The sequence below is a fragment of the Balaenoptera physalus genome (assembly GCF_965194825.1).
Source record: "Balaenoptera physalus genome assembly, chromosome: 16".
Taxonomy (NCBI): domain Eukaryota; kingdom Metazoa; phylum Chordata; class Mammalia; order Artiodactyla; family Balaenopteridae; genus Balaenoptera; species Balaenoptera physalus.
Window position 1 is genome coordinate 92,519,923 of NC_138898.1, and position 111,998 is coordinate 92,631,920.

A 111,998-nucleotide genomic window follows, 5' to 3' on the forward strand; every position below is an offset into this window, starting at 1 on the left:
GTGCCCAGGGACGTGCCAGGATAGACCGTATCCATAAGACAGACCTCAGCAAATGTAAAAGAAGTGAAGTCATAGAGAGCATGTTCTCTGACAAAAAATGGAATCAAACTAAAAGTCAGTAACAGACAATCTTCAAACATGGAAATTAACTCGGTTCTACTCAGCAATAAAGAGGAAGGAACTATTGCTACATGCGAGACCTTGGATGCATCTCTAGGGGATTATGCTGAGTAAAAGAAGACAATCATAACAAGATAGCGATAGTGTGATTCCATGTGTATAACATGCGTGAGATAACATAATTACAGAGATGGGGGACACAGGAGTGGTCTCCAGGGGTTAGGGATGGGCTGGGTGCAACTACACGGGTGGCAGAAGGAGCCTTGTATAGTGATGGTGCTTGAATGTCCTGATTGTGGTGGTGGCTACATGAGTACTTAGGGGGGATCTGACCTCTTGTCCCCTGTCCCCAGACATTCTTCCAGACTGAATAGAATAAACAGGGGCAGTAGAACAGGGGGACCAAGGAGAGAAAAGTCTTTATCTGAGCAACATGAAACAGGAACAAGAAGCTACGTAAAAGAAGCTACGTAAAAGGTCGATGATAGAAGCAGAAATGCCAATTTCTGGTTAGTAGACGTCCTAGAAAAAGGGATAATCAAAGTGGGGCAGGGAAGCTATTCAAAGGGACAACCGAGACAAATCTGCCAGAGTTAAAAGTGAAAGACCTTCAGATTGAAGGAACTACACAGCGCCAGTGAGGCACACGTATTGACATGTTGTGAAACTTAGGAATATCAAAGAAAAACAGGAGTTTGTAGGAGACTGCCAGAGAGAGAACAGGGTGCCTTCAGAGGGACAAGAGTCAAATTGATGTCAGATGTTTTTCTTTAGTTCCACAAATACCTTTGTTATTGCTTCCAGTGGCCCATTCAGGGTAAAAAAAAAAAAAAAAAAGTTGATTTGTTTTTCTCCAACAGGAAAATATACAGACAAATCTGAACACAGTAAAGGAAAGGGACTGATAGAGGTTAGAACAGAAATTAATGAAACAGTAAAACGAACATACAGCAGAGATTATTAAAACCAAGAGTTTATTCTTTTTAAGGGCTAATAAAATCAGTAACCCGCCTGTCAGGACTGACAAGGAAAAAAAAAGTTCAAAAGCACAAATACCAACATAAGGAGGGTAAAAGTTTATCATGAAAGGTTCTAAACATTAAAAAGATACTAAAGTAATAATACTTTATGCCCAAAAAGTATAAAATAGAGGAAATCCTAGGAAAACATAATTTACTAAAACCTCCACTAGAAGAAATAGAAACTCAGAATAGTCTACTACCTATTAAAGAAGTTGAATTTATCATTTCAAAGCTTCCCACAATAAAGGCTATAATCACAGATGGCTTTACCAGCGAACACTTCAGAACACTTAATAAGGAAATAACTCCAACCGCCAAATTGTCTTCTGAAGTGCCTGTACCATTTTGCATTCCCAGACAGTAATGAATGAGAGTGACTGTTGCTTCACATCCTTGCCAGCAATTGGTATTGTCAGGTTTTTTTTAATGTTAGGTATTCTAATGGGTCTCTAGTGGCATCTCATTGTTTTATTTGCAATTCCTTATGGCATATGATGTTGTGAATCTTTTCATATCCTTGTTTTCCATTTTATATCTTATTTAGTGAGATGTACGTTCAGATCTTTTGTCCATTTTTAATTGTATTTATTGTTGAGTTTTAAGATTTATATATTTTGATATGTCTTATCAGATACATGTTTTACTATTTTCTCTCACTCGGTGGCTTTTCATTTTCTTAACAGTAATTGGCAGAGCAGAAGTTTCACATTTTAATAAAATTCAACTTAGTTTTTTTTTTTTTTTTAAAAAAAAGGAAGTAACTCTAATCTGAAAATAGGAAGAGAGAACATCTCCCAACTCATTTTTTGGAGCTGGTGTCACAACCTTGATCCCAAAAAGTGAGCGGGAAATTATGGAAAGGAATATTAGAGATCAACATTTTTCAACACAGATGCAAAAATCCTAAACAAAATCTTAACAAATTAAATCTGGAAATAGGCACTTTAGAAAGGATAATACATTGAGACCAGATTGAGTTTATTCCAGGAATGCAAGTTAATTTTTTAACATTAAAAATTAATGTGATTTACCACATTTTTTAAAAAAATAAATAAATTTATTTATTTTTGGCGGCCTTGGGTCTTTGTTACTGCGTGCGGGCTTTCTCTAGTTGCGGCGAGCGGGGGCTACTCTTGGTTGCGGTGCATGGGCTTCTCACTGCGGTGGCTTCTCTTGTCGTGGAGCACAGGCTCTAGGCGTGCGGGCTTCAGTAGTTGTGGCTTGTGGGCTCAGTAGTTGTGGTTCGTGGGCTCTAGAGCACAGGCTCAGTAGCTGTGGCGCACAGGCTTAGTTGCTCTGTGGCGTGTGGGATCTTCCCAGACCAGGGCTTGAACCCGTGTCCCCTGCATTGGCAGGCGGATTCTTAACCACTGCGCCACCAGGGAAGTCCAACCACATTTTTAAAAAAAGAGAAAAATGGTGTGATCATCTCAGTAGTTGCAGATAAAGCATTTGATGAGATTTGACGCCCATTTGTCATTTAAAATCTTAGCAAGTTACGACTAGAAGGGAGGTTCTCTAAGGCATGTGTGCCAAAATCCCACAGCCAAAAACCATGTTCCGTGTAGTTGTTTCCAAAGTAGCCCATTTTTCCCCAGCTCTGCACACATGGCCAGTCTTCTCCCAGTAAAGTGGACCCCAGCTGGCCTGTAACTCGTGGCCGTCAGAGTGTGGCGGAGGAGGGCCCAGCTGCTTGTGCCTGGTGTGAAGGTCTGGCCACCAGCTCACCTGTTAGGATGGTTCTTATAAAAAACAAGCAGAAACTGACGGACGTTTGCGAGGATGTGGAGGAATCAGGACCCTTGAGCCCCGCTGGCGGGAATGTGCAGCCACCGTGGAAACAGTGTGGTGGTTCCTGAAAAAATTAAACAGGATTAGCGAGTGATCTGGCAATTCCCCATCTGGATGTATGGCTGAAAGAAGGGGAAGCAAGGACTCTTAGGTTTGACACCCTCGTTCGCAGCAGCATATTCACAGCAGCTGAAAGGCGGAAGCACCCCACCCGCCCGCGATGGGCGGGTGGATACACAACACACGAGGCATATATGTGACTATCAGCCTTAAACAGGAACGCAGAGCTGACGCCTGCTACCGTGTGGATGAACCTCAACCACGTTAAGCACAGTGAGCGAAGCCAGCCACGAAAGGCCACGCGTTGTACAATCCCATGTCCATGAGGCACCTGGCTCAGTGGCCTGGGCTGGGAATTCTAGTTGCCAGAGGCTGTTCCGAGATCAGGTTTGGGGCAGGTGGATGGATGGTGGAGTAAGAGGGGAAAAGCAAAACTTCTCTGTCCTTTCCCGGCCCACCTCCTGCCTCAGCCTCACCAGAGGAGGGGAAAGGCTTTAACTTTAAGTCAGGCTGGAGTTCTGATCATTTCATAGCTCTGGACACTTACAATGACCGAGTTGACCCTGGGTTTATATCTTAACATGGCAGTAGAACTTTGAAATTCTCTACGTTTGAGCTAAAATGTTTAGGCAGGAGCAGAGAAGGAAACTGCTTCTCCGAATAGGTTTTAAAGACCCGGCCGAGGTAGGAAAAAGCAACTTCAGGTCTGTTCCAGGACCCCCTCGTTCAGCGTCCTGGTTACAAACGTTGTGAAGTGTGTCGTTTCACCAGCATAATAAATTGATGTAAGCACATGTGCTTGGTTGGTCCATTCCTTCGCTATCTCCTCCGGCCGGTTCTCATGGGGCGCTCGGGGTCCCCGGCATCCGCAGTAGCTCCTCCTCCTCACGGAGCCCGTGCTCGATGCTCGGGGCCGGGGTGGGGGGGTGGATCCGGGGAAGACACTCGTCAGGCACAGGTGAAAGCATGATGGGGCCCTGGGGACGGGAGCCCTCGCTGCCTGAGGCTGTCACCAGCTTTGTTTTCTGCAGACGCTGGGGGAGTCACCATAAGCTCAGGACCTTACACCCCGAGTACCTCAGTGTCTGTGGGTCAGGAGTCCAGGCAGGGCTCAGCTGTGTCCCCTGAATGTGGCCCCGGGTCCACCCAGAGGGCTGGGTCCTCTGCTGGGAGTGCCTTGGATGCACCTGGGGGCCACCCGCCACACCCCCAAACCATCCCCGGATTAGATGCATTGACTGGTTCCCGCTGCCTCTCAGGAGCCTGCGGCCACGCCCAGGCCGTGTCCCTCCCCTTCACCCCCGCTCTGGGCTCCCTGCTCTCCTGACCCCAGCTCCTCTCCCACTGCTCCAGGGAGGGATTAGCTCGCTCCCCCATGAGGGACGTGGCTGGAAGAGCTGAAATTGGCAGCGTTCCTGGTCACGGGACTTGACCGTGTGCCTCTTGCTCTGCTGCCATCCCCTGGTCCCCTCAGTCCCTGTCAGCTGGGGTTGAGAGCCACACCCACCTCGACGGGTGGGGAGATTCGATGGCTCTTCCAGGTAAAGCCCCCGGCCCGGCCCCACGCTGGTCAGGTGGCAGGGCCCACGTCAGCGCCGGGCGGGCGGGCGAGAACCCTCCTTTCCTCACCCCAGCAGATATCTGTGTCTGTCTCCTTGCCCTGCAGAGTCTAAACAACAGGACACAGCATCCGTGCTCCCTGGGGCTCTCGGCACCGTGGAGGGGGGATGGGGGGACAGAAGCTCAGCAAATGGCCTCTGGCACACTTAGAATAGAGCTGCGGCTGCAGAGAGCCCTGGGTGGCACCCCAGGGCCCAACCTGGCCCTCAGGTGTGGGAGCCACAGGGAGGGTTCCCCGCAGAAGCAACGTCCCCGTTGGATCTTGCTGGGTGAAAGGGACTTGGCAGAGCCAGGAGTTTGGGGCGCGGGAGAGGGGTGGTTGGAAAATAATGTGGTTTTGAAGTTGGACCTTTGCAAAACTTGGTGATTCGGGTTCCAGGGCTGAGGTGAGGACCTCGGGGCTGGGGCACATGAAGCCCTTCTGCTGGCTGTGCTGGGGTGGGTCCTTCCCCGTGGGTGGAGGGGACACACAGACCAGCACGACTTGCTGGGACTTCTGAATGATGACACGATCACCACTGCATGTTTTCAGGACACCCAATAAACCGGGACTTGTCACCATCCAGCGGTGGTGACATCGACCTAGCTGTGTATGGCATCACTGGTCCCCACGGTTTCCTGTCCCTGCTCCGTGAGGGGGATGCCTGCCGTCCTCACGTAAGGCCACTGGCCGCCGGTGGTCTAGTCAGTTTCCCTGACGGACCCTGTGCTCGCCGCCCCCCATCACGGAGGGAGAGGGCCTGGGGGATCGTGTCGTTCAGGGTGGAGCCACTTGGATCAGCTGCAAACAACCGCTGTGCCATCAATGCAGACATTTACTGGTTAACACAGCCTGGCCCAGACACAGGGCGAGGCCAGGCTTGCTCGAGGGTCCCTGGCTCCCCTCCTTGAAGCAGTGAGTGAGCTGGATGCGTTGGAAGCACTTCCCTTCCACTCAGGTGACGCAGGGGGCAGGGGCCACAGGAGAGATGGGGGGGGGCTTGTCTGCAGGCTGGGCCACGGGTGGGGGACCTGGCCCCGCACTACCCCTTGAGGAAGGTGGGGAGGGAGTTCTTAGGGAGAGCCTGCCTGTAGCCCCCGGATGGCAGGGCCTCTGAAGTGGCTACCTGAGGAGTCTGGAAGGGTCTGCAGGGGACAGGCTGGTGGGAGCTGCCACCACGGTGGTGTGAGGATGGGGCTTGTCCAGCCACAGCTGAGAGAGGCCGAGGAACGAAGTTTCTGGTGGGCTTGGTGCACCCAGCCGACCGCCAGGCCCTGAACCTGGAGAGGTCCTTGTCTTGCAAGACGTGGTCCAGGGGGCTCCCTGCCAGGATGAGGCTATGTGTGTGTGCAGGGGGGGCTCGGGCTTAGAAGGCCATCCTCGGAGAGGGTCTCCCCCTCCCACGGAACCGTGCAGGGGGAAGGTCCCTGCAGAGATCCCTGAAGCACCCCAGGAGAGTCTGAGAACAAAAGCCAGCCCTGGAGCATATGCCCCACCCAAGTCCGTCAAGTGAAACCTGGCCCTAATTTTTTGTCATCCTCTTCACCAGGCCACCCTGAGGAGCCAGCAGTAACTGGAGGGGGAGGAGGAGGGGCAGCAAGGGGGGGAGAGGAGGTCTGAGCAATCCAGGCAGGCGGAGCTGAGAAACAGCCAAGGTTTAAATTAGTTGTGGAATAAAGTTTTGATTCAGTTGAGACTGGACTTCAGTTCCCGAAAAGGACTCTTGAAATAAGTGTGATGGGACAGGTGTGACTGTACCTGAGGCGGGGATGGGCCAGGAGGCACGCCGAGGGCAGGGGATGAAGAGGCAGGAAGGAGCTCCACGTCTGACCACCTGAGCACATCCTCTTCCTCTCGCTTCAAGCCGGCAGGAAGAAGCTGGGTCAGCCTCAGCCCTGCTGGGGTGCGTGCGGGGCAGCCGGCCACCCTGCAATGTGTCTTTGTGGATGGGGCAGTATGGGTGGGGGAGCAGAGGTCTTCCGCTTTAAAGGCCTGAGATCCCTACCCCATCTCCTGGTATTCAGACCGCTCCAGGTAAAGCGTTGGGGACCCCCCAACTGCCCGAGATGACGTTTCCACCACCACCCTGGCAGAATGGGAGCAACACATGACTTTAGGCAACAGGAAAATAAGGGTGATTCCCTTTCCTGCAGGCCTGGGCTGGTGGATTAGGGGCTGTGCTGGCCTCTGACCTCCTGGAAGCCCATGGGTGGTGGGAAGAATTTAGGATGACCCTGTGATTTCCCCCTGGGGCATCTGGGTGAAGCTAGTGCCCTTAACCAAGAAAAGGAGTAGCCTAGACCTGCCTGGCCACCAGTGCAGGCCCTGTGACATGTAGATGTGACACCCCAGGTGTGAAGGTGGGGGAGGCCATCACCCCCAAGGCAGCACGTGGCTGCCACCAGCCAGGGCGGACAATCTGGGCAATCTCAGGGTCTCCAGTGGAGGGGGTGGAGGTGTGAGGGGGGAGCCTGGGGGGCGGTAGTAGTGGTCCCGGCCCAGCTGCGCAGCTTCACATGGATCTGTGGGTCTGTCTGTGCAGCGTGAGGCCTGTCAGCCTGAATGCCGAGGGGGCGGGGGAGGGGGGGAGGAAGGGAAGAGGAGGAGAAAGAGAGGGAGGAGGGGGAAAGAGGGAGGAGGACGGGGTAGGCTGCCGGTGAGGGCAATCTGGGGGGGAGGGGAGAGGTGGGTCCTGGGGATGTGGGCGATAGACGGGGTGGGGGGCGGGAGTGAGATGGGGCGGGGAGGGGGTGAGCGGGGAGTGGGGGGAGGCCGGGACCGCGGTCGGCGGGAAGGGGGCGGCGGGGCGGGGGGTGGACCGGCGCGGCGCGGGGGCGGGCGGAGGGCGGCGCCGCTGCAGTGCGGGACCCGCTCGCCCGCCGTCCCCGCGCCCGCGCGTCCCCGCGCAGCCGCCTCCGGCCTCCGGCACCGCGCATCCAGGTACGCGGGCCTGGGGAGGGGTCTGTTCCGGAAACCCCCGCCGGCCGGGAGGCCCCAGGAAGTTTGGCCTTCGGGGAGCCCCCGCCCCCTTGGCCGGCCCGGGGCCGAGGCGCAGCGGTGGTCGGGGGGCTGGGGGGCCGGGGTCGCCGGGCTGCGTGCGCGGCGCTGGCGGGCGGGCCGGGTTCCGGGCCGTCATTGTGACCTGGCCGAGCGCGGGCCGAACGCGCGGCGCTGCCATTGTTCGCCGGGTTCATCTTCGCAGGAGGCCCGTCCGCGGGGCTTCGTTTGTTTTCGTTTCCCTTTCTTTTCCTGTGGAGCCTGTAAGAGCTACCCCCGTCCCCCCGCCATCTCCCCGGGAGCTCGCGGAGGGCGCTCCAGGCACACACTGTCCTCCAAAGGGGGAGGGATGGACGCAAGTGAGACCCCATAACCGCCTGGGCTGCACACGCAGGGCCCCGCTTCCCCGTCGTCAGGTTTCTCAGCCGCGCCCGGAACCTGGCGGATCCCCCTCCATCCCCGCGAGCATCTGTTTAGAGGTGAGCTTTGCCCCCCAGGGTGAGAGGCCTTTGCCAGCAGCAGAATAAAACGCCTGGCGTGTCACCAGGTCACGTCGGTCATCAGATAAACTTTACGGTGCGTGTAAGACGCGTGTTCACAGGCCGCGGGAGTCCTGCCCCTCCGAGGCCGGCAGGACTCGCGTTTTCCTCCGCAGGAAGGGGGCAGCGGGTCGCCATGGCCTCGCCATCGGCTCAGCAGCTGGAGGAGGACGACGGCCTGAGGGGCTGCGAGCTCTACGTACAGAAGCACAGCGTCCAGCAGGTGCTCAAGGACTGCATCGTGCAGCTCTGCATCTCCAAGCCCGAGCGCCCCATGAGGTTCCTCCGGGAGCACTTCGAGAAGCTGGAGAAGGTCAGTGGCTCCGGCACCTGGTCCTCCCCCCGCCGCCCCCCCAGCCTGTGCAGGTGTGTGTGTGTGGCGCCGAAGCCCTGTCGGCCCTCCCCTCCGCTACCTGCGTGCTCAGGAGGGGGCGGGGCGCCCGCGGGACGGCCTCCTGCGGTTCTTTGCGGGGAGGTGGGCAGGGAGGCCACGGTGGCTTCATTCCCGCCGCAGAAATCCTCTCTTTTTCCAGTGGCTCAGGGTCTCAGGAGGCCTCCTGGAAGGCGGTGCGGACGTTTGGGAACTGCTGGCTGTGACTATAGCTTGTGGGGTCGCTGGCGGTTCTCAACTCGGGGGACTGGTTAGAGATGCCATTGGCACTGGGGTAAAAGGAAACAGCCCTGATAGAGAATGTGGCGGGGCCGTTGGAGGTCAGATTCCCTTGATCTGCGTCTCTGAGCCTCGGCAGATGCTGGCCTGCCCCTCAGACATGTGGGGGGAGCACGTGCCACACCCGCCCCCTCTCTCCTGAGGAGGGAGACGCCCAGCTCACTCCTGCGTGGATGACAGCTCTCACCCCCTTCCTGCTTCATCCTGGAGGCTCGGGGCTGGGAAGCAGCAGGCTGGGGCAGGAGCCGCTTGTGGTCCCGTCCAGCTTTCCCTCCACCGCCTCACGCCTCCTGCCTTCCTCCCTGGCCTGGCCACCCAGATCTCTCTCTGGGGTGACCTCAGGTGCCTCCTCGTGGTCTTTGTATCACGACCTACCTGTCCCTGGGGACTGAACGGGACCCCAGCTGGGGCCCAGGTCTGTTTTAAGCACCTCTGTGTCCCCGAGCTCAGTGGTGTTTTACTTCTGATGGGCACTCCTGTGGACAGAGGTAGCCTTAACGCAAAGGAATGGATTTATTTCTTCCCTTTAAAACAGTCTGTTAAAACACATTTTAAAGTAATACATGCCTTTTAAAGAAAAATAGAAAAGTTCAAAAGTGGAAAGAAGAAGTAGAAATCACCTGGAGTCCTTTCCACCTGTTCCCCTCCAACCGTGCATTGCGGTTTTGAAACATAGCTGGAATCATGTTACGGATGCAATTTTATATTTATGTTGTTCATTTGTTATACATTCTTCATGGTCCTCAGTGTGAATGATTGTGTAATGTGTTGAGAAGATCCAGAAAAGTTTTCTTAATGTTTTCCTCATGATTAGACAGTTGAGTTGTTTCCAGTGTTTTAATATTAAAAATAACACCACCCATTTTTTAATTGGGTTGTTGGTTTTTTTGATATTGAGCTCCATGAGCTGTTTGTATGTTTTGGAGATTAATCCTTTGTCTGTTGTTTCATTTGCAAATACTTTCTCCCATTCTGAGGGTTGTCTTTTTATCTTGTTTACGGTTTCCTTTGCTGCACAAAAGATTTTAAGTTTAATTAGGTCCCATTTGTTTATTTTTGTTTTTTTTTAATTTTCATTACTCTAGGAGGTGGGTCAGAAAAGATCTTGCTGTGGTTTTATGTCAAAGAGTGTTTTTCTCTAAGAGTTTTATAGTGTCTGGTCTTACATTTAGGTCTTTAATCCATTTTGAGTTTATTTTTGTGTATGGTGTTAGGGAGTGTTCTAATTTCATTCTTTTACATGTAGCTGTCCAGTTTTCCCAGCACCATTTATTGAAGAGGCTGTCTTTTCTCCATTGTATGTTCTTGCCTCCTTTGTCGTAAATTAGGTGACCATATGTGAATGGGTTTATCTCTGGGCTTTCTATCCTGTACCACTGATCTATATTTCTGTTTTTGTGCCAGTACCATACTGTCTTGATTACTGTAGCTTTGTAGTATAGTTTGAAGTCAGGGAGCCTGATTACTCCAGCTCCGTTTTTCTTTCTCAAGATTGCTTTGGCTATTTGGGATCTTTTGTGTTTCCATACAATTTTTTGTCCTAATTCTGTGAAGAATGCCATTGGTAGTTTAACAGGGATTGCATTGAATCTGTAGGTTGCTTTAGGTAGTATAGTGATTTTCACAATATTGATTCTTCCAATCCAAGAACGTGGTATATTTCTTCATCTGTTTAAATAGACATTTTGCCAAAGAAGACATACAGATGGCCAAGAGACACATGAAAAGATGTTCAACATCACTAACTATTAGAGAAATGCAAATCAAAACTACAATGAGGTATCACCTCACACCGGTCAGAATGCCATTATCAAAAAATCTAGAAACAATAAATGCTGAAGAGGGTGTGGTGAAAAGAGGACCCTCCTGCACTGTTGGTGGGAATGTAAATTGATACAGCCACTATGGAGAACAGTATGGAGGTTCCTTAAAAAACTAAAAATAGAAGTACCATATGACCCAGCAATCCGACTACTGGGCATATACCTTGAGAAAACCATAATTCAAAAAGAGACATGTACCACAATGTTCACTGCAGCACTATTTACAATAGCCAGGACATGGAAGCAACCTAAATGTCCATTGACAGATGAATGGGTAAAATAGATGTGGCACATATATGCAATGGAATATGACTCAGCCATAAAAAGAAACGAAATTGAGTTATTTGTAGTGAGGTGGATGGACCAAGAGTCTGTCATACAGAGTGAAGTAAGTCAGAAAGAGAAAAACAAATACCGAATGCTAACACATATACACGGAATCTAAATAAAATGGTACTGATGAACCTGGTGGCAGGGCAGGAATAAAGACGCAGACGTAGAGAATGGGCTTGAGGACACAGGGTAGGGGGGAAGGGGAAGCTGGGGCGAAGTGAGAGTAGCACTGACATACGTACACTACCAAACGTAAAATAGCTAGTGAGAAGCAGCCGCATAGCACAGGGAGATCAGCTCGCGCTTTGTGACCATAGCGGGGTGGGATAGGGAGGGTGGGAGGGAGACGCAAGAGGGAGGGGAGGATATGGGGATATATGTATGCATAAGGCTGATTCAGTTTGTTGTACAACAGAAACTAACACAGCATTGTGAAGCAGTTATACCCCAATAAAGATGTATAAAAAAAAATAATGCCACAGGGACATATTTGTACATAGATTTTTTTTTTTTTCCCTGTATGTAGTAGTGTTTAGTACAGCTTTTCAGAGATGGAATTACTGAAATTCCAGGTGGAATTACCAGGTCACAGAAATCTTGTTGGTGTTGTCAAGGAGCTCTCCAAACGCAGCACTGATTCAAGCCCCACCAGACAGTGTGCTTGTAGCCACCCACCCTAGTCAGCTTTGACTGTTTTAATTTAAAAACCTGTTTTCCAGGGACTCCCCTGGCGGTCCAATGGTTAAGACTCCACCCTTCCAACGCAGAGGGCGTGGGTTCGATCCCTGGTTGGGGAACTGAGATCTCACATGCTGCGCAGCCAATAAATAAATAAATGAACCTTAAAAAAATAAATAAAAACCTGTTTTTCAGTTGATGGGTGAACATGGCCCACGTGGCTTGAATCTTTGGTTACTTTCCAGGTCGCCATGTGGGGGAGGAGTCCAGTCGCTGGCACGGAGGACAGGGGACTGGGGCGTGGGGGGGGTGGTGCTTGTTTCCTGCACGTTTGAAGAGGGACGGTCAGGTGGGTGACAGTACATCCTCATTTCACTCTGCTTGTTCACAGATGACCCCAGCCGGGTGACATGTCTCACAGGACGGGACTTCTCAGCTGGACCAGGCAGGGATCCCATTAGGAGGCCAGAGGCAGGGTCCAGGCCAGACCTGAGCTGAGGCTGCAGAGTGAAACTAGAGCAGAGGGTCTCAGCGGGGGACCTCTTGCCTCCAGGGGACATTTCAGTGGCCCAGATGCTTTTGGTTGTTAGACTTGGCAGGGGTGAAGGTGCTCCTGTCCCCTGGGGGTGGAGTGAGAGGGTCAGGTGGGCTGTTTTCTTTGGGGGGCCTTTCCGGTCTTGCTGGTGGATTGGGGGTGGGGTGAGGAAAGAGGCATGGGCCGTGACTCCTCGGGTTTGGTCCGAGTCCTGAGTGAAGTCCTGAGCCAAGAAGGGGCCAGTGGGAAGAGACAGAGACAGGGTTGGACAGGAAAAATTAAGAGTAAGGCTTTGGATGCGTTGAAGTTGTCAAAGAGGCTATGAGTTTGGAGCTTGGGGGAGAGGCTGGGGCGAGCATAGAGGTTTAGGAAGATTCATTGATCATTCTCGCCTGGAGAGGCAATTTATTACCTGCCTTTGACAGGTGAGGACCGAGGTCTGGAAGAGGTCGGGTGACTTGGAAGGCCTAGGTTCCAGGCTTCGGGGCTGATTTGGTGGATTCTCTGAAATCGTGTGCAAGCTGTTATAGGCGGGTGCATTTTACTGGGGAGAATGTCCCCAGTGTTTGCAGTGGATGTTCAAATGGACCTGGGATCCCCAAATGTAAAGTGCCTTAAGGTGTCCTGAAACCACAGGGGGGGTCTCATTTCCTGCTGCGTCTGCTGAGCAGGGTGACCAGGGAGCTGTTTCGGCCTGGGAGCAGGAAAGGCTCTGGCTTTGGGGCCGGGGTGTGCTGGGTCCCGGGCCCCTCTCTCTGCAGGAGGCTGGCCAGGCCGGAAGCCTGGGGAGGAACAGTTTTCTCCACTTGTGTTGAGAGCAGGAAGCGTGTGTGTGAGGCCTTGATAAGCACAGAGGCTGCAGCTGCCCGCACAGGTTGGTGGGGATGGCCCAGCTCTCGGGGTGCTGCCTTGGCTGGGGTGTGGCCTCGGTGAGTGAGCCGGTGAGGAGGTGGCCTTATTCTAGGGTGGAGGCTTGAGGGGGGAAGATAGCCCACACCCGCTGGCCAAACACAGCCTTGGAGCTTCTCCAAGATTCAGTCTTTTGGCGGATCGTGTGATGATAAAGTCATCAATCCCTTTAATAGTGGATTTTAAATTGTGCAGGAAAGATTACTTTATAAAAATGCACCCATGACCCTGCACCTATGTACCCACCCTACATTTCTCCGAGGACTTTTCTTGCACTGCAGGACACGCTTACATACGGATGTGGATAATTGTATATATGTGCATTTTTTGTTTGCTTTTTTCTTCTTAGTAGCATTTTTTATTGTGGTAAAACATAGGCGACGTAGAATTTACCATTTTGGCCTTTTTTTAGTGTGCATTTCAGTGGCATTAAGTGCACTCATGTTGCCTTGCATCTGTATTAGTAGCATTTCTGTGGCCTCTTGTGGCTGTAAAGTTTTCCATGACGTGGATGCGTCATCGTTTCTACTTTATTTCCATCGTTTTGTGTTTGATGGCTTTCAGTTTTTTTGTTTCTTTCTGCTCCAGAAAACACCTTTATGCCAAGGAAATGATTGAAAAGAAAAAATGGGTAAATATGCAGGTATTTTAGGAAGGGCTCTGGGGGCCGAGTGTCTGTGTGTGTTTACGGCTCTTGAATCTTGTCGCCCATCTCCTCCCCAAGGACCGGGTGAGCTTGTGTGGTCTTGCGACCCTGAGCCCCCCGCCCTTTCCCGAGTCCTCGCCGACGCCGCTCTGCTCTCTTTTGTGGCCGTAGATGCCTCATCCAGCAGGCTTTCCTTCCTGGTGCAGTGGTGGCTTCCCTCTGGTCCGTTGGTCAGACAGCCGGCGACCCAGGCTCACTCTGTGCCTTTAATGAAACGAGCAAGTTACGCTGCGTTTCCCTTGGGGAGAACCCGGCCCGCGGCTTTCGTGGAAGTGAATTCTGTCAGGGCCCACGTGGCCCTTCCTGTGGCCCTTCCTGTGGCTGTGGTCTACACTGGGCATCAGATGCGTCTGGTGACTGTGGAGGATCAGCCTGTGTTCCCTGGTGACCAGCACCGCATGTGTCTTTCTGGTGGCAGACAGAGGCGTCCATGGGCGGGACTGGCATTGAACTCCCGAGGGTCTTGGAGGGGCGCTCCGTCCCCCCGGCACGTTGATTGCCCGGGCCTTCCGGTGCTGGGGGGCCACCGGGGAAGCCAGGGTGGAGGCCGTGAGTCCGCGTTCAGCCCGGGGGCCGACAGGAGGCTGTGCCCTGCGGGGGGCGAGAGTCATCGTGGGGCTGTTTTCGGGGGGCATGTTCTGTGGACGAAGGCTTGTCCTCGGGGCGATGGGCTGGGCGGCTAATGGGGCGGGGGCAGCTCGTGCCACCCCAGAGCCATGGAAGGCTGGAGCCCCGGAGGCGGTGGCTGGAGCGTTGGGTGGGCCGGAGGCTGGGGCGGGAGGCCGTCTGGAGGTGGCAGGGCGTGGGGACCGGTGGTCCAGGCTGTAGTCTGGGGGGGTTCTGGTGGCTGCCCGTTCTGCAGGGTAGAGGGGCCCTGGGGAGGCTGTGCGAGCGAGGGGACAAGGGGCGTGCGGGAAACCTCTGTGCCTCCCTACGATGTTTGCTGTGAACCTGTAACTACTTAGGAAAACCAAGTCTTTGAAATTAAAAAGGAAAAGAAGGTGAGTTCCCCCATACCTTTGGCCCTGATGGTTTCTTCCCTGGTCGTTGCGACGTCTGCTTCACTGAGGGGCGGGTGTCAGGGAGGCCGAGTGGGTGGGGCGCTGGGAAGGTGGAGTGAGGAGGGTTTGCAGAGCAGCTGGGGTGCGGGTGCTGGGGTCCCCAGGGTTCTGAGTGCGGGTGGGAGGGTCCTGGGCGCTCTTAGACCGGGCAGCCGGTCCCAAGGTCTGCCGGAGGGCGGCGGAGGCAGCGAGCTTTGCGGGAGGCTGAGGCTGGGGGTGCAGGGGTGGCTGGAGACACTGGTGGCCGGGGTCCTCCCCAGGCCCAGACGGGCCTCAGAGCACCAGCCAGCGAGCGCTTCGAGGGAATGACAGTCAACACCGATACGCTGCTATTGACTAGAGTCCGCGGCGCCCCTGAGGGTTCGCTCTTGGTGTGCATTCCGTGGGTTTGGACAAACCTCTGACCTGTTTCCGTCATCATAGCGTCATGCAGAGTAGCCACTGCCCTAAAAATCCCCTTTGCTCCGCCTGTTCGCCCCTCCCCCCCCCCAGCCCCCGGCAACCCCTGATCCTTTCACTGTCTCCATAGTTCCGCCTTTTCCAGCTACAGCGTTTAGCCTTTTCAGACTGGCTTCTTTCACTTAGTGATACGCACTTAAGCTTCCTCCAAGTCTTCTCATGACTTAATAATAGCTCATTTATTTTTATTGCTGAATAATATTCCATTGTCTGGATGGACCCCAGTTTATTTATCGATCACCTGCTGAACGACATCTTGGTTGTTTCCAAGTTTTAGCAATTGTGGATAAAGCTGCTATACGGGTCCGTGTGTAGGTTTTTATGTGATGTAAGTTTTAACTCATTTTGATAAATACCAGGAGTGCAATTGCTGGGTTGCATGAAGACAGACACCAGATTGTCTTCCAGAGTGGCTGCACCGGGAGATCCCTGGTCGTCCAGAGGTTAGGACTCCACGCTGTCCCTGCCGAGGGCCCGGGTTCAATCCTTTGTCGGGGAACTCGGATCCCACAAGCCGTGTGGCGCAGCAAAGAAACAAGACAAAATAAGACAAAAACACACAAACAAAAAAAACCAAAGCGGCGGTGCCATTCTGCGTCCCCACCAGCCACGAATGAGGGTTCCTGCCACTCCGCATCCTCGCCAGCCTTTGCTGTTGTCGCCGTCTGGATTCTGGCTGTCCCGATAGGTGTGTAGTGCTGTCTCACTGCTGTTTTGATTCGTGTTTCCCTGAAGACAGATGAGGTGGAGCGTCTTTCCTGTGCTTATTTGCCATCTGGGGATCTCCCTTGGTGAGGTGTCCAGATCTTTTGCCTGTTTTCCAGTGGGGTTGTTTTCTTATTGTTGAGTTTTAAGAGCTTTTTGTACATTTTGCATACAAGTCCTTTTTCAGACATACGTGTTTCGCAAATATTCTCTCCCAGTTCGTGGCTTGTCTTTTCATTCTCTTGACTATATATAATTTTTTTTTTTTTTTGGCCGCGCTGTGCGGCTTGCAGGACCTCAGTTCCCCGACCAGGGATTAACCCAGGGCCCCGGCAGAGAAAGCGCAGAGTCCTAACCACTGGACCACCAGGGAATTCCCTGACTATATATAATTTTGAATCCTGCTTTTTGGTGTTTTAAACCAAACTTTATATGATTACTAGATATATTAAAAGTATGATTTAACGGTGCAGCATATCCTGTTACATAGATATTTCTAACTTGATTTAAGCAATCTCTTATTGTTGCTTGTTGGATTAAAAAATTTTTTTAAGCACTGCAAGGGCCATTCTGGTACAGATATCTTTTTGATGCCTCTCATTGTTTCCTTAGGATGTGTTTTAAGAAATAGAATTATGCAGCTCAGAAGCATCCATGATAGCTATGCCAGTTCTCCCAAAAGGTTTCATTCATTCATTCATTCATTCATTCCACCAATATTTATTGGACACCTGCTCTGTGCCGGGCGCTGTTCCGGGTGCTGAGGACGTGGTGGTGAGCTCCCTGGGAAGCACAGCGTTTCCCATCCGAGCTTGTGTGACAGCGGGGCCGTGACTGGGGAGGACACGGCATCTGCCTCGTGTTGATCTGGTTACATCGGAGATCCTGGAAAGGTGTGTGTAAATCAGAACTTTAGAATTTGAGAATGAAGTACCCAGTGCAACATGTTATTTCAAGGGATCCCAGGATGAGTTTAAGTCTTTTTCTCACTCAGAAACCGAATCCTTTGACTATAACCCAATAAAGTTACAAATTATTAATAAAAAAATAGCCAGAAAAAAAGAGAAAGAGCCAGAAGCCTCTCCATACATTTGGAAATCAATAATGAGCTTTTGCATGGTTTATCAGTTAAAGATTGTCATGATAAAAAATTAGGAAATATTTAGGTTGAGAGACAATAAAAGCATTGCATGTCAAAACATGTGGAATGCAGCAAAATTGGTACTTAGAGGAAAATTTATAGCTTCATTAGAAAATAAGATGATAAATTAATGAGCTGTGTGTGTGTCTTAGTTTCCTAGGGTGCCATAGCAAATTGTCAAAAAATGGGCAGCTTAAAACAGATATTTACAGTTCTGGAAGCCAGAAGCCCAAAATCAAGGCTTTGGCAGGGGTGGTTGCTTCTGGGGGCTCTGACGGGGGGCGGGGTCCGCCCCAGCCCTCCCCAGCTTCTGGGGGCTGCCCTTGACTGGCAGATGCATCACCAGACTGCCCCTGTGTTCATCCCTGTGTGTCTGTGTCCAAACTTCCTCTTTTTATAAGGACACCCATCGTTGGATTAGGGCCACTCTAATCCAGGATGACCTTGTCTTAACTTGATTGTATCTGTGAAGAGTTATTTCCAAATAAAGCCACTCTCTGAGGTTCTGGGTGGACATGAATTTTTGAGGTACCCTTTTCAACCCACTGCCCAGGTGCCACCTGAGAAGCCAGGAATAGAGAAAGAAAGCAAGACAGAAACGAGGACAAATAATAAGGGTAAAAGCAGAAGTTAATGAAGCAGAAATCGAAGAAATAGCAGACGATAAAATCAGAGTCTGACTCTGAAGAGATGGATGAAACAAACATTGGAGAGGGCTGCCACGTCATGAAGAGACACACAAACTGTAATTTGCCACAGGTTGGGGAGGAGGGGGGCCAGGGGTGAGCTCAGAACTGCCCACGTCCCCTGGTTTAGCTCTTCTCATCTCGGTGGACTCAGGAGGCACCTCCTCCAGGGAGCCCTCTTTGACTCCTCCTTGCTGAGGATGGTCTAAGAGCCTGCCACTGCTGGTGCAGCCCCTTGTACCTGGTCCTTCGGTGGTGCTCACCCGTCATCTTGCTGTGACCACCATCTCTGTCCTGTTCGAGCTCTAACAGTAACCTCCTTCATGAAAGAACTATGCCTTTTTCCCTGTTGCATTTTCTGTCTGAGGCCTGGTATACAGAAGGTGCTCAATAAATGATCGAAGCTCCGTGTTTCTCTTCTCACCTTGCCGCTGGGTGCCCAGGTGCCCTGGACACATCCCTTACCCTAGGTATCCCCTACGAGGGACGTCCCTTACCCTAGGAATCCCCTACGAGGGATGGGGCAGCCGGTGTCCTTGCCCAGCCAGACCGGGAGTGGGGAGCAGAGGGGAGGGATTCCACTGTCCCAGGGTCCCAGGCGTATGGGCTGTTGTGTGTGGGGGGGTCAGCTCAGTTCTGGAAAGTCTCCCTAGACCCCCCTCCGTGTTGTCTCTTCTCAGGCTGGAAGCCTGCATTTCACCCCTCGCGTAGGAAAAACGTGGTCAGAAGGTGATGAAGCACATCATTCATGGCCCAGGGAGCTCTGGGCCCCGAGGGCAGGACGGGGACGGTCCCTGGAGCTGCCTTACGCGTTTGGGGGCAGATTCTGGCCGCGGAGCTTTCTGGAAACACTGTTCCCACACTCTTGTTATGAAGATTCCTTTGGCCTGGATCGCCTGTCCTGACCCCGTGCCCTCTACCATTCGTAGCCAAGACAATTCAGCAGCGTGAAAACAGGAGACAGGAAGGGGGAGCTCTGAGAATTAGAGGTTTTCCTGGAATCTCCTGGGGTGGGAGAGGGATGCCATCCAGAAATAACGGTCTGGCGTGGTCGAGGCAGAGCCTGGGGGCGGTCATCCCGCCGCGCCCTGGGGGGCCCTGGCTCCCGGCTCCCCCCTCCCACCGTGTCCTCTCAAAATCCCCTGAAGCGGCTTCGTGTTTTGAACCACCTGTATCCTGCCTCATTTGACCCTTTGCTGCCAAAGGCGGAAAACCATCTCCGTGCCAGGACAGGGCTGCTCACTGGTCCCAGAAAACAAGGCCTGGGCCGCGGCTTTCTTCAAGACAAGTGGCTTCTGGTGGCTGCGCAGGGAGCCCGGGGTCCTCGCCGTGACCGTGGACCCTGGGCCAGCCACTGTCTGTAGGGCCTGTGGGCCATTCCCAAGGCCAGGTCGCTCCGTTATCTCGAAGGCAGTGTGTCCAGAACCCAGCTCACGTCGACCAGATCGAAACCAAACCAATACACAGAAAGTGGCAAGGGTGTCGGGGGATGGCACCGCTGCCGGGAGTGGCTGGTGGAGACCGCTGGGAGGTTCTTCGCCGAGCTGAGCGCGAGCCCCCGTGGGACCCAGCATTCCCGCCCCAGGGGTGTCCCCAAGAACTGAACACAGCCCCGAGACGCAAACCCGCACACTCACGTCCACGGCAGCGCTACTCACAGCAGCCAAAGGCTGGAGCCAGCCCGTGTCCACCAGCTCACTAATGGATCACGGAGATGTGGCACAGCGGAGTACGATTCGGCCACCAGAAGGAGGGATGTGCTGACACCTGCCACAGCATGGATGCCCCTTGAAGACAGTGTGCCGAGTGGGAGAAGTCTGACACGGGAGGGCACGTACCGTGTGACTCTGTCCATGGCAGTGTCCAGAATGGGCGGATCCACGGAGGCAGGAGGTAGGTTAGTGGGTGCTAGGCCTGGGTGGAGGGCCTGGAGGGACTGCCAGCGGGGTACCCGGGTGTTTTGGGGTGATGAAACACTTGGATCTAGCGGTTAGAGATGTTGGCATAACATTGTGAATGCACTGAATGCCACAGGGTCGCACACTTTAAAATGGCTGATTGTTAATTTCATGTTGTGCGAATTTTACCTCAACTTAAGAAAAGTCCCCTCATTTGCTGAGACAAGCGCCTGTCGGCTCCCTCGCTTCTGCGGGAAGCCTGGGGTCATTTCCTCCCGACCTCACCTCCATCCATCACTGCCCACGTCTCTGCCCCGTGTCACCATCACCTCCGAGCCCGGTCACTCCCGCATGGCCTGACTTTCCGGACGTCCTTTGGTGGCCCGGGGCCTCTGCTGGTTCCTCTCTCCTGGGCTCTGGCAGAGCCCCGGTGTCACTATAAACAGTTTACACTGCAGTGCAGGGGCCTTTCCCACTCATGTCTCCAAAATCCTGCTTTAAGACCCCACTGACTCATTTTTGTGTATATTATTGTTCTTTTTTTTTTTTTGGCTACACGGCTTGTGGGATCTTAGTTTCCCCAACCAGGGATTGAACCCAAGCCCTCGGCAGTGAGAGCATGGAGTCCTAATCACGGGACTGCCAGGGAATTCCCTTATTGTTCTTATTTTTAATAATTTCTAAGAGCAAAGGCCCAGAGTCTCTCACATGAGATGCAACTGATGTTTCTATTGATAGTGAAAATTCGTGGTTTACAAGAACAGTCAGTGACGTTTGCAATGATTTCCATAAAAGTGGGAGTCTTACCGACAGTCTTAACTTTGCGTAGAATTAACGTACAATGTAAATAACACATTTCCGGCGTGTCACCCAGTAATTCACAAAGGGTGGGAAATAACCCAGTGACTCCCGGCTCCAGGGAGATGTTGGCGCTGGTCTCAGAAAGGATGAGATGGCTGTTGTCATGGTAACAGAAGAGTGACGAGGTGAGTACTTGGAAGGCAGTTCTGGAGCGATCGGTGGTTGCTGGTGTGTCCAGAGCTGACCCTCAGGGAAACCCCTCCTTCCCGCCCACCAGGCACCTGGGGCTGTTCCTCAGCCTTGGAAGCGTTGGGTGTTGGATGAAGACTCTGTATATGTTGGCGTGAGTCGGAGCTTCTCTCCTGGCTTTGGCTGTTCTGTAGGGTCGTGTGTAGGTGCTTGTAGAAAGGAACCAGCTGGTACCTCCTGCCACCATCCGGGGCCGTGTGCTGGGAAGCCCGGTCCCATCCACGGACCAGTGGTCGCCAGGTTGCTCTGGGGACGTGGAGCTGGAGGGTCGGCCGTGGGAGACCCCGTCACCCCGTGTACCTTTGCACTTTTGGGATTTTGCGCCCTCTGTGTGTAAACAGAGTTTTTAAAAAGCAGTAATGAAAAGCGCGGGAAGAAAACGAGAGGTTTGCTTCCCTGTTGTGTACCCACCTCCTGTTTCCAGCACGTTGGTGAGCAGAGTGGGGGCACTTCCTGCCCTCGGGTGAACCAGTGGCACTGGGGGGGGCCTCAGAGGCTCGCCGGGGCCTGGGACCCTGTGGGCTGAGCCCTGGAGTCTGGTAGCTGGACACGTTGCTCAAAGTGTGAAGGAACAGAAAGCCTTCTGGAGCCAGGGCTCTGTGGCTGGCAGGGCTGTGGGTTGGGAGGAGGTGGGCTCGGAGGTGGCCTTGAAGTCCAGGAGGCGGGTCGGCGGGCCCGGCTGGGACGCGCTGGGTCCCCGGCCTTCCTGGGACCCCGTGGCCTCCCGGGACGGACTCTTCTGCCGAGATGGCCTCTCTTCTCACCCGCTCTGCGTTGTCCCCCTCCAGGAAGAAAACCGGCAGATCCTGGCGCAGCAGAAGCCAGCCTCCCAGCCGGACTCGCACGACGAGGAAGTGTCCCCGTCACCGCCCAACCCGGTGGTGCAAGCCCGGCACCGGCGTGGGGGAGTGAGCGCCGAGGTGTACACAGAGGAGGATGCTGTGTCCTACGTGCGGAAGGTGGGCCTCGACCCCGCCCCTGCCCCGCGTCCCGCCCCGCGCCCCGCCCCGCGTCCCGCCCCGCGTCCCAGGCGTCGGGCCTTGGCCTCCCTTCTTCTTCCGGAAGGTCGTTGTGGTCCCTGCTGGCCTGAGCCTGGTGCGTACCTACCTGAGGCTCTCTTGGGGGCCCCGCCACCCCCATGGTTCTGTGACCCCAGTAGGCTGGGGACAGGGCGGGACAGCCAGGTCCTGGGGTGCGGGAGGAGGAGCCCCGTGTCTAGGGCCTCGTGGGTCCTCTTCTCCTGGCTTCACCCTCGAGGCTGGACCCCAAGCTCAGAGCCGCCCAGGGGTCGCCCTCCCCCGCCCCGGACACCATCCTCCCTCTCTCTCCGGCCCTCATGCTGAGCAGGGCGCGCCTTTGTCAGGGGCCTCCCCGTGTGGGACTCCGTGTGAGTCACCACGCTGGTGGCTGCGTGTGCCCGAGCCCTGCCTTGGACATGGGCCTGCCATTCCATCTTATGCGTTTCTGCAGCCAGCTTTACTCTTTAAAAAAATTTTTTTTATTTTTAGTTTTTGACCTATTACAAAAATTTATTTTAAAGTATGGCAAAATGTGCATAGTAGAACTTACCGTCTGTGTCAGCTCAAGCTGCTGTAACAAAAGACTGGAGGCTTAAACAACAGACATTCACCCTCTCACAGTCTCTAGGCTGGGAGTCCACGATCCAGGAGCCGGCAGGGTGGGTTCCTGGTGAGGACCCGCTTCCCTTCCTGGCCCCCAGATGGCCGCCTTCTCGCCTGTTCTCACGTGGTGGGCGGGGTGGGGAGAGCGAGATCTCTAGGTCTCGACTTACGAGGGTGCTGATCCTGTCTTGGCCCACCTAAACCCAGTCACCTCCCGAGACCCCATCACTAAACACCTTACCATGGGGCTAGGGCTTCGACACGTGAATTTGGGGACAGTTGGGCCACAGCACCTCTTTAACGATGTTTAGCATCCAGGTCACATTCTCACCATTGTGCCACGGTCACCGCCATCATCTCCGGCACATTTCATCTTGCAAATCTGAACCTCTGTCCCCATGAAACAACCATGCCCAGCCCCTCCCCAGTACTTACTACTTTTATAATCAGGGAATAAAACTAGTAAAAGTGCAGCTTAAAAGCCCACCAGGGCACTTCACCTCTGTGGCCTTCCTGCCAAAACCCTGGACCCCTGTCTAGCCCGGAGGAGATCCCCGGACAAGCCCAGATGAAGGGACATTCTGCAAAGTAACTGCCAGACCTCCTCTGAGAAACTGTCACAGACCAGAGGGGCTGAAGGGCCATGACGACTGCATGTGGCCTGGGTGGGATCGGGTAAAACCAAGGAAACAGGACAGACAAATGGGTTTAGTTGCTCGGATGGTACCCGGCTGGTTCCCTAGGTGTGGCGTGTCACCACAGTAACCCAGGGTGTCCCAGGAGGGGAGAGGGTGCAGCGTGTAGGGCACCCCCTCTCACGGTCTGCACGTCCGAGCTGTTACACAGTTGTTGGAGCTGGAGCGGCTTTTCAGGTGGCTCCATCCTGCCCCTCAGGGACCTCTTTGTAAAGGGCTCCATGGTTTTAGATGTGGCGCACCCACGTGCGGCGTCCCGATGTCACCACCCGCCCCCAGCCTGGAAGAGATTTAGGGGCAGCTGAGCATGAGGTGGCGGTCATGTCCCGGTCCAGACAGCCTCCCCTCGGTGTCTTTTAAGGGAGGAATCTTGGCGTTGGAAATGCCAGTGCTGGTCGTCAGCTGGACATTGATTCACCGGACACACCTCGAGCTTCACAGGCTGGTCCCAGCGGGCGTGGGGATGACTTTTTTTTTTTTTTTTTTTTTTTTTTTTTTTTTTTTTTTTTTTAAATTTATTTATTTATTTATTTTTGGCTGTGTTGGGTCTTCGTTTCTGTGTGAGGGCTTTCTTTGGTTGTGGCGAGCGGGGGCCACTCTTCATCGCGGTCGCGGGCCTCTCACTGTCGCGGCCTCTCTTGTTGTGGAGCACAGGCTCCAGACGCGCAGGCTCAGTAGTTGTGGCTCACGGGCCCAGCTGCTCCGCGGCATGTGGGATCTTCCCAGACCAGGGCTCGAACCCGTGTCCCCTGCATCGGCAGGCAGATTCTCAACCACCGCGCCACCAGGGAAGCCCGGGGATGACTTTTTACCCACGTTTTGGCCAACAAGGTCCAGGCCCCTACCCAGCCCTTCCATCACCACCTGAAAGGGTGGAGCCAGCCTTGGGTCACGGTATCTTTTTTTTTTTTTTTCCAGTTTTCAAATATTTTAACGAGTATTTATTACCTACAAAAAAGCCAGGGGAGTAAAGAAATAAAAACAAAAGACATAATAATCCAAGGGCCTGGAGGCCTTGTAGCATCTTCTACAGGCTCTGAAGCCCACCGGCGCCTGTCCACCAAGACCCCGAGTTCTGGACAATACGCAAACTCTCGGGTCACTCTGGGCCCCTTGTCTCTTCTTTATTTTTCAAATTTCCAAAAATTGTGACATGCAGCTAGCATTTCAAGATTTCTGTCTACCGTCACTGGTAATACCACCTTGAAGGCTGAGCGGCCCGCTTTCTCGGGATCGAGGAGGGGCCCAAAGGGCTAGCTGGGTCCAGGCCCTGGTCCAGGATGCCCACAGGTCTGACTGCCGGGCTTCCACGCAGGTCATCCCCAAGGACTACAAGACCATGACGGCACTGGCCAAAGCCATCTCCAAGAACGTGCTCTTCGCTCACCTGGACGACAACGAGAGAAGGTAGGAGCAGGAACGGGGCTGGTGGGATGTCCAGCTCCAGGGGACACGGGTCAGTTTTGGAAGCACGGGCTCATGGGGCAGGGGTGGCCTCCAGAGATTTAGCGCTGTGTGCACTTGGGCTGCCTCCTCCAATCTGGGTTGGGATCCAAAGTGCCTGCAGGCCAACCTTGTCACAGCAAGACATCTCTTCTGCTTGCAGAGGGCCTGCCGTGCCCAAGCTGAACTCACTGCCTCATGGGCTTACGGGTGAAATGCACGTCTGTCCGCGGAGCACGGGGTCCTGAGGGAGGGTGACTGAGCCGGGGTGACGCTCAGCACGGGCTGGAAGGGGCTCGGGGGTGGATATGGGGTGGGGGTGAAAGTTATTCCAGGGAGGGGGCCTGGGGGTAGTGAAGGGGCTGGGATGCTTTGCTTGGGAATGGGGAGCATGTAAATAATTGGGAAAATTGGAAAATTTTAAGCCACAAAGCAAAAATAATCACTGGGAATGTTTTGGGGGCAGTTCTTCAGGATTTGATTTATGCACATACCGTAACCCTGTATTGTCACAAAACGGAATGGCGTTCTCCATAGTTTGTCACACTTGAGAGGTGGTGAGCGTCTCTCTTTGTCAGTAAGGGCTTTCGTGGTCTGTGGTCCCCGTTTCTATAGGGTTGTGTGATGTGACTCCTCTCCTGCCATGGCTGTTTGCATTTTTTATGATAAACAGCATTTTGATGTCATGCCCATACTCGTATGCTTGTCGGGAGTATTTGTCTGTTTCTTTAAGATAAACTCCTCGATGTGGATCAAAGGGTAAATGACGTTTGAAAAAAATTTTTTTTTTTCTGTTCTTGGCAAACGGTGATTCTTCATTTGAATAACTGAGCACGTTTTGAGAACAGTCCATACAAGATGTGCACATGACATGCAGATACACAGAGTGAAGGGAAAAGGCCTCTTTGCGTCCTCCGCCCCACAGTGACCACCAGCCGCGGCCTGGACTGGCCCCTCCAGGCCGTTCTCTGCATGCGTATCGTGTGGAAACAGGCGGGACACACGCACCTTCTGTGACGCGGGCCCGGGGCCTCCCGTGTGACCACTGCGGTGGTTGTGGGCGTGCAGCTGCATCAAGGGCTGGGTCGGTTTGTCCACTGCTCCCCTTGCCAAAGTCACTGTGGACGTTTCTAGTTTCCCGTGGTGCGGGTCTCCGTGAAGAGTGAGGAGTGGTGCTTTTGCAGGATAGGGTGGCTGGCGCCGGACAGGTGCCAGTGTGGGTTTTTAGGCTTTTGCTACGTTGTGCTGGCTGGTCCCAGGAAGGCCGCAGGGGCGTCCAGAGGACCTGCAAGTGGGGGTGGTCCCTCCTCGCCCACAGCGTGCTTCCCAGGCGGGGGCGAGGCTGGGTTGGCTGTGATCCAGGCTGAGGTGGAGATGCCCTGTCTGCAGAAGCCCGTGGCGTGGGGCAGGGGCGGGGCTGGCCGGTCCTCCGTCTCGGGCGCACCCGTCCGTGCCCGCTCCCTGGGGGGTCAGCCTCACCGCTGCCTCTGCTCTCCGGCACTTGCCGGCTCCTGGTGGCTCCACGGAAGGTGGACACGTGGGACACCTTGCGGTCGCCCTCCCCCATCTCCCTCTGCTGAGTTGGCTTCCCCTGCCCCGGACACACCGGGTACAATCACCTTATTTCACGTTTGAGGAGAGAGGGTGTCGTTTCTCTGACTACTGGTGACACTTTGCTCGGTTCATGGCCTTGGAAGCTGCTGAGCGGTTCAGTGGCCTGGACTCTTCTGCCCAGAACAGAAGGGTTTGGGCTCAGAATCACAATGCTTTTCAGCAGGTCACACCCTTGCATGGCCCCTTCCAGCTCCCAGGTAGCAGCGGGTTCAGAAAGTCTTAGCTTAGGGCCAGCCTGGCCGGGGCAGCTGAGCTGGACTCCCTGTCGGGGCCGTTCCGGGTGTGTGTGTCCAGGAAGCGTATGCTGGGGTCCTGTGCCCTCGGCCCTACGTTTGCAGAGCCGCACGGCTGGCTCTGCCTCAGGCTTTACTGCACCCGAGAGCCAGGCGGATGAGAGGAGGAGGAAGCAGATGGTTGGATTAAAATCCCTCTTTTCAAGGCTGGATCGGAAAGAAAGCTTTCACACGGGGAGTGTCTGCTTCAGATCTTTTGTTCTGCGCAGAGGAAAACACACTTCCCAGATCGAAGCCCGCACAGGCTCCCGTTTCTGGCCACGGCCTCTAAAGAGACGGGCTGACGGTTCAGGAAGCGGGTTCCAGAGGCCGTGGGCAGGGAGATGCTGTCCCCTGACCTTCCACGTGACATCTCCCGGTGCAGCATCCAGGGCCTTTGCTTTTCTGTCTGCTGGACGCTGGGCTTCGCAGCTTTGTCTCTGCTCAGCTGCGGTCTGGCGCGTGCCGCCCAGTTCTTTCCAAGTTTGCGGGGCGTCTGGCGAGCCTCCACGTGGATGCTGCCTGCTGCCCTCTCTGCTTCCCTGCGTGAGTAGCGTAACTAGAATATTCATGTGGGTAAATCCACGTGGGAGAAACCGTGTGCTGCTTTATAACCCCTCCTGCTAAATTCAGGTTTAGGACAAAAAAAATCCCACGGTCTCGGGCTGGGTGCTTTTGCTCTTGCCAGTGTTTTCAGCTTGCGTGGAGCTACAGCAGCGGGGAGACAAGGCGAAGCCTGTGTTCCAGCCCTTTGCTTTAAGAGAAGGTAATGCAACGTGGCTGAGGGACAGAGCCCCTACCCCGAACTGCCGGGCGGCATTTCTAGTCGGCATTTCTCGAAGCCTTTCTCTGGGTCTGTGTGGATACTTTGGAGCCTCAGTTTCCACCCCCTAAATAAAAAAGGTGTCTCTTGGCCAAACCACGGCACCTGGCAGAGCCTCAGTTTTCTCAAGTGTCAAATGAGGGTAATAAAACCTACTTTGAGGCTTGCAGTGAGGATAGAGTGAGATAGTGTCCATGGGCGTATCATTACCATCATTATAATCACCTCCATCATCACCACCATCACCATCGTCACCATCATCATCACCGTCATCACCATCATCACCATCACCACCATCACCATCATCACCACCACCATCATCGTCACCATCACCATCACCGTCATCACCATCACCACCATTGTCATCACCACCATCACCATCATCACCATCGTCACCACCTTCATCATCGTCACCATCATCACCATTGTCATCACCATCATCATCATCATCACCATCTTCATCACCATCTTCATTACCATCATCACCATCATCACCATCATCACCATCACCACCATCTTCATCACCATCACAATCATCATCATCACCGTCATCACCACCATCTTCATCACCATCACCGTCATCACCACCATCATCACCGTCATCATCATCACCATTGTCATCACCATCGTCATCACCATCACCATTGTCATCACCATCACCACCATCATCATCACCATCATCACCATCGTCATCACCTTCATCACCACCATCACCATCATCACCACCATCATCACCATCATCACCACCATCACCATCATCACCATCTTCATCACCATCACCGTCATCACCACCATCATCACCGTCATCATCATCACCATTGTCATCACCATCGTCATCACCATCACCATCGTCATCACCATCACCACCATCATCATCACCATCATCACCATCGTCATCACCTTCATCACCACCATCACCATCATCACCACCATCATCACCATCATCACCACCATCATCATCGTCACCATCGTCACCATCACCATCATCACCATTGTCATCACCATCATCATCATCATCATCATCTTTCTGGCCCTTTGACTTGTGGGTGGGGCTGAGTTAGTGGGCATCTCTCTGGATGCAGCTTTGCCCCTCTGAGGTTGGCTTGGCCATCCAGATGGAGCCCATAGCCAGACCCCTCCGCCCTTCAGTGCTTAGTCTGAGGAAGGGGCTGGTTTGGCCCTGAGACCACTCCGCAGTCATTCTCTGCTCCATCCTGGGCCTGAGGTAGGTGAGTGGGCTCCTCTGGGCCTCAGGACACAGCAGGAAGGACTCTGGGAGGCTGGCTTGTCGCCCTGTCTCAGTGAACAGTGAGGGGAGGGCCCTTGCCCCTTGCTCCAGGCCAAGCAGCACATGTCCGAGTTGGGGCTGGAGCGGGATGTCCTCGTGCCCTGGGCTGGCCCCTTCAGAGCCCTGCTGAAGAGTTGAGTAGTCCTGGGGAGGGTCCAGGTTGGGGGCTGGCAGGTGCAGCCTCCTCACTTGGTTTCTGCTCTTGTGAGCAGTGGCAGAGGCTTTGTCCTTCCTGGGGACGCAGGGGCCCGAGCAGGCTCAGAAGGAAGCCACAGGATGCTCCAGAGCCCTGGCGTGTGCTGTGGCTCCCAGCCTGTCCCCCGAGGGTGCACCCAGGCCCGGGGGAGGGAGGTGGGGGCCCTTGGGTTCCATCGGGTCCCTTCCCGGCTTGCCCGCCCACTCAGGTGCCTGGAGATGGAGCGCCCCTGGAAGCCAGAAGTGTGACGATTAGGAGGCCCTGCGTGTGTGCGTCGGGGGCAGGGTCCAGGAAGTGGCACTGCGTTTCGGGCCCCCGGCCGGGGCTTCATTACCGGAGCCGCCAGACGGGCGGGCGGGGGGCAGCGAGGGCATCTCACCCTGGGGCGGCCTTGCTGGCAGCGGGCTGTGCTCCCTGCAGCTCTAGTTAAGACAGGCCTCTGGCTGCACCCCTGGCTGCACAGCTGTGTGTCTTCCGCCCACCCGCATGTCTCTGCAGTCTGTTATTCCACAAATTGGCCCGGGCCCCCGGGTGATGGGAAAAACACACCCGTCTGCTGAATTCACAGTGAGTTCAGGGGACAGACTCTGTTTCTCCGAGCCACTTCAGCCCCTCTTGCAGCCTGGCTCCAGCTTTGGGGTTTGCTGCCGTCCTTTCAGGCGATACTAAAAACCAAGATTAGCATTTTGGAAAACGCAGGGCCTCATCCGAGGAGATGCTTAATGGGTTGAACTTGCAAAAAGTTTGATTTTCGTTTTGCACAAAGCCAGGTTCGCTCTGGGCAGAGGAGACCTCCAGGTTCGCACGTTGTGGGCTGTGTGACCCTGCGGGGTTGGAGCCGTGTTCAGTGCGAGGCTGAGACCTGGCACCCTGGAGCCTGCGTCATGGCGAGCTCTGAGCCAGAGCCCGGACCGCAGGCCTTGTCTGCAGCATCTTGTTAGAATGGTGCTGGCCTCGTTGTGGCGGCTTTGGGCAGATGAAGCATGGAGGCACACGGAGCTCAAGCAAGCTGCCATGGCCACCCAGCTGGGCCTGGGGGAAGCTGGGATGTGAGCCTCGGTGGGGATGGGGCCGCCTTGGGATGACCTGCCTCCTGCCGTGATTGCATCACCCAGCTCCCTAATCTGTTAACCTCGCCCACGATCTTGCTTATTTGGTGCCATAATGTTTTAAAACTTGTAGAGGTTGGTGGTGAGAGGTCTCCAGGACGCTGCAGACACGTTTTCTCACACCAGCCGGTTCACTGTTGATGTCGCCTGACAATCACCCCGTAACGTGATTGGAGATGCCCGCAGGCAATGGGTAACTGAGGCCAGAGGGGCGCGAAGTGGGGCCATTTCTCTAGAAAGGAGGGACCCTCGAGATGCCCTTGCTGGTGAGCTGACCCCACCCCCTCACAGTGTCGATCCAGCCCCAGGATGGAGGGACGCCTGGGGCCCTGGCCTGGCTCCACGCTTGAGCCCCGGTCACTACCAGTAGGAAGTTGCCTGCCAGCCGGGTGTGGGGAATTCACCAGCTGGCCGGGGCCCATCCAGCCTCTCAGCAGACGCAGGTACTCCCCCATGTGTCAGGTGGGGAAACTGAGGCTCAGAGAAGGCAGGTAATGGCCCCAGGTCACGCAGGTTCTGGGGGCAGCGACCAGTTTTCCGGGGACAAAGTCCCGCGCTGCTCACAGCTCCGTGGGGTGAGAGCGCTAGTCACACAGACTTTGCTCTGTTCTGCCAGAGCTCGGGTCCCTCCCAGCCCTACAGCAGCCCTGAGAGAGGGACGCGGCCGCCCCTCGTCCCGCGGAACGGGGGCCCTGGTTGAAGCGTCGTGCTGTCTCGTCGCTTTGGGACCCTGGACACAGCCCCCCTCCCGTTGAGAGTCCTCCCCAAGGGGACCCATGTTTAAAAAGTGAGTCATCCTTTCCTGGGACGTGGGTGGTCCCACCGGCGTCTGGTGGATGCTGGGGGTCCACAGGGGAGGAAAGGGTCTCGTGTCCCTCGGGGTCGGACTGCTTGCTCCGCAGAACCAGCGACCTTTGAACCAGGTCTTCAAGGACAGGCAGGAGGGGGTGGGACAGGCGTTCGAGTGGCGGGGGCACATGGGCAAAGGACAACGGGGCGAGAGTAGGCGCAGAAAACAAGCCGGGCTGTGGCTGGCGGAGCGAGAGAGTGAGGCCGGTGAGCTGAGTCTGGCTGGGTTGGGCCACGAACTCAGTGGAGAGCTGCCGCTTCATAAACAAAAGTCCAAGAAGAAGCCAGAAAGGTGCCTGATGTCTTCCCTGCGTGGACAGTTTCTGGGGCGTCTTCCCGGATGTGGTCTCACAGTGGCCCCACAGCCCGCCCTGTTCCTCTTGGACCTCGGAGGGGCCGGCTTCACGTTCTGGAAGGTGTGGCAGGGAGGTGACCCTGCCTTCTGCTGGAGAGTGTGTGTGTGTGTGTTTGTATGTGGTGTGTTCATGGTATGTGTGTGTGTGTGTGTTCGTGGTATGTGGTGTGTGTGGTGTGTGTGTATGTGTGTATGTGGTGTGTGTGTGGGGGTGTGTGTGTGTTCATGTGTGTGTGTGGTGTGTGTGTGGTGTGTGTGTGTGGTGTGTTCATGGTGTGTGTGTTTGGTGTGTTCGTGTTATGTGTGTGTGGTGTGTGTGTATATGTGGTGTGTGTGGTGTGTGTGTGTTGTGTGTGTGTGGTGTGGTTGTGTGTATATGTGGTGTGTGTGTGGTGTGTGTGTGTATGTGGTGTGTGGTGTGTGTGGTGTGGTTGTGTGTATATGTGGTGTGGTGTGTGTGTGGTGTGTGTGTGTGTGTGGTGTGTGTGGTGTGGTTGTGTGTGTGTATGTGGTGCGTGGGGTGTGTGTGTGGGGGGTGTGTGTGGAGTGTGTGTGTGTTTGTATGTGGTGTGTGTGTGGTGTGTGTGTGGTGTGTGTGTGTGTATGTGGTGTGTGTGGGGTGTGTTCATGGTGTGTGTGGGGTGTGGTTGTGTGTGTGTATGTGGTGCGTGGGGTGTGTGTGGGGTGTGTGTGTGGTGTGTGTGTGTGTATGTGGTGTGTGTGGGGTGTGTTCATGGTGTGTGTGGGGTGTGGTTGTGTGTGTGTATGTGGTGTGTGGAGTGTGTGTGGTGTGTGGGGTGTGTGTGTGTATGTGGTGTGTGTGTGGTGTGTGTGTGGTGTGTGTGTGTGTATGTGGTGTGTGTGTATGTGGTGTGTGGTATGTGTGTGTGTGGTGTATGTTTCTTACTACCAAGGAACTTCTTTTGTCTGGTGTCATGAAAAGCATTTCGGTGATTCTCTGTTAGGTTAAAAATGACCATTGTTTAGCGTCTGGCTGCCGGGGTGTGGGGGCTGGGTACGTCCTTGGCTGCGACAGCGGCGAGAACAGTGTGACGAGCCCCGGCTTCAGGACGTCGGTCATGGCCGGTCTGGTCTCTCCCTCCTTCCCACCCCCGCCCCCGCCCTGGACCACTGGAGACAAAGTTCAGCCATCAGCCAGTTCCACCTGCGAACGTTTCAGTGCACGGCGCTCCTTTTTGTTACGGTTTCCTGTCCTCACGGTCACCTCGCATCCCGTAGGCGCACTGGGGGCGGCTTTCTCGCTAGGTCGTGTGCGGGCTGCTCTCTGCGGCTCTGCTTCTGAAACGGGTCCTGCCTGGGGGTCCGCGTTCCCGTCTACTGAGGTGGGTCCCCTTCGTGGCGCTTGCGGACACGGGTGGGAACAGCCAGGACCCCCCCGCCCCCCGACAGTCGGTGTTTTCTCGTTTCGCTGAGGATCCAGCCCACCCCGCGTTGCATCTTGTGAGATGACAGCTGGTTCACGCGTGTCCTTCAGGAAATGCAACAGTTGCTAAGAGTCGGGCAAACAAAGATGCGCTTTGATTCCGGGAACAGCTGTGGGGAGGACACACCGTTTCTGTCAGCTGCTCCATCCTAGTTTTCAGGCCGTTGGACACGGAGCCCTTTAACCCTTTGGCTCCCTGGGCTCCTCCCACCCTGTAACTTGCTAGGTTTCTTGCCCCTCGACTGTGGACACGAGTCCTGGGATGCGGCGAGGCTGAGCCTGGCCGTCGGGGCCGGTGCTGGGAGCAGGTGGGGAGAGGCGTGCTGCTCTTCCCTCAGAGGAGACACAGCTCTGGGGACGCTGCTCCTGGGGGCAGGTGGACGTGGCCTGCGAGGCCCTCGTGTGCTCAGAGGGGGTCCTCGTCTCTCAGAGGCACGTGGGCCGCTTCCTGCCGCGGAAGGTCCGCTACTCCTGTCCGCGTGGCCTTTGGCCCTGTGAGCAGCCGTTCGCCCCATCCCGTGGCACCCAGTGGACCTGTGAGGTACGGTTGTCCTCAGCCCCAGTGTGAGGAGGAGGGACCCTTGCCCAGGGCGGCTCTCCTATGTCCAGAGGTGTCTCTGGACTGTGCGTCATAGGTGGCAGCTGGAGATGTGCCCTGTGGCGGAGGCCGCGCTTAGCCGTGCATCTCACAGGTGTGGTGTCTCCTTCACGGCACATCCTGCTCCAGGGGCCAGAGGTGTGCTGTGAACAGAGCCACCCTCCCCACCGTGGAGCTCCATTCTTGGGGGAGAGATGAAGAGCCGACAAGTAAATGGCTGGAGGACACGGTGCGTGAGGTGGGGGAGGTTCTAGGGAGGAGTGGGGAATGGGGTGGCCTGGGAGGCCTTGTTCGGAAGGAGGTTTGAAGAAAAACCCGAGGGAAAGAGGAAGGAGACCAGGCAGGCAATTGGGGAAAGAGCATTCATGCAGCAGGGGTGCAGGTGCAAAGGCCCTGTGGTCAGGAGCATGCCTGGAATGTTCAAGAATCAGCAAAGAGGTCAGTGAGGCTAGAGCAGAGCCAGGAAAGAGGCCAGGAATAGGCAATGCGGACACAGACACAATGAAGCTAAACACATAGGGCCTTCTGGGTCACTGTGAGGGCTCCAGCTTCTACTCTGAGATGGGAGCCTCTGGAAGGCTTGAGCGTATAGCTAGCCTGTCAGGACTTCCATTTGCGTAGGGTCAGTCTAACCCTGTGTTCAGAGTAGAAGGTGTAGGGGACCAAGGAGAAGTAGAAAAACCAGTTGAGAGGTTGTTTTGCTAACCCAGGTGAGATGATGGTGTCTTGAACCAGGGTGGTACCATTGGAGGTGGTCAGTGTTGGTTAGTTCTGAATGTGTAAAGGAAGGGGCTGGGTCTAGCCTGGGATGGCTCAGTCCTGATGTTTGCCTGCAGTTCTGGGTCCCTGTCTTGGTTATGGGATTCCTTTTAGGCAACAGCAGTGATGATGGTGATGTTGATGATGATGGTGATGGTGATGGTGATGATGATCGTGATGATGGTGATGGTGACAATGATGATGATATAATGGTGGTGATGATGGTGGTGGTGGTGATGGTGATGATGATGTTAGTGATGATGGGGATGATGATGGTGGTGATGGTGATGATGAAGGTGGTGATGATGGTGATGATGATGGTGATGATGATGATGATGGTGATGATGGTGATGATGATGATGATGATGATGATGGTGATGATGGTGATGATGCTGGTGATGATGATGATAATGGTGATGATGGTGATGATGATGGTGATGATGGTGATGATGATGATGGTGGTGATGATGATGATGATGATGGTGATGATGGTGATGATGGTGATGATGGTGATGATGATGATGGTGGTGATGATGGTGATGATGATGGTGATGATGGTGATGATGGTGATGATGGTGATGATGATGATGGTGGTGATGATGATGATGATGATGGTGATGATGGTGATGATGGTGATGATGGTGATGATGATGATGGTGGTGATGATGATGATGATGATGGTGATGATGGTGATGATGGTGATGATGATGATGGTGGTGATGATGATGATGATGGTGGTGATGATGGTGATGATGGTGATGATGGTGATGATGATGATGATGGTGATGATGGTGATGATGGTGATGATGCTGGTGATGATGATGGTGATGATGGTGATGATGATGATGATGATGGTGGTGATGATGATGATGATGGTGATGATAATGGTGATGATGGTGATGATGATGGTGATGATGATGATGGTGATGATGGTGATGATAGTGGTGATGGTGATGATGATGTTAGTGATGATGGTGATGATGCTGGTGATGATGATGATAATGGTGATGATGGTGATGATGATGTTAGTGATGATGGTGATGATGCTGGTGATGATGATGATGGTGGTGGTGGTGGTGGTGGTGATGATGGTGATGATGATGGTGGTGATGATGATGATGGTGGTGGTGGTGGTGGTGAGCACGAATTATAACACCACGTTAGGTGTGTGTAGCTCATTTAACCTTTCAACTGGCCTTCCTAGGAACCACCTGTGATGGGTGTTGTGGACTCTCCGGCACTCCTGCCCCTCCCAGCTGTGTCGCACCACATGGTTTGGGAAGGGATTGAGTGCACTATGGGCCTTAGGCGTGGACCTTGTTTTCACCCAGTCTGCCTGAGTCTGTTTGTTAAGTCGCTGTGGCTGGACCCTGTAACCCAAGTCTAAGAGGAGGCTCAGGGAAGTCCAGCCCTGCACCACTGACCAAAGAGCCTGGTTTAGACGTGACCCTGGGACCCTCGCCACTTTACAGGTGGGGTCAGGCGGGCTGCTCCGCCTCCTGGCTTAGCTTCGCTGGGGGGGCTGCTGGGGGGCGGGCCGGGGCTGGAACCTCCATGTGGCGAGGAGCTGCCTCCCAAGAGGGCTCCCGTGGGTTCTCCCGTGGGAGCGTTTGTGGGACACGTGCGGCTGCACAACGTGTAGCCTGGGGCCCCGGGAGCCAAGGGCAGTTTTCTTCCAAAAGCATTTGGTGTCTCAGGTCCTTCCAAGGAGGACGTGGCTGGTATTGATTCTGCATCTATCGCAGCTTCATCCACGCCGCCCCGCGAGCACCTGAGATACCTGATTCCATCCGTGTCTCACGGTGACCCTGCAGGTGTGTCTTAATCTCTGTCCGTTTTATAGGTGAGGAGGTGGGGACTCGGGGGTGAAGCGACCTGCGTATGGTCCCCGCTCGGCCAGGCCAGGGTCCAGCCGGTCCTCAGGGCTCTTCCCTGCTCCCCATTTGGGAAAGGTGGCTCCCTCTGCGGGCCCCTTACTTGGCTGCGTGCACGTCCAGGCGGGGCGCTGTGGGGAGGAGCCCAGGGAAGCTTCTGGAAAGCAGCAGGGCCTACATGGCCCATGGCCCCCGGGCTTCTGAGCTTCTGGCCCTGAGAGGTGGTGATGTTAGGGGCTGCTTTGCTATTAGGAGGAGGCTAAGACCTCCAGAAGCCGGGGTTGGGAGCATGGCTGGCGCTAGACGACCTTGGACTTGTCCTGGCCTTGCTGTTTGCTGGCTGCATGACCTTGGCAAGTGATGTAACCTCTGTGAGCTTCAGGAATGTTCCCTCTGCCCAGGAAGACAGGAAAGCCACGGTCCCCAGGCAGGAGCCACTCCCGTTCACCTGGCCGTCCAGCGGGTGTCTGGTGCTATCCTAGGGCAGTGAGCAGGCGGGCAGGGGAGGGGGCGTGCAGGAGATACACCTGAGCGGGGATGGGCGAGGTCTCTGCTGGACAGAACAGCCAGGGAGCTCCTCTTGGAGGAGGGGGTGTTTCAACCTGAAACTTGGCAAGTATGAGGGGCAGGGGAAGCGAGTTTCTGGCAGAGGGACAGTCTGAGGGCCAGAAAGAGCCTGGGGGTCAGAAATGGCCAGGCCGGGAGGGCCAGCAGCAGGTCCTGCCACTGCTGAGGGCCATGGTCCCGGGCCGGCCATGGAGACCCTGGTGTGAGCCTCCAGGGGCTGCGCAGGCAGGGTCTGAGTCCCAGGTCTTGGCCTCTGGCTTTGAGCTCTGGACCGACCTGCCAGGGACGGTGTCTGCAGCCGAGACCAGCCTTTCCCCGTCTTTCTCAAGATCAGCCTCCTCCCATTCAAAGGGGACGCCCAGCTCTCACCCTGGGTCTTCCCTGGGTGGGCTGCCCCCAGGTGCTTCGGGCCACCAAACACTGGGACAACCAGATTGCTTTCAATAAGGCGCTACAAATCAACATCGTATAAGTACTCTAAATGATGTATTTCCAAAACAGTTTTACTTTTTCAATTTAATATTTATTTATCAAAATTTAATGTATTTACTTTTAGTCAGCTCCGTGCCAATAATTTTTTTAAAAAAATTTATTTATTTTTGGCTGCATTGGGTCTTTGTTGCTGCGCGCGAGCTTTCTCTAGTTGTGGCAAGCAGGGGCTACTCTTTGTTGCGGTGCACGGGCCTCTCATTGCGGTGGCCTCTCCTGTTGAGGAGCACAGGCTCCAGGCGTGTGGGCTTCAGTAGTTGGGGTGCACAGGGCTTAGTTGCTCTGCAGCATGTGGGATCTTCCCGGACCAGGGCTCGAACCCGTGTCCCCTGCATTGGCAGGCGGATTCTTAACCACTGCGCCGCCAGGGAAGTCCCTGCCAATAATTTAAAAAACTCAGTCTTGAAGGAAAATTTTAATACTTATAGTCTTCTTGTTATAGGAAAAAATTGCAAAGATTCACACATTTCTTCCAGAGCAGCATGGCAGGGTGATTGATAAAATACTTTCAAGCATAAGTGTTTTTACATTAGGATAAGTTCTGTGGGAAAACAGTAGAAATATCTGTTCAAGGAGAGAAGGAGCAACCAGCTAAGAGGGTTTTTTACACCCCCTATTTCTTGGTTAAAGAGCTGGTGGGTGTCCAGTCCCTGTGGTAAATCAGGGTTCTCCAGAGAAACGGAACCCGGAGGATAGAGACATGTCTGAGGACGTTTAACGTAGGGCTGGCTCTGGGGGTCGTGCAGGCCGCGAAGCCCCACCAGGTGCCGCCTGTGAGCCGGATGCCCAGGGCCCAGTGGGGCTGTGCAGCCCGAGTCCAGACGCTCGAGAACCCGGAGATGGATGCTCAGGGGTGGGGAGGGTGGACGTCCAGCTCAGGCGGAGAGCGGACCTCCCATCATCTGCGTTTCTGTTCTGTTGGGCCCACAAGGGATGGGGTGATGCCGCCCACCACGGGGAGGGCCGTCTTCACGTGGTCTGGACTCAGAGGCTGATCTCTTCCCAGACACCAGCCCAGACACACCTAGAAATCACGTCTCACCAGTTAAGTGGGCGTCCCTCGGCCCAGGCGCGATGACACGTAAAGTGAACTGAGACGCCACAGATTTTTATTTCCTGGTCTATGTTTAAAAGAGTGATACAAGCAATTTCAGCAGCTAAAACGTCAGCATTTACAGTAGCCCAGAAATTCCTCCCTTTTGCAACTGTGTAAACGTTCAGTGACACGTTTTAGATGTTTAAGGACAGAGCGTGTGGCCATATTAAAGGCCCCTGGTCATTCGAGGACCAAGGTGGGGACTGGGGGTCTAGTTCACATGCATTGGGGCTGCTGGGGTCCCTGATCACGGGGGCCACAGGTGGAGGACGGGTGGAGGGCGGGCTGTGGCGCGGGGGCAGTGGACAGACTGGTGACAGTGCCAGGTTGGGCCCTGGCTTTGGCTGGTGGCCTGGATGGAGGGTGGAGCCTGCAAGCTCGGGGTTGATGCGGCCTAGAGGGCGGAGGTGGCAGGTGGAGAGATCGGATCTGGCCACACAAGCTTGAGCAGCCTGGCCTGCTGGGTGTCCAGAGGGAGGTGTCAGGTGGCCGGGGGTGGCCCTTTACCCCCAAGCTCGTTTTCTGCCCTCGTGCTGTGGCCCCGCACCTCTGGTCCTCGTTGGCCTTGCCTCTTGGGGAAGCCTGGCCTCCTGGCCCCGCCTGGGGCCCCGAGCGTCCCCTGCTAGGCCTCTCTGCTCCTCTCACTGTGGAGCCGTGAGCTCAGCTACTGCACCTTTTGGATTCAAACCTCTTCCTTTTATGATGGGGCTGATGGCCAGTTTAAGCATTTAAATCTCGTTTTTAATTTAGTTTGTTTAACATGGCTTCTTGTTAATTACCTGTGCTGCAGTGTGGAGCTTGGCTCCCCTCCGAGCAATTTCCTCGTCGTGTGATTTTGTGTGGCTTGTCACGAGTTCAGGGGTCTGGACCCAGAACAGGGCCATTTCCAAGTGATGCTTTCACGGAAGACAAGGCTTAATTAATTGGGTGGAAATAACGATGATTCCGAGAGCAGCTCTTTGAGGAGCAGCGTTTTTGCTCTTCTTTTCAGTGATTTAATAGCTGCCGTTCATTAGCTGGGACCCTGGGAGGAAGAGGCTCCGACCTCTGTGTCCTCGTCTTGCTACTCGGCGCTCAGAATTGCGGGACCGGAAAAGCTCACGAGTCTAAACTTCCCCACGTCCGTCCAGAAGCGCTGAAATTGTGCCTTAAAAATCCCCGAGGGCTTCCCTGGTGGCACAGTGATTAAGAATGCGCCTGCCGATTGAGGGGACACAGGTTCGAGCCCTGGGCCGGGAAGATCCCACATGCCGCGGAGCAACTAAACCTGTGCACGACAACTACTGAGCCTGCGCGTCTGGAGCCCGTGCTCCGCAACAAGAGAAGCCACCGCAATGAGAAGCCCACGCACCACACAAAGCGTAGCCCCTGCTCGCCACAACTAGAGAAAGCCCATGCGCAGCAATGAAGACCCAACACAGCCAAAAATAAATAAATTAATAAATAAATTAAAAAGAAAAAAATATCCCCGAGAGGCTGGGCTTGTGGTGCTGAAGCTCCTTGGAGCCGGACCTCGGGTCCTGGCCTGGTCCACCCGGTGAGAACTTGGACTTCCGTGTCCTCCTTCTGTCCTTGCCCAGACGTGCGTCTGCACAGCTGACTTACCTGGCCGGCGTCCACCCTTGGGGCGGGGCGTCCGGAGCCCGGAGCGGGCGATGCAGGCAGGATTCAGATGGGTCTTCCTTGACGGTTCAGGGCTGCTCCGGGCACGGGAGCTGTCATCTCCGTCGCGTAGAGCATCCCCGCACCCTGGTCCACCCTCCTGCCTGCCCCTGCTCGGCCCCGTGCAGACCCGAGGCTCAGTGCGCTGTGTGGGGTGACGACAGCCCAGGGCCTGGCAGAGCCGGGCAGGGGCTCGTGGGTCTGTGAACATGCTTGTACAAGTCTTTGCATGGACCCACGTGTCCGATTCTCTTGGGTGGGTTCCTAACGGTGGAATTTCTGGGTTGGAGGCTACCTTTACGTCTAACTTTTCCGAAGTGGCTGTGCGTTTCCAGGCCCACCTGCAGTGACGAGGTTCCCACCTCTCTGATCCCTGCTGAGGTTCCGGGCCGTCTGTCTTCCAAGTATAGTCACTCTAATGGCTGTGGCATCTCGTGGTGGGTTTGATTTGCGTTTCCCTGATGGCTAAGGAGATTGGGTGTCTTTTCCTGTACAACTTCTTTGGCAAAATGTCTCTTCAAATCTTTTGCTCATTTTTTGAGCTCTTGGTCTTCTTACTGTTGAGTTATAAGAGCGCCTCATATATTCTGGATACAAGCCCTTAATGAGATATATGGTTTACAGATATTTTCTCCCGGTCTGTGTTTCGGTCTTTTCATCTTCTTCACAATGTCTTTTAAAGTTCAGTTTATCAATTTTTTCTTTCAAGAATCATGCTTCTGTTGTTTTATATAAGAACTCTTTGCCTAACCCACGTTAATGAAGACTTTATCATGTTTTCTTCTAGAAGTTTTATCATTTTAGCTCTTCCATTTAGATCTGTGATCCACTTTGAGTCCCTTTTGTGTGTGGTGTGAGGTAGGGGTCTGAGGCCGTGGTGTTCTTATGTGGACGTCGGGGTGTCCTAGCACCATTTGTTGAAGAGACTGTTATTTCCTCATTGACATGTCTCGGCACCTCATCAATAATCAACTGATGATAAATGTGAGAGTTTATTTCTGGGCTCTCGGTTCTGTCCCACTGATCTGTGTGCCATATCATCACACCAACACTACACAATCTCGATGGCTGTGGCTTTACAGTGAGTTTGGAAATCAGGTCGTGTAAACCCTCTCACTTGGTTCTTCTTTTTCAGAATCGTCTGGGCTGTTTTAGGGCCTTTGCATTTCCATATGAATTTTAGATAACTTTCTATTTAAAAAGCCTGCACTGAATTTATAGATCGATTTGATACAGAACTGGCGTCTTGTCAGTATTGAGACTTCTAAGTGATGAACAGGAATGTCTTTCCGTTTATCTAGATCTTTAGTTTCTCAGAAATCCTCTGCCGTTTTCAGTGGACAAGTCTTGCACTTTTTTTGGCAAATGAATCCTGCAGTGTTGCATTCTTTTCGATGCTCTCGTGAAGAAGACAGGGTTCCCAGCAGGGTGGGCTGGCTGTGGAAGCTCTGGGGGGCTCTGGTGGGCAGGAGTGGAGGTGGGTGGGCAGCAGGGCGGGAGTGGCGGGGCCTGGCGAAGAGGGAGCCTCGTCCCTACACCCCCGAGGCAGAGGGTCCGAGCCCAGAGTGCTCTGGGCTTTGGGGCGGGGGCTTCGCCCATCCTGAGCCCCAGGGGGACAGCCTGTCAGTCACAACTAAGTGTGTTATCTCCATGTGGAGAGTAGGGTGAGATCTCCAAATGGTTTTTTAATTTTGTGAGGCATGTTCTCCAACTTCTGCTGATGGCTCTGGGACTAGTTAGGGAGAAAGTTACTCCGCGGCTAAGCACGCGCGGCACTGTTTATCTGGGCGTGGGACTGAAATTTAAATGACAGTGTGCCAAATCGAGGAACTCACGGTTTTCTGGAGATGCTCATTCCACGGCATTTATTATGTGCCTGCTGGGTGCCACGCGCACTCGGGTGCTGCCAGGGTTGCAAGGTCGGCGGATACAAGGTGTCTGCGGTGACCTTCTCCTCCAGGGAGGGCAGCGTGAGACACGTGGAACGTGGGATGAAGACAAGCTGCGGACTCACATCTGAACGAGGACTGGTATCCAGAACATATAAAGATCTCTCACGATTCAACAATACAAAACCAAGTAATCCGGTTAGAAACTGGGCAAAGACATGAAGAGACGCTTGACCGGAGAGGACACTCGGATGGAAAAGAAACCCATGAGATGTTCAGCTCCTCAGGCAGCGGGAAATGCAAATCACTCTACACCCATCAGGATGGTTGAAATGAAGACCGCTGGCGAGGACGAGGAGGAGCTGGGCCTCTCATCTGTTGCCGGTGGGAATGGCAGCTGTTACAGCCTGGAAAACATTTTAGTAGGTTCTTAGAAAACTAAACATGTAACTGCCATGTGACCCAGAAATTGCACTCTTGGGCATTTATCCCAGAACGATGGAAAATCATGTTCACGTGAAAACCTGTATGTTAATTTTGCTCATAGCAGCTTTATTTATAATAGTCCCAGACTGGAAACAACCCAGGGTTAGGGACCCTAACCCTGACCCTGACCCTGACCCTGACCCTGACCCTGACCCTGACCCTTCAGGGGGTGAGTGGATGCCGTGGAAGAGCACCCAGCCTAAAAAGGGGACAAATTCCTGACACACACGACAGCCTGGGTGAGTCTCTAGGGGAGTGTGCCGAGCGAGGCCAGTCTCCAAAGGTTGCATCCTGCGTGACACCATTAAAATAACATTCTCAGGGTGACAGAATTATCGAAACGGAGGACAGATTGGTGGTGACCAGGGGTTAGGGGCTGGGGTGGGGTCCTGGTGCATCTGGACGGCATCAGTGCTGGCACCCTGGGTGCTGTGCTGTGGTCTCCCAAGGTGTTACCTCTGGGGAGATGGTGACGGCCACACGGGCTGCCCCCGTGTTATTTCTTACAGCTGGTGGCCATTGGCTGGGAGGTGCCGGCCACCTGGGGTCACTGTGCTCCAGCTGTTGGAGAGGGAGGGACCATTCCGGTGGGGCAGGAGGGGCCCTGGGATCAGGCCTCCTTGGCCGGGGCTGGCAGCAGACCCCCAGCCCCTGTTGGAGGAGCCCGGCATCGGGTGAGTGTAGTGCCGCGTGGTGGCAGGGACACAGTGGTCGTAGCCGTTGGTGCACGTGCCACGTGCCGGGCGTGGCACTGATGCTTCTGCAGCTCTGTCAGTCGCTCCACTTCGCAGATGACGGGCTGAGGCCCAGTGGTTGGCCTTCCAGGCCCCAGCTGGTCCGGGACCCTCTTCCTGGCTGCTGAGCCCCTCAGCCTCATGCCTCACCTCGCTCTACCCCAGAAGACCGCGGGTCCCATCTATCTGCTTGTCCCTCTGTCCCCCTGTTCACAGACCCCCCTGCGGCCTTCACAGGGCGGGGGGAGAGGGCGTTTCTCTGAAGCTGTTCGCAGGATAGGGTCCCAGGGGATCTTGGAGGCCATTGACTCGTCCCCAGCCTTCCGGGCTCCAGGCCTGCATCCCAGTGTCCCAGGGAGCGGCTTGACCGTGTCCACCGCTAGTCAGGTCCTCAGACTATGTGGCCGGCCCCTCTCGGGTCCCCGTTCTCAGAGGGAAGCGAGGCCTGGAGGTCAGCGTGCTTCTGACCCAGAGTCCAGGACACTCGGGGGCCTGCGGGGAAGCTGACCAGGGGGCGGGGCCTACAGCAAGCAGGACCCCAGCGTGGCGGCCTCTGCCCTGGGGCGTGGGCCTGGGTGGCCAGGTACCAGATTTTCCCAGAGGAGCTGAAAGTCCAGATTTTTGTGAAATCTGTTTTTTTGCCTTTTGATTAAATTTTAAACTTTTGTTTTGAAAATATTTCCGAGAGAAAAGTTTCAAGCAGAGTAGACCCGCGCCCTGGCCTCGCTGGCTGACGCTTCGGGGTGCGCGCGCGTTTGCTCTGTGTCTCCTGCGTCTGAGCGTTGTTGCCGTGACGCCGATGGTCACTCTTACTATCCTTGCTTCGTATGGGAGTACGTGACCCCTCCCTTAAACCCCTCAGCACACCTCAGGGTGTCAGGGGATGGTTGTCACACCAGGATCTTTCAGGGACACGACATTCCTAGCTAACCCACAGCCCGGGTTCAAAGCCTGTCCCGATTTCTGACGTGCCCAGAGCAGTGGCTAGGGAGTTTGGGTGTGGCGTTTGCCCCTCATCACACCCGACTGTTTCAAAGGTGGGCGAGCAGCTTCAGGGTTTGAGGACACGGGGAGACCCAGGCGGGTGGCCCCGTTTGTGCCCTCACCCTGGGCTGACCTCAGGGGCGGCAGGAGGTCGAGCTGGGCCCACGACGCGGGCTCCTCCTGCCTGACCCAGTAAGGAAGCTGCAGAGCTTTCTGGGTTGGGTCTGGAGCCCAGCTCCACCGAGGTCTGGCTGGGAACCTTGGCCAGATACACAGTTCCTCTGAGGATCCGCTTCCAGATTTCAGCCTGTCAAGAAGCCAAATGAAAAGTGAGAAGCTACACGTCAGATTTCCTAGGATGGTGCTGGGCCCGGAGAGGGGGACCCAGATTCTTGAGGGAGTGCTGTTCCCGCCCCCGCCCCCCCGTCCCTCTTCCCTCCTTCCTTCATTCCTTCATCCGTCCACCCAGCGTCCTCTGTGCCGAGCCTATGCTGGGGGTGGGATGCAGAGGCCACTTCTGGGTTGGAGGAGTTCAGGGTTATCGGGTGGGAGGGAGCATGGGGAAGGCTCCCAGGGAGCAGGGCGTCCGGGCGGGGGGCCGTGTGGGGAGACCCCAGTGCCTCTAGGGACCGCAGCCCCTGTGGTTGGGTGCGAGGATGTCGGGAGGGGGTCTTTGAAATAGAAGACGGACGCCAGAGGCCGGCCCGCCCTGCACACGCCCACGTTTATGGCCTTGGAGGGTGGCCAGGGCATGGGTGGAAACGGCCGGGCTTTGAATGGGGTGACTCTGCTGTGGCCACCCCCGGAGGGGAGGGAGGGAGAGAGCCAGGGGGCCTGGGAGGGGCGGTCCAGGGCTCGGCTTCCGCGCTGGCTGGGGTGTCCTGTCCCTGCCCTGGGGTGCCTGCCTCGGGCTCCCCCCTCGCCTGCAGCCAGCGGGAGGCCACGTGGACTTGTGGACAAAGCCCACTTAGGAGGACTGGCCCCACAGTGCCAGGGCCCAGCCCGCCACGCGGCGTCCATTAGGTTAGGAAAGAGTGAATTCGGGTCTCACAGCAGCGTAGGAAGTGCCATGGAACGTGGAACATGGACCATGGACCAAGGAATATAGAACATGGAACCCAGAGCATCTGCAGATCCGGAGCCATGACCGAAAGGGCCGATGCAGGGCAGGTGGGCATGGGAGGGGGAGGGGAGGTGGGCCAGACTTCAGGGCCGGGTAAACGTCATACCTCGACCACCCCCCTTACGGACCTTCATTAGTTGTGGTTTTCCTGAGTCTGTGTTCTTCCTGGTCACCGTCCCTCCCCAGCCCCCCCGGCTTCAGTCCACTTTGTTGTTTCACCCACTGCGGTTATTATCCGAGTCACGCCCAGACTGTCCCTCGCTGGCCGGGGGAGGGTCTTCGTGAGGCTCCCGCCTCCTCTGACCTGAGCCTCACCTTTTCTGTCATTTTCCTTGCTTTCCGGTATTTCTTTTTTCTTAAAGTCAGGTTTTTTGTTTGTTTGTTTTGGTTTTTAAAATTTTATTTATTTATTTATGGCTGTGTTGGGTCTTCGTTTCTGTGCGAGGGCTTTCTCTAGTTGCGGCAAGCGGGGGCCACTCTTCATCGCGGTGCGCGGGCCTCTCACTGTCGCGGCCTCTCTTGTTGCGGAGCACAGGCTCCAGACGCGCAGGCTCAGTAGTTGTGGCTCACGGGCCCAGTTGCTCCGCGGCACGTGGGATCCTCCCAGACCAGGGCTCGAACCCGTGTCCCCTGCATTGGCAGGCAGATTCTCAACCACTGCGCCACCAGGGAAGCCCCTCTCTGGTATTTCAAGAGGCTGCCGGCTCATCTTGTATGTTTTCTGCCCCAGACCTGGAGTCAGTTTTTTCTCTAAAGAATCTAGGTTCCTTTTGGTGGGAAATTGTACTTAGAGACCACATTCTGGGCCCTGGGGGTACTCACTGCTTCAATTTGTCATTGTTGCTGGGCTTTTTCTGCACACAGAACTAGGACTTTTTTTTAAGATAAAATATTTCATGAGTTCATATTGATTCTTCCAGTTCCAGTTCAGGGCTACAGGTTGGCTGGCTTGGCTTCCTTCCTTCCTTCCTTGTAATGTAACGTGATTAATTTGATGTCTTTATCTCTTTTCACCCATGCTGAAAATGCCAGCTCTAAATGACACCAACAAAAGAATTCTTTGCTTTATTGCACCACACTTGCGAACACACACACGCACACGCCCGACCTTAGAGTAACAAGACCGTTACTAGTGCCACCAATGTGATCAGCAAAAGCTGTTTAAGATTTTATTCCAGCTTATTTTGCCCTGAAGCATCTGCATTTTGGGAGGCGATGCCGTCCGTTGGATACACATTTCAGTTCATTTGCTGCCTTTTACTTTTGATTTGTAAGTATCGTTTTTCAAATCCCAGTCTTGTTTTTATAATTGTGTAAAATATTAACATGGTTCCAAAGCCGTGCCCACCAACAAGGTGTGTCCGCAGGATCGTTGATTTACCCCGTGTCCCCGCCAGTCACTCAGCTTCCTTCCTAAGGCCTGTGGGGACCCTTTTACTCACAGGATTTGCCTGTGTGTTGAAGTAGCAGATCGGTAAGTAAGATAGTGAGTCAGCGGATGTGCACAGAGATTCACACCCCCTCCCCTCTTTCTTAAACACATGCCTTTTCCATCTGGCATGCATCCTGGACCTCACGCCTTGGCAGTTTATAGAGGGTTTTGACAGCACTGGGTCTTTGGGGCTATTCCAGAGCTGGAGCCGTAGGTGATAGGAGGAGATAAATCCCCTCACGTCGTCTGCTTGGTCACATCTCTGCCCATTTCACGGAGGAGGAAGCTGCTCGCCAGGCCCACTGCCGTACCTCGGGGTGGCGCATGGGGTTGAGATTGGGGTCTGCCTGTGGCCGTGCTCGGCGGCTCCCAGGCCTGAAAGGGTGGCCGTGGGCCCCTCTAGCTGCCTTGGTTCACAAGGCACCGCCAAGCGTGTCGAGCCACGGCGGCTGGGCCCGGAGAGTCCGCAGAAGAATCCAGCCCCGGCACTTTCATGGGAGAACCAGCCGGCGTGAAGCGGCCGTGCCCTTGGTCTTATTGCCTCAAAGGGGAAAAACAAATACAGCCGGCATATAATGAGATCCTTACCAGGGAAGAAAGTCCCGGCACGTCCTGAAGCCTGAAGCCTCCGTGGACCGAGGCGGCTTCACCTCGTGTGCCCCGTGACCACCGGCCTCCCCCGCCCTCGGAGCCCAGTGCCGCCACCCAATGGGGGCCCAGGGCTGCTGGCTGGGGGCGGACACGGATGGCTGCGCGGGACCTGAGCCGGGGCACGGAATGGCCTCCCAAGGCGGGGCTGGGTGCGGGCGTGGGGCAGCTGTCGGGCTGGGCAACAGCGGGAGGTGTTGTCCCCGAGCCAGCGTGTGCTCTCTGTGTGAGCACGTGTGTCCACGTGGGTGCGGGGGTCTCAAGCAGCCCCTCGAAGGAAAGGAGAGGGGGGCTTTCCAGACGTGGCACGCCGTGCACGTCTAAAATGATGGTTTTTGGGCTTCCCTGGTGGCGCAGTGGTTAAGAATCTGCCTGCCAATGCAGGGGACACGGGTTCGAGCCCTGGTCCAGGAAGATCCCACATGCCACGGAGCAGCTAAGCCAGTGCGCCACAACTACTGAGCCTGTGCTCTAGAGCCCGTGAGCCACAACTACTGAGCCTGCGCTCTAGAGCCCGTGAGCCACAACTACTGAGCCTGCGCTCTAGAGCCCGTGAACCACAACTACTGAGCCTGCGCTCTAGAGCCCGCGAGCCACAACTACTGAGCCCGTGAGCCACAACTACTGAAGCCTGCGCACCTAGAGCCTGTGAGCCACAACTACTGAGCCTGTGTGCCACAACTACTGAGCCCGTGAGCCACAACTACTGAGCCTGCGCTCTAGAGCCCGCGAGCCACAACTACTGAGCCCGTGAGCCACAACTACTGAAGCCCACGTGCCTAGAGCCCGTGCTCTGCAACAGGAGAAGCCACCGCAATGAGAAGCCCGCGCACCGCAACAAAGCATAGCCCCCACTCGCCGCAGCTAGAGAAAGCCCGCACACAGCAGTGAAGACCCAATGCAGCCAAAAATAAATAAATTTATTTTAAAAAATAAATAAATAAAATGATGGTTTTTAATGAAGTCACAGGTGGTGGGGTCCGTGCTGGCCTGGTCGGGGTGGTACAAAGGCTGCTGCCACTTGCGGGCCACTCCAGGGCTCCGTCCTGTCCTGGCACGTGGGCTCCCGTAGTGTCCTGCATGCTCTGTCCCACACATGGCGCTCACTTTGCACTTGTCCTTGAGACTGTCCACGTTGATGACACAGCCTCCCTGACCTTTTGGTGACTGTGCTGGGCCCAGGGACATGTGCAGAGGGTACCCCAACGATGGGCAGGCACGTGGTTTTGTGGCTGTCGCACGTGGCGCTGTCACGGGTGTCCTCTGGGACCGTGGCCAACTGCGTTTCCTTCCCTCTCAGCCCTCCAGACCCCCAGCCCCGCAGGCTGCTGGCACTTCTCAGCCGCTCACCTGTGATCGCCAGCCTCACCCTCACCTGGCCGGACCCTGTTTGTGCCCTTCCCCCTCCCAGCCTCGGCCAGGTCTCTGGCCCTGGTGGGTGCATCCACTGCCCCCTCTGTGGGCCTGCGTCCAGCCCTTTGAAGCAGCCTCTGATTGGTTTAGCAGTCGTGGAAAGAACACACATCCCCAGCCCCCGGAGCCCTGGGTGTGGGTGTTTCCAGGGATCTGGCAGATGCGCTGTGGCATCTCCCGCCCACGTACTCAGCGGGTCTGGCAGCCCTGATTGCACCGCTGTCTGGACCTTGTGATAGATCCTTGGGCCCAATGGGTTTAAAATAAGTAAGAAGCCTTTTATCCTGGAAAACGTTTCCTATCCTGGGAAGTGATGAGAAGGGAGGAGGGAGCCAGGCTGGGAAGGCCTCCAGGACTCCGTGTTTTCCACTCCTGACCTTGGACGTGGCCTGCACGGGGTGGAGGCATTGGGGGAAGGGGGCTCCCACGTTGTCAGCTTTCACATGGGGGTCACACCCGCTCTGTGATGATGGCATCCTGTAGTGCACGGTGGCCTGGGGTTCCCAAGATGTGGCCTCCGCATAGGACCAGCGCTGGTCCCTTAGGGGTCGGGCCAGGTTGAGGCACCACCTGCTATGCAGACGAGACTGTGAACCGAGGACCCTCCCTGGAGGTGACGGAGGAGCCGAGGATCTCCTGGAGGTCAGCGCGGGCTGTTCAGCGGGAGAGGTGGGCGGGGGCGGGGAGCTCTGGGAGCCCCTGTGCTGCTCGGCGAGGACGCCCCGTCTTACAGCCAGTGAGTCCAGGTCCGCAGGGTGGACGTGCTCGCTCCTCTCCAGCCAGCCGGGCGGCCACGCTGACCCAGGCCCTGTGGGTCTCAGGACCCGGCGCCCTCCTGCGCTGCTCCTCGTACCCCAGCCTGGGAGCCGCCGCCGGCCGGGCTGCCCAGACACCTCCCGGGTGGCCCCGCTGGGCGACCGGCAGCTGCGTCTCTTCCGCCAGGAATGAAACCCTTGAAGAAGGATCCAGAACCCCAGTGTCGTGATGCCCGACGTGGCAGGGTAGGCTTTGCGGCCGGCAGTGTTGCATGCGGGGGCTTCTCCCCTCAGCTCCCGGGCCCTGTTTCTGAGCTGTCGGTGCAGACGTGGTGATGAGATTTCCAGCCCCAAGCTCGGTTACAGCGTGGGATGCGGGGCCTGCCTGGGAGCAGGCAGAACCATTTGCTGCCTCGGTGGCGCTCGGACTGCCGGCCTGGGGCCCGCAGAGGCCGTGTCACTGCTGATGGCTGTGCACCAAGCGGCATCGGCGCTTCTGCAGGGTCTCTGCAAGGTGTCGAGGGAGGGCAATGGTTTTCTCACTCTGGCTCTGACCACAGCTGTTACCCTGTGACAGGGTGAGGTGGGGAGAGCGGGCTGGCCCAGCATTTATTTAGTTTTGAAATTTTGTTCATCAGTTTGGTAGTTTTCCTCATACAGATCTTGTGCATATTTTGTTAGGTTTACACCTAAGTATTTTAATTTGGGGGGTGCTAATGTAAATGGTATTGTATTTTTAATTTTAAATTCCACTTGTTCATTGCTAACATATAGGAAAGTGATTGATTTTTGCATGTTAACCTTGTATCCTGCAGCCTTGCTGTAATCACTTATTAGTTCCAATGGGTTTTGCTTTTGTTTTTTATTCTTCAGGATTTTTTACATAGACAGTCATGTCATCTGCAAACAGACAGTTTTATTTCTTCCTTTGTAGTCTGTATACTTTTTTTTTTTGGCCACACCACACGGCTTGCAGGATCTTAGTTCCCCAACCAGGGATCAAACCTGGGCCCCTGGCAGTGGAGGCATGGAGTCCTAACCACTGGCCCACCAGGGAATTCCCTCCAGTCTGTATACCTTTCATTTCCTTTTCTTGTCTTATTGCAGTAGCTAGGGCTTTTCCAGTATGATGTTGAAAAAGAGTGGTGAGGGGGATATATTTGGCTTGAATCTCCATCTTAGGGGGAAAGCATCTAGTTTTTCACCACTAGGTATGACGTTAACTGTAGGGTTTCCAGAGCTCTTCTTTATCAACTTGAGGGAATTCTCCATATTCTTATTTTTCTGAGAGTTTTTATCATGAATGGGTATTCAGTTTTGTCAAATGCTTCTTATGCATCTGTTGATATGATTTTTCTTCTTTAGCCCTTTGATGTGATTCATTATCATTGATTTTTGAATGTTGAACAAGCCTTGCATACCTGGAATGAATTCCATTTATTTGTGGTGTATAAATCTTTTAATACAGAGTTGGATTTGATTTGCCTGCATTTTGTTGATGATTTTTACATCCATGTTCATGAGATAGTGGTCTGTAATTTTCCTTTCTTGTAATATCTTGGTCTGGTTTTGGTATTAGAGTAATTCTGGCCTCATAGAATGAGTTAGAAAGTGTTCCCTCTGCTTCTAAATACTTCTGGAAGAGATTGTAGAGAATTGGTATGATTTCTAACTTCAGTGTTTGATAGAATTCACTAGTGAACCCATCTGGGCCTGTGCTTTCTGTTTTGGTAGTTGAATATTTATTGATTCAATTTCTTTAATAGGTTGTATTATCTATTTCTTCTTGTGTGTTTTAGCAGATTGTGTCTTTCAAAGAACTGGTCCCTTTCATCTAAGTTAGCAAATTTGTGGGCACAGAGTTGTTCATGGTCTCCCTTTATTATCCTTTCCATGTCCATGGGATCTGTAGTGATGTCTTTTCTCTCATTTGTGGCATTCATTATTTGTGTATTCTCTCTCTCTCTCTCAATCTCTCCTCCCCACCCCACCCCTCCCCTTTTTTTGTTACCATGGCTAGGGGTTTATAGGTTTTTATTGATCTTTTCAAAGAACCAGCTTTGGTTTCATTGATTTTTCTCTGTTAATTTCCTATTTTATTTATTTATTTATTTATTTAAATTTCCTATTTTAAATTCTGCTCTAATTTTTATTACTTCTTTTCTTTTGCCTGCTTTAGGTTTAATTTGCTTTTCTTTTTCTAGTTTCCTTAGGTTATTGATTTTAGATCTTTCTCCTTTTCAAATGTATGCTTTCAATGCTGTAAGTTTTCCTCTAAGCATTGCTTTTGCTGCATCCCGCAAATTTTGGTAAGTTGCGTTTTCATTTTCATTTAGTTAAACATATTTTCAATTTCTCTGGAGCCTTCTTCTTCCACCCATGTATTATTTAGAAGTGTGTTGCTTAATCTGCAAATCCTTCGGGATTTTAAGTTATGTTTCTGTTATTGATTTCTAGTTTAACTCCATTGTGGTCTGAGGGCCGATGCTGTGTGAGTCACATGTATTAATTTGTTCAGGTGTAACGCTCAGCTGGCACACCTGGGACCATGGATGTGCTCCCTATGGAACCCCAGGCATTTGTGTGCTTTTCCCCAGTGCCAGGCATCGGGGTGGAGGAAGCAGCCACAGACGAGGTGGCTTCGGGCTGCCTGAGGCAGAGGCTCCTGGGATTTATAAACATTGTGCTCTCGATGCCCCAGCAGGGAGTGGGCCGCCCCACGTCCACTGCAGTGAACAGCTACGCTTGAGTTATTGCTGTTTAGAGAGAACTATTTGGAAACTTGCAGTCAGTTTCACCCAAACAGTGGAAAAGCCTAAACATAAGCCAGGCACCCTGTCGGGGCGCTGGCTCCCAGCAGACGAAAGCCCCTCTGTTACCCGGGCTGTGACATGCAGCAGAAAACAAGGTGTCCCCGTGGTGCTCGGGCACCAGAGCTTTGCCTGCGGCTCCAGGCTGGTTCCTGGAACGTGAATAACATTGACCGTGAGCCCGGGCCAGCAAAGGAAAGAAGTTCTCCCAAGGCAAAAGGCAGCAGGCGTAGGGCTTTGAGAACCGTTTCCAATGTCAGGTGCACTTTTTCCCTTGGTGGCATCATTCTGAAGTCAGGAAGCACACTCGTACGCACTCGAACACGTTTTCTGCACTCAGTGGGACCTTTTTATTAATGTTGTCCACATCGCTCATTATTCCCTCCTGGTCCTTGTCACCACACGCGTGCACTCTGTGCTGACCCGCTGCTGGAGCGTCTGCACCATGTTATGAGCTGGTCTTGCGACATCACCAGCCGGGGGTATAAACACGCATCCTGGCTCTGACATCCCCCACTCCCATGCTTCTGAAAGTTTGACGTTTTTCAAAATAAAACGTTTAAAGAAATATAGACACAGAAATATTGGAAATGCTCATGGAGTTTTTTCCTTATGAGTGGAGGTGTTCCTGTGGTCATTGTCACAGCGCTTTTGCTTAAAATCACAAGAATTCTGCTCCCATTCCCGTCCTTACAGAATGCAGAGGGGCAGATTGTTGGAGCCGGGGAAGGGCGGGGGGGTGGTGCGTGGGGGGAGTGGCAGGTTTTCTGTGCGGCTGGGGTGCAGGGATCCTCATTCCCACCTCGGAGGGGGGGCAGGTGCTTGGGGCAGGCGCAGCTCTGATTGGCTGTGGGCACCTCTCTCCCGTCCTCTGTCCTCTGCTGCACTTGGGTGGCCTCACTCTGAGAACTGGTCCAACCTGTTTGCTTCTGCGGGTTTCTTTGCAGGGGTGGGGGCAGGAGGTGTTTACCTGTCAGGCCACCTGCAGCAGCAGTTCGGCTATATATTAGAAATGTCAGCCAATAAAAGGGAATAAAAGAGCCATAACTGGATCATGAGACTGGCTGAGCTCAGGGGCGCGGAGTGCTTCTTTGGCATCATTCCCGGGGTTGGGAGAAGGGGCTCGGAGCGGCCGTGTGCACAGGGTTTGGAGCCAGCAGAAATAATCACGGTGGCTCCTGATCGGGAGGGTTCCAGGAGTGGGGTCCTCTTGGTTAATCTCCCATCATGCCGTGAGCTGTGCCCATTCTGCAAGTGGGTTAACTCCTGGGCGACTCAGCCCCTGGGCCCCTCCAGGCAAGTTTTGGGGTGGCACCAGCTCTCTGGGTTGCCATCAAGGGAGCGTTTGTCACAGGGATGACCACACTCCTTGTGATGAAGGCCCACATGTACATCTGTCCCCCCCACTGGACAGTGGGCCCCTTAGGCAGGGGCTGTAAGCGGAGGCTGGGGGTCAGGAGTCAGGTGATGTAGGGATTGTGGCAGACAGAGCATGTGCTCCCACCAGGGTGGGAAGGGGTCTGAGTTCTTGCTTCATGAGAACAAAGGCCCCACGTTGCTAGATCTTCCTTTTTTTTTCCCAAAGAAAAGCCAAAAATTTGGATATTTATTACTCTCTCAAGTTTTAAATGTTGGGGCTAACTTTGAAAATGGGGCCAAAATTGGCCCATGAAGAATCAATAAAGCACTAAAGAAAATTCAGTGGTGACCAAAGACCTTCCCTTCCAAACAGACTCAAGTCCCAAAGGTTTTATGGGTGAATTCTGTCAAACTTCAACAAACTGTCCACCCTTTTACGAGTTGCTCCAGAAAATAGAAAACAGGAGAAAGCTGCTCAGCATATTGTATGAATTTCATATGAATTTGGAGGGACACACAAATCAGCCCATAACAGACACATAGAGTATGTGCTGTGTAACTGTAATACCAGGATGGAGCCATTAGTGGGTGTTGTTGGGAAAACTGGCTAACCATCTGGGGAAAAACAAACCAGATCCCCTTCCTCACGGACAAAAGGCCTAAATATGAACCCAAAAACTATTTGGCAGAAGTTAATTGCTATGGACTGAACCGTGTCCCCCAGATTCACTTATTGAAGCCCTAAGCCCCAATGTGATGGCATTTGGAGGCAGGCCTTTGGGAGGTGATTGGGTTTAGGTGAGGTCAGGAGGGTGGGCCCCCAATGGTGGGATTAGTGCCCTTTTAAGAAGACACCAGAGAGCCTTGCACGCTCGCTCTCTGCCACATGAGGGCACAGCGAGAAGGCAGCCTGAGTAAAGCCGAGATATGCTCCTGAAAAAATGGAAGAAACAGGGTGGGATCTGTAGCACGATGCCGTTTGGGGGTAAATTTAAAGTACATGCATATAGCTCAAGATTCCACGTTGTGAGAGAAAGCATACAATGAAAAGGAAATCCCTCAAATTTCAGAACAAGCACCAGTGCAAGGGGGACGGGGGAAGTGGGTAGAAGGGGGAGAAATTGTCAACAAGAGCGGATCACCAGTGTCATGAACTTGGACACAAATCTTCATCTGAGGTTTAAGATGCTAGTAGGTCCCACTAAATGCTGGCGTGGCCAGATGCAGTTTGTGGTTCCATCGGGAACATTGGGGTCTGCTGCTGAGTGGGTGGCCGAGCGGGAGGCTGATGGGGGATGAGGGAGGGGTCCAGGTCTGTCCCCCCGACATGTGCCTGCTGTTAGAGAGCGGGGCAGAGGTGGGGTGTCCCAGGAGGAGGACGGGGAGAGTGGGAAGGGCTCTGCTTCCCTAGAACCTGGAGCACAGCGAGCCGCCTGGTCTCTCCCACCAGCCCCGTCGTCCAGAAGGAGGCTGGTGCTCTCTGGCCGGCTGAGCGCTGGGCTGGTCCCAGAACTGGGGTCTATGTCTGTGCGGCCCTGCCAAGTGACTGTGGACAGGCCTGCCCATGCTCTGTGCTGGAAGGGTCTGCGGTGGCCCCGTGAGCTACAGAGTCGGTATCTGAGGCTCAGCGTGGAGGGTGGGCCGCCAGGGCTTCGCAGCACTTTGGTGAGTGAGTCCTTCCCGGGTGATCTTCTTGGTCGCTTGAGGGCACAGTGGCATTTTATAAGACACGCCCCCATGGGCAAGCTTCCAGGGCCTTGACCCCAGGACCCTGGGGCCCCTGGGGCACCTGCCTCCTACAGGGGAGAGGGGTATGGCTGGTGAGTGTGGTGGGACGTCGGCACAGCCTGGGCTGGTCTGAGCCACTGCAAGGCCAGTCTGCTGGGCCGTGGGCTTTGGGGCCACACAAGGCTGCCCATCCCACACCGTCCCCTGGTCCCCAGCCCCACGCAGTCTAATCTGGGAGGCCACCCACCCTGAGAGCAGGTTTGAGGTCAGATCACGGAAGCCGGAAGGAGTTGGCTGGTATTTCACCCCAGGAGTGGGTGTTCTCCGACCATCAGAGAACATTTTTCACCCTCATTCTGAAGAGATGGCCTGTGGGAGAAGGCCCGGTTTCCATGGCAATGTGTTCACACCCCCAAGGCCTCAGGGCCAGGGTCTGGCTTCTGCCAGGGTGGGGACAGCAGGTGACACCCAGAACCGATCACACCCCAGAAGGTGTCGGGGGGCCACGTGGCCCTCCCAGGGGGGTGGGTGCCACCAGGAGCTGGGAACCAGGCACGCCCGGCGCCCACCCCCAGGGCTCGGGTGCATCTCAGGGTCGAGGGAGGCCCCCCCCCCGGCTGGTGCCTTCCCTTCTTGCCTTAGAATTGTTTTCAGAGACACTTTGCTGCTTAGCTAAGGTCAAGGTGAAGTGAAGGCTTAGGTGGCCTTGGCTGCTGACTTGACTGTAGCTTCGAAGGTCTTGTTTCCAAGGTCAAAACAAGTAACTTACCAGCAGGACGTGTTCTAAACATTTACTTGCAAGTCAAGAATTAGCTTTATTTTATTTTATTTTTTTTAACATCTTTATTGGAGTATAATTGCTTTACAATGGTGTGTTAGTTTCTGCTGTATCACAAAGTGAATCAGCTATATATATACATATATCCCCATATCTCCTCCCTCTTGCGTCTCCCTCCCACCCTCCCTATCCCACCCCTCTAGGTGGTCACAAAGCACCGAGCTGCTCTCCCTGTGCTATGTGGCTGCTTCCCACTAACTATCTATTTTACATGTGGTAGTGTAGGTATGTCCATGCCACTCTGTCACTTCGTCCCAGCTTACCCTTCCCCCTCCCCATGTCCTCAAGTCCATTCTCTACATTTGCGTCTTTATTCCTGTCCTGCCCCTAGGTTCATTAGAACCTTTTTTTTTTTTTTTTTTAGATTCCACATATGTGGGTTAGCTTACAGTATCTGTATGATAGACTAGGTCCATCCACCTCACTGCAAATAACTCAATTTTGTTTCTTTTTATTAGCCGTATTTTAAAATGGCACTTGGGCAGTGGGGTTTGGATTTAAAATAAACAAAAACCAAAATGTCTGTGTTGTTGGAATTAGCTGTGATGAACATTTAAACTACTTTTGGGCTGAAAATAACAAGCCCAAAATGGAACAGCTCCATTTGCATGATTTTTTCAGAAATATATCAAGTTGGGATTCATCAGTGGGTGTTTTTTTTTTTTTTTTTACTGAGGTATTGTTGATTAACAGTATTACATGTTTCAGGTATGACATAGTGATTCATAATTTGTAATGGTTATATTCCATGTAAAGTTACTACAAAACACTGGCTATGTTCCCTGTACAGTTCAATACATCCCTGTAGCTTATTTATTTTATACACAGTAGTTTGTATCTCTTACTCCCCTACCCTGTCTTGCCCCTCCCCCCTCCCTCTCCCCACTGGTAACCACTAGTTTGTTCTCTATATCTGTGAGTCTGCTGCTTTTTTGTTATATTCACCAGTTTGTTGTATTTTTAAGATTTCATATATAAGTGAGATCATATAGTATTTGTCTGTCTCACTTACTTCACTTAGCATAATATCCTCCAACTACATCCATGTTGCTTCAAATGGCATTCTTTCATTCTTTTTTATGGCTGAGTAATATTCCATTGTATATATGTACCACATCTTCTTTATCCATTCATCTGTTGATGGGCACTTAGGTTGCTTCCATGTCTTGGCTATTGTAAACAGTGCTGCTATGAACATTGGTGTGCACATATCTTTTCGAATTAGTGTTTTCATTTTTTTCAGGCATATACTCAGGAGTCGAATTTCTGGATCATATGGCAACTCTATTTTTAGTTTTTTCAGGAACTTCCATACTGTTCTCCACAGTGGCTGCACCAAGTTACATTCCCACCAACAGTGTAGGAGGGTTCTCTTTTCTCCACATCCTTGCCAACGTTTGTTATTTGTGTTCTTTTTGCTGATGGTCATTCTGACAGGTGTGAAGTGTTATCTCATCGTGATTTTGATTTGCATTTCCCTTCGTCTGTGGTGTTTTGACCTCAAGGGTCAGACCTCATCTTGAATGTGAATTTGAAAACGTCAGTTCCATGTGGACGATCGGAGGCCACACCCTGGTGTGAAGAGGAAAGTTCTAAGCTTGGAAGTGGACCCCCGTCTTCGGGAGGCCAGGCAGCAGAGGGGCTGCCTGATGGCGGCTGAGGTTCCCCTGTCTGAGGACCCCGGCCCTCGTAGCAAGACCAGGGAGGGTGCTTCTCAGAGGCCTTGGGGCCCAGGCCACGCATCTCAGGACAGACTGCGGCTCGTTTTCCCTCCTGATCAGGAGACCAAGGGATCGGGGCAGCAGGCGGGGCTCAGGTGGGGCTCAGGTGTGCCTGGAGGTGGAAGCGTGACTTAGCCAAGCGCGGAAGGATGGCGTCCACGTGGATCAGGCCTGAGAGCGGAGCTCTGACCTGACGTGCACCTGCACCCTCTCCCCCCGCCTCCCCGCAGCCTCTGGTCACCTGCCAGACCCCTGGGGTGCTGCCCTCCTCCTCCTCCTCCAGAGAGAGAAAGAGATGTTTAAATAGAGGGGAAGTAACTGCCTTAAGAGTTACTGATGTTTTCTGGGCCCTGGGAGCGGGCGATCACAGGGCTGTTTGGATCTCTGGTCCTGCTTTCGCTTCCCCAGGGCCCGGCACCTGGGGCTCCTCTGAGGCGCCTCCACTGACCGGTTTCCAAGAATCCCCTTTTTAAACAGGCAGGCGGGCAGCAAGCAGGCGTCCTGACTGCCAGGGTGCATTTCCTGCCTGAGCGGCCCCAGCTTCTTGCTTCTCTTTTGGGGAAACGTGTGCCTGGGGGTGGGTCACATCTCCGAGCGTGGTCACTGCACTCTGGGATCCAGACCCTGACCTCTGACCCTGCATCTGGTTGCCATCCCGAGGACATGAAGGGTCCTGGACCGACGTGCACACTCCCCCTGGGCGACGGGGCATCCCCACCCGCCCGGCAGCCCCCTCCTCCCCACGCCCCCTCCCATCCTGCCTGTGGGTCTGTTTCACACTAAACTCGGGCGACGGAACGGCCGGGCTGCCCGGTGGGCACAGCCCGAGCCAGCCTCCTCGGCCTCTGTGCCCCTCGGGTGAGCAGCTGCGGAGTCTGGTTTCTTCCCATTTCTGCATCTGGTGACTCGACACCCTTAGATGCAAAGCGTTCACCTGGGAGGAAGCAGAAAGCAGGTCAAGACCGGTTGCCGTGTCCTAGTGGAAACAGTCACGACCTGTCTTATGTTTCCTAAGTGGGGTCTGTTGGGTGTGATCCCATTTTTGTGAGACCCCAATACGTGCAGATCAGGAGGTCGTGACCAGGGGCAGCGGGTCCCAGGGGTCGTCGTCTCCCCTGAGCTGGGGAGCAGGAGCCGTGTGAAGCCCCGTGAGGGGCAGGTCGCCTGGTGCCCCTGCAGCACCCCCATGCTGTGCTTTCTTTTCCAGCGACATATTCGATGCCATGTTCCCCGTCATGCACATCGCTGGGGAGACCGTCATACAGCAAGGTACGGCCCCTTCTGCTCCTCCTCGGGGCCAGAGCCCTCTGGGGAGAATTGGTCATTCACTTAGAAAGTATATTTAGGGCTTCTCTGGTGGCGCAGTGGTTAAGAATCCGCCTGCCAATGCAGGGGACACGGGTTCGAGCCCTGGTCCGGGAAGATCCCACGTGCCGCGGAGCAGCTAAACCTGTGCGCCACAACTACTGAGCCTGCGCTCTAGAGCCCCTGAGCCACAACTACTGAGCCCACGAGCCACAACTACTGAGCCTGCACTCTAGAGCCCATGCTCTGCAACAAGTGAAGCCATGACAATGAGAAGCCCATGCACCACAGTGAAGAGTAGCCCCCGCTTGCCTCAACTAGAGAAAGCCCATGCACAGCAATGAAGACCCAACACAGCTAAAACTAAAAACAAATAAATAAATAAATTCATTAAGAAAAAAGTATATTATACAAAACTCCCATTGTCTGTCTTGAGAAAAGCCACTAATGACACTTCAGAACAGTCCGCTTAACAAGTTAACGTGTGTTAATATGTTTCGATAACCTCCTTGTTATTAAAAACATGGCGGAGCTGTCCTGAGTCCTGGCAACATGCTGGGAGTGGATTTCAGACGGCGGTGTCAGGAGAGGACGTGCCCGTCGGCCTGACTGGAGTAACCGTTTCCCTACGTGTGTGAAATAGGCCATCATGTTCTGCACCTTCCATACATACAGCTTTTATTTAAAGATTTTTTTAAATTGATGAGACCTGGTACTGCTTAGCAGAGGTCTATGAAGCAATGCCGAGAGGTGGTTTATTACAAGAAAAGCAAAACTCCGCATTCTTGCATCACGTGTCTTGTTTCCCTTTTCTCGTAGGGGACGAAGGGGATAACTTCTACGTAATCGACCGAGGGGAAGTGGACGTAAGTATCTTGAACTGTTTTTGGAAAATAACTCCTGTCTCTGCGCACAAGCTCAGGGCTAGAAAACGTCTTTCTGAGTGATGCGTTTCCAGTTTTCCAATCCAGAAGTGACAGAGTTCACTTAAAAGATACTGTAAGCATATCTGAGCACAGAGTGGAATAAGGGCGCCTGCCGTCTGCTTCCTGCACAAGCCGACTGCGGTCCCGGGGCCCCGACTGACCAGCCCTGCCCCAGCCGGGAGCCCACGACCCAGCAGGCTCACCCAGCCACACTGGGTACTCACGCTTTTTGAATGTCTGCAGGCCCCGTGGCTCTGGCTCTACGATGGAGCCAGGCTCCGTCCGTCCCAGGGGTGTGACGCTCCCTGATTTCGTTCAGCTTCCTCCCTTTGCTTCCTGCCTTCAGGAGTGAGGGGCCCAGGCTCCGATTTGGAGGGAGGAGCGCCTCCTTCAGGCGCCTGCCCCCGCAGGCTGAGCCCACCCTGCTTGGATGGCGGTGTCCTTGCCTGGGGCCCCCACGTGGGCTTCTCCAAATGCGGGGGCTCGGCCTGTGCTGCCCTCTGCCCCAACCTCCCCCCCACCCCCTCCCCCTCCTCCTTCAGCCTCCATGAGTGTCGTCCTTTCGGCTGGGTGTTAGCAGTGCATCTGCCCCCAGGGTTTTCTCTGTGGCCCTGATGCGGTCCAGCTTGTGCACCTGTTCCCAGGAGAGTCTGGTTAAGGCCGGCCCCCGTGGCAGACTGGCCCCCGCGCCCTGGGCTCGGGACTGAGCCCGTCCTGGGATTCTGGAGTCCACGGTCCCAGCACCGTCAGGGCACGTCCGAGGGGCCCCCGAGTCAGCTCCGGGCCCCGGATGCCAGTGCCGGGGACGGGGCGGGGATGGGGCACTGGCGGCCTCCACACGCCACCCCCGCAATCCGAGCCCCCATGAGGTGGGGTTCCTGCTGCTGTCTGACAGTGCCTCCCCGCTGCGCTGACCCGGCCCAGTTCTCAGGGCTCGGCTTCTGGCACTGCCAGGCCATTGTGGAGGGGCTGGGGGGGCATTTGCTCACTTGTTCCGCCAGCAGCACGTCTGCGTCCATGTGGTCGCGTGTTCTGGGAACCGGCGGGCGGCCCTCGGCTTCCGGAGCTGGTGGCACAGGAAGTGACTCACCACGGGGACCTCAGGGCGAGCGGCACACGGAGTCGGGCTTTCTGTCTGTCCTGAGCTCGGGGCCTGGACCAGGCCTCTGGGGGCGGGGGCTGTTCTGTCTCACACCACAGGAGGAAACTGAGGCGGGAGCCGTGGGCCCGGGGCGGCCACGGCCGCAGAGGGGGTGGCAGGTGGAAATGAGTGCAGGCTGCGGCTCCGACCCGGGCTCAGGCTGCCAGCCCGGCCACCTCCTGTGGGCTTCGCTTTGGGTTAAAACAACACCAGCCCAGGAAGCAGAGGAGGCCGACGAGGCTGCCTCGTCCCGGCGTCTCCAGAGCTGCCCCCTTCAGAGGTGCCGAGGGGTCGGCTGGCTCCAGGCTCAGGTCCGGGTCCTTCCTCGGGCCCTGACCGCTGTGTGGTCTTCTTCTTCACCTCGGTCCCTCTGCTGTCACCACTCTCCATCCTGTCCCCCGTCCTCCGTCCCTTTCTTGTTTTCTTTCTTTCTTTTTTTTAAAAATAAATTTATTTATTTATTTATTTATTCTTGGCTGTGTTGGGTCTTCGTTGCTGTGCTTCATTGCGGTGGCCTCTCTTGTTGCGGAGCACAGGCTCTAGGCACGCAGGCTTCAGTAGTTGTGGCACGCAGGCTCAGTAGTTGTGGCTCGCGGGCTCTAGAGCGCAGGCTCAGTAGTTGTGGCGCACGGGCTTAGTTGCTCCGCGGCATGTGGGATCTTCCCGGACCAGGGCTTGAACCCGTGTGCCCTGCGTTGACAGGCGGATTCTCAACCACTGCGCCACCAGGGAAGTCCCCCCTTTCTTGTTTTCTTGCTCAAATGTCGATTGAGTACTCGTGTGCTGGACACTTAGAAAGCCCCGAGGATACACTTTTGGGGACATGGCCCCTGCCCTTGGGGTTCATAGTCGTCGGGGAGACACCCTGGAAGGGCCTTCCCAGTGAGCATCTTGCCTCTGGGCCTCTACCCGTCCTTTCCCTCTGTTCTTATTCCTGCTCTGACTTGCAAACTTCTATGCATCCTTCGAGACCCCACCCAGGCAGAGCCACTGGGCTGATGACCGAGATCGGGGCTCTCCCTCGTGCACAGGGTCCCACAAAGATTGGGTCCTGCTTTCCACCCCCCGGAATGTCCTCCCTCTTCTGTGTTCCTTGGAGTCACACAACTTCTCTAGTTCAATCCCGAAGATGTCGCCAAAGTGCCGACTCGTGTCACTAGAGCGTGTGGCTAAGTGAGAGTTGAAATGACCCTGGGGTTGGCACGTCGGAGCCCGGGTTCTCCCCAGCGAGCAGATGTAGGGACGGCTGACCTTTGGCCCAGAGCCTGTCCTTGTCTTTCGAGGAGCCTCAAGGGCCTACCGCCGGGGTCCCGTGAGATGTGCCTCCCTGGCTAGCGTGCTCCACGCAGATGCGAGAGCCCAGGCCTTGTGGTTTCCTGGCTGCTGCCTGGACCTGGGCCCTCATGCCCGGAGTGGCAGCATCTCTGTGTTACTCCACACGCAGGGTCGGGTGGAGGCCCTGTGGGTGCCCCCAGTACGTCTGCCCCGCCCTCTGTCCCCGTTAATCCACCTCCCACCACCCTCCTCGGCAGACCCCGTGCACAGTAAAGATGCCCTCTCTCTCGCAGGGAGGAATGGCCCCAGGTGCTGGCGGCCACCTCCCCTCTGAAGGTGTGAGCACACCGGAGGGTGTGAGAGGCAGGCGCCCACTGAACCCACCACTGCCTGAGCGGAGATGCTGGAACCGGCCACAGGGCTGAGCGCTGGCGGGAACCCTACCTGATGGGTGGTGGGCCCGGGGTGGGGGCTGTCCCCCGAGACAGGCCCCTTGGCCCTAACCTCTCAGCCCTGGGCGTTCTTGCCCACTCGCCCCCTCCGGACTCAGGACCCCCGTCCCAGCAAACTGTAGAGTGCCAGGTGCTCTCACCTGCTGGCCCGCACCTCCATCTGTGAGTGAGGGGAGGGGCTGGCTTAGCCCACTTGAGGAGCCCACCCGGCCCCCAGGGATGTCACCAAGCCAGGTCTCTCCAGGCAGGGGACATGGGGAGGCGACCGTGTGACAGGGAAGTTGTGTCACTTGCTGTAACTGGGGTTACAGGCAGGTCCAGCCCTCCCCGCAGCGGCTCAGGTACGAAGGCAGCTGTGAGATGCCTGAGCCCGGATGTCTGGGCACTGTGGGCGGATGCCACTTTCTGGCTGACTCTCCAATTCGGGACAGTCAGCCCGGATGGGACAAGGCGGTGGCTTGGGGGCCGCCCCTCCGTCAGTCTCATCAGAGTTTCCAGCTGCTGGTGGGCGTGGGAGGGCCGGGCGGGGCGAGGGAGCCTGCAGAGGGAGCCCCTGTGATGTGGGCATGAGCACACGATAAACGTGCAGGGCCTGAGCCTTGTGGGTGAGGCCGCGTTTAAAGGAATCAAAAGATGCTCAGTCAGGAACCTGGGGTGAAAAAGTGGCCTGCTGGCTACCAGCTCACATTCTAATAATGACTGTTACCACCGCTCTGGGTACGAAGCTGCAGCTTCTTCCAGGCCTGGAGCCGTGTTTTGTTTGCTCCTTTCTGGCTCTGCCTTCAGGGGGGCAGGGGAGTGACCCCTGACCAGGGACTGGCCGCTTGTGAGGGTTCCGAGGGTGGCTTTTAAGGCTTGAGTGAGGCCCATCTTGTGAGGGCGGGGGGAGCGGAGACTGTGTCCATCACGTCGTTGCCCTGAAGCCCCCAGGACGTGCGCTCCCCTCGGAGGCCCCATCCTGGCCTTTAAACGGGCATGGTTTGGGGGTGGTCATCCAGAGCCCCCCTTCTGCAGGCTGGACACTGCCCTCTGACCAGCGGCGCCCTGGGGGGGGACGGCCAGGTGACCGGACGCCAAAAACACCAGCTTGGTTTAAATTACGGTTTTCCAGAGAGACGCGGAGAGTGCTGGCTGCAGCGTGTGTGTCACCGAGAGCTGTAATCCTTTTTCCTGAGTATAAAAATATCTCCCACTTTGGTTTATTCGTGGAACGAAGCATTTCCACTTGAAAGGACGCTCCTCGGCTGACCTTACAGGCTCAGGAGCACGGGTCCTCCCCGATCCTTCCGGGCCTTTGGTGCTTCAGGGCCTCCTTAGGGGGGGGGTCTACCCCACCCCAGGCTCCAGCCCCCCGCCCAGGGCTCCCCCTGTTTCACAGGATGTCTGGGAGGAGAGCCGTTTCCAGTCTCCAGAGGTGGGAGGGGCCTCCCGGGGACAGGGCACCCCAGGCTGTCAGGCTCCGCGGGTCACGGCCCTCCAGTCTGCTTGCCTGGTGTTCTGCTTTTTATTTTTTAATTGGTAAAGTACACATAACGTAAAAGTTGCCATCTTAACCGTTTTCAGTGTCCGGTTCAGGGGCATTAAGCACACCCACACTGTTGTGCAACCATCCCCACCATCATCTCCAGAACTTTCTCATCTTCCCAAACTGAGACTCTGTCCCCATTAAGCACTGGATCCCCTCCGCCTCCCTCAGCCCCGGGCCCCCACCCCCTCCTTGCCGTCTCTGTGCCCCGACGCCCCCGGGGACCTCAGGAGTGGGACCGCACAGCGCCCGTCCTCCTGGGTCTGACTCATCCCACTGGGCGTCACGTCCTCAGGGTTCATCACGTTGCAGCAGGTGTCAGAGTTTCCTCCCTTTTGAGGGCTGCGTCACACTCCACTGCGTGGATGGCCCACGTCTTGTTTACCCGTTTACCCGTCGTGCCCGCCGTCGTGGCTGCCACCCTGAGCCGTGCTGCTGTGGGCGACGGGGCTGTGCAGGGACCCGGGCGTCCTGCCCTCAGGCGCGCTCTGCTGACCGGCCACTTCCTGGGCGCTGGGTGGCCGTGGCCCGAGCCGGCTGTGGAGCTTTCCTGCAGCATCTCACCCACAGGGTGTGTCTGGGGGCCCAGCACCCCTCTCGGTTCCCTGCTGAGGTCCTGGTGGCCCTACTGTGGCCAGAGGCTGTTCTGGAATCACGGACAGGTGACCCAGAGCCCCCCGTGTGGTGGTGGTAATGTGCGGACAGCTCGGGGAGGGGGCCGGTCCTCGTGCACACCCCACACCGGGCCCTTGACGGGGCGCATGGTCACCCCGCAAGTAAGTGGCACTTCAGACGTGGATTGGGACCCTGATGGGACCCTGCCTTGTGGGACCTCGCAGAGCGTGGTGTCTGTGGGGGGAGGGCGGGAGGAGGCCAGGAGCGTGGCGGGCTCCGAGGAGGGAACCTGGCTGGCGGCTGGCCTCCCCCGAGGAGTGGCTGCTGACCCCATGGGGCTGGTCCGCGTGACCCGGGCACCACGGACGGGGAGCTGGGAGGGAGTCTCTGGGAGGAGTTGCCTCTCAAGCGAAACCAGACAGTCGGCTTTCCCCGGGTGTTTTGGGCTAAAGAGGGTTGAGGCTCGGAACCGGGTTTACCTGGGAAGAGCGACCAACGTACCCGGACTCACCTGCATGGACCCACCTGCTTGGACGCCCCCCTCTCTCTGTGGCCGGAGCCTGGGACGCCGAGGAGCTGGGCCATTAGCTTTTTCTCACCATCTGTGAAACCAAAAACAACAGCGGCTGGCACGCCCAACTCGCTTCCTTGCCCGGGCGGCTCCGGGTGGCGTGGGAAGTGGCTGCGGGGGGCAGGGGGGCTGAGGCCGCAGGAACCCCCCATCCAGTGTAGTGGGTAACTCAGTGACTGATTCTGTCTCCACTCACCCAACAGTTATTTCAATTGAATTTCCGTTTTCTGTGGAGCCGAGTGTTGAACCGAAGTGTCCCGGGTTTGTGGGCAGGCGGGGAGGCAGCCCCCTGGCGTTCCCGGCTGCTCGTCTGTTTTGGCGGGGCCGAGGTCCCCATCTCAGGTCCCCCTTGACGGAAACGCAGTGCTACCTGTGATGCTGCTTCTGGGGCCTCACTAAGCAGATTCTTGTGCCTTCAACCCAGTCACCGTCTCCACCTCCGTCCAAAGTCGAGTCGGAGCTGGTCCATCGTGGGCAGGCATCAGCACCACCTGCTGAGATCCTGGCCTCTGGGCTGCACCCCTGGGGGTCTGATTCAGTCGGCCGGTGTCGGGGGTCGGGCGGGGGGCGTGCGCCTGGGTTTCCGCGGGTTCCCAGGTGATGCCGTGCGCCTGGTGCGCACACCACCTGTTGAGTAACGTGGTCGAAGGCTGTGTTTCTGGGACGCCCCTCGCTCCTCCCTGCTCCCCTCCCGCCGCCCCGAGCTGGGCTCCAGCTGCAGCAGGGAGGGGGGCATCCCAGCTGCGAACCTGGCCTCAGCCGTGCTGGAACCTTCTGGTCCTGAGACGACCATCTCCCCGTGCGGTCTTGCTGCGTCCAGTGCCCTCCGAGTTCAGCCTCAGGGCCTCGGCTCGTCCTGTGCCCCCGCCTCAGATCTCTTCCCCCTGGTCTTTTCAGGGGGCCCCTCAGGCTGGGCTCGGACTCCCCTCCTCGGAAGTCCTCTCTGGATGGTCTGGACTGAGGCTCTCCCTTCCCTTGTCTTCAGGGCCGGCGCTCGTTTTCATGACAGTTACGCTTGTGTGATGATCACCGGTCCCGGTGAACAGGAATCCACACACTCTTCACCGCTGAACCCAGCAGTTCGAACGTGCAGGGCGCCCAGGGTGCTGGGGGTGACATGGGGGTGACAACGAGTGAACGAATGAACGATAACAGCCGGGCAGGAGCTCTGGGTTCAGCCGGAGGCACCGAGGCAGCGGCGGGAGCAAAAATGTAGCCCAGTAGGGCCTCCCACCACTTTTCTTGTAAAAGAAGGAAAAACAAAAATGAAACAAAGCACGAAGTAGCCCCTTTGCGTGCCAGCTGGGGTGGGGCCGGGCACTGCGCGGCCGTGGTGACAGAGGCCAGTGTCCCGAGAAGGATGGCCCTTTGTGCTCCGTGGGGCGGCCCTGGCCCGTCCTCGCCTCCGCACAATGCTCTTCTCTGACGCCTCTGAGGGCGCTGTCGGGACCTCGGTGAGGAAGGGGTCCTCACGGCCCCCTGGTGACGCGCTCCGGCCCAGGTGCCCTCGGTCCTGTGTGCCCTGCGGCGGCAGCTGCCTACGCGCTCTTTGGGGACGCACCCTGGGGAAGTGGAGGTGCAGCCGCTGCTGGTGCCTCTCCCAAGCCACCTGCCCTGTTGTTCCCCGGGGGGCCCTGTGCTGTTTGGCGGGTGATGGGGTGGCCTGCCCCCCGGCAGCCGTCCGAGGCGGTGCTTCCTTCTTCCCCCGCACACCCTTCCCAGGCTCCGTACGTCCGGCGAGGCTCCCAACCCGAGATCTGCGGTCCTCTGAGCCCACGTCGCTGTGGTGACCCTGCACCGAGGGAGCAGGCGCCGGGGGAGGGCCGGCTGGTGCAGCCTGGGGAGACGGCGTTCAGCAGATCGCGCGATACCCCGTGACGCCGCCAGTGCACCCCGACCCCCTGCCTCACCCACGAGACTGAGGGCGTTTGGTCACACGCGAGAAGGTTCGAGGCCCCCTTCGGAATCAGAGCTGAAACTAGACAGCACCTGTCACCCACAGCCTGGGGAGTGGCGGTGCGGCCGTGAGAACAGACGGACCGGACCCAGCGCTCAGACTCGCCCGGCACAGAAGGACGTGCTGGGGTTCCTTTCAGCCGCACCGCGGTTATCTGAAGGCACCTGAGCCCTCGAGGGGCCCCGGGAGTTCCTGGCACCTGGAAACGTCCCGCGCCCTGACCTGAGTGGTGGGCAGACCCACTGCGCTGCACGCTTAGGGTCGTACAGGTTAAGGTTTGAGAGTTGTATCCACGCAGAGAGGATTTTACACACGTACAAGCCCTGTGGAGGGAGGACCAGCCGCGAGGGGAGCTGGTGCCAGCCCGGCCGTGCCTGGGTCAGCGTGACGGCCCCTCCACAGACTCTGGTCCCCTTTGAGAAAACCGCAGGTGGCGGCTCCGGGGTGATCTGTGGGGAGCATCTCGGGGCAAAGCCGGGCGGACACGCTCCCTGCCTCCTGGGAAGGATGGGCGTCGCCCTGACTCCTCGAGGGCCTTGCTGAGCGGAAGCTGGTGTCTCTTCTCCCCGACACCCGGCAGGGGCATCGTGCAGGCTCGCCGTGGGGCAGGGGCTCGCGGGGACAGACGCGCAGGCCCCGGGTCGCTCTGTAAGCTGTCACCTCCGTTCCCCTGCCGCCTTGTGGGCAGGCCGGCCGCTGCTCCGCAGCCTTGCTCACACCGGACTCCGTTATCACCTGCGTGGTGCCCCGCAGACTGGCAGTTCTGTGCCTCGGTTATTATCAGGATAATGAGTCACTGATTCCATAAGAATTGCTTCCATGATTCATCGCAATCCATTCTTTCCCGACATGCGTGCTTTTTGCCAATGGGAACCATTCTTTAAGCTCATTGACATCGAGGGAATGAACAGTGGTTGTGTTAATTTATAGTAAGCGAATCTGCATAATAAACAATCCGGGCCATTCTTGCAGGATGCGGACGTGCGGTCCCTGGGTAGTAGGGACACTGTGTGGCGGGCGCCGCCCTCCCAGGCTGAAAGGGAATCTTGTCCGCCTTCTGGGCTCGGCCCTCGGCGCCAGCCTCCGCTCCCATTGACCGCAGGCCCGGGCGCTTGGGTGCTGCCCGCGGGGAGCGGAGGCCCCGGGGAGGCTCGGGAAGCCTGGCCCCTTCCCGGCCGCGGGGCCTGCCGGTGGAGGTGGCCCAGGGGCCGGGCTGCTCCCCGGAGCCTCGGGCAGCAGGAACGGCAGGGAGGGCTGTCTGTGAACGAAGTGGGCGAGGTGGAGGGGCCCGCACGGGTGGGGTGAGAGCGCCATGGCAGGGGTGACTCCCTGGGGTGTGGTCAGGGAGCCCGAGGCCCAGGTGGACAGCCCGTCTCTAGTCGGTGAGGAGCTGAGTCGCAGGCCGACCTGGGAGGTGGCGGGACTCGCTCTTCTGTGGACCAGGAGCCGGAGCGGTGCGTCCACCTGGGGCCTGGCCGGTCTCGTCGGCACTGACCGCTGAGGGCCTCCGCCTTTGTGCCCGTCCAGCCTCGGCTCTGGTCAGGGCTGGGCGTGAGGTGGGCGCCTTGGCCGATCCTGGGCCTGGGCAGGGCAGTGCCGAGTTCTGCCCGCCTGCAAGGGATCTGGGGGCTGCAGCGGCCTTGTGCCCTCCTGGGGGATGGAACGGAGGGCTCCCCGCGCAGGAAGCAGCAGTGTAACCCCAGGCTCCCGGGACGCTGTCCCTCTGTCCCCCAAAGGTGTATGTGGATGGAGGGTGGGTGGCCCCGGCCCCCGTGACGCTGTCCCTCTGTCCCCCAAAGGTGTATGTGAATGGAGAGTGGGTGACCAGCATCAGCGAAGGCGGCAGCTTCGGGGAGCTGGCCCTCATCTACGGCACCCCCAGGGCAGCGACTGTGAAGGCCAAGACAGACCTCAAGCTCTGGGGCATCGACCGGGACAGCTACCGGCGCATCCTCATGGTGAGTGAGCAGTGCCTGCGTGGAGACTTCGCCAGGGCTGGGAGGGCAGCCAGCCGAGTCTGATGCCCAAGCATCTCGCGGGAACCCTGGTTGTGTCCAGGTGGGGGCCATAAGTAGGGATGAGAAGGGTGGCGAGTGTCGGGAGGGGGTTCAGGAAGGTTACCCAAGAGGCAGGCAGACAGCTGGGGAAGCCCCTTTTGCTTTCCTCCCCCATTCTCCTTACAACTGTCTGGAATGTGGTTGTGATGGCTGGAGTTCCAGCTGCCATTCTTGACCGTGAGGTGGCGTTCCCCAAGGTGGTGGAGCGAATCACTGAGAGGAGCCTGGCCTCTGGGGGCACAGTGGGACCGCAGTACCGGGCAGGCTGCTGGCCTCTAGGATTCCTTACTTGGGGACTGTCGTTTTAGGTTTTCTCACATGCAGCCAGCCCCTCTCTCAGTTGGCACGGTGTGGGTGCAGGTGTGCACACCCGTGCAGGCTCACCATGGGGCTGTCGGGAGCAACGGGGCAGGTGTTCACGGAAGGCTCTGGAGAGGAGCCCGTGCGCTGAGAAGGTCCCTCCCAGGCAGAAGAGGCGGGACCTTCCTGTGCCCGCTGAGTGTCCGTCCTGCACACACACTGCCGGGTTCTCGGCGCTGGGACCCGCCAGGGAACTGGGAGGCTGACGTGCTGGTGGAGATGACAGAGCAAACATACATCTCCTGTCGACAGTTTCCACGGAGAATGATAGAGCAGACAGGGGCAGAGGTGGGGGCGGGGGCTGATGTTTTAAAGAAAGCCCTGAGACCCCCCTCCCTGAGACCCCTTTTGTGACGAGGTGGTGTCGAGCAGAGGCCCAGAGCAGGGAGCCCTTGGCTGTCCAGGGGGAGAGTGTTCGGGCAGTAGAAACAGCCAGTGCAAGGGCCCTGGGGTGCAGGCCTGGCTGGCCTGTTCGTGGACCAGTGGGGAGACAGGATGCTGGGATCCTGTGGTGGGTGGGGCGGGGGCCTGGGCTCAGACGCTGAGTGCACCGGGAGCCCCGGCAGGAGTGTGGGCAGAGAAGTGGCAGGAGCCGCCCTGGACCCGGTGATGCCCGGGCACTTGGGGGCCTTCTGGGTGAGAGTGGAGAGAGTCCCAATTCGGGAGGGGTGGAGGGAGGTCCTGGCTGGCCACTCTGGTCTGGGGGTGGTTCCCTTGTGGCCGCAGGTCTCCGGGCAGAGGCCCCTGGGAGCTGAGTGCCCCGTCCTCGCGGAAGTCACACTCCTTGGCTGTCCGTGCTCGCCAGTGGTGACCGCTGGGCCAGGTGCTTTTCTGCTGGTCAGGGGTGGTGCGGAGGACCTGGGCGGGGGTAGGCTCATTCCTGAGGGCAGCCCCCAGGGGCTGGCGATGGTGTTTGCTCAAAGGCGGCTCCTGCGGGCCTGGGATCCGAGGAGTCCCGATGGCCTGGAGGGAGGTGACCGAGGTGAGCACATTGCTGGGAGACCCCGGGGCTGGACGTGCCATTGCCAGGTGCCCTTTGGGCCTTGGTTGTCTCCTGAAGACCAGCCTGGGCGATGCAGTTGCTGGGGCGGGGGCTGTGGTTTGGGATGCCCTGGGGGAGGCCTGGGGAAGGTCTGGGATGTTTAGGACGGGCTCCGTGAGCTCAGTCCCAGCTGAGCCTGGAGAGCCGGTCCTGCCCCGGGGGCCCCTCCGAAGGGCCACGAGGGAGAAGGGGTTGCGGGCTGCCGTCCCGGCTCCGCTGTAGCTCCTGGCCCTTCGTGGTGCAGGGAGGGGTCAGTTCCGTCCTGGGGGCATCTGTTCCGTGGGGCTCGTCGTCTGTGCACTCGGGGGTCATCCACTGGGGGAGGCCCTGCCCTGCCCTGGGAGGTGTGTCCTCGTGGAATGCATCTCCCGCTCTTTGGTCTTAAACCTGCCCATTCCTGTTTTCTCCGGGAGAGATCACTGTCTGTTGGGGGAGGCGCCCCAGGCACCCTCCCCCTCCCTGTCTCCTCTGGACGCACCTGGCCCGTTGCATAAGCCATTGTTTCTCCGCCATCGTCCGAGTCGTCCTTGGCTGTGGGATTTTTGTGGCTGGAACAGTACATTCAGGGAAGTTCCCAAACCACCGAGGCAGCTGGCGCTTCCTCTGTTTTAATTCTGGATCCCCGGGCACTAAGAATAGCCGCGGCTGTGCTGGGAGCCTACAGAGCCCCTGCGTCTCGGGAAGAAAATGACAATGTGGCCTACTCGGAAGGGAGTGTCTGTGGACGGCGTCCGTTGCTGCATCAGCCCGCGGCTTGGGCGGACTCGGATGCGCCCATCGTGCGACGAGCGGACCCTGAGCTGGACACGCACGCGTGGGGGACGCAGGATGGAGGCCAGTAGTGTCTCCAGGGAGAGGACCACCCACCTCTGAATCCCAGAACATCTGACCCGAGAGGTTCCGCTGCTCCACGTGCTACAGACAGACGGACGGACGGATGGAGCTTGGCGAGGCCAGCCACGTGCGCCACCTCTGAGCAGGACGGGGGCTCGACCCCCTCCGGGCCCCCAGGCAGGGGCCAGCGCCCCCGGACTTCATTCTTTCAAGCTTCAGTACCTTTTGTTCACCCTGAATCTTATGTGAGACCTCAAGTGGGGATTGATGAGTGCAAAATCCTGTTGTGGAGTCTGGGCTGGGGTCTCCAGAGCCCCACTTGCCTGGGGGGGCCCGAGACCCCCGGAACCAGGTCCTGAGCTGCAGCGCTGAGCTCCCACCCCACCTGCTTGGGCCCCTGGCTCCCATCCATGAAGTGGGGCAGCAGGGGCCTGGGACCCCCTTCTCGTGGGAGCTGGGGTGGGGTGTGTGTGTGTGTGTGTGTGTGTGTGTGTGTGTGTGTGCGCTTCATTGAATGGCTGCAGGGCTGGTCGGGATTGAACATGTAAGGGGAAAGGTGTTCAGAGTGGTCGGTCCAGGTCGAAGGGTCATCTTACCCGACGTAGATTCCCCCTCAGCCTGGCGGGTTCGCACCCTCCCCCGAGCTGCGCCCCGAGCGGCCCAGGGGGCAGGCCCGCTGTGAACGCTCCGTACCCAGGAGTGTATGTGCTATGGCCAGAGCCCTGCTGTCTGCCGGGACCCAGGCCCCCAGCCCGTCCTCGGGGCCGGCTCAGTCCACGCAGGTGGGGCCTGGGGGGCGGTGGGCCTGGATTTCGCGGACATTTTAGGTTCCAGTCTTAGGACAGAACGCTTCCGCGGGACAGCGGGGTGCAGCGAAGGTGCAACAGAAGGAGCCTCACGTTGGGCATCGGGGTTCCGGGCTGGCCTCACGCCTGCGCCAGTGGGTCGGGGCTGGGGGCGGGGCCGTGTCTCCAGCTACAGGCAGCCCCGAAGTGAGGTTCCAGGCCCCGCTGCTGGCGGTGAGGTGGGAGGTCAGGAAGTGCTGTCTTCCCCTCCCTGCCCTGCCCATCCATCCCCATCCATCTGTCCCGGGTCAGGTGAGGGCGCCGGCTGTACTGCCCTGCGGGGGGAGGGGGGAAGGGGCACGTGACGAATGGGCGGCTGCAGCGGCAGGAGGACGTGCGAGGCGTGGCCGGTGCTGGTGGTGGGACGTAGATGGTCTTTCTCCGCGGTCTCTGCTCCTCAAAGTCAGCCCGACGGGACCCCAGCACGGGGATGTGGAAACCGAGGCTGCAGGAACCAGGGAGATGGGCGGAGCTGAGCCGGACCAGGCCCCGTCCCCCCCGCCGACCAGCGTGGGTCCTCTGCAAGCATCCATGAGGACGAGGGTTCCAGGCCCCGCTGGCTCCTTCCCTCAGTGTGGCCTTGGGCAGGCCCCGTACCTGTGACGGGAGTTGTACGTAGGGCCAGCCTCACCAGGCACAAAGCCCACCTTGGGGTTGCCGGCAGATGTGCTGCAAAGCCCCCCAAGTGGGGGTCCTGGCAGCCCCCAAGGTGACGGGCCGGCGCCCCGGACACCTGTGTGATGCATGAACCGACAGTGGGGGCTCCCGGCCCTGCCTCCCCGGCCGTCTCATCCCAGGAGGAAAGCTTCCGACGGGAGGCGCCTTGGTCAGCCTTGGAGGCGGGTCTCCTTGCCCGAGGGTCCCGGGCGGCCGCCTCCAGCTGTCATCCTGTGGCGGGAGATGGATGGGCCAGTTGTGCCGAGCTTTAATGTCTAGGGTTCCTGGGCAAACACGCCTGCATTCCAGCGGGTGGGCGTAGCTGCTGGGAGGTCAGCGGGAATATAAATTATCTTTCAAAAGAAACGCCTTTCTCGAGGCTGGCGAGGTCTGAGACGGCTCGGCTCGGGCTGGGGGCTGGGGGCTGAGCTGAGCTGAGCATACTGCCACCGCAGGCGTCCAGACCCGCCGCAGGCGGACACACAGGGCTCCAAGGCTCCTAGGCTCTGCCACTGACCGCCTGGACGCCGTGTCCCCTCCATGGCCGCCCGCCGGCGGTGCAGGAGCCCCATCTGCGCCCTCTTGGTCCAGTTATGATGTGGTCTTGGGTCCCAGCCCTGTGGGGCTTTTTGCCTGATGGAGGGGCCCTGGGGTGTCTCTGGGCTTCTGTGAGGGAGGCAGGGAACCTCCAGGATTCCAGATTCGAGACTCGCAGCCTCTTTAGCGCTGGTCTGGCCCTGAGCCACGGAGAGCCGATGGGGAGTCTGAGGCCGGGTCGGGGGGCGGTGCCGAGGTCCTCCCACCATGTCAGCTGATCGATGTCTGCTCGCGTCACTTTCACAGAATCCTGAGGGACAGGAATTAAGATACCCCATCGTCCAGATGAGGAAACTGAGCCTCAGAGAGGGGCAGCTGGCTCCGGGCGTGCGGATACGGAGTGAGGGGTGGGATTTGAACCCGGGGCTTCTGAACCCGCTCAAGGTTCAGGCCTCCTGGCTCCCCCCATCCCGTGGGTCTGGATGAGGCCCAACCTCACGTGTGCGGTTAGGACGGAGACCCCGGAGGGGGAGGTGCAGGGAGGCCTGGGCCGTGAACGGGGGCCGCCGCTCAGGCCCTTGCTTGTTCGAGGGGCTTCCGGGGTCTCCTTTTAGGAGTTCAGAGTCACTGGGGAATTTGGGAATGTGGAAGGGGTCGGGGCGCAAAGACCTTCTGAACACCTGCTTCTCTGTGTCTCCCCCTCCCGCAGGGCAGCACACTGAGGAGGCGCAGGATGTACGAGGAGTTTCTCAGCAAGGTCTCCATCCTGGGTGCGCGCCCCCCACCTGGCCGCCCGGGGCTGCGGCCCAGCCGTTTCCACATGCCGTGCATGTTTGGGACACGCATGCGTGCTCACACCTGTGCAGTGCGCCCACACACACACATGCACACACATACAGATGCATCGTGTATGCAGGCATGTACGTGCCCACGAACACACACACACACACACACACTGTGTCTGCCCTCCATCCATCCGTGCTTTGCGTGTCCGTCTCTCTACCATCAGCGCCATTCTCTCCACGTTGGTCCATTTGGAGCTCATGACTGTGCCCACCTGTGTCGAGCGTCTTTCCTGACCTGTTTGGGTTTTCCTCCATGGGGGTTCTCGTGTGCCCCCCGCTTTTCTCGTCCTGGGATCTGAGAGACACGTCGGCTACATTTCCATTGACTGCCGGGAGTGTCAACAAGGTTCTCTGCAGCAGAAGTTTTTCAACGTTTTGAAGTTGCTTTGACATACACGACAATGACGTATCATTCCGGACCAGCCTGCCCAGTAGAACCTTTGGCAGCGATGCAGGTGTTCCTTATCTGTGTGGAGCACTTGAGAATTTTAATTTTATGTCATTTTAATCAGTTGGAATATGAATCAGTGTGTGTCTAGCAGCTCCCCTTAAGGACAGGGAGGGGGACCCGCTTGGGAAAGTGAGTGACGTCTAAGTGCTAAGGCGCTGGGAACTGCGGGAAATAACCGTCCAGCAGGAGTTCCTGTGGGAACATCACAGCCTTAAAAACCCCAGGCTGGACTTCTGGGTGCAGGTGGTGAGTGAGGCTTAGCCTCCTTTTCTAAGAACCTTTGGAGTGAGAAGGAGAAGAAGCAGGTGCACTTTCGTGGGTGCAAAGGCATCAAGGAGACAAGAATATACAATGGAGAAAAGACAGCCTCTTCAATAAGTGGTGCTGGGAAAGCTGGACGGCTGCATGGAAAAGAATGAAGTTAAAACACTCCCTAACATCACACACAAAAAACCCCTCAAAATGGATTAATGACCTAAATGTAAGACTGGACAGTATAAAACTCGTAGAGGAAAACATAGGCAGGACACTCTTTGACATAAATCACAGCAAGATCTTTTTGGCTCTGTCTCCTACAGTAATGGAAATAAAAAACAAGAATAAACAAATGGGACCTAATTAAACTTAAAAGCTTTTGCACAGCAAAGGAAACCATAAACAAAACGGAAAGATGACCTACGGACTGGGAGAAAATATTTGGAAGTGATACTACTGACAAGGGATTAATTTCCAAAATATACAAACCGCTTATACAGCTCAATATCAAAAAAATAACCCATTCAAAAAATGGACAGAAGACCTAAATAGACATTTCTCCAACGAAGACATACACATGGCCAACAGGCACATGGAAAGATGTTCAACATTGCCAATTATTAGAGAAATGCAAATCAAAACTACAATGAGGTACCACCTCACACTGGTCAGGATGGCCATCATCAAAAAGTCTACAAATAACAAATGCTGGAGAGGGTGTGGAGAAAAGGGAATCCTACACTGTTTTTGGGAATGTAAATTGGTGCAGCTACTAGGGAAAACGGTATGGAGGTTCCTCGAAAACTAAAAATAGAGCTACCATATGATCCAGCAATCCCACTCCTGGGCATATATCCAGACAAAACTATGATTCAAAAAGATACATGCACCCCAGTGTTCACAGTAGCACTAGTCACTATAGCCAAGACATGGAAACAACCTAAATGTCCATGGACAGATGAATGGATAAAGAAGATGTGGTGTATATATATATATATACAAAGGAATACTACTCAGCCATAAAAAAGAATGAAATGATGCCATTTGCAGCAACATGGGTGGACCTAGAGATTATCCTACTAAGTGAGTAAGTCAGAAAGAAAAATACCATATGGTATCACTTATGTGTGGAATCTAAAAAAATGATGCAAACGAACTTACTTACAAAACAGAAAGAGACTCACAGACAGAAAACAAACTTATGGTTACCAAAGGGGGTAGCGGGGGTTAGGGTGGGGTGGGATAAATTAGGAGTTTGGGATCAGCAGATACACACCACTGTATATAAAATAGATAAGCCGCAAGGTCCTACTGTACAGCACAGGGAACTATATTCAGTATCTCGTAATAACCTATAAGGGAAAAGAATCTGATAAAGGATATATATATATATATATAGAACTGAATCACTTTGCTATACACCTGAAACTATCACAACTGTACTTCAATTAAAAACATGGTTAGGGGGCTTCCCTGGTGGCACAGTGGTTGAAAATCTGCCTGCTAATGCAGGGGACATGGGTTCGAGCCCTGGTCTGGGAAGATCCCACATGCCGCGGAGCAGCTGGGCCCGTGAGCCACAACTACTGAGCCTGCGCGTCTGGAGCCTGTGCTCCGCAACAAGAGAGGCCGCGACAGTGAGAGGCCCATGCACCGCGATGAAGAGTGGCCCCCGCTTGCTGCAACTAGAGAAAGCCCTCGCACAGAAACGAAGACCCAACACAGCCAAAAATAAATATAAATAAAATAAAAATTAAGAGCTTTGAGATATAATTTTAAAAAATGGTTAATAAAAAAAGAGACACGGACATGGATGGTCATTTCAGCAATTCCTACAATGACAAGAAAGTAGAAACAACCTAAAATCTGTCATCGCAGGAAGGTCCTGGCGCCCGGGTGTTTGTGTGGGGCAGGTTTATACTCCAGTAAAGCGCATGGACTAGGTCTCCGCGTGTCAACACGTGTCAACACGGATCTCGGACACAGAAGATGGCGCAGATGAAGGTGCGTCTCTGCACAATTTTGGCAGCGCTGGGTCGTGTTTACGAAGCTGTGTTACAGTAAAGGTGTAAGACCACCAATGGGGAGGAAACTCACCAAACCCTTTAAGATTTAAAAAAAAAAAAACCCACCAAATCCTTAATAGTCACAGCCCCTGCGGAAGGAGGGAGAACTCAAATCGAGACAAAGGGTTTCATCGGTAACATGACGCGTCTGCAAGGAATAGCTCTGAGGCAAACATGACCAAGTAGTCCCGTGATTTCATTCAGGACAGATGCTGGTTGTGTTGTTCCTTCTACTTTTCTGATTATTTTTTTTCCAAATTACAGAAAGAAGGACACGACTGCTTGGAGCTAGTGACATGGGGGTGGTGTGAGGGGGTGGGGGGAAGGTGGGGGGCGGCCGGGCAACGGCGGGGTCCGGTCCCCCGGCAGAGGACACGGCGCAGGCCTGGGGGACGGATGTGGAGGTGCACCTGCTGCAGGATGGCTGCCCAGCCGGCGCGCCCCTCCCGGCCCCTCCTGCTCCAGGGCTGTAGTAGAGGCGGCTCAGGGGGCCTGCCCTGACCCTATTTCAAGGAGAAAAAGCAGGCTTCAGGCCTCCAGGCAGGAAAAGGGGGTCTCCTGGGGGGGGAGCCGGGGTCAGGCTCAGAGCTGGGCGACAGCGGCCGTGAGGCAGGGCCCGAGGGTCCGCGTTCTCCCGAAGCGTCGGCCCTGAGGCCAGTCCCTTCCGGGTGGGTGTGCCTGCCCCTTGGCTGCCGCTGACTGAGGGCTGCCTTCTGTGTCTCTTCTGCGGTGTGTCCGCCACTCTCCCTGGCAGCGTTGAGACCCCCCTCCAGAAGGGCAGCGTTGGGAGTGGCCCCACCCGGCCAGTCACCGTTTTCCCACCTGAGCTGACCGTCCACACCTGGGACCCAGGGATCTGAACACAGTAAAAATGCCCCCAAAGCTTCCGCTTCAGAAATCGGGGCCAAGGAATCGCCCCGATCTCCGTCTCTTCCAGCAGTTCTCTCCCGGGATTTACGCTGCTGAGGGTGGGAGCTCTGACTCTCCGACCTCGGGACTGCGGTTCCAGGTCTCAAATGCAATAGAAAAACCCACCGCTCAAACAGGAGGAAGAGAACTTCCTAAGCCCAAGGCTATAAAATCAAACGCCTCTCATCACCCTGGAGGGAAACGAAGCAGCAGTCACACGTTTACCGGCACCGGCTTCCGCCTCGGCACCAACCGTGACCCTCCAAAGTCACCTGCGTCTTCGTCACGAGGTGGCCATGCCGGCCTCCTGAGGGTGCCCGGGGTCTGGATCACGGGGCAGCTCCCGTCCGGTATGGAGGCTGCTGGACCAGCCTGCTGGCAGCGGCTCCAGAATCTGCTCCAGCCCCGGGGTTGGTCAAAAGCGTGTCCTTTTCAACGTGTGGCCCTGGCAGGAGTTTTCAAGCAGAGAAATCCCCCTCCTAATCGAGATCTAAAATAAATGCTTTGCTTTGTATTTTTAGCGGCTGACCTACATAAGTGCAGCTGATAAGTGTAGGCCAGAAAAGTTTCTTTGGCCAAAAAAGAAACAGTTAATCAGGCAATCATTAATTTCTTATAAAAGGAGCGTGCTATTATTTTTTTCCTTCCTGAGGGCTAGGGGTGGAAAATGACGGGGAAGGGAAGGCGTGAGAAAGGGTGGAAAGATATACAGAATTTGCAACTATCAAAGTAAGCTTGCCGTTGGAATGAAGTATTTTGACCTAAAATAATGGAAGGTATACTACACCGCTATCACAACGTAAAGACAGTTGTATGCTCTTTGAATGGCACTGAATGGTGCCTCTGAATTATTTAAACCCCTTAGTAGCCCTAGTGCTGAGCTGTGATTATAGTGTTTGCAAAAATACAGGCAGCTCTGTTCTTTTGAAGATAACAAAGGCATTTCATCCTGGGTTGACTTGGACTCAACGTCCAGTGCCTGTCATTTATGTTAAGCCTGTGATGTAGGTTAGAATCGCTCCCAGTTCTGAATCCCGTCCACCTGCTGAGCCGTGTACACCTTGGGCCCAACTCACTTGTGAAAATACCCGGGCCTCCTGCACAGAAATTTGCTTTCTGTTTTGTTCATCCTGTGATGTAGCAAAGCCTCATCACCCTGGGGCTGGCCATGTGGGTGTTTTCTTAGATTGTCTGGGGTGGGGAGCTGACCCCCCGACCCTCCCTGGCCCCCGTGACACCCCCCCCGTGTCCCCTGCTGCAGAGTCCCTGGAGAAGTGGGAACGTCTGACTGTGGCTGACGCCCTGGAGCCCGTCCAGTTTGAGGACGGAGAGAAGATCGTGGTCCAGGGGGAGCCTGGGGACGACTTCTTCATCATCACGGAGGTGAGTCCGGCTTGGGCATGGGGAGGGCTCTGCACGGTCCCCAGCCGAGGAGGGCCGCCCGGGAGTGGGGGACGCCCAGTCTGCACGTGCCCCTCCCCTGGGGACCAGCCGTCCCTGATCCCAGCGCTCCGTTCCCCCACCGCCTTCATCCTGCGTGCGGACAGGCCCCCCACTGGGTATCCTCGCCCTTGAGAATCGCGGGGTCTCCTCCGAGGAAGTGGGTCGGGTCCCCGAGCCCACACGCGTGCAGACATTGCACGGACTGAGCACGCCAGGTGTGCAGGTGAACGTGGGGATCCGGACATGGCCGGGGTGTGGGGGGGCGCCCTGAGCCAGAACCCGGCGTGACGAGTGCATCCTCTTGGGGGAGATGTGTGAATTGAGGGCACGTGGGATCTCTCTGTGCTCCTTCTTACAACTGCGTGTGAATGTCAGTGGTCTCCAGTTGAAAGTTTAATTTGGAAGATTGGCGCCAGATTTTTCCACCTGGACCCGCGTGAGTCACTGTTCCCTCCTCCATCCCCCACCACCGCGACAGCTGGCTCTGGGCCGTAATCCGAGGCCGCCACGCTCAGCCTGTCACTGATGGGGGCGAGCAGCTGCGTGACCGGTGTGTCTCCCCCCCGCCTGGGGCTGCGCCTAGGCTATGGTCCCCGGGGCTGCCTTGCCATGGGACCCTCCCCATGACACAGACCCAAAACTATGTGAGTTTGGCTCACTTCCTACTTCCCTGGCCCTCCTGGCGGGAAGAATTTATGTCGCCTGCCGGGGAAAGCACATGCTCCAGCTGCACGTTTTGCTGTCGGAGAACAGGAGCCTTCAGCGCGGCAGAGGCTGGGGCGGCTCGAGTCTGAAACCCCGCTCTGGTCGCGGCCGCGGCCGCAGAGAGGGTCGCTGTGCCGTCCAGAGAGAGTGGTGCCAGCCTTGGGGTTGGTGCAGAGAAAGGAAGTGACAAAGGCTCAACCCCTGCTGACATTTGGCCGACATCGCCGGACTTGGAGCCACTTTCTTGGAGTAAAACAACAGAAGCGACTTCCCAGGCTGCTGCTGTCGGCGAGGATGCCCCGGGTCCCGCTGGCTGGCGCCTGCCCACCTCTGTGCCTCAGTCCACAAACGGAGTCCCGCCCTGTGACCCGCGAGGTCCGCGGGGACTTTATCTGGGCTCCCGCAGCAGCCCCTCCTAGGAGGGCGTGCCTGCGGTTCTTCCCGCCACCTGCCTGCTGATCACGCAGGAAAGATCTGGAAGGCTGTGGGGTCAGCAGGAGAACCACCTCGGGAGGGTCTTGATGGCGCCAGCACAGAGCTTTACAGTGTGCATTTGGGAACCTTGGTCACATCCCGGTCCACATCTCGGCACTGAGCCTGGGGCGGGAGGGCCCTTGGGGTTTGCAGCTGAATGATGGGCGTGGTTCCCACCTGAGCCCCAGGGCTGGGGGTGCTTCTGCAGGAACCCCGCGGGGGGATCCACCCACAGGCAGCATTCCTGTCCTGGGGTGGGTGACTCATTCAACAGTGTTTCTTGAAAGAAAGGGAAAAACCACAGACAGAACAAATGATGATTTCTGCCAGCCAGGTCTCCCCTCCGTAGACCTGAGAGGCCGCAACCCTGCGTTTCAGCTCCCGCCCCGGCCGTGACCTCAGAGAGGTCATCCCAAAGCCTCACGCCTGCTCCCCCCAGAAGTGAGCCCTTGGGGTGAAAGTTACGGCTTGACTCAGAACATCTCCGGGGCTTTTCTCTCAGGACTTTGAGGGAACTGTGGCCCCTCGAGGTCTGTATTTTTTATCTCAGATCGTCCTGCAAAGACATCCAGTGTCTGGCTCATGGTTTCTGGAAGACGTTCCAGCAGAGACGTGCTCACGCCCTCCAAGTGCAGCTAAGCCTGCCGTCGGACGCAGGGGGTGTTGGGCTTTGCACTGGCCTGCACCGTGTTTTTTTAAAAAAATGTTTGAATTAATTGTCACTATTTAAAAATCAGGGGACTTCCCTGGTGGCACAGTGATTAAGAATCTGCCTGCCAAGACGCAGACCTACTAGAGAATGGACTTGAGGACACGGGGAGGGGGAAGGGTAAGCTGGGACGAAGTGACAGAGTGGCATGGACATACCTACACTACCAAATGTAAAATAGATAGCTAGTGGGAAGCAGCCGCACAGCACAGGGAGATCAGCTCGGTGCTTTGTGACCACCTAGAGGGGTGGGATAGGGAGGGTGGGAGGGAGACGCAAGAGGGAGGGGATATGGGGATATATGTATACATATAGCTGATTCACTTTGTTATAAAGCAGAAACTAACACACCATTGTAAAGCAGTTATACTCCAATAAAGATGCTAAAAAAAAAAAAAAAAAGAAAAAAGGAATCCACCTGCCAATGCAGGGGACACGGGTTTGAGCTCTAGTCGGGGAAGATCCCACATGCTGCGGAGCAATGAAGCCCGTGCACCACAACTACTGAGCCTGCGCTCTAGAGCCGGCGAGCCACAACTACTGAAGCCCACGAGCCTAGAGCCCGTGCTCTGCAACAAGAGAAGCCACCGCAATGAGAAGCCCACGCACCGCAAGGAAGAGTAGCCCCTGCTCGCTGCAACTAGAGAAAGCCCGTGCCCAGCAACAAAGACCCAACGCAGCCAAAAAATAAATTAAATAAAATAAAATAAAACAAAAATCAGGTATTTTACATGAAAACCTGGATCTCTTCTTCTTGAACATCTGGATCTGTCCACTTTGGATCTGCATCCCTGCCTGGCTGCAGCTGGCTGGACCCAAGAGGCGGCTGCCCCAGGTGTGACATGCTCCCCACTTTGCCCCAGACCTCACCCTGCCGCCTTGCCTCACCGGCAGGCTCTGCACACACTTGCAGGCCGTTGAGTTTGCAGCCTCGGTTTTGATGGTTTTGAGGCCGAGGGAATGAGCAGCTCTGGCCGACACAGACAGTCATCCGTTATTCTCTGGGGCCAAGGCCACGGGTAGAAAAATTGTGAAACCGTGTGAAAGACGGGGGTCAGCGGGGGCTCTTCACAGAGCTCACAGGGACTGTGACAGTGGGAGCTTCGAGTGTGACCCCGCGGCTGTGCAGTCTGACTCACCCGTGAGGTCCTTCCCCAAGCACACGCAGACAGCGGGTAGTGGGTCCCAGACGCGGCCGTGTCTTGCCCCTGCATCCCTGCTCTGGACCCGCCCTTTTGCTCCGGGAGTGCTGGGCCCTCACTGTGGGCGTGAGCATGTGTGTGCACGCATGTGTGTGAATGTGCACACGTGCACGTGTGTGTCCGAGCATCCCGCACTTCTCTAGAGCAGCGTGAGTGGTGTGCGCACTGCTTCCTGTGTTTCCTGCGTGTCCCTACCTCCTCGCCCTTCCACTGACGCCCTTTGGGCCGGGGGTGTCTGTCTGCATCGTCTCTGCTGCTCTGGGGCTGGACGTTATTCTGGCTCATCCATTAAAGGCCGTCAGAGCCGAGTTCCGTGATCGTCTTCAAGGGCGAACCTGGCGCCATGACTGTGTGGTTTGTGTTACGGGCAGCGTGTTCCTTGTAGAATCACCAGGAGATGGTGATGGGTGGGGTGGGGACCCTCTCCAGGGGCTCCTGACGCCTCCTGCCACAAAAGCTGTCCGAGGAGGGCTGTGGGAGAGCGATTCGGGGATGGGGACACTGCTGGTTCTGTTGAGGGAGTTCGGCTTTGTGGCCGAGTGTCCCCCGACCGCTGACCGAGGGGGTGGCGGTGGGGGCAGAGTCACAGTAACAGCTATGGTACAGGCCCCGGAGTGTAACCCAGCCCCCTTGGAAGGTACGGTTTTCACAACATCGTAAAATGTATTCGAAGTGGTTTCCTTGGCAACTTGGATTCTTTTCCCTTTTCCTCTGTGGTCCACCAAATTGGGTAAGTCACGGTGGTGCCCGAGGGTTCACAGGCATCCCACGCTCAGAACTGAAATGCAGCCTCAGAGACTTCTGCAGCCTCAAGCCATCGTCTCCCACGGGGCCAGAAGTGGTCACCGGCCGCACCTGAAAGGGGTTTGCTGTCTGCCCCAGAGCCCTGTTCTCTCCCAGGACTACCAAGGTGTGAGCCGACGTGGCCTTTAGAGGACTTGGCGGGAAGATCTGAGCAGATTCCCTCGAACAGGCTGCTTGCACTTGGTTATGTTTCAGCACATCGTCCGCCCCGTGTTCTCGTGACACCCACGAAGCTGACGGCCGGACAGGAAAAGACGTTTCCGCTGCGGATATGCCGGGAAGGGCCCCAGGCCCCGGGACCCGCTGTGAGGGCTGATTTCATGGGTCGACTTGGCCAGGCCTCAGGACCCAGATGTTCGGTCCAACGCGGGTCTCCAGGTGTTTCTGTGAAGGTGCTTCTCAAATGCGGTTGACACCGATGTCAGTTGACCTTGGGTGGAGCCCCTGACCTCTGTGGTGAGCGTGGCCCTCGTCCAGTCAGTTGAAGGCCTCCTTAAGAGGAAGAGGACCGAGGTACCCCAGGAAGAGGGATTCCCCGCAGCCGGCCTTGGCCTCTGGACTGGGTCTCGGCACCCACTCTTCCCTGCCGGCCTGCCTGCAGAGTTTGCACGCCAGCCCCACAGTCGTGCGAGCAGATTCCCTAACGTAAATCTTTCTCCAAGGGCACAGGCCATTGGTCTTCTTTCTCCGGAGAGCCCTGACCAGTACCACTGCCTTCCGACTCTTCCGGAACAGTCAGGCCTCTGCTCAGGTGGGTGTAGGGGCCCGGCTGCTCCGAGGCCCCAGAGCTGCAGCGGGCGGGGCCCGGGGCTCCTGCCGTGCGTGCTGGCTCTGCGAGCGGGGCGGGGCTGCGGGACCCTGGCTGGCGTCTTCCTGTGGTGGGCAGGCCTGGTGCTGCCCTTTCTCTTTGTGCAAGCAACACGTGCGGGGGCCACGCTGGCCTTGGGGCCAGGCCCGCGGCTCCCTGTGTGTGGACTGGCCGAGTCCCGCGCCGCCCCTGTGGACCGCAGGCCGTGCCGAGGCCTCATCTAGGGGAGCGGGAGCGCGGGCTCCCCCGGGCCCCCGCCCTTGGCTGGGCCTCAGTCCACCCCTCTGCTCTCCTGGGTGGATGCGGGTGAGCACAGCCTGGGGCCGGTGACAGGCTGCTGTGGGAGCTGTTTGCCCAGGTGTGGAGGCTGGCAGAGACCCGCACCTGCACAGACGTGAGAAGCGGCTCCTGCAGGCACCTGATGAGTCCTTAACAGCACGTGCTGGCCTCTGGGAGCCAGGCGGGGCTGGCAGAGCGGGGCTCGCATGACCCCAGGGTCTCCGTGCCAAGCCACCTGGCAGGGGGCTCCTTGGCTCTGAGCTCTGTGTGCTCACACCAGCTGTCTCTGAAGCTGTGGGCGCTGCCAGCCCCTCGGACACCTGGCCCCCAAAGCTCCTGGAGCATGTTCTCAGCCGACCAGGGCAGGCCTGCGGTTGTCAACCTGGGGCCTCACAGACGTGAGAGCAGAAAGCACCAGTGGGTCTTCCCAGGGGCCCAAGCATCCCTGGCCCCTCAGGACTCGACCTGCCACAGCCTGGGGGGTTGTAGGTGCCCTGGCTGTTCCCGGGACCTCTTTAATTACCGAGGCCTGAAATGCCCGGTAGCCCGAGGAGCTCTCGGCCGCCCGCGGTGGGACCTGCGGGCGTTCCCGGCTGTGTCTGGCAGGACAGACCCTGGTGGGCCTCCCCCAGGGAGAGAGGGCATGTGGGGCTGGCAGGGAGGGGCCAGACGCGTCGAGCACGTGCCAAGTCCTGTGAGGCTTGCAGACTCAGGTTACTTCCTGGACCTCCTCTCCCTCCAGGAAGACCCTGGGAAGAGGACGTGGGCGGGGCCAGGCCTGGGTCTCAGGTCCCCTCTGCTGCAACCCTCCCCGTGGCCAGATTCCACGCCTGGCAGAACCTCCGGGGCCTGGGGGCAGCTGGACAGGAGCGGGTTCCCTCCCTGCCGGCTCCCAGGCAGGCTGCACAGCTGGAGGCATTGCCATGGAAACGTGAGATTGGATATATCTCCTCTGTTTGGAAAGCACTTTTATGAATGTCCACAATGTTGAAGCAACTGCTAAACAGCCCGTTTCGGAGCTGCCGTTGGCCGGGGGCTTCCTAGCTGATCTCAGTGCCTGCTGCTCCCCCCCTCGCGTCTGAAGTGTGTCCCGAGTTCGCCGTCGTCTCGGGAACTTCTAGGGAGACTGCTGCAGGCCGCAGTGCACGGATCCAAGGTCACAGCCATCTGTGACTCAGCCCGTCCGTGCCCCCACTGTGCGCCAGGCCGAGGCTCAGTGTACTGGGGGAAGGGGGTGGGGGGCGATGGCTGCCGCCCCACATGGAGAAGGGAAGGCCAGGGAGGTGGAGCAGTGACCCTGGGTGGCGGTGGGTTGGGCATTGACATATGAGTAGGAGTCCTCCAAATGGAGAAGGTCGGGGAAGGGCATCCAGAGGAACACTGGGCACGAGGCCAGGGGCACCAGGTGTGGTGGGAGGTGGGGTGCTGGGGGCTGAGTGGGGGCGGGGGGCAGTGCCAACTTCGGGGCAGCAGGACCACACACACCCTGCGCTCTGGACAAGGAGTTTGGACGTCCACTCTGTGTCCCCTGCAAGGTCAGGGACATCTCGTCCAGCTGCCCAAGCTTCCCTGTGAGCCAGACGCCCACAGCCATCCCGCCCTGAGGCTCCGGCTCCCGAGGGGGCCTCCCACGGGCCTGGTGGGTTTGCTCCCGTCCTGGGACCCTCCCTCACTGGAGAACCTGTCTGAGGGGCTCACCCCGGCCCTCCACCCGACGGGCGGCGTCCCTCACGGCTCAGCCTCGGGGGCCCCGCCAGGAGGTGCCCGAGTCCGGTCGGCATCTGCGCAGGGTGAGTGAGGTCTCCGCCTCCCGTTAGTTACCGTGGGGTTTCCGTGGTCGGTGCCAGACCCTCCCCGTCCAGGGAGTGAGAGCAGTGCCCTCTGGCCACGGTCAGTATCAGAGGACGGCAGTCTTGGTCCAGAAAGTAGCGGGAAGATAAACTTTCCTTCTGGACTGAACCAGAAGGAACGCTTTTCCAGAAGCCAGGCTGGGCTGGGAGCCACGCTGCACCCATGTCCACCGGTCCCGGCCGACTCGGACCTCTGTCCTTCATGCCAGCTGGGTCACCAGTAATGAGAGGTATCCGGATCTCAGAGGAGTTCTTTTTATTTAGAGACTGTATCTTTTAAGGGCAGTTTTGGGTTCATAACAGAGTGGATGGGAAGGTGCTGAGATTTCCCACCAGCCCCTCCCCCCCCACGGGCACAGCCTCCCCTACTACCAACACCCCCGCCAGATGGTGCATCTCTCACGATCGATGAAGCTGCGTGGACATTTCACAGTCACCCAGGGTCCACGTAGTAGGGTTCACTCTGGGTGCTGTACATTCTGTGGGTTTGGGCAAATGCATACGACGGGTTGGTTGTTCCTGTATCACACAGAGTAGTTTCCCTGCTGTAAAAGTCATCTCTGCTCACCTGGTCACGCCCTCCACGCCCCAACGCTCAGTCTTTTCACTGTCTCCCTAGTTTTGCCTTTTCCGGAATGCCGTGTAGTTGGAAGCACACAGCCTGAAGCCTTTCCTCACTGGCGCCTTTCGCTCAGTGATACGCATGTAAGTTTCCTCCGTGGCTTTTCAGGGCTTGATGGCTCATTTCTTTTAATGCTGAATAATATTCTACTGTCTGGATGAACCAGTTTACTTACCCGTCACCTGCTGAAGGACACCTTGGTTGCTTCCAGGTTTTGCCAGCTATGAATAAAGCTGCTGTAAACATCCTCGTGCGGGTTTTTGTGTGGACATGAGCTTTCAACCTGACTCTGTGGGTAAATACCAAGGAGCACAGTTGCTGGATCTCAGAGGAGCTGGAGATGCCCCCCCACCTGGTGTCTGCTTGGTGCTCTTCAGCACCACTCCCGGTCCCACCGGGGGGCTCTCACACCCGGGATCGCCCACGCCCTGTCTCGGGCGGCTCTGATGTCCACCGAGAGGGTCAGAGGAGTCCAAGGGGCTCCCAGTCCTGACGCGTCTCCTTTCTCGTCACCTTGTCATCTGGGGGCCGGGGCTGGGGGCCCATCCTCTTGGAGCCCCCCCTTTTGTAGGCCCCAGCCCGTGCACCTCAGTCACCCTTTCCCTGGTGAGGACGGCTCCCAGTGCCGGCCAGGCGGGCACTCCTGGGCTTTGCAGTGGCCTGACCACATCCCCTGTGGGCGGACACACTGAGCCCACACGCGGTGCCCCAGGTTGACGTGCTGCCGTGGGCCTCGGGCCTCCTCGGCCGTGCGTCCCCAGGAGCACCCAGTATGCGGAGATTCCCGTGAGGCCGCCGAGGTCCGCGTCTGGGTGCCGAGGCCTGGGGCTCAGAGCTTCTGGGTTCAGGGATGAGAGCCTTTTCTAAAATGAATTTTTAAAAATTGTGCACGTAAAATGTCACTTGCTGGGATAAGACCAGTGACACAGAAGCATCTTCAGAAGAGGGTGACGCCACCTCCTCTGCCCCCGTGACGGTGTGTGTGGCGCCCTCAGACAGTCCTTCTCATTGACTTGGCTTCTTTCTGATTTTTTTTTTTTTAATTAACGTAAGAAACAGTTTTAAAAGTTGGGGATGCGCCCCCCCAAAAAGTATAAAAGCACCGTCTTCCTCCCTCCCCTCGGCCCCCCTCAGGAGGCTGGAGGAACCCTGAGGGCCTGTGTTCCCCATCCGCAGCCGTTCCCAGCTCTGGTTTCCCTGGTATCCGCACACAGCATGAGGCGTTCCCAGACAGACAGATGTGGAACTCATTTGCTGGATTCCGAGGTCCTGCTTTACCCCGGACGGGATTCCTGGCACCAGGGGAGGAGAGATAAGCAGCGTGCAAAGACCGTTGCCATAAAGACGCCTGATTTGTCCGTGGAAAGTCCAACAGATGCGCTGTCCTGGACGAATCCCCGTGCGGGGGTGTCGACTGCCTCACCCACTGCTGCCCACTGGCCGGGAGCTGGGTGGCCCGAGGGCGGCTTCTGGCCCCATGACGGCCGTGCTGCCGCAGGCCTGTGCGCCCTGGTTCCCCAAGTCTGCGGTGGCCGGCGTCGTATCTGTTCTGCAGATGAGGAAACTGAAGCTCGGGCGGTGCCTGGCCTTCCCCGGGCCGCGGCCAGCACGTCGTGGAGCCGGGCTTGGACCGCGGGGAGCCGCCCAGAGCGCGGGGCTCAGGCTGCGTCGAGGGCACCTCGGGTGGAGGCTGCTGTCTTCACACCTTCCTGTACCTGCCTCCTCGTGTTCTTTTTTCAGTTGCCCTTTAACTTACGGGAAGTGATGCTGGTTCCCGATTATGGCTGTGATACTGTTTCTTTTTTTTTTTTTTTAAAGGTTATTTGAATTTATTTATTAATTTATTTATTTATGGCTGTGCTGGGTCTTCGTTTCTGTGCGAGGGCTTTCTCTAGTTGTGGCGAGCGGGGGGTCACTCTTCATCGCGGTGCGCGGGCCTCTCACTGTCGCGGCCTCTCTTGTTGCGGAGCACAGGCTCCAGACGCACAGGCTCAGCCGTTGTGGCTCACGGGCCCAGTTGCCCCGCGGCATGTGGGATCTTCCCAGACCAGGGCTCGAACCCGTGTCCCCTGCATTGGCAGGCAGACTCTCAACCACTGCGCCACCAGGGAAGCCCTGTTTCTTTTAAGATAGATATTTATTCAAATAAAATAGCGCTTCCTCTCCCTGAACTTGGTGTCAGTGGGATCTGAGAGCGACTGCCCACTGCACGGCTGGCCTTCACACGGACACGCTTGTGTGTCCCCTCCCCTGTCGGGCTGGACGCGCACGAGCTCCGGTCTCTGCCCGGCGCAGCTGCGAGTCCCTGGCGGGGGCTCCTCTCTCACCAGGCGCCGTCCCTACTGAGCCGCTGACCCTGACGTCCCCCATCCCCACCCCGGGCCGCACCGTGGGCGCGGGGCCAGCGGCCCACAGCCCTGATCTGTCTGCTCTGACCCCCACCAGGGTGTGGATTCTGGGGGGCGCCCGTGCCTGCCGTTCTCCACTGCGCAGGCTTCCCGACCCTCTAGCGGAGTCCGGCTCACAAGCAGGAGGAGTGGGTGACGGCCCGAAGGATGGAGGAGAGGGAGGCGGGCCGTGTCCCTGGGGAGGGCGAGGCCCGCACAGGCGGCACAGGCGGGACCGCGCCTCCCGGCTGTGACATCGCCTGACCAGGTCAGGGGGGCTCTAGGCCAGGCTGGAGGGGCTGCTTCAGGGAGTGGGAAGCCCAAGGCCCTGCTTCAGGGAGTGCGTTCTCCTCGACCATGGCTGGTTTCTGTCTCATAAAGGTCACGCGTGCCCGTTGTCGAAACCAAAGAGCTGATTTGGGTTTCGACTCTGTAGAAAAATGTACAAAATGAAAAGTGTTGAAAGGAAAACGGGTCTTCCGTAACCCCTTCTCCCCCAGACTCCAGCAGTGACATTTTTCTCCTGCATCCTCCCCGGCCGATTCCTGTGTGACCTGATTTATTTTTAGAGTTGGGTCAGAATCGATGAGAAATTTGGGGAATGTGACCCAGAGTTCTGGCAAGTGTGTTTTTCCAGCCCCCAGAATTCCGGCTCTCAGTTCCCTGAGGATGTCTAAGCTGCCTTCACGGCCGTCTGGGAAACGAGCTTGGACAGCGCGACTATTCCAGGGCTGCGGTGGTTTCGCTGGGATGGGAAGACCCGGGCGTGTGCTGGTCGCGCCTGTGGCCCGTGTCGTGGGAACGCCGGGCCCTGCGGGTTGGAGGTCCCACCCCATCGAGTCCATCCGCCCGTTTCCCTCGCTCCCCGCCCTCGGGCTTGGCGGCTGTGCCTTCCCAGGACAGGAACGTCCTGCCGTTGCGTCAGGGCTTGGGGGTGGCGGCCTGGCAGCCTCGGCTGCTGCAACAAAGAGCCCCCGAACCACTGCGGTGGAGAATAAGGAAGTGTCTGTCTTGTGAAGTGGTGACCCCACGGCCATCACGGGCACCCCTGAGGGCTGTGGCTCTGTCCCGCGTGGCCCTTCCTCTCGTGGCCCCACTGCCCCTTGGCGCCCGTGGCAGACGTCCCCCAGTGGAGGCTGGGCTGCCAGCAGCGGGAAGAGAGTGTGGTGCAGTGCACACCCCCTTGGGGACAACGTGGTCCCATGGCCACGTGCTCCTGCAGCCCTGGGACGTGGGAGGACCGGGCGGAGTGGCCGGCCTGTTCCCTGTTGGTTCTGCTTCTTCGGGGCTCCCCCCGAGGACCTTTCATCTTCATGCCATCCAGCCTGGAGGGTCTGTTATTACATCAGTCTTACGGGTGCGCGTACATCCTCTGTGTCAAGGTCCCTAGTGGGAAAGCTCCGTCCATCCCAGTGGAAACAGATTTCATCTCGTCAACCTGCCTTCGATCGTAAGATGGGCCGGTCCACATGTGACCAGGAGAGAAATGCTGCCAGTGACCATGGGGGATACGGTTTGTTCCAGAGAAGACAGAGGGCAGGGAGGTGTCTGCATGGGGCGGGGGACAAGTGAGAAACAGAACGGTGGCCCACCCGAGCCCATCCCTGCTCTTCTGCGCCCACTGAGCCCTAATCCTCACCCCTATCCCAAGCGGGCAGGGCAGAGCCTGAGGAGTGGGAGCCAATCACATTAGTTGCATGTGACCTGCTCTGGCCAGTGAGGGGAGGTTGCTGGGAGCTTCCAGAAGGTTTTCCTGCTGATGGCATGGGGAAGGCATTGGGTGACTCCCGGAACTGTGGCAGCCACGGTGCCAGCACAAGGACTTGACTGAGGCCACCAGAGCAGGAGGCAAGGACAAGCCTGTGTCCAGATATGTCTGTGGGCCGCTGAAGTAGCCAGCCCTGAAAGCCCTCTCGCAGTCTTCTGGTTCTGCGGGAGAGCAGTTACCCTTAGTAGCCTTTAGACACCTTGAATTGGGTTTTCTGTTGTTTGGAGCTTGAAGCATCTCATCAGATGCTTTAAGCCTGGAGTTTCACTGAGTAATTCTGTAAACTGGAACTTCAGTTCCGCCCCTGGGGTCCTGAAGAGGAAAGTGATCCAATTGTAAAATGGAAAATTGTCTAAAATGGGAATGAAAGGCATGTAAGTTCTATAAGTGAAAAGGCATGCATGTAAACGATAGTTAGCTTAATGCAACGCTGTCTCAAGAAAAGCGCCGCAGTGCCGTCATCCCTGGACCTGACTGCCCTCCACTCCAGCGGCAGGTGGGAGCAGGACTCCACTCCTCTCTGTGGGGTCAGCACGGGACCATGTGTCCTGCAGGCCCCGTCCCTCGGCCGGGGTCTGTGGGCGCACGGCCCGGGGAGCGCTCCCGGAACGCCCGGGTCGGGTGGAGATGGTCTGCTGTTTCCAGGTCCCGCTCCATCTGTCAGCCAGCTTCATAAGCACCCCAGACGCCTGGGAGCCGAGCGGCCCTGTGGCTGGAGTGGGGGCCGGCGTGGGTCCGCCCAGGGGGTCCGGAGGTCCCAGTTGCGGCGGGCACTGGCGGGGTCTTCTGACCGAGTGTCTTGCGGCCCAGGCGGAGGGGGTTACCCGTTAACCCGGGCGCGGCCAGGCTAGCGCTTGTGAGGCCGGGTCTGGGTGAGCCAGGGTGAGCCGGGCCCACCTCGAGACAGACCACGCTCCTCTGTGCGTCCAGGACATCGGCAGCGGCCGGTGAGGCCAGTGGGGCTGGCGGGGTGATTCATAAGGCCTTGCTGCTACTCCTCAGGCGTGTGGGGAAGATTCCGGGTTCCGACGAGGCTCCGGCCCCCGGGTCCCCCCAGACAGCAGGCCAGGGGGCTCCGTGCGCGGAAGCCACTGGTGCCGGCTCGTTGCTGCCGAGGCTGCGGCCCCCGAAGGCCGAGTCTCTGGTGTGGAACGCGGCCTCGCCCAGCTGCCTAGGCCGGCGTTAATCATTGAGCCCCGGTGTCGCGGACACCCCGCCTGGAGGCCAGGGGGCCGCGTCGCTTAGCGGGGCGGCGTGACCGCGAGGCCACGCGCCTCCCGTCCTTGAAACTTAAGCCAAGGTCAGCTCGGAGCAGCGCTGCCCTCGGAGGCCCCTCCAGATTCTGCCCACGCCCCGCCCGCAGGCAGACAGCTTGGGGCAGGAACCGGGCCGGTGAGGATGGTGGTGCCCGGGAGGTGCCCTCGGCCAGAGCACGGCCGCAGCTCCCAGACCCCACGCCTCACTTTTAGATGGGGGGCGTGGAGCCAGTGGGAGGGGGATGAGGGCGGGGCCCCTCGGGGGTGACCCCTTGGCGGTGGCCTTGGGCACCCCTGCCTTTGCCCACCCCGACCTAGCCGGCCGACGCTCACGGGTCCCCTTGGCGTTCGCAGGGCACAGCCTCCGTCCTCCAGCGCCGGTCCCCCAGTGAAGAGTATGTGGAGGTGGGGCGCCTCGGGCCCTCCGACTACTTCGGTGAGTCGTGGGGTCCGCTCCCTCCTGGGGTGGCGGCCCTTTCGCGGGGCCCCAGGAGGGCCTGAGATGAGGTCCGCAGGGGCGCGGGAGGACCTGGCCGAGGCCTGGGCGCCCTGACGGCCCGTCCTGGGTGCCGGCTGCCCCAGGAGGGCAGGACGCGGGTCAGGACCAGGCCCGGCGCGGTCTGAGTTCCAGGCGTTGGTGCAAGTGTGTCCCAGCGCTTTGTGGGACACGCTCGCTCCAGATGTTCGCTCAGGTGCGGCCTCGTGTCCTGAGGTTTCGCTTTGCCCCTAAACCCGCAGCCCTGATGCCCCTTCTCGCCCCCAGGGGAGATCGCGCTGCTGCTGAACCGGCCCCGGGCGGCCACCGTGGTGGCCCGGGGGCCCCTGACGTGCGTGAAGCTGGACCGGCCCCGCTTCGAGCGCGTGCTGGGCCCCTGCTCCGAGATCCTGCAGAGGAGCATCCAGCGCTACAACAGCTTCATCTCGCTCACCGTCTGAGCGCCGCGCCTGCTGCTGTCCGCGTGCGCATCCAGCTGAGGCTGGCAGCCGGGCACCGCCCCTCCCTCGGGCCCACCTGGGAGCCAAGGGGTCACCCCCAGAGGTGGCGGCCCCCTCCCCGTCTCCCCTCCCCGTCCCCCGCTGGCTCCTCTTCAGGGCCCCGCCTTCCTCCCCACGTCTTCTGGGGTCAGGGCCCAGCTCTGGGAGGCCCTCCTCGCCGATCAGGCGGGGCAGCTGCCGGCGGCCGACCCCCGTGATGCGCGGCCACCCGGTCTGTGGCCAGGGTGTGGGGCGATGACATCCCAGGGGGTCCCCACAGGCACTCTTGGGCTTGGAGCGAGAAGCTGAGGCTGAAGAGAGAGAGGGTCCAGCCCCTCCCCCAGATGCTCGCCCCCGCCGCCCCACAGAGGGTCCTCCCAAGATGCCAGGGGTGGGGGGGCTCTGGCGGCTTAAGCTAGTTCCGGCCTCAGAGGGGGGGTGGCCCCCAGGAGCCCACGGCATGTTTAGGGGAGTGGGCGTGACCCTCCCCTTTCCTGGAAAGCTGGGCGCACCGACCAGTTCACCTGGCCGTCAGGGGCAGGGGTCACCGTCACTGGGCTGAGACGCCCGGGAGAGGAAGGGCGCGCCGTGTGAGTCTGGGGCGTTCAGAGGTGCGGTGAGCTGCTCCCGGGGCCGGGGGAGGGCCCCGCTGCCTTCCACAGCTCCGCAGAGCAGCCTCGTGGAGACTGGGGAGGAAGTGGAGGGATTTTCTAGAACACATTCTGGATGAAGTTCTCAGGAGCAGAGTCCCCGGTGCGTGATTCTCCAGCAGACACGCCTCCCGTTAACCAGGAGTCTCGCCCTGGTGGGAAAGCCCGTTATCCGAGCCTCGCCTCCCCCATGTGGGACAAATGTGAGTCTCACCAGCCCTGGGCCCACACACCTAAGTCATCAATCAATCGATTCCCCCTGGGAAGTGTCATCAGGCCAGCTCTCACGTGAGCTGGAGGGGCCTGGGGCCCGTGCCTCACGGGACTCCTGGTGACCTGAAGGACAAACGAAATAGTGCAGTTACCCCGATTTGCTCCTGCCCGTGCAGCCCGGGGAGACTGCCTGGTCCGGGGTGACCCCTGCCTTTGCCTGTGGGTGTTCCTGTGGTGTGTAAGCCCTGCCCTGTTTATCGCGATGTTCTGAATGCTGCATGTGCTATTAAATGTGCAATGAAGTACATCTTCCTGACTCCGTGTTTTGGTCTGCAGTCTTTAATAGAAGATTTTATTCCTTTTGTTTTGTTTCTATTGTGATAAAATAGCCATAACATAAAACTTACCATCTTAACCATTTTTAAGTGTGCAGTTCAGGGGCATCAAATACATTCACACTGTTGTGCAGACACCCCACCGTCCGTCTCCAGAACTTTCTCGTCTTCCCAAACTGAGACTCTGCACGCATTAAACACTAACCCCCCTCCCCCTCCCCCAGGCCCTGGCCCCCACCCTCCTCCTTTCTGTCTCTGTGACCCTGACCCCCCCCCCCCCCCAGGGACCTCGTAGAAGTGGAATCACACAGTGTCTGTCCTTCTGCGTCTGGCTCATTTCACTGTTACGTCCTCAAGTTTCATTAGCCTGTGTCAGCGTTTCCTTCCTCATTAAGGCTGAATCATATCCCGTTGTGTGGATGGACCACATTTTCTTTCTCCGTTCACCCGTCGATGGTGATGGACCCTTGGGTTTTAAGCCCTCTATCATGGTCATGATGTGACGGGCTGGCTACGGTTCCCGGGGGCGGGGGCCGGGGGGTGGCAGCGGGGCTGAGCGCTGTGTGGCAGGAAGCAGGCCCCGGGCCCACCCCAGGTGACCACGGTCTGATGGCCTCGGGGGGCCAAGTTTCTAAGCAGCGACTCGGGAACGGGGTGCTGCTGGGGACACGACCCTCGTGTCCGGACTTCGGGGAGCAGCGGGGTTCTGGGCTGAGCCTCTCCTGGCCTCTCCCAAGAAGGCCGCCTCGAGGCCGCCATCAACCCCAGAGCCAAGCAGGGCGCGTGCCACCCGCCCTGTTGCCCAGAGAGCTTTTGGGCCAGTGTCCAGGCTCTGGCCTGTCCGTGGAGGCTGGGAAGGGCCCATGGGAGTTGGCGGGGGCAGCCTACCACGCGGCTTCCCCCAAAGGCTGGACAGAGCAGGCTCCCTGGGAAAGCCGAACGGGGGTTCCAGAATAAAGACCGACCCGGAGAGGGGCCTGACCCACAGAAAGTCGCTGCCGCTGGGCTGGGCAGCAGCTCCTGGCTCCACGACGGGTGTGAGCCCTGCGGGCACCTGCCCTGGGCCTTGTCTCGTGGGCTGTGAGGGGTGGTCCCTGGAGCTGGGGTGGGAGCTGCAGCTCCGCGAGCCCTGGGGGGGCTGTCGTGTCCATCACTCTTGGGGCAGGTGGCCCACTGCGCGGTGCAGAGATGGCCCCGTGTGCCAAGAGCTGGGCCTGGGTCCTGCTTCACGCTCTCCCAGAAGCGCTCCCGGCCCCCCGGGCTGGGCTGGCTGTCCTGCTCTGGGGTCCCACGGTCCCCACATACTTCCCAAAAACAGACAGCAGCCACCTTAAGACCCCCGCGCCTCCCGAGGGCTTGGGCCGTGTGGCCCAGGACGCAGGGCTGGCCGAGGCCACAGGTTTCTTTGCAGCAGGAGAGTCAGGAGGTCAATGCACACGTCCTTCGGTTTTCTTTATAAAATATCTGTTTGAATAATCAAAACGAATCTGCACGCTGCAAAGCACTGCACGATATAAATATAAATATAATACAACAGGAGCCACGTGTACAAAATAAAAGTAAAACAAGTGAGATTCATTTTTTTGTGTCCACCAGTTCTAAGCTGCCCGTGCCGGGGGGGGGCCCGATGTCATCACGAGGGCCCTAACAGGAGGGAGGTGGGAGGGCCAGGACCAGTGCCAGAGAGAGGGCGTGGGGAGGAGGGAGACAAGCTACCGGCTCGCAGCTGGAGGAGGAGACGGACCCTCCCGAACCCCGGCAGGAAGCAGCTCACGGGAGCCTTTGGACTTGCGGCCTCCAGGCTGGAGGGCTAAGTGGCAGGTCGGGCTGTTCTGAGCTGCTGAGTTTGGGGCGTTTTGTACAGCAGCCACAGGACACTCATACGGCGGCCCCGCTGGGATTGGACCAGAGCTCTGCCAACCTTGAGTGCGGGTTCGACCCCCCCACCCTGTGCTGCTTGGAACCTGGGGCCCCCCTCCCAGAAACCCAGGGTGTTCCTGGGCGGGGATGCGGTGGGGCGTGGCAGGCACCCCTCCTTGGAGGGCAGGTCTGGCCCCGGGCTGCCTGCTCGGCTGGGGCACGGGGACCCAGGCTGCAGGCTGCGGGAAGCCTCTGCCTGCTGCCCGCTGGGGGCGTGGCCAGGGCAGCATCTTCCCCAGCTGGGCACTGGGCCTGCTCCCTTTGGCGCCAGGCGGCACAGACCCGGTCTTGTGGGCTCGTGAAAGCGTGCTTGTGTCCGCCTGAGACTACAAGCCGGGCAATTGTTCCTGCCCCATCGCGGCCCCCAGGGCGGTGCCAGGGGCGCTGTGTGGAAGGGGACGGCGGGACGGGGTCCATGCAGACAGTCCCCGGGTGGCTCGCTCCCCTCGGCTGCCCTGGGGGGCCTGACGTGGACACCCCCGTCTGATCCCGAGGCAGCTTCTGGGAGGGTCAGGGCGTGGCCAGTCGAGGCCTGCCGGTGAGCCCCAGAGGGCAGGCGTGGGTCTTACACACTCGACCTGTGGGCCCCAGGACCTTGTGGGGCCAGACGCTCAGTCGGCACGAAGAAATATTTGAATAATAAAGAAAAGTGAATAAACTAGGGGTTACTGGAAGGAAATTTGGGGAAATTCAGGCTCTGGCTTCCACGGGCCAAAAAATAAGAAACGTTGATGAAAGTCCCATACCGTCTACAAAAATGAATTCAAAATGGCTCACAGACTTACACATAAACATAAAATCATAAAACGTTTAGAAGAACAAACAGGAGAAAAATCCTTGGGCTCTTGGGCCAGGCAAACTGTTCTGAGACTTGACACCCAAAACACAAGCCACGAAAGGAGAACTGGACGAATTGGAATTCCTGAAAATTAAAAACGTTGCCGGCGAAGGATCCCGTGTGGAAGACGAAAGGGGAAAAGATGATCGTCGATCCGCACCTCCCGCAGAGGCCTCCCACCCGGGGTGCGTGACCAGCTCTGGGAACTCGGCAGTGAACGCTCACGTGCTTGCGCAGACGGCAGATACGCACAGGAAAGATGATCCCTCGGCAGCACAGGGGACGAGGCGCTCCGCACCCACAGGAAAGGCTGAGATGAGAAAGGGCGACCACAGCCGGGGCTGGCGAGGAAGCAGGGGGAGGGGGTCGCTCACATGTGGCTGGTGGGGACACAGAACCGTGCGGCCGCTCTGACAAACAGAGGCTTCTGTCAAAAAACCAAAACCAAAACCCAACATACAGCTACCATAGGACGCAGCCAGGGCAGCTTGGACACTTACCCCAGAGAATCACAGAGCTGCTCACACAGAGACCTGCACAGGGAGCCCCACGAGGCCTTGTCCGCGGAAGTGGAAACACCCAGACGTCCTCCGTGAGGCCGTCCTGAGGCTGAGGCCCTCACACCACGGAGGTGACTCAGTGTACAAAGGAACCAACTCTTGGTACAGCAGCCGCCTGGGCAGGCCTCCGGGGAGTTATGCTGAGAGGAAATGCCGACCCCAAAGGGTTACCCGCTGTATGATGCCACGTACGTGACAGCCTTGAAGTGACAAAATCACAGGAACGGAGCTCAGGTTGAGGTGGGAGGGACACGAGGGTCCTCGCCTTGATGGGACGTCCTGCATCTCCACTGGACCCACATCCAGGTCCTGGTCGAAGTTTGCACTGGAGTTTTGCAAGATGTCACCATTGGAGGAGACTGGGTACAGGGCACCCCGATTCCTCTGTGTGTTTCTATTAGAAGGGAAAGAGCCTGGGTGTCTGAGGGAGCTGGAGCATGGGGAAGGCGGGCAGGTGGGATGTGGGGAGGGGTCTGCATTCCACTAGAAGGGCAGGGAGGAGCCGCTGGAGAGCTTGGGACTCTGGGGCGAGTCTGACTTATGCTGTGGAAGGTCCTGTGTAGTGAGTGGCCAGGGTTATCCTGCAGCTTCCCTAACCTGGCGGCGTTCCCAGGACAGGACAGGCGGGGGCAGAGGGGACACCCAGGCATCAGCTAGCCCTTAACACCTGAACGGTACCCTTCCCTTCCCTACCCCAGCCCCTGTCCCTGCACAGAGCTCTGCCACTTGCTGTGTGGCCTCGGGCAAGTCCCTCGACATCTCTGGGCCCCACCCATCCCTCTCTAAAGTAGCCTAGGAATGCAGCCCACAGACTATCTGGAAGAATGTAGCGGTCCCGGAGTCCCTCCCTGAACTGAGTGGACTCAGGTGGGGCTCAGGCAGGGCCGGGGCTGGAGCGGGTAGAGCAGCGGGCGCTGGGCGGTTCCAGAGCCAGCCAGTCCGGGTGACTTGGGGGTCCTGCGGGCCACAGGGGCTCAGACCAGATGGCTCCCCGGGGTCTGCCTTTTCCCATCCGAGTGTGGCTTGTCCCACATCCTGCCAGGAAGACTGTCCTGATGCCACCAACCGCGCTGACCTCTCTCTCCCCTCTGGACCTCTCTCGCCTCCTGGGTTGTGACCAATTTAGGAAGTCAGTGACTCACTGCTCTGCGCCAGCCCCACCTCCCGTTGGGTTGAACATCCCCCCTCTTCCAGGGGTCATCTAGTCTCCTTCTGACTTGGGCTGCACGAGCAGGAAGGCCTTCTTAGTCTCTTAATCTGGGCCTGGAGACCCACTACCCATGGTGTGCTTGGGGGCCACCAAGGCCCTCAGAACCTTTTCGTGGGTATTGCTTAACAAAGGTAGGTCCAACATGTTTACAGTGGATTTTGAAGCCCACATGTGGGACTTTTATTCAGCCAGGTAGAAGGTCACTGGGTTTGTCTCTGCTGCTCCCAGCAGGGGCCCGCTCTAGCTGGATATCGGGTCTGCCTCTAGGACAGAGCCCTGTGGCATTCCACTGGAGAGCTCCCTTCCAGTTTAGACTGTGAGCCCCCTCACCCAGCTCACTGGTCAAACATTCCTTTTTTTGGCGGTTGGAAAAATAAATCAGGCTGGTGTATTTCAGGAACGCACTGGACGACCAGCCAGGCAATCCCTGAGCCCCTGGGCCGTGACGCATCAGGGCCAGCGTACGGTGCGCCGGTCCTAGTCCATGTGAGCTCTGCGGTACCAGGAAAGTTCCTTCACTTCCCTGGGCCTCAGCCATCTCGTCTATAAAGTGCGACTAGTAATACTTGTTTCCCGGGATTAGCTGTGCCCGAGAGATGGGATCGTACGTGTAAAGCACTTAGCATGGGGTCTGGTGCCGAGAAAACACGCACAGGTTTGAGCTGCCGTTACGTAGACTGTCTAACCATGTCACACACATTGACGGTGATAAGCAGGCCCCTGGCTTTACCCGGACGCGTGGGTCCTCATGCCCTGCATTCGCATCCTCTGGCTCCGGCTGGCTTCCCCTCTCAGGCCGCCTGGGGCCTGGCAGGCTCCTCCGCCCCCGCCCTGGCCATCCTTCAAGACAGCTGCAGTGCCCCCTCCCTGATATGCCAGCCGGTGGTGTGTCCCCCCTGACCTTTCCTCCTGCTCCTGGGGCCGGGCTTCGAGGATGAGGGGACCCCAGTTTTGTGGAGGTGACAAACATGTCCCCAGCACACGCTGCTTGCCCTTGGCCGTGCTTGCAATCGCTGTGCCATGTCACCCTGAAGCCTGGAGCATAAGGACCCACTCCGGCCTCTGCAGGTGGAGATTTGGGGCCCGGCCGGTGAGGTGGGCTCCTCCCGGCTCCCCGGGGCCAGGACCCCGGCTGCGAAGACCCCAGCGATGGGGGCGACTCGGCGGCTGACACTCTCCATTCCCTGGATGCACGCTGGGCCCTCGAGCGGAACCCGAGGCACTTGCAGGTGGCTGGGCTTCCGCGCGGCGTGGTGGCCTCAGTGGTCAGACGCCCACACAGCCCCGAAGCCTCCGGAGCAGCAACTCCAGCCAAGCAGGAGCCGGCCACCGCCTCCTGGGACGTGGTGTCCTGAGTTATGCAGCGTCACCTCCATCGGCCCCCCTGGACTCAGGGAGGGGACATGGACCCCACCTCTGGCTGGGAGAAGCGTCAGAGGATTTGCAATCTTGTTTTGAACTCTCTGCTCTCTCCTGGTTGCCACAACTCGGTCCTGACCTGAACGGGCTTTGGTCAGGGTCAGCCGAGCACGTGGTGCTGTACCTTGTTGTGTCTCTACGTCCTTGGGATGGAGACCCCTCCTACCGTTCCAGGGTCCCGCTGTGGGGACAGGCCAGCTCCTCCAGGAGGTGTGTCTTCCCCGTGGTCCTGGTCCACGCTGTCCCCCAGCCCCACGCACACATTAGGCACGCAAACGTCTGTTGAATGAATGTGTGATTACCTCTAAACCCAAACAAAAGACCTTGCAAGGATCAGAATGAACTGAATTGCTCACTCGGGAGTTCCAGGAACCTTAGACAGGCGGGAATACTGAGAGCCAGAGGCGGAGCCGGGCAGAGAGGCCGGAGCCCAGGTTGGAGCACAGGGGCCACCCCCCACCCCGCGCCCCCCAGACCCCCACGCAACCCTCCAAGCTGCCCAAGTCAGAAGAAAACTCGTTATTTTGCTTTTGGTAGGATTATCATTGTTTCCAAACACACTTCAGCTGATTTTTCATGCTTCAGAAGGAAAAGCCCCGAGCATACATGGGAACTCCTAGGAACTCCTGCTTCATTTTTTCTGTAGACTAAATAAACCATGACAGGAAAACGTCACTAATTTAGATAATCCCAGTGTAAATGCTCCAATTTAGCCAGTGGAGTTCCCACACCAGTGTTGTTCTTCTTCCTGGAGGGGTGAGGGTGGCCGGATGTTGCCCAAGGCCGTGGCCACACCCTGGGGCCTGGGTTTTGGATGCTCCAGAGCCATGAGGCTTTGGCCTGAGGGTTGGTTGGGAGGTGGGGCAGGGGGGCAGTGGCCAGAGCCTGGCCACCCCCATCTGAGCTGGAGAGGTCACGCCCTCTGGGCCCGCCACCTCCCACTAGTCCCGGTCCCCGGCTGGCCGCCTCTGCCTCACTTGTCTCCAGCTCCGCGGCCACCCCCCAAAGTCCAGGCCCTGTGGTCCTCTTGCCGCCGGCCTCCTGCTGGCTCCTGGCTCCCCCCTCCCTCCACAGAGCCCAGCCCCAGATGCGCCCCAGGGCGCCTGCAGACCCACCCTGCCCCACCCACCCCATTGCATCCGCCCTCGTCCTGGACCCCCAGCTCCTCCTCAGAGCTCGTTTCTCCTGCTCGTGCTCCCACCCCTCGCTGCCCCCCACCTGCCCGGGGCCTGGCACACAGCCACCCGGCCAGAGAACGCTGTGGCGTGAAAAGAGCCAAAGGGGGAGTCTCGGGCCTTCGGGGTGGGTGTGAGTCCAGGACCACCGGCGTGAGTAGGGGGCAGGTTTCGAGCTTCTGTGGCCCTGATGCCCCAGCCGCCCGGGGGGCAGGAGGGAGCTTCAGGGCTTCAGACTCCAGGACAGAGCTCTGGGAGGCCCAGAACCTTCTGGAATGGAATGCCCCACCCATGGCATTGACACCCTCCTGTGCGGGACCCTCAGTTAGGGTCTCCGACCCCAGACGGTCGTGCTCATGACATAGGGTGTGAACTCCAGAGCCCCAAAGCATCCTCGGTGCCGGGAGGAGGATGGGGGCACCAGCTCTGGTCCTGGCCAAGGGTGGCCTGGACCACACACTGTCCCTGCGACCCGGGGGGCAGGTGCAAGGGCGGGGAACCCTGTGTCTGGGCCCCCTCCTTTCAGCGAGGAGCAGGAGGGTCTGATCACCGCCCATGGGGAGCGGGTGCCCTAGCACTGGGGCCCCAGGCCCTTCTGGGACCCTTGAGTGTCTGTGTCTGTTTCTGTGTCCTGGCAGGGGCGCCTTCGGACCCGGGCTGAGGGGCCCAGCGGACCCATCAGAACCCGCCTCACAGGAGGCCACCAGGAGGGGAGGCTGGTGCCTTCACCGCTCGGTTCACGCACTGATTCACTCAGCCCTCAGTGAGCGCCCCCAGGGCCTGGCCAGGGGTGGACCCCTCCCCATTCCCACTGTCCTGCTCTCGCCCCACTGGCACTGGGGCCCAGTGACAACTCAGAAGTGCCCTTGCTTTCAGGGGGATCCGGCCTCGAGCAGGCAACACCTCGACACAGAACGGCCACCCGAGCGCAGCAGCTGGGCTGTGCGGGGCACGGGGCTGTGCCTGGCCCCGCTGAGCCCCTCAGGCCCGCCGCCCTGGGCCTCCCCAGCAGCCCCGTGGGGCCGTTCCCAGGTGGGGAAACGAGCTCAGAGAGGGGAAGTAAGGATGGCTGCCCAGCAGTGAGAGTCGACCTGCTGGGGACCGGCTAGGGGGCCGGGTAAGGCCTGGAGGGGTCAGGCTGGGCTGGGGGGCGTGCCTCCCAGAAGCGGTCTTCCCCGCCCGGAGGCTGGGCCGGGGGCTGGGCTCACGGTCCCTCCATCTCCGCTGCCGCCGGTCACCAACCCTCCTGTTCTGGTCTGGCCCCCACCCAGGAGAGCCAGCCGGGCCCCTCCTCAGGCGTCCCCTCACCACCATGTGGGGTACATGCCTAGCCGAGCAGGGAGGCCGGGAGGGGCGGGGTGGCGGGCGGTGACCTCCTGGGCCTCTGGGCCCTCCTCCCTGCCGGCCTGGTGCTGCACTGGGAGGCCTGGGTGAACCAGGCCCGTCCTTGTCTGGGCCTCCAGGGCACAGCGGGGGCCACGGACCCGTCCACTCCCACGTCCAGCCTGAGAATCTGGGAGCGCGTGGGGCCGAGGGGGGCCTGGCACATTCCACTGAAAATACACACAGGTCATTCCCACAACTCCACAAACGCTCGCTGTCGGGCCGGGGTCCCAGCGGCTGATGGGCAGATGGACCCTGCCCTCCGGGGGCCCTGCCCAGAGTTCTGACGGGCACGACGTTCTCTGGCTAGGCTCTGGCCACCCCAGGACGGCTCCTCAGAACCAAAGACACAGAAGCCACTCTGGGAGCAGCAGGGGAGGGGCATGGGGAAGGAGGGGTTCCTGGGGAAGCCGGCGGAAGGGCAGGGCTGCACGGGAGGAAGGAGGCTGGTGCACGTGGACTCTGTCCCGCTCCTAGCACCTGTGGGCCACACCCCGTCCAGCCCCCTGTTGGGGCCACAGCCAGCGGAGGGAGACCATGGAAGCGGCCGGAGCTGGAGGCCGGAGGGGCCGCCCAGGTGAGGGGTGAGGAGGATCACAGAATGCGGCCCCAGGGAATCCCCACCACAGGCAGAGTCGCCCCTCCTCCAGGGAGGCCACCAGGAAAGCCCTTGCTCAGTTGCTTCCTGAAGCCGGAACACCTGCGAAGAGAGAGGACGGGAGGTGCAGGGGAGGTGGGGTCCTGCACCCCGTCACTGTCGGACCTGAGCGAGTGGGCCCTGTGCTGGGCCCTGGCTAAGAGGGGATGCTGAGAGGTGCCGCTTCCCTTCAGGCCTGGAGGGAGGTCCTTGGGGAAACCCCTCCCCTGGCTGAGAAGGTGCCCCCTCCCTCCTCGCCCCCGACTCCTGGGTGGCAGGGAGTCTGCGGATTCCCAGATCCAGTCTCTGGAGCCAGGTGGCTGCTCTGGCACGGCTGGGTCAGGAGGTGATGGGGGGTGATGGTGTTGGGGGGGAGGGAAAGGGGGGACCGGGGAAGGCAGCGAGGGGGGATGGGGAGCGGAGGGGGGAGGCAGGGTGAGGAGAGGAAGCCAGAGGAGAGGGGGAGGCAGCAGAGGGGGAGGGGGAGGCAGAGGAATTGAAAGTACATTCCAGACGGGTGACACACAGCTCTGCAGTGCAGGGCAGGGAGGGGGGCTGGCGGAGCTGCCCTTCACAGGAAGGTCCCTGCGATCCAGCTCCCCTGAGAGGGAGATAAGATGGGTGGGGCCAGGCTGGAAGGAAAATTCCTGGCCTGGGGAGCCCTGCTACTGGCTGCCATCCTTCAAGGCTCTGCTCGAATGCCACCTCCTCCTTGAAGCCTTCTTGGATTCATCCTTGGCTCCCAGGATCAAGAGGAGCCACTGGGGAGCCTGGCTTCTTCTCCTCCCGACAGACCTGGGCTGGCCGGGAACTCGAGGCCGTGTCCAGGCTGGTCCTCACACCGGCTGAGTGCCTAAGGGAGGGCCTGCCTGGGGTGTCCACTCTCGCCCACTGGCCTCCGTGATTTCTGCGGGGCTGGGCGTTGCTGTCCGGAGCTTGACGAGCACTGGCTATTTTAGTGCCTCCCGTGACCCAGCTCATTTCTGCCACACCCTTTGGTGTCGGTGCTGACACCCCGTCTCCTCCTGCAGGTGGGTTAGCTCTCTACCCACGGGCCGGGCGGCAGGCAGGACAGGTGTGTGGGCTGCTCCCGCCTCAAACCCAGAGGCGGCAACGGGTGACCAGGGGATCAGAGCTGAGAGGGCGGGGGTCTTGGGGGGAACCTTCAGAAGAGTGATCCTGGCTGCCTCGGCCAGGCCCCTGGTCACTGCTTCCCTCGGGTCTGGAAGACGCAGGGTGCCCACTTCTCAGGCCGTGTGGTTTGTAGGCCCCTGAACTGCTCCTGAGAGGCCAAGGGGGTGCCCGGTGCTGGGGTCCCCCCATGTGCTGGTGCCAGTGGGCACCTCTGAGTCAAGGAGGGCCCTGGTGATCCCCAATTCTGGGTGGAGTAGGGCTGGTCGGAGTCACCAGTGGATGTTGTGGAAACGACGGCAGGGACTTCCCAGGATAGGCCGTCGGGACGCCGCGGCTCCACCGGCCCTGGCCACTCGCTCTGGAGGAAGCAGAACTGAGGCCTCCAGCCCACAGCCACGGAGGAGCCCCCACTTCCCGTCAGGCTGACAGACAGAGCCACCAGCCGAGCTGCTCTGAGACCCAGACCTACGGGAGGGCCAGCTCCTCTCCCGGGGCCGTGCTTTCACTCTCTCAGTCTTGGGGTCACTTGCTCCGTGGGAATAGGGAGCTACAGCAGATGTTATCCTCCCGGGAAACTGAGGCCCGGGGGTGACATGACTTACACACCGAACACGCTCAGAAGAATCGGGGCCCGGATTCGGGCTGGGTCCCTGGGTGCTGAGCTGCCCTCACACAGGACCCTGCAGCCGCGCTGGAGTTCCGGGGTCCTTGTCAGACACTCGGTGACGTCTGGAGGCCTCTCCCTGGCCACGTCGGGCCCAGCGGCCTGGTCTCGTGTCCGAAGGCCATGCGGCTCCCCGCATGTGTGTGGAAGAGCTGTGCGGGTCAGGAGGCCAGGCCGCCTTTGGAAAGCGGGTGGTCCTGAGTCCCGGGATCTCTCAGGAGACAGAGTGGGGCTGGGCCGGGCCAGACCCCGAGGTCTGCGGATGGAAAGCGTTTCTGGGCTCCAAAGGCTGCCTCTCTCCATGGCATGCATCTGCCTCTGCCCACATCAGCTTTGCCAGAGGGAACCTGGTGGGGAGGACAGACTTACTTATAACCTGTTATCTGTGGCAGAGCCGTGTCCCCATCGCCAAGGGTTGGACTCAACCCGGAGCCTGACCCAGCACTGAGTTCTGCATGAGGGTGGGCACTGCTTAAGCATCTCCTGGTGGGCTTCTCCGTCCCGGAGCTTATTAGGGTAACTTTGGAGCAGAAATGACCTGGGCGGATTCACGTCTGAAAGGATCACTAATTAGCTGTGCAGACTGGGGGCGCTGGAGGAGGTGGGAGGGTGCACAGGATAAAGGGCAGGGGTGCGGCTGGGGCCAGCTCAGTGGCATGGACTGGGGCCTGGTCAGGTTTCAGAGACGTTTTGAGGGCTGAGTTGACAAGGTTTCCTACCAGCTCAGACGATCCGTGCGAGAGAGAGCTCCCGGTCGGCTCTGAGACTCCTGGTCCCAGCAGCGGGGGGGATGGTACCCCTGGGAACCCAGAGGTGGGTCTGGGGGTTTGTCTTGGTTGGGTCAAGATTGACTCGTCTGTGGGGCTCCCAAGGGGAGGAGGTGCTGGACTGAAGGGCCCTGCGGTTCAGGAGGGGGCTCTGGGCTGGAGATCCTGCTGTGGAAGGGTCAGCGTGGAGGCAGCGTGTCAGCCCATCAGGCTGGGGGCGCTGCCCAAGGTGGGGCGGGACAGGAAAGGCCCTGGACCCGCCAGTGTGCAGAGGTCGAGACTGGGCCTCTAGGGAGGACACTGCCCCCAGGACCGGCCTGGGGAAGGGGGCTCCCGTCCAGGGTAAGTGGGAGCTGGTGTCCCGGGCGCAAAGGGACCCTGTGGGGCTGCCGCTGTCCCCAAACCCAACAGGTGTGGCCCTGCTGCCCGCGGCTGCCCCGCCCAGGGCTTCTGTCGCAGGGCTGTCGGGGCACGGGGGTGGGGGTGCTCTGTGCTGCTCACTGAGCGCCTGCTGTGTACCAAGCATGGCGTCTATGCAAACAGCACCCTGTGCAGCCCTCTCCATCACCGGCGGTGGGACACCGGCTGCGTTCGGCCACACGCCCAGCTCCGTGCTGAACACGTCTCGGGCATCACCTTTAACATCTCGAATCTACTTCTGCTGTATTACCCACTCTGTCTTTGACGCCAACAGGGCTCAGAGAGGGGAAGCACTTGCCAAACGTTGCACAGCCAACAGGGGTGGAGCTGTCCTCGAACCTAGGACTGGCTCCCCGGGCCCTGGGCCTGGGCTCTGTCCTGCCTACGATGTGACTGCCCCCGAGGCCCCACGGCGGGGGGCGCATGGAGGTGTCCAGAGGCTGCGGGGCCTCCTCCACAGCCCAGGGGTGCCCGCAGGTCACAGCAGGACAAGGATGCGACTATCTGGCGTACTTTGCTCTCTCCTGTTGAGAAAAACAGCTGCAGACGAAGAGGCCTCCTCCAGCCGTCACAGGCCGGGCCCCAGCCACCTCCCCGCAAAAGGGCAGCCGCACGTCCAAAGGGAGAAGGAGGTAGTCAGTATCACTCTGAGCAGAGGTGTGAGCCCCAAATTCCAACGCCCCCTCCCAGGGTGCTCCAGGGGGCCAGGTTCAGAGGTCGCCCAGCCAGGGCAGGGCAGCGCCTCTCAGGGAGGCTGGGTGCAGGCAGGGGGTGTGTGGTCTCATCTACCTGGGGGCTAAGGGCGACCCAAGGAGTCCTGGGTACCTGGTCCAGCCTGGCCAGTGGGAGCATGTGTCCACACCCCTGGCTACAGTCAGCATCCCAGACGGGGCCAGTGAGATGCAGCCCTGAGAAGTGTGGGGCTGGGAGGGTATCGGTGGGTGCCGCCTTCCACTGCGGAGAAAGTGGGAGAGGAGCCTCTTGATCCAGCCACACCTGAAACTGCTCACTCCTGGCCCAGCAGTCACCTTCTATTTCCCTGGGCATTTTGCGTTGGGTCCTTGTCATAAGAGTTCTGATCTAAAGAATTGGAAGGGGGGGGGGCGGGGCTGGGCTGTGACTTCTCTTCCTGTCTGGAAACTGTCACATTCCGGGAAATGACAGGGAGTGGGGGGGGGGGGCCTCCTGTTGGGCCCCTGACCCAGGACTTCCCTGACAAGGACAAAGGAGGTCTCCCCGCCCACCCCCTCCCTTCTGAGTCGCCAGGCCAGAGACTGTGCACGAGGCCGTTGACGGGTCTTGTCTGCGATCCGGAGCCCTACGTGTGCAGGGGAAGCTGTGTGCGGCTGGGTCCCCGTGCGGCAGCTGAGGGGGGTGGTATCTTCACGTCCCACACACCACGCACGTGTCCCCTGAGTGGAGGGGTCACAGTCGTGACATTGACCGGCCATCTCTGTCCTGTTCAGGCTGATGGAGGAGCGCCTTCTCGCAGCCACAGATCGTGCACAAGACTTGGGTGGGGGGGCTTCTCCGTTCTCGCTGCCTCCTTCCTTGCCACCCTATTTCCCCCTCCCCCTCTCCTTCCTTCTCACCTGCTGCCCTCCCTGTCCCCTCTCTCCCCGTCCCCTCCTCCCCTCCCCCCACGTCTTGGCCTCCCCTCTCCTCCCCAGGCCTCCTGGCCTCAGGGAAGCCGCCTTCCACGCCCCCAGTTGCTTCCCCTGGGGCGTGCCCAGTGGGCCAGGCCTGCGTGTGGAAGCCTCTTTTACAAGGAAGTCCTTTGCCCCAGACCTCACTTGGCCCCGGAGGGCAGGGGTAGGGACACCCCGGCTGCCCCAGCCAGAGGACATCTGCCCCCAGGAGGACTCGTTGAGCCACCCCGGCCCAGACCAGCCCCGTCCAGCCCCGTCCCTCCCCCAGAGGCCAGCCCACCAGGCCAAGGGCGCTGCCGCAAGGCAGCCCTTCCCTCCCACGCCGGGCCGGTGGGAACGCGGCCAGGCTGACGGCACGGCCGCAGGAGAAGAGGCCACGATGCTCTCGGGGTCTTTACGTCACTTCTGCATTTTCTTTCCACAACAGCCCTGGAACCGAAGTATCATCGCCCTGTTTTCCCCGATGGGGAAACTGAGGCTTGGAGCTGTGATATGATTTGCCCCGTCACAGGGTCAGCAAGAGGCTGAAGCCAGGCTCAGCTGGCCCTTGGATGGCTGTCCAGGGCTGGCAGTTTGGACGAGGGGAGGGCTTCCTGGAGGAGGAGGGCCACCTGGCAATGCTGTCAGCTCAGAGGGAACTCGAGGCCCAGGTAGGGTGGGGACCTGCCAGCCCCCAGGCCAGAGCCATGGCTTCTGATTCCCACGCGTCTCTTTTCAAATAGAAGCGACTGAGTTTCTTAGACAAGAATAGTAATCATCGCAGGCCTGGACGTTGGATGAAAAGATGCCAGACAAGCAGCCCTGCCCCCCGCCAACCTCATGGACCATGCTGCATCTCTGCTAACGCTTAGAAAATCAGGGCGCCAGCAATCCCACTACTGGGCATATACCCTGAGAAAACCATAATTCAAAAGGAGTCATGTACCACAATGTTCATTGCAGCTCTATTTACAATAGCCAGGACATGGAAGCAACCAAAGTGTCCATCGACAGATGAATGGATAAAGAAGATGCGGCACAAACATACAATGGAATATTACTCACCCATAAAAAGAAACGAAATTGAGTTATTTTTAGTGAGGTGGATGGACCTAGAGACTGTCACACAGAGTGAAGTAAGTCAGAAAGAGAAAAACAAATACGGTATGCTAACACATATATATGGAATCTAAAAAAATAAAAAAAGGTTCTGAAGGACCTAGGGGCAGGACAGGAATAAAGACGCAGATGTAGAGAATGGACTTGAGGACACGGGGAGGGGGAAGGGTAAGCTGGGACGAAGTGAGAGAGTGGCATGGACATACCTACACTACCAAATGTAAAATCGATAGCTAGTGGGAAGCAGCTGCATAGCACAGGAAGATCAGCTCGGTGCTTTGTGACCACCTAGAGGGGTGGGATAGGGAGGGTGGGAGGGAGACGCAAGAGGGAGGGGATATGGGGATATATGTATACGTATATATATAGCTGATTCACTTTGTTATAAAGCAAAAACTAACACACCATTGTAAAGCAATTATACTCCAATAAAGATGTTAAAAGAAAGAAAGAAAATCAGGGCGCCCAAAACCTAACAGGAGAAAACATGGGTGAGAGCACAGGACACATCACCAGAGCTTCCACGTGGCAGGAAACCATCCTCACAGCCACCTGAAGGAAGGATGCCGTTTCTAACCAGAGGGGAAGGGTTAAGAACACACAGTCTGTTCACACCTGGGGTTTTAGGTTGTTTCCAACTTTTGCTTTTTCAAGTAGCTCTGCCCTGAACCCTTTAGTCTGTGGCCGTTCTGTATCTGGGTCATTTTCTTAGGCTAGGTGCCCAGACATGGGATTATGGGGTCAGGGACCATGGCCACTTTCACGGCTCCTGATCCAAGTGGCCGCCAGCTCTGACCGCGGCCAGCAGCCGCTGGGAAAGCAGCTCCCACGGCCCCTCCCCTCCTGCTTCGTGTCCTCCCCACCATGGGAAACAGCGGACCCTGGGCTGCGTTTTCATTGTTGGCCGGCAGTAGAGTGTCTCCGTGAGTTTGTCCCCATGTGTCGCTTTTGTGCATCTTCCCTGGTCTTCTGACGAGAGAACATGAGCAAAGAGACCCCGGTCGATGCTGTGTTTTAAAGATTTGGCTGATACACTTATTCTGTGCAGATGAAAATACACAGGGACAGTGGAAACATGATTATAACACACAACTGAAGGATTCCCTTTGTTCAGGTTTTTAAATTTTTTACCCGTTTTCAACTTCTATACTGTCAAATCCGATAGTCCTTTTTGAACTTTAAAAATGTGACACATAGCAAATGTGACACACAGCAAATGTGATTTGTTCTATGTCTTCTAGAGCTCTGAAAGCTCTCTGCCTTCTAGCAGTCTCATCAACTATGGGAAAACTAGAAAATACGAACTAGCATTTTTTCATAACTTTCATTTTGAAAAATTTCAATCTTACAGAAAAGTGGTAACAATAGTACGAGTGGCTGGGTACCCTTCACCTGCCTTAAGCACCCACTTGCGCTCCCCACCTGGGCTCTGCCATCCACCCACCTGTCATCCATCTGTCATCTACCACCCGTCTCCCCCACTAGGTATCTGTGTATCTTCCATGTATGTATGTATATACATATGCATCTATCTATCCATCCATCTATCCATCCATCCATCCATCTATCCATCCATCTATCTTTCGTCTGTCACTTCCACTCCCCATTCCTTGAACCATGTGAAAACAAGCTTCGACATCCTGACTCTTCGCCCCAGGTACCACGGGTCTCCCAAGGACAAGGAAGTCCTCCTGCATTACTGTGACACCATCACCACACCTAGTAGTTTGACTTGGATACAATAACGTAATATTTCTCCGGTGGACCCAGTTATGTCCTGAGAGCTGCTTGCTGGTCTGGACGGAGGAGCCAGTCCAGGACCGGGCGCCGAGCTGACCGTCCTGCCTTTTCAACCCCCGTCGGCCCCAACAACTCGCTCCCTGTGTTCTCTTCATGACAATGATATTTCTGAAGGGTCAGGAGCAGGTGTCTGCTGGACCCTCTCTGAACCTGGGTGTGTCTCCCCCTCCTCAAGGCAACGGTTTTGGTGAGAACGCTGCAGGGGAGGGCGTGGACCTCCACCAAGACACACGTGGCTGAGTTTGTTCCAAAGCGTTTGTTTAACAACTTAATTTCTCAATCCATTGAAATGTATTTAGTGGCGAGGGGCAGTGAGGGTTTAGTCAGGTAGTTTCTCTAAACTGCCCCAGTGGCATTTAATAAATAATCCTTTCAATTCCTCTAGAACAGTCTTTTCTGGGCTCTGTATGTCCCCGCCCTTTTGTCCTGAGAGCCACGCTGTTCTGATTATTCCAGCTCTATAGTATTGAACCTTCCTTCTCACACTCACAGCCCCCGCTCTTCTTCATTCTAGAAGTTTCTGTGCTCACCCCTCAGCCCCGCCTCGACAGGCCACTTTGACTCCTTGCTCCCTGTGAGCCGAGGTCACCTCTGTGTGGATTCCACCAGCTCTGGTCTGACTTGTGCCTTGTGCGCCAAGGAGGTGCTGGCTTCCCCGACGTGGGAAGCCTTTGCCATCCAGTGAGCCCGTCTCTCTGGAGGACACCATCTCACCGCCTTTCCTCCAGGAGGCCTGGAAAGCCACTGAGGCGTGTCCCCGC

At 57.4% G+C, this 111,998-nt stretch overlaps 2 protein-coding genes across 9 annotated transcripts; one reads left to right on the forward strand and one right to left on the reverse strand.

Annotated features, from left to right (window-relative positions):
- Nucleotides 1-7,435: 7,435 nt before the first annotated feature.
- Nucleotides 7,436-94,535, forward strand: PRKAR1B (protein kinase cAMP-dependent type I regulatory subunit beta). Of its 8 annotated transcripts, none has more exons than XR_014254911.1 (11): nt 7,436-7,533; nt 8,246-8,442; nt 21,572-21,742; nt 24,416-24,507; nt 58,666-58,727; nt 59,583-59,629; nt 69,025-69,183; nt 74,267-74,327; nt 79,345-79,466; nt 86,977-87,062; nt 87,191-88,776. XR_014254911.1 is itself a non-coding variant. In XM_082430640.1 (11 exons), exons 2-11 carry the CDS (start codon nt 8,266-8,268, stop codon nt 93,324-93,326), a joined length of 1,146 nt encoding a protein of 381 aa, XP_082286766.1. In that variant the 5' UTR covers nt 7,436-7,533; nt 8,246-8,265; the 3' UTR covers nt 93,327-94,535. The 8 variants fall into 8 exon arrangements, 5 of the variants coding, with proteins under 5 accessions (XP_082286766.1, XP_082286770.1, XP_082286768.1 ...); XR_014254912.1 differs by having other exon boundaries at nt 88,114-88,776; XR_014254913.1 differs by having other exon boundaries at nt 88,156-88,776.
- Nucleotides 27,247-30,300, reverse strand: LOC309646093 (uncharacterized protein; the record flags this gene model as incomplete). Its single annotated transcript, XM_082432075.1, has 2 exons — nt 27,247-27,948; nt 30,135-30,300. The coding sequence occupies 2 exons, from the start codon at nt 30,298-30,300 to the stop codon at nt 27,320-27,322; spliced, it is 795 nt and encodes a 264-aa protein (XP_082288201.1). The 3' UTR covers nt 27,247-27,319.
- Nucleotides 94,536-111,998: the final 17,463 nt, after the last annotated feature.

What these genes read in the sequence shown, in the direction of transcription:
- PRKAR1B (XM_082430640.1), top strand. Translation starts at nt 8,266, where the DNA reads ATGGCCTCGCCATCGGCTCAGCAGCTGGAGGAGGACGACGGCCTGAGG. An exon ending in ACTTCGAGAAGCTGGAGAAG is followed by an intron (nt 8,443 to 21,571) that starts GTCAGTGGCTCC and finishes GTCCCCCTCCAG; the next exon opens with GAAGAAAACCGGCAGATCCT. An exon ending in GGAGACCGTCATACAGCAAG is followed by an intron (nt 58,728 to 59,582) that starts GTACGGCCCCTT and finishes CTTTTCTCGTAG; the next exon opens with GGGACGAAGGGGATAACTTC.